Source organism: Dipodomys spectabilis, unplaced genomic scaffold (assembly GCF_019054845.1).
Source record: "Dipodomys spectabilis isolate Male_0828 unplaced genomic scaffold, ASM1905484v1 ptg000098l, whole genome shotgun sequence".
Lineage (NCBI taxonomy): Eukaryota > Metazoa > Chordata > Mammalia > Rodentia > Heteromyidae > Dipodomys > Dipodomys spectabilis.
The window spans coordinates 3,790,423-3,934,601 of NW_024870775.1; the positions used below are offsets into that span (position 1 = coordinate 3,790,423).

The 144,179-nt window shown below is 39.8% G+C and overlaps 1 pseudogene; it reads right to left on the bottom strand.

The window, feature by feature from the left end:
• Window positions 1–28,752: 28,752 nt before the first annotated feature.
• Window positions 28,753–83,130, bottom strand: LOC122113652 (annotated as a pseudogene).
• Window positions 83,131–144,179: the final 61,049 nt, after the last annotated feature.

Below are 144,179 nucleotides of genomic sequence, written 5' to 3' on the forward strand. Positions count from 1 at the left end.
GGAGGTTATCCCCGAGAGTGGGGAGGGAAGGGATAGCCTTCAGTATTCCTTTCAGAAGATTCTTCAAGAGTCACTGAGCCCATCACGGCTCTACATCTACCCTCACTCATCAGAACCCGTGAAGGGTCTTGGTTTAGCTTTCCTTGCATGGTCTGGAAGAGTTTTGCCCTGTCTTCTTCTTGGATGTACTTGGGTGAAGGAACAGAGGCCCAGCCTAGAAGTTGCCCTAGTTTCTAGTCTTGATTCCTGTCTGATAATGGAGAAGCTCCTTTCTTTCTGGGCCATAGTCTTCAATCTGGAAAATGGAGATCCTCATATCTTCCTATCTGGAATGTGAGTCATGTTTTATAACATGGCTGCTGGAACTAAGGACAACCAATGTGGAGGCTTTGAAGATCAGATTTTCCTTTTTTTTTTTTTAAGTGTGTGCTGGTACTGGGGATTGAACTCAGAGGCTGGGTGCTATCCCTTAGCGGAGCCATTGGCACCCATTATGAAAGATTAGGGTTTTAGTCTCTCATAGTTCTAGAGCTCAGAGATTTGAAGTTTGTTTCTCTGGGTTCAGATCATGGTGTCTGCAGTGCCAAACTCTTTCTGTTCTGGGAAAGAACCTGCCATTGCTCTTCACAGCAACTGATATTTTTGTGACCATTATCACACCCATCTCTGCCTCTGTGACCCCACACCCTTTCTCCTCTACTCAGGAGGTCAAATCTTACTCTTTCTTCTCCTTCTTCTAAGGATACTTGTGATTGTATGGAGGGCCCACTTGATAACCTCCTATCTCAAGAACCTTAATTATCCTTTTGAAGTTTTCTCTATAAGCTAATATTTAAAGGACTCGATTTATTTGGGGGTTATTTTCAGTGTGCCATGCAACTCAATTTAAGGGGACACAAGACATGCCAAAGTGCATCCTTTTATTTTCATTATTGGATTTGGACTCAGGCTCCCAAGCTTCTGTAGGCTGGTGCTCTACCACCCTAACCATACCTCCAGCTCAATTTTTTGCTACTTTTTTTTTTTAAAGATAGAGTCTTAGGAACTTTTCTTTCAAGACTTGCTTTGGCCTACAATCCTACTTTCAGGATCCTAAATAACCAGGGTTACAGACATGAACCACTGGCACCCCGGCCCTGAAAATATATTATTTTGCTGTTTGTTTAGTTTTCCAGCTGGTACTGGAGCTTGAACTCGGGGCCTGAGCTTTGTCCCTTTATCACTCAAAGCTAGTGTTCTACCACTTGAAACACAGCTCTATTTCTGGCTTTTTAGTACTTACCTAGAAATAAAAGTCTCACAGGCTTTCCTTCTTTGGGCTAGTTTTGAACTGTAATTCTCAAGTCTCAGCCTCTTCAGTAGCTACAATTACAGACATGAACCACCACTGATTGCCTGGCTTTGAGAATAACTTCTTCATTTCAAAGTACTAGTAAAGACATTAAGTTATCATATTGCAATAATGATATTATCAAACTTCTTTGGAGCATGTGCCTTAACATAATGTAACACAGACAGCTGTTAAAAACAATCAAATGACCTAGGATCTTAGGTGAAGTAGATAGGAGGCATCCATTCTCCAAAACTGGTAGCACCTATCATGAATCAGGGCTTTTTCTAAACCGTTGCACTCTAGTAGCAAATAAAGTAGATAAAGACTACTAGCTTCATAGAAGTTACATTCAGCTTTAGTGTCTGGACAGATAATATACAATAAGCATGATAATAATATGCTTATAGAATCAACTTAGAAGTTGAATAAGGATTACTATAGAGAAAGCAGGGTGAGAGTGACAAGGACTTGTCACGGGCCCAGTCCCTGTGAAGTGGGGGGTCAGCTGATTAAATGGAGTTATTTGGTCTGTCTTGCACGGGGGAGGGGCACATGCCCTTCGGGTATCTGGAGGGACAGTAGTCCAGGGTGGCCATAGTTTTCAGAGGCTAGTATGGATACCTGGCTAAATTGTTAATGAAAACAAAACTGTCAATGCTCAGTTAAAAGTTTTTTCAATACATTTTCTACTGTGAGCTGCTTCCAGGATTGGAAAGTCAAAAGCTTTCGGAGGCTGGGCTTGCCCTGCAATGTAGGCTCATGAAACTTTCTGGGTACTCATGAAGCTTTCTGTTTTACTCAGGCTTAACACTCAAGTCTAGCCCCTGGTTCTGGTCTCATCATTTGATATGTTAGGTTTTTATTTCATTATACCTTGTGAGAATCTGAAGGGAAAGAAAAATTCAAAATTCTTTTGGTGGCTTTTCACATTGCTTGATAGAGTAGATATATAGGGGTATGTTATGAAAATTGTTCAGCACTCTATAAATGTTGGTTGTGGCTGCCATGTGGTTACCAGTCTTGCTAGTATAACCATCATAAATGATGGCTTAAGCTTTGGGACTTACTGTAATGATTATTTCTTAGTGTTTTCTCGTGTTAGTGAAAAATAAAGGAAATAGAAATGGCAAACTAACACATCCATTTTGAGTCACTGCACTGTCCTAGCTGCTTTGTTGAGCAGGGAAGCAGATGTAATTTCATCCACACCTAGGAACACTGTTTATCCCCACTCCCCTTAAAGTTAGGCACGCTGTGATTTGTCTGACTAATGATAGATGAATGGAAGTGACCTGTGTCATTTCCCAGATTTGAGGCCTTTAATTGATGGTTGACAATTCTCCACTCTCATTCCCCTGCTTCAGCATGGGAGCATTTACTGCTATGGAGAACTGCTGATGACTGTCGTAAGGAGAACAGATTTCATTTACTAAGATTTGGAGGCTATTTGTTCCCACAAATCCACATAAGTCAGGTTAACTGCTACATGCTCTACACATATGCAGAGATATGTATACGAGGACACTATGCCACAAGGCCACTATACACTATAGAAACAGTCTTTGTGGTAGAATTTTTGTTCTGGCACCATTGTTTGTTGCTCCAGCGATCTAACTCCAGTTCCTTGTTTATGACATGGAGAAACAATTTCTTTTGGCTGGAGCCATGCAAGCAATGCATGATATAGTTCCTAGAGTAAGTGTACAAATTATGAATCTAAGCCAGATGCTGGTGGCTCACAGTTGTAATATTAGCTATATAGAAGACTAAATCTAAGGATCACAGTTTGAAGCCAGTGAACTCTTATTTCTAATTTTCCACTGAAAAGCCATGGAAATCTGTTAAAGTGGTAGAGCCTCAGCCTTGAGCAAAAAAGCTAAACGACACTACCTAGACCTTGAGTTCAAGCCCTAGTTCTGAAACGCATGCGCGCGCACACACACACACACACACATGCACACGCACACGCACACGCACACACACACACAGCATCTATTCAGTAGGATGAGGCAATCAGGTGCTGAGGACACAAGTGTAGCCCATGCTTGGTCTCAGGTGCATGCAGGGATTGCTGTGTGCTTGACACTGGAGGAAAACGTTTTCAAGGTTCTGACCATCACAGAACTTAGGCCCTCCTGTGGTGGAGACTCTGGTGTTTCTATAAGTGTTGGGAATCCCACAAGAAGCTGTGGAAGGTGCGTGACAGGAGCTGCAGCATGGTGAGCTGCTCAGAACATTTGGTGGCTGGATGTGAAACTTAGATATTTGTCAGGTGCAGTAGAAAAGGTGGGACCTATCAATTAGAAGGAAAAGAATAAGCCAAGACACAGGGCTGAGGTGGCATGAGTTCTTTGAGGAGAGGTAACATTTTGGGACAGCTGAGAGCAAGGTTCAGCCTAAGGAGGCTTTGAGAGTCGTCATGGTGGGGACAGAAGTAGATGGCAGAGCCTTGTGGAGAGCACTGTGGGCTAGAAAGTTAGGAAGAAGTCAGAGTGGGTATGACAACAGGTTTTAGATTTTCAGTCTACATAATCTCATGCCTTTTACAAAAGCTGTTTTAGTTTTATGTATTTATGCACCAATACTAGGGCTTGAACTTAGTGCTTCTCACTCTTGCTTACATTTTTCTACTCAAGAATGGCACTCTACTATTTGAGCCACATATCCACTACCAATTTTTTGTCATTTAATTGGAGGTAAGAGCCTCAGGGTCTTCTCTACCCACGCTGGCTTTGAGTCACAATCCTCAGATCTCAGCCTCCTGAATAGCTAGGATTACAGGTGTGAGATATGAGACAAACAGCTCATTTTCCAGCCTTCTAAGCTGCAGCATCATTTCCCTGCATTCTATTAATTATTACATGTCATTTACAAACCTGTTCAGATCGCAGGGTAGCAGTGTCACAGTGAAGTTGTAGAAGAACATTTGAGGTGGAAGGCACACTGCTGTCTTTGGAAAAAGTAATCCATCTCCTCATTCATGTGATCATTTTCCATGAATTATTTCGTATTCTGTGAGTCTCACTCAGCCGGATAGTACAAGCCTATTTTCATGAGTGTAGGTACTGTCCTACAGCACTGGGCTTTTGGAGTGTTGGCCCATGCTGTCCTCAACTGCTTCTCTAGGCTGTGAGCTTCAGACTTTTGCCAGTAAGACAAGAGGAAAGAGGCAGGTACCCAGTGGTTCCCAGCCAGCGAAAGAGGCCTTTGCAAAACTCTTAACCAGAGCCCCCCACATCTTCCTGGGTTCTCTGTGACCGGAGGGTCCCACAGCAGATGGCACCACAGCAATTCTTCCACTAGCATTTGCCTCTGCAAGCTGCGTGCGAATTGACACTTTCATAATAATTTCACTGCTAATTCAAAGAGACATATATATAATACACAAGGCACCAAAATCAAATACAGTGACAGGGGACAACCCATAGGGAAACAAAAGAGGAAAAAAGAAAGAAAAAAAAGAAAGCTTCACATAGTACATTAAAAACAACAATGCAGAAAAACCTCTTGTTTCCATATCTTGGAGTTCATCAGGGAAGGAGAAAAATAAACAAAGGACAAAGGGCAAACCAATGTAACAGCAATACTCATAAGACCACATGTTGGAAATGAAGTTTACAACTTGGGGGGAGGAGTATTGAGGTGGGGAGGGAAAGTGGGAGAAAAATGAGGGAGAGAGTAATAATATTTGAGAAGAAAAGTACTAACTACCTCTGTACATCACCTTGACAATAAAATTAAATAAGAAATATTCCAAAAAAGCCCCCGCACCGCTAGCTGAGGACCACCAATTAAAAAAAAAAGAAGCACTCAACTCCTGCCTTTCAGTTTTTTGTGTTATCTGTGAGGCTTTGAAAATAAAAAAAGGAAAGAGAGCTCAGGGGGTGAGGGGTCAAGCTGGGTTATCATGGGTATAAAGTTTTCTTTTTTTTTTTTAAAAACAAAACCAAACAAAACATTTAACACCCAATCTAATTGGGATTGTAGTCCACAAAGATGCTAAAGATGATATTTACCACAACCAGGAAGAATTCCAAATTATTGGCTAACCTAGACTAAACTAGGATTCATTGGGAGGTGGGGGGAATCCCAAACAAAAATTTCCCAGTGACTTTTTAACTAACTGAGTCAGTTTAGAGCTTTGAATGCAAAACTCACAGTGCACAAGACATCACACTTTGGGAAATTCCAAATTCATCAGGATAATAATGTGTAACACAGATGATTACTTCTGTTCTTATCTATCCTGTTCTTACTTCTCTCACACTTCATCTATTCTTTTGGCAGAAAAAGGGAGAAAAGATAATTCATCTATTCATTTTGCCTTCTTTCCCCTGACTGAATATGTCCTGTGGAGTGAACTGGGAAAATGATAATAATTGGTTTCGTTAGCCAGTGTTAGAGACTTAAGCTCTCAAGCCATGTCAGCTAGAATATGTCTTGGATATCTCAATATTAGTCATTGTCCAAGATAAATGTGTAAATGATCATTGCCCACCACAGGGGTGAAAGCGCAACTGTTATCATTTGAAATATATATCTTGAAAAACTTCATCTTCTGCAAAACTGAGCCCTAAAAGCAACATGACTTATTTTTTTCTTTTGCATCTGTTATTAGATAACTCAAAGAAATAATCAATTGCAATGAAAGTTGTGGGTGTCAATGGTTCATGCCTATAATCCTAGCAACTCAGGAGGCTAAGATCTGAGGATCATGCTTTGGAGGCAGAAAAATTCCTAAGACTCTCATTTCCAATGAAACACACACACACACACACACACACACACACACACACACACACAAAGTGGAGCCATGGCTCAAGTAATAGAGCTTTGAGAAAAAAAAATCTCAGGGACAGCAGGACCTGAGATCAAGCCTCAGGACCAGCAAAAATGAAAAAAGGGAAAAATAGTTACAGGATTTGATCTTGAAGACAATTATGAAAGAAACTTGGTTGAAGGGTGGAGGGGACCTGCTGAGTTCTGGAGTTAGAGATGTAATGCACAAAGTTTGGGGAGAGAAGAAAAATGTACTCTTGCTCAATAAAAAACTGGAGAGGAAGACTGTGGAACTGCATGTACATTTGGTACAGCAGTGTACTCCTTTGTAGCTTGTACAATATGGTCTTATTTGTGTCCTTGACAGTTTATTATGTAGGGCTTTTACACACTGGGACATATCATCTATGAATCCATGTCATTTTGGAGTAGTATTTCCAATTATTTCATCATTTATTAATCACATATAAAAGAGTTAATGTGGTAGAAAAATTCATTGTGGTAGAACTAACTGAATTGTCTTTATGTTCAGGCAGGGACTAGGTTGGACAGAAGTCAAAGGAAACTGCAAGTGGTGTTGAGAAGATGAATATTGACAAAAGAGGTTTACAAGAGCTAGGTATTGGTGCTGCATGCCTGTAATCATAGCTACTTAGGATCCTGTCTATCTGTCTGTCTGTCTATCGATCAATCTATCCATCTATCTAGTCTATCTAACATCTATGTATCCATGCATCCTATTATTATTCTAACTACTCAGAAGTTTGAGATCTGAAGGTTGCAGTTTAAAGCCAGCTGAGCACAAAAATCTGAAAGATTCTTATCTTTGGTTAACCAGCAAAAAGCTGGAAGTGGAGCTGTGGCTTAAAAGGTAGAGCACCAGCTTTGATTGAAAAAGTTAAATGAGAGTACAGGGCTCTGAGTTCAATCCCTGTACTGGCATATCCACACAAAATGTTTGTAAGTTCTTATGTTCAACAACTATGTTGTGCACATAATTTCCTCTTCTCTAGCAGAGAAACAGTTAATATCTTCCTGTATTGACTTATATTTAGGATTAATTCATAAGAGCAACTTCTCTCTTAAAAAAGCATTAAACTTATGCACAGATGCTTAAATAGTTATATACTTAGTAAAAACTTCAGAGTAAATGAATCCAGCTTTGGTAAGGGGAGAGCATGTGGCTTCCCAATTTTTCTCCTTTTAGACACCATTGGCAGGATAAATGATTATCCCAAAGGCATCTAGATATTTTAGGAAGAATAACCTCTTAAAAATTTGTTTTGAAGCTGTTTTGAGGCCTGGCAAAATATCAAACATGTTTGCTGCTTTTAGTTTAATCTTGCTGAACCCTGTCTATTAACTTTAACATTGGAGTGTAGTTCAAGGGCAGTTGGATTTGCACAATATGTTTCTGATTATTTGTATATAACTCAGCAAAGTGATGTTTGAGTTATTTATATATTCATTCATCTCTTTCATTTTCATTGAACCTCATGCGTTTTTTCCACTTCCTTTTTGACTTTAATGAATGTTGTTTTCATGGATGATCAAATATTTGCATTTTGAGAGATTCATTAATACTGTATCTCCTCAAAGTGTGACTGGATGGTTCTTTTCCCCCGGAGGAGAACACTGGTGGTGATGGAGCATGGGCAAATCTTCTCTTACTTTTATTTCTTGACTTGTCTTTTGTGCTAGTTCTTAAAAGAAACACAGTTTCTTTGGAATTAATAAAAACGTAAACTCAGGAACAAGAACCAAAAGCAAGCCAGGTGCTGATGGCTCACACCTGTAGTCCTAGCTACTCAGGAGGCTGAGATCTGAGGATCTCAGTTCATAGCCAGACAGAAAAGTTCATGAGACTCTTATCTCTAATAAACCAGAAAAAAGCTGGAAGTGGAGGCTTGAGTGGTAGAGCACTAGACTTGAGCAAAGGGACAGTGTCCATGCCTTGAGTTCAAACTCTAGCACACACACACACACACACACACACACACACACACACACACACACACACACACTCCAAAACCAAACCAAATCAACAAACCAATAGCAAAGGCAATCTTACATTCTATTTTTTATGTTTTTTATTGCAAAAATAGTGTACAGAGGGGTTACAGTTACATGAGTAAGATAATGAGTACATTTCTTATGGAGCATTGTTACCTCCTCCTTTGTTTTTCCCCTACCATCCCTTCCCTCCCCACCTCCCCAACTCCCCCCTTCCCCTGCAAGTTGTAAAGTTCCTTTTCAACACAGTGTCTTGTACATCTCATTGTTACAATGGGTAAACTTATATCCTTATTTCAGCATTTTGTTATTTCACGTCCCCTCCCCAAATTAGAAAAATGTATTTACAAGATGCAGGGCACCGATATCAAATAAGGATTGTAAACTTGTTCAACCACTTTGGAAAGCAGTACAGAGGTGCCTCAAAAGATTCCATATAGAGCTCCTCTATGACCCAGCAATCCCACTTATGGGCATTTACCCAAATGATCACAAACAAGACTATACCAAAGCTATCAGCACAACTATGTTTATCGCAGCATTACTTACCATAGCTAAGATATGGAACCAACCCATATGCCCCTCAGTAGATGAATGGATCAAGAAAATGTGGTATATACACACACCACACACACACACACACACACACACACACACACACACACACACACACACACACACACACACACACACTGGAATTTTATGTCTCCATCAGAAAGAATGACATCGCTCCATTTGTTAGGAAATGGAAAGACTTGGAAAAAATTATATTACGTGAAGTAAGCCAGACCCAAAGAAACATAGGTCCCATGGTTTCTCTTATTTGCCATAACTAGTATAAGTCTAGGACAAGCAGAAAAGGTCAAAAGCTATGTACATATGACCATATAAGATGATGTTAAGTGAAATGAACCCCAAGATAGGGATACAACTGGTTTTTTCTTTCTTGCTTGTTTTTGTTTTTAACATATCTAAAATGTACTATGTGATTTTTTTTGTTTCTTTTGTATGTTCTTTGACTGTATTTACATTCTATTTTTAAAATTATATCTTTATTACTTTTTTTTTTGCTAGTCGTGGGCTTGAACTCTGGGCCTGGGCACTATTCTTTAGCTCTTCAGCTCAAGGCTAACACTCTACCACTTGCGCCACAGCACCAATTCCGGTTTTCTGGTACTTTATTGGAGATAAGAGTCTCACAGACTTTCCTACCCGGGCTGGCTTTGAACCCTGATCCTCAGATCTCAGCCTCCTGAGTAGCTAGGAGTACAAGCATGAGCCACCAGCGCCTGGCTCTTTATTACTTTTAAGTAGTTATACAAAAGGATTCCAATTTAACATGTCAGTTTATGAGTACAATGCATCTTGATCAATGTCACCCTTTCACCATTCCCTCCCTCTATCTCCCCCATCCCTCCTCATCCCCTCCATCAACCTAGTACCATTTTCCCTATATATACATTGAATATTACAACTGTATTCTCCCACCTTTCCTCTCTTCATTTTCTAACCCTCCCTTTGATCTCCCATCTCCACGTGACACATCAAGTTCCAACTTCCTTGTATTTATTTTGTTAGACTGAAATTAGTTGCTCAAAGGAGGTACACCACCAGAATTCTCCCCTGTAAATACCATACTTTAATTAATATATAATAATGACTTTTTATATATGCATATAACTCTGTATATGCTTACATATCTATTTATACATTAGATCTACCTTCCACATATGTCCTTCATTTCTCTGAACCTGACTTCACTTAACATAACATTTTTCAAATTATCTGCAACGGATATAACATTATTTTTCCTGAGGGACGAGTAAAATTCCATGCACTATCTCTCACATTTTCTTGATCCATTCATCCACTGAAGGGCATCTGGTCTGTTTCCATAACCTGGCTATGGTGACTAGTCTTGAGCAGCCCCCACCCTCTCACAAACCCATGCCCTGTACCTGTGGTGCTCCTTTAAAAATAAGTAGCTCCAAAAGAATCTAAAGTATTTTTCAAGGGTTAAGAAACTATCAGCACTATTTATGATCTGTCAGCTTTGAGATAACATCGAAGTCCACTGTACAGCGCAGCTGTAATGCTGATTGCCCTCCTTAATTCTTCTAAATGCTTTTATCTACTTCTTCTGCCTCCCTAAGTGAACTTAGCTCTGCTCTTCCAGATTTTGGTGACAATGACAACTTGTCAGGAACAGCTCTGCTCTCAGACTGCTGGGGCCAAAGTTCTGTTCTCAGCTGGGAACTTATGGGAAGACAGCTTGTATGGTATCAGAGGAGAATTGGGCAGGTCCAAGGCTCTCTGGCCAGACCCACATCCCTATGGGGGTGGGTGGAAAACTGGCTGACAGCCTCTTTCTGTACAAGGCAGGGTTCTGGAACTTGCTCCTTGGCTTCCACTTTGTCCAGCAACTTCTCCACCAGCTTCTGGAATGCTGGTGAATTCAGCTGGGAATTAGAAACAAAGCAACAAAACAAAAACAAGATGGCAAAATAAGCAACAAATTAAAAAAGGGGGCAGGGAAGACTCAGCAATGGCTTAGAATGATCAAAATTCATCTGTGAAAAAGCAAACATTTGTTTTTTCCCACTCGTGAGACCTAGTTCCTCTGGACAGCAGCTATAGTCAGAAGCTATAATCTTATATCGGGCTGTTTGGTTGACTTATGCACTCTTGCTAGTTTTAATTTATGATATTGTTTGCTTGGGTTGAAACTGTTTTTCCTTCAGCCCTCAGCAACGCAGATTACTTCAACTAAATAAAATTACTATGTTGTTTGGCTACTAAAGTCACTGCCCTGGTGAACTGGAAGATTCAGCAAAGCAGAAAGAATGCAATGATATAAAACTCAGTTCAAAAATGGTAATAAATCTCTTGAGAAATATTACACCTAAGATAAGAATCAGCCTTAAATGTGTAAGGTATATTAAATAGGTAGGTTTCATTAGGTAGCTGGTGAAGAGAACACCACACCCTATTCAGGCAGGAGAAGTTTATTTACCGAACTGCTGCCCCCCAGCCATGCATGGTGGAGAGGCGTGGCTGAAAAGGAAGAGGTTGACCCATCCCTGGGCCAGGATTTATCTAGGCCAGGGACAGGAAGAGGTGTGGCCAGGTGGGGAAAGGTATGGACACACTGGATCCAGATGGAACCTCAAGGCCTGGGACCCTCCTAAATTCAGATGGGAGGCATGTGACCAGAGGTGGCCCAGGATGTGAGCTAGCATGAGGGGAAAGTGACTGCTTCCAGGTATCCCAGTTACCTAGGTAACAGATACTGGGGCAGAAACTTAGCCAAGAGGTAGGAAGATGTCCGTGTGCAGACCTTACAAAATGTACTCACAAACTTGATCAGCCATCACTCTTGTCTAGTTCTAGAACATTCTACCTCCCTGAAAGAAACCCAGTGCACCTTCTATTCCTTTTTCCTTTGAGCACCTGTCAGCCACTAGTCTACTTTTGTCTGGGGGATTTGCCTATTGGGTAGTTCATATAAGTGGAATCATAAAATAGGCAGCAAAATAGGCAGCCTTTTGCAACTAACTCCTGAATGTATTTGTTTATTATTGGTTTATTTGTTAATTTATTATATAATTTTATTGTGCCCACATTGGGGCTTGAACTCAGATTGCCTGGCATGATCACTTTTTCACTCAAGATTGGTGCTCTGCCACTTCAGCCACACCTTTACTTCTGGCTTTTGGCTGGATAATTAAGATAAAGAGTCGTAAACTTTTCTTCCTGGACTGGCTTTGAACCTAGATTCTGAGATCTCAGCCTACTGAGTAGCTAGGATTACAGGTGTGAGGCACTGCTACCGAGCTATATTTAAACTTTTGAGAAACTGCTTGGCTGTTTTCTGAAGTAGGTGCACAAATTATATATTTCTGATATTAGTCTGTAAGAGTTTCATTTCTCTGCATCCCTATTAGTCATTACTGTTATGATCATCATCATCATTATCATCATCATTATTATTTTAGTCATTTACTGAGTGTGTGCTGATCTCTCTGTGGTTTTGCTTTGCATTTCTCTGTGGTTGATAATATTAAGCATTTTTTTAGGTTTCTTCGCTATTTGTATATCTTTGGATAAAGTCTATTCAAATAATCTCTCATTTCATTATTGTTAACTTATTAATGTTCTGCATATATTTTGGATACCAATTCCTTATATGTGATTTGCAAGTATTTTTCTCCCATGTTATGGGTTGTCTTTTCATTTTTATTAGTATTATCATTTGAAGCACAAATATTTTTAATTTTTTTTTTTTGGGTGCCAGTACCAGGGCTTGAACTCAGGGCCTGAGAACTGTCCCTGAGTTTTTTGTTCAGGGCTAGCACTCTACCACTTAAGTCACAACTCCACTTCTGATATTTTGTTGGTTAATTAGAGATAAGATTTTTCTTTCTGGGCTGGCTTTGAACTAGGGTCATCATATCTCAGCTTTCTGAGTAGGTGTCAACCATCTATTTTCTCTTTTATTTATGCTTTTGGTTTTAGATCTACAAAACACCAGGTCATAAATATTTACTCTTAAGATTTTTTTATTTTTATACTTTTTTCTCTCTCATATTTGCATCTTGGATTCATTTTGAGTTAATTTTTTGTATGCTGTGAAGTAAGTATCCTGCTTTGTTTTGCAGTGAATATCAAGTTGTCTCAGTACCAAGTTTTGAAAGGACTATTCTTTCCCTATAATTATCTTAATAGTTGTTGAAGAACAAGGTTTATTTCTAGATTCTCCATTCTCTTCCATTGATCTGCTTCTTGATGATTGCAGTTTAAAAGAAAACTTGCCTAGAAGATAGTGAGGAAGGGATGACATTGTAAAAAAGAAATGTACTCATTACTTGACTTATGTAACTGTACCTCCTCTGTACATCACCTTTACAATAACAATAAAAATAAAAAAAAATTAAAAAAGTTTTGAAATCGAGAAGTGTGAGTCTTTCAACTTTTCTTTTTTCCTTTTCTTGACAGTTTTGGTTGTATTCCCATATGGATTTTTAGTTAGGATAATATTGTCAAAGATAATCTTCTTGTGTGCAAAAAAGGCAGCGAAAGATTTTTGACACATATTAAGTATACAAAGTTATGTTTGATTATGACATTTCCACCATGTATATAATGTACTTGATTATAGTTGCCCTTTCCCATTTTCCTTTCTTAAAATCCCTTCCCTACATCCCTCTTTCCTCCTTCACATTCCCACCAGTCCCGAAGCTGGAAAAGGATTTATTTTAAAAGAACAGTGCAAAGTGATGATTTGACCACCACCATTACACTTATGCTAATTAGTAAGAAGAGATGATTGTAGATTGCTTGTAGTGAGATAGAGTAAGTATATTAGAGTATATTTGGAATAAATGTTCACCAACTAGTAGGATTTTGAGTAAGATTTTTGTTTTTTTTTCCTCTGTAAACTTGAAGTAATAACAATTTGTACAATATAGGTTGGATATTAAAAATCAAACTAGGTCCAAGCACTGTAATCCTAGTTACTCAGGAGACAGATTTGAGGATTGGAGTTCAAAGCTAGCTCAAGCAGGAAAGTGTGTGAATTACTTATCTCCAATTAACCACCAAAAAGCTGGAAGTGAAGGCGTGGCTCAAGTGGTAGAATGCAATCCTTGAGAGTAAAAGATATCAGACAGTACGTAGGTCCTGAGTTCAAGCCCCAGTACCTACCCTCTCCCACATAGACACACAAAGAATCAAGCCAGGTAACTTGTTTTTCTATATTCTTAGGTGAGTGGGTAATACATTCCTACCCAGTATATAGAAGCAATTTTAATTGTTATTGGATATCCCCAACTTGTATTAAAAGAGAAGAAATGAGATTACAGAAACTGTAGTATGAAGGAGAATTCTGGAAGTCCAGTATGAGAATAGCTGATAAAGAAAAACTTGATTCCTCACTTGGTAAAGTCTAAACAAGTGTCATAATGTAGGACAGGGCTTGATGGCATTCAGTATTGCTGGCAAAGAGAAGGATATATAGTAGGCTCATAGTTTGTTTTTTGTTATTGTGACTTAAGTCTGCAAGGTCAGAGTTATCCTGCAACATCATTGTTTGCCTTTTTCCTCTAGTGCTCTCTGAGTGTGCACCGTAGAGTTTTCTAGTGATGAATGATAATATTATTCTGATATCAGCTAATGGCATGTGTGCATTTATATTCTTATATCTTAGCTTTCTGTTTTTAGTTTTTGTACCAAACACTGCAAATATCAACTATATAACTATGAACAACAACTTTAGAAATAATAGATTTTTTTATTTGGTAATACTGGGGTTTGAACTCAGGTCCCTGGTGTTACTAGGATGATGCTTCCAGCCCTGCTTTTTGCTGGTTATATTTTTGGAGATGGAGTCTAATAAAGTTTTCTGCTGTAGCTGGTCTTGAACCATGCTCCTTAAAGTCCCAGCCTCTAGTGTAGCTAGGATTCCAGGCATGAACCACTGATACCTGGCTGAGGTTATAGTTTTAAAAGTACAAAGGAATCTGCGAGCACAAAGTTTGGGATCTCCTGGAATTGATAACAACATCATCAACAACAATAATATAGTTTTCTAGCATGTCCTACGTCTTCAGCATTGTGCCAACTGCTCTCCTTACTTACCATCCTGCTGCAGCCTGAGAGTGGTTAAGGGTTGCATCTTAGTGATCAGATATCTGGCGCTAAGCCACGTACCAGTGTTTCATGCCAATCATCCTAGCTACTCAGAAGGCGGAGATCAGAGGAGGATAGTTCAAAGCCAGACTGGGAAGGAAAGTCCATGAGACTCTTATCTCCAATTAACTAGTAGAAGTGGAGTGGAGCTGTGATTATGTGTTAGAGTGAGAGCCTTGAGCACAAAAGCTAAGGGGCAATGCCCATATCCTGAGTGCAAGCCTCAATACCAACAACAGAAAAAATAGATCAAAATAAGAAAATAAAAGAACTTGATCCTGAGAGAGACTGAGTAACTTTTTGAGGATGATATCGCTGGAAAGTGACAGAGACCGAATTTGAGCCTTTTGCATCTTGTTTTCTGGGCTATGTCTTAAGATTCTTCAGCTTTGAAGACTGAAAAGATATTAAACTTCATAGTGAACCTTTCCTCTGGAATCTGAGAAGCCAAAAGTCAAATATACACTGAACAAAGTTTTAGAAGCCAATTTTGGATCATGACTAGTTGATTGATTGTACCAGGATGGAGTCCATGATATTCCCAGAGATCTTACCTTGACCCTCCCAGCAATTTAAGAGACAGGCTTGTTGGCTGCCCTAAATCCTTGACCTCATTAGATTTATGGCTGTATCAGCAGGGAGCTGGCCAGAACACTGATGATTACGAGGCTGGAGTGCATTAATCACAAACTCCTTCCCAAGAGAAATTTGGGGTAAGGGAACATAGCAGCCAAGAAGGAGAGTATAGATCTCTGCCTTGGGACTTGGGACTCTGGCTCCTCTTGTTGCCAATGTCTCCCCATTTTTTTATTGAAGAAAGAAAAGAAGATTAAGGATAACAAAATGAGCTGGGGATGGACTGCTGTTGGTGTTAAAAATAAAGTAAAAGAGAATAGGCAAAATCCCAAATGTTTATAGATTATAAAAAATTGGTTTAGAAGTATTCTGTCATGGCTATCTGGATAAAGTAATTAATTTCTCCCAGCAAAAATCTTTTTCTTTCATTACCACTTATTACATGTGTGACACAGGCAACTCCATAGCTGACCTTGGCTCATGTCACAAGCCATGTACAGCTCATCTTTGGCAAATACTCTTGTCCTGTCTCCAATTCCCTGTTAAACTACAGAGCAAAGAATCTGAGTGATTTGCTTGAGATTCCACAGCCATTTATTGTAAAGACATCATGCTTTTGCCCTTTCTCTCCAGATGTTCCAGATTTTCTGGATTTTAAAAGGCTGACAAGACTTAAAAAGAGAAGGCAGGGCAAAAAGAAATGCAATATAAGGTGGACTTACTTTTTGTTTTAACAAGTAACAATACTTTTAAAGGAACTATAACCACTATTTAATGTCAGCATTTCTCATACAGAAGGAACATCTATCTGTCTATTTTACTGTCCTTTGAAGAGTTTAAGTTCAGCTTTATGTACTTCTTTCTGTTCTCCAACCTTCCCATGTTTTAAGGCACTATATTGGCAAAAGCCATTCTCAAGCTGATGTTTGGCCACTGCTGAGTTATAGTTTTAAAGTAAGAAGAGGAGCATAACTGTGTTATTATGTTGTTTTTTCACTGCAATAAAATACCCAAGTGAATCAATTTATAGAGAGAAAAGTTTATTTTACCACACAATTTGGAAGACTCTCATTCCTCTTAAAGGTTCCACGATTTTCTTGTAGCACTAATGTAAGGACAAAGCCTTTAAGGAGACAGGGAAGACGGGGGTGGATTATAGATCAATAATTCTCCCACAGTCACTATTTTGTGGGTGAGTACTGTGGTGTGAAAGTGTATTCAAAAGTCTATGTGTTCATGGCTTAATTCCCCAAAGTTAGATTTTAATAGTGTTTGAGGTGAGACCTTTTGGAGGTAATTACTATAAGATGAAGTTCTAAGAATGGAACATTCTCTTGACTGCACCTGGTTTTGTAAGAAAAGAAGTGATCACTGGCTGAGTGGCTGAGATTGCTCTGTCTTATCACACGGTGCCACATGATACTTGCCACCATGTTCTGATGCAGCAAGAAGCTATTTCACAGATGCAGATCAGTTATCATCATCACACTCTTGATTATTCTAGCCTTCAAACCATGTTAGATCATGTAAAACCTTTTTTCTTTCTTTCTGTTTTCAAACGAAGTACTGTTTAAAAAATTAAATCAGTCTTTACTGTTTAAAGCAGCTTTGGGTATGAAGACATGCTCAACATTTCTGGCCCCATTTGTAAGGAAATGGAAAGACCTGGAAAAAAATTATATTAAGTGAAGTAAGCTAGGCCCAAAGAAATATAGGTTGCATAGTTTCCCTCATTTGTAAGAACTAGAATATGTCTGTGATATTATTAACAGGGGATCACAATAGCCCAATTGTTAAGTTCAAAAGACCCTATAATAAATGTATCAACACAAGCACCAAGAATTTGAAGCAGCCTGGATTGGAAAGATTAACATCGTGAAAATGGCAATACTTCCCAAGGCTATCTACAAATTCAACTCAATACCTATCAAAATTCCACCCTCATTCTTCAAGGAAATAGAAGAGGCAATCCAAAAATTCATATGGAACAATAAAAGACCCCGAATAGCAAAAATGCTCCTCAATGGAAAGAACACTGCTGGAGGAATATCAATACCAAATTTCAAACTCTACTATAAAGCCATAGTAATCAAAACAGCTTGGTACTGGCATAAGAACAGACCTCAGGACCAATGGAATAGAATTGAAAACCCAGAAATGAACCTACAGACCTATAGCCATCTAATCTTCGATAAGGGAGCTAAAACAATAGAATGGAAGACAGACAGCCTCTTCAGTAAATGGTGCTGGCAAAACTGGTTAACTACATGTAGAAAACTAAAGCTAGATCCTTATATATCACCCTGCACCAGAATCAACTCCAAATGGATCAAAGACCTTGAACTCAAAGCAGACACTCTGAAAACATTACAGGATGGAATAGGAGAAACCCTAGGTCTCCTTGGCTCAGGCCGAAATTTTCTGAATAGAGACCCGGAAACACAACAAATCAAAGAAAGGTTGGACAAATGGGATTGCATAAGGTTGCAGAGCTTCTGCAGGGCAAATGACATAGCTAGCAAGATCAATAGAAAGCCCATAGATTGGGAGAAGATCTTTACTAGCCATACAACGGACAAGGGTCTCATATCTAAAATATACTTGGAACTCAAAAAATTAAATCCCCCAACAACAAATCCTCAAAGAAACAACTGCCCAATAAACAAGTGGGCGAAAGACTTAAAGAGAAACTTCTCTGAAGAAGAAAGAAGGATGGCCAATAGACACATGAAGAAATGTTCAACATAAAAGAAATGCAAATCAAAACAACATTGAGATATCACCTCACTCCAGTTAGAACAGCAAAAATCAAGAACTCTAACAACAACAGATGCTGGAGGGGATGTGGACAAAAGGAACCTTACTTCATTGTTGGTGGGAATGTAAACTTGTTCAACCACTTTGGAAAGCAGTATGGAGGTTCCTCAAAAGACTTCACATAGAACTCCCCTATGACCCAGCAATCCCACTTTTGGACATTTACCCTAATGTTTACAAAAAAGACCACACTAAAGCTACCAGCACAACTATGCTTATTGCAGCATTATTTACCATAGTTAAGATATGGAACCAACCCAGATGCCCCTCAGTAGATGAATGGATCAAGAAAATGTGGTATATATACACAATGGAATTCTATGCTTCCATCAGAAAGAATGACATTTCCCCATTTGTTAGGAAATGGAAAGGCTTGGAAAAAATTATATTAAGTGAAGTAAGCCAGGCCCAAAGAAACATAAGTCCCATGGTTTCCCTTATTTGCAATATCTAGTATAGATATGAGTCAAGCGGAAAAAGTCAGATAATGTGAGGTTAGGAAAACGAACCCTCAAATATGTATTTTAATGTTTTTGTTTCTTTCATGCATGTGTTTCTAACGCATTTATAAGATTATTTCTTTGTTGCTTTGTATGTCCCTCCCCCACAGTGTAACCCCCGCTTTCACTATATTTGATGTCAGTATAACATGTGGAGGAGATGGGGACAAACAAGTCGTTTAAGATACAGGTGGACCTGTTGCAACAATGAGAAGTACAAAATGTCATGTCAAAACCAGCTTTACAATGTCGGTGTGTGGGGGGGAGGGGGGTATGATTGGGTGGGGGGAGGGGGGAGTCTGGGAAGGGAGGTGAAGGGTAAACAAAGGAGGAGGCTGCAATGCTTGGTAAGAAATGTATGCATTATCCTGCCCATGTAATTGTAACCCCTCTGTACAGTATGTTCTCAAATAAAATGAAATAAAATAAAATAAAAAAAAGAATTTGAAGCAAGAGGTTCTTATTATGTTCTGGATGCAGTTATTTCTATTTTTTCTGTTTTAATTTTCTGTACCCTTTACCTTGTATTTAAGTTTATCCAATTTGTGGAAGGGAAAGGGAATCACAGAAATGATACTCACTTGACACCATGTTGGACATGAACTGTACAACTTGGGGGTAAGAGGAGTAGGGAGAGGTAAGTGGGAGAAAATAAGGGAGGAGATAACAGTGTTTAAAAAGAAATGTATTGATTACCTTAGTTGCATAACTATGAGGGCCCCGTTCATCACCTTTACAATAAAGATATTCTTTAAAAAAGCAGTTTGGGGTTCACAAGAAAAAATGAGGGCAAGTACAAGGAATTCCAGGGTGGCACCTGCCCCTCCTCCACGTGTCCCACCTTACACCACAACTGCGCTTGTCAAAATCGAAGAACATATGCTCTCACACTATATCAGAATTCATCGTTTGAATCAGAGTTCCTTCTTGGTGTCATACATTCTATGGATTTTACTTTGCTGAAACAGAGTCTAGCTATGTAGTCTAGGCTGGCCTTGAATTCTCAGTACTCTTACCTCTGCCTCTCTATGCTGGGATTACAAGTATGAACTCTTGTTATTATGGACTTTGACAAATGTGTATTATCCACCATTATAGTCTCATATAGAGTTGTTTCCTTGTCCTAACGTTCATTTGTCCTCTACTTTCATCTTTCTCTGTTGGCCCCCAGAAACTGTTTCCTTTTATTGCATCTATAATTTTACCTATTTCAGAATGTCAGATCTCTGGAATCATCCAGTGTGTAGCCTTTTAAGATAGATTTCCTTCACTTAGTATTATGTGTTTGAGCTTCCACCCTGTTCTTTCATGGTTCAATAGCTCATTTAATTTTGGAACAGATCCAGGTTCGTTGCCTGGAAACCTCTTTTCTTCATAAATTACTTAGTCTCAAGTATTTTGTTAGAGCAACAGCAAATGGACTAAGACAAGCAGAGTGAGCTCTGCTTTCTGATCATTAGAGTGGCAGGTGTGAATTCTAATGCTTATAAGCAGAATCCCCAGGCATGAACTATACCAAGTCCTCTGAGAAACTCCTACAGCTAATTCTGTGTTTCCATTGGGGCAATGGTTACCTGACCTGTAGCTGATAAAACCCAGAGAGTGACCTTCCTATACTTCCACAATGGAGTGTGAAGTTTATACCAAAATCAATGTTTTCACTAATTGTCTAACCTTCCATGATTATAGATCTGCAGGAAATCAAGTGCTCTAGTATTCATGTAAGCTGAACTCAGCTGAGCAGATAAGGTAAGGCGAATAGGTGACAAGACCTGAGCTCCTCCTCATCTCAAAATCTGTGATGTGTGGTAAAGAAATGATGGCCAAACTAGATTCACTGGTTAGATGTCATAGTGCCATGTAGCTGCTAGTGCAGGTCAAAGTATGTGAACATGTCTCCCTTCAACCCATTTCATTTATTCCAGGCTCTTAGCAAAAAGATGTCCCCCTAAGTTAGGATGATCAGTAGACTAGTAGGAAACTTCACCATTTCACATGACTGAATGAGCAGTGGCTTGATCCCAAGTTTCATTCCTAACTCTTTGGAATTTTAGGAAGTCCTAGACTTTCCAGTGGGACAGTAGGAGTCTGCATGAGCGTGAGTTAAGAGTCACTAAGGAAATCAATTAGGAGGTTCCTGGCAAAAACAAAATAGAACTACCCTTATGACCTACTAATACCACTCTTGGGTGTTTACCCAAAGGAATGTAAATAATATTCATTACAACACTATTCACAATAGCTAAGCAACAGAAACAACCCACAGGCCCTATAACCGATGAATGCATCAAGAAAATGTGATACATATATACAGTGGAATAATATTCAGTCATAAAGGAAAATTAAATTGTCATGTGCAAGGAAATGTGTGGCTCTGACAAAGGTTACATGTCTTCTCTCATATGTGCATGTTAGACCTAAAATATAAACACATATATAAACACATAGAGAGAATCATAGGCATCTTTCTATCTATCTGATCAAGGTAGATATATTCCCAGATGTGAGGTGAAATTCTTTTGAAAAGTTAACCAGCACCATAACAAAAGGAAGTATCTAGTCTGAGATGTGAGAAGCAGTGGGAGAGAGGTGAGTAAATGGAGAGAAAGGAGAGAAAACATGGACATAATAGTCTATGTGTGAAATGAAACAAGAAGACTGGCTGAGACGAGTTGGAGAAAGGGGGGAGGGGAGGAGGAAGATGGATAGAGGAGGTGACTCTGATCAAGGTGAACCTCATCAAAGTGATTCCGATCAAGATCATTCATAGAAGGACATGTTAAAATTAAACACAATTATAATGAAACTAATTAATGCTGAAAAACCAAAACGAAAGTGAGCTAAGAGGCCAGTATCCAGGATGGTGCCAGCCCTACTCCATCTGCTGGCCTATTACTCCTCACGCCTTATTACTCCAGACACATAGAGTGGTCCACTCAACGCACCACACTGTTCTTGCCTTCTCTGCCCCAAATTCCCGTATCTGGGTTAGTTTTGGAAGCCGTAGAATTTGTCTAGCCTGCTTGCTAGCTGCTGCGGGTATGTTGAGACTTGAGGTACTTTAAATCAGCTGATGGAACAATATAAACCAAAACTGTATGTGAAGAATGAACTATACAACTTGTGGGTGGGCACAGGAGGGAAAAACTGGGAGAGAGTGAGGGAAGGGGTGACATGGTTCAAAAAGAAATGTTCTCATTTGGGCTGGGAAGGTGGCTCAGTGGTAGAGCGCTTGCCTTGATGCCTGAGGCCCTGGGTTCGATTCCTCAGCACCACATAAGCAAAAAAAGAAAAAAGCCGGAAGTGACGCTGTGGCTAAAGTGGTAGAGCGCTAGCCTTGAGCTGAAGAGCTGAAGGACAGCGCTCAGGCCGAGTTCAAGCCCCAGGACCGGACCCCCCTCCCCCCCAAAAAAAGAAATGTACTCATTACCTGACATATGTAACTATAATCCCTATGCACATTAACTCTACAATAACAATAAAATATATTTTTATAAAACAATAAATGGTTAAGTATTATGGGACAAGATTGTAATCAAGTCCTTCACTCTGGTCATGCAATGACAAGAAATGTGGGCAAATCTTTAAAAAGAACTGAGTTGCTCATTTACTATACGATTTATTTTATTGCACAAAGCCTAAAACTGTTCCTATTTTTTCTGGTATTGGGACTTAAACTCAGGGCCTGAGTGCTGTCCCTGAGCTTTTCCATTCAAGGTTGGCCCTTTACTACTTCAGCCACAGCTCCACTTCTGGATTTTTGCTGGTTAATTGGAGATAAAGTCTCATGGACTTTCCTGGCTGGCTGGCTTCGAACTGAGATTCTCATATATCAGCCTCCTGAGTAATTAGGATTACAGGTGTGAGCCACCAGCACCTGGCTTAACCAGGGGCTTTAAATTGTGGTCTCACTGAACAAATCTGCAAGGTGACAGCTAGTATTTCTACTTCACAAAGCTCAGAGAGGTGAAGTTACTTTTCCAAAGCCACTTGGGTAATCAGTGAAAGAATTTGATTACACAAAGGTCAAAGCTGATTCTAGCTTATTACAGGTCAACTATCCCTCATACAAAATATTTAGGATTTTAGACTTTGAAATATTTGCAGTTTAACACCCCCAACCTTAAACTAAAAATCCCCAAATTAGAAATGTTTTGAGGTTGGCTCACACCTGTAATCCTAGCTATCTAGGAGGTTGTGATCTGAGGATCATGGTTCAAAGCCAGCCTAGGTAGGCAAATCTATCTCTAGTTGATCAGCAAAAGGCAAAAAGTAGGGCTGTGCCTCAAGGGGTAGAGAACCAGCTTTAAGTGAAAATGCTAAGGGACAGTGCCCAGGTCAGGAGTTTAAGCCCCAGTATTGGTATACACACACACACACACACACACACACACACACACACACACACACACACACACACACACACACACACAATTTTGAATGTCATATCAACACGACAAATTTCAGAGCTGGAGAATTTTGGCTTTGGTGCATTGCAGATTCAGATTTTTGACTAAGGGTGTTCAACTTGTGTGATCGATATCTATCTATCTATCTATCTATCTATCTATCTATCTATCTATATCTATCTGTCTGTCTGTCTGTGTGTCATCTATCTGATCAAGGTAGATATATTCACAAGTGTGAGGTTCCATGATGAAATTCTTTTGAAAAGTTAACCAGCAGCGTAACAAAAGGAAGAATCTAGTCTGGGATGTGAGCCCTCCTCTGCTGAGGGGCTCTGTCCACAGGACTCCAGTGAGAAACACCAACCCACTTCACAGTTGCTGATCTTAGTTTTACCATTGCTCTGTGGCATATCTGTGATCCTGCTGATCATACCATCCTTTTCCTGGCCACCTGAAAGTTTATAGTTCTGGGAAATAATGCTTGGAGTGACTTCTCTGTGTGTCAACTCACTGGCCAAAGCCTGATCAGTGCCTTGAAAATAAGGGCCATAGAGACCACCTTATACTGTCCAGCCTTCTTGTCAGACTTACCCTCCTTTGCATACAAGATGGTAATCCTTTTCCTTCCTTGCTGCTAAATAGACCCAATGCATTTGAAACCTGACTTCCTGAATTACCAATTACAAATGCAGATGGAAAAGGCCTTCAGCCTACTGAGTTTCTCAGTCATTAGATCCAATTAGAAGGCAGGTAGTAAAACACTGACCACAGCTAAATTTTATAAGATGGGCCTGACCATTTGCCAAGCCTTGGGTGAAGAAATGCTTGAGTTTTAATGATCTCTGTCCATCAAGGGCCCTGATAGACATGAAGTTTTATAAGGTGAGGACCAAAAATGGATCAGGTTTTCAATGCCAAAATTTCATTAGACATGTTATAAAGGATGCAGGAGATCTATTTAGCAGATATATTTTCAGGTAGTAAAACCAAGTAAAATAAGATCTTTAAAATTTAATATTTATTCCAGGGATTGGTCACCCAAAGGGAACCTTTTTTTCTGATACAGATCATTTAATATTCACTCAACACACGTATCCATCAATGTCCACAATAATTTTCATTCTATTAATGACATAACTATACAATGATTTCTTTTCCTTTACAAAACAGAATAGTTAGAACTATTTACAGCAGAAAAAATACCAAGGCATCCCAAAAAAGCAGGAAGAAAGAAATATGCTGAAAAAGAGACTGAAAATTATTTTGGAAACATGCACATTATCTATTGCTAACAGAATGTGTCTAAGTTGGCAAAATCCGAATTTCCAAGACCTTCTTTTTCCTTTAAATCTGGAATTTGAATTTAGTTACTCACACTTGCTAGACAGGCACTCCACCACTTGAGACATGCACCAGTAGCCTTAAAAGGAAACCTTTTTTCTGCTCTGTATTTTTCTGGAGACCAGTTTGCTTTTCTCTTCTCCCTAGAGGCATCACTTACATTTATTGCTGGAATAGTATACTAGTCCAGGAGGAGTAGATCCTGGCTCTTTCTGATTGTTTTACTGGAATGGTTTCCTTTTGATTTTATTCCCAAAAGAGGTTCAGGGGAATAAAGCCAGTCCCTCAGCTAACGCTCTTCTCAGCCCTCTCCACTTAGTACTGGCCAAGGCATCTTTTCACAAAAGTGAAAAAGCATTTGTTTAGTTCTGAGCATATTACTAGTGACATGTTACTTGTATGGAAGATCAATTTGAGTGTTTGGGTTGACTATACAGATCTACCACTCTATCCTAGAACTGATAGAAGACATTGGATACAAGAAAAATTTGATACAAGAAAACATTCCATTTCTACAAGGCAGAAAACTTGAGGTGAACTATGGAAGAATAGGGTTAGATTTTTTTTCTGAGAAAATGTAGAATAGAAGAGTTCAAGGCCAAAACATCCTTAGAAGAAGACAACTGTGGAGGTTAATGTCATTTCTGTGATACTCCTCGCTGTTGGAGTAAGAGTAAGCAGATAGGTAGATTTAACGGGTTTGGCTTTGCTGTGACGTTATGATTATAGGAACCAGTACAGGTAAGAGTAAGGTGGCAGAGTTGCAGGTATGTGCAGAGGAATGAGGATGGTGGGCTTTGGCATCTACAAAGAAAAGGGACAGAAGTAACAACAGGGTATAGTCGGTCATCTGGAGGTCCTGGGGGTAAGGAACTGTTGAAGATAGAACCTATGAAGATAGATCCTGTAATTAACAGGCCCTGCTTTGTGTGAATGGAGAAAATGGTCACTGTGAACTCCCAGTCTCTAAATAAAACAAATGCTAAAGCTAAATCACCACAAAAACTTCATCATCAGCACTACTAAAACTCAGCCACACATAGCATCACAGAAATTCCTGAGCATATTAAAGATAGAAAAAACAGGCCAATTAGTGCCAAACAAAAACAAATACGGCAACAAAAACAAATACAGCTGATACAAATTAATGTTCTGAGGGAAAAATTATACAATTTTAAACATCTACTAGCAATGTAGGAAAGTATTCCATGTCCTTATTATTACTTAATAGATTCCATTTTAGTTTTTAGCCCTTCTGGCAAGTGTGTATAATTATTCCCTTGCTCTTTCATTTTGTATTTCTCTGGTGGCTATTAATATTAGACATCTAAAAACATTTATTGACCATTTGAGCATCTTCTTTTAGGAACGGCTATTCAAATCTTTAGCCAGGTTGTTTTGGAGTTAAATTTTTAATATTTAATTTCCAAATAGAGAATATAAAGAATTAATATGATTTAGTCAAGAGAAAACTAGATGCCTGGATTACGACTTGCAAATCTGTAATGGATTTCAAGCATAGTATCTTAAAATATCTTTAGTATCTCTTTAATACCACCAATTGTGAGTATCAATGTATTATTCCCATTTTTCAGTAAAGAAAACTGAGGTTGAGGCACAAAAACCTCCTTTAAGAGTGAAGATTTCAGGCTGGGAATGTGGCTTAGTGGTAGAGTGCTTGCCTATCATGCATGAAGCCCTGAAGTTGATTCCTCAGTACCACATAAGCAGAAAAAGCCAGAAGTGGTGCTATGGCTCAAATGATAGAGTGCTAGTCTTGAGCCAAACAAACTAAGGGACAGTGTTTAGGCCCTGAGTTCAAGCCCCAGGACTGGCAAAAGAAAGTGAAGCTTTCCCAGTGTAGCGGTTCCTCAAAAGGCTAAACATAGAGCTCCCCTATGACCCTGCAACCCCACTCCTGGGCATTTACCCAAATGACCACAAACAAGGCCACACTAAAGCTACCAGCACAACTATGTTTGTTGTAGCATTATTTACCATAGCTAAGATATGGAATCAACCCAGATGCGCCTCAGTGGATGAATGCATCAAGAAAATGTTTTTGCTTCCATAGAGTTCTATGCTTCCATCAGACAGAATGTTATTGTACCATTTATAAGGAAATGGAAAGACTTGGAAAAAAATCATATTAACCGAAGTGAGCTAGACCCAAAGAAACATTGGCTTCATGGTTTCCCTCATTTGTGATAATTAATATATGACTAGTTCTAGCAGAGGATCGCAATAGTTCAATAGCTATGTACATATGACCTTTTAAAATGATGTTAGTTGAAATGAACTACAAAATATGGAAACAAGAGGTTGTGTGTGTGTGTGTGTGTGTGTGTGTGTGTGTGTGTGTGTGTGTGTGTGTACTGTGTGCAGTTATTTCTTTTTTCTTTTGTTTTGTTTTTCTTTGATTTACCCCTGTTGTCACTGTTTTTGTTTTTGTTACTCTTTGTCTTGTACATAAGTTTACCTGATTTGGGGAAGAGAAGGGGAAATCACAGAAATAGTGAGACACAGGACAAAGGGTGAACCAATGCAACAGTGATACTCACTAGATACTATGTTGGAAATGAACTTTACAACTTTGGGAGGAGGTGTCTGGCCTGGGGGTGGGGGGAGGGAAAGCAGAAGAGCAGAAGAGGAGGAAGGGGGTAACAATATTCAACAAGAAATGTACTCATTTCCTTACTTAAGTAAATAACCTCTCTGTACATCACCTTTACAATAAAAAAAAAAAACAAAAAAAAAAACAAAAAAAAAAGATTAAAGCTTTCCATTTTGAAGCATAAAGCTAGGCACTATAAGAGAAAGTTCAAGGCTGGGAGGGTGGCTCAGTGATAGAGCGCTTGCCTTGAATGCATGAGGCCCTGGGTTTGATTCTTCAGCACCACATAAGCAGAAAAAAATAGCCAGAAGTGGTGCTGTGGCTCTAGTGGTAGAGTGCTAGCCTTGAGCTGAAGAGCTGAGGATCAGTGCCCAGGGCCCAGAGTTCAGGCCTTATGACTGATAACAACAACAACAACAACAACAAAGGGAAAGTTCAGTACCTTTGAAATTGCTCTTGCTTTTGAAAACATATTTTTATGCCAGTATTGGGACTTGAACTCAGGGCCTTATGACCTTGTCTGGCTTTTCCTCTCAAGGTTGGCACCCTGCTAGTTGAACCATACCTCCACTTTCAGTTTTTTGTCCTTGGCTAGTTGGAGATAAGATGTTCACAATTGGTGGTATTAAAGAGATACTAAAGATATTTTAAGATATTACATTTGAAATCCATTTCAGATTGGCAAGTCATAATCCAGGCATCTAATTTTCTCTTGACTAATTAATTTTTTTAATTCTCTATTTGGAAATGAAACATTAAAAATTTAACTCCAAAACAACCTGGCTAACGTGTTGAATAGCCACTTCACAGGTTTGTCTGCCCACGCTGTCTTTGAGCCATGATCCTTAGATCTCAGCCTTCTAAGTAGCTTGAAGTACTGTTCATGAGCCACTGGCTCCCAGCTCAAGAAATTTTCTTTAGACTTTTATTTTGTAATAGTAATGTATTGACAGAAAAGGTGCCAAAGCATCTTCATATCACTTTCACCATCTCAAAGAGAAGCTTAGTGCCTTGGAGTTATTACCTCTCCACTCCTGGATATTTTCCCCAGCCTTCAGCTGTCACTAATAAAGTTCTGTCTTGTTCTAGATATTTCTGATGAATTGAACTGGGTGATAATATTCAGTCTATGGTGACTTCTTTTGGCCCTAACCATTTTGAACATTGGTAGAAAAAGGCTACCTGCAATTACCACGATTCTTGTTCTGTTCTTCCCCAGGCCCATTGCCATGACTCTTTATAATTAGGTGTAGCAGTGACTAAGCTCTGACCAAAGGAAAGTGAGTAGAAGTGATAAATATACCATTTCTAGGCCTGGCTTTTTTTGTGTGTGTGTCGGTGGTAGGGCTTGGACTCTGGGCCTGAGCACTGTCCCTCAGCTCTATCAGCTCAAGGCTAGCGCTCTACCACTTGAGTTACAGTGCTACTTCTGGTTTTTGGTGGTTTATTGGAGATAACAGTTTCATGGACTTTCTGCCCAGGCTGGCTTTAAACCTTGATCCTCAGATCTCAGCCTCCTTAGTAGCTAGGATTACAGGCGTGAGCCACTGGTGCCCGGTAAGGCCTGGCTCTTTTTTTAAGGATGGTGGTAGGTGAGTGGGTTTAGATTCTGATAATCCTTAATTTTTTTGGGTGTGTTTAGTATATACATATATTTTTTAAAGGTCAGCTTTAAAAATTTGTTCATTTCTTGCATTTGAAGTACTCTTCGATGACATCTTTGGCTTGAGAGTCTTTGCCATAGTCCTTAACTACTACACAACTACAACCAACCACTTTATGGGGTTTTCCTTCTCGATCAATTTTGCAGAGACCTACCCACTCCCCTAGATCTTTGATGTCATCGACCTTAATAAGGTTGATTTGGTGCTCAGCACAAAGTGCCTCCACCAACTTTACATACACAGGTTCGTTGCAGTTAGATGCAAGCACACAAAGATGTGCTTGGTGCTTGTCTAGGGCTTTGGCAGCTTCGTGGATTCCATGTGCTAGGCCGGCGTGGATGAGAGTGGTCTAAAGCACTTCTTGTAAAGCAGTATTAACGTCCATTACACCTCCAGCTGCAAGGCCTTCCTCGCCATGGTGGTGGATTACAGATGAAGCTGAATCTTGAGTGCACCCAGGCCTCCACCTCCATGCGGACTGAACATACAACTGTACATAATTGTAGGGTACCAATTATATTTCAATGTATTTAGGCACATGCAATGATCAAATCAGAGTAACTGTATAGCCATCACTTAAAACACTTCTAGGCCTCACTCCTTGAAAATCAAACCCCACATCCTAGACAACTTTTCTCACATGTAGGCTGGGGAGAAGTATTCAGAAGACCCAAAAGAAGGAGAAAGATAGATCCTAAGCAAGGAACAAAACCCTCTTCCCACTCCGATTGCCCTGTTACTAGGGCTATAAAAAATATTTACTGTATTAAATTAGCCTTTGAGATTTAGAGGTTTTTACTCTAGTAACTAATCTTATTTACCTTTCTGATCAAAATGCTCTTTAAAGCTGGTGATTGTGAGCACTTTTAATGGATCAAGGGCTCTAATGATGCATTGTCTTTTGAAAGAGGTGTTTTGGATTGACTGTTCACACACAACTAAGAATGAAGATGAATTTCTTTCAGATAGGGCCATTGCATTTGGTAACATACCTTGTTACTTCTCTGCAACCTGAGGCCCACTCCCAACCCTAAAGGGTCGGTTTTCCTTCCTTCCTTCCTTCCTTCCTGCCTGCCTGCCTGCCTGCCTGCCTGCCTGCCTTCCTCCCTCCCTTCCTCCCTCCCTCCCTTGTTTCCTTCCTTCCCTCCCTCCTTCCTTCCTTCCTGCCTTCCTTCCCTCCTTTTTTCCTTCCCTTCATACTTTCTTTTATATTTTAGCCCCAGATGACAGGAAATCTTAAAAACAGATCTTTCCTAAGCACTTGTATTTTATTTAGTTGAAAAGAGTCAGAGAAGACATTCTTATGGAATAAATCACATGTATCCAAAAACACTGATCATCATCCTTAACAAATTCTTCAGGCTTAGTATTTATTTCACTCTCTTTGGTTTGTAATCTCCCAGCACATAGAAGGCTCCATGGGAAACACAAGGAACAGCTTTGTGCATCACAGGGCATTTTTGTGAAAAAAGTCTGTTCAGTTCTAAAGATCAAAACGTCCACCCATCTGGGATATATAAATCCTATCCACAGAATTTATGAGGGGTTTATCTTGAATTATGTGTTGGCTGTTGGGTTTGGCACATCATAAATATAAATGATACTCACAGGACAGTAGATTAATGTCCAGTGGGGGAAAAATCAGGTATCTGTGGAATTTAAATAGGAAGATGTCCTACTCTTCCCAGAGAAGAAGGAGCTCCTGCCCCTGGGGAGATAGAAGTAGAGTCCTTGTGTAGACTGTCCTCAGTTACCTCTCCAAGACAAAAGGAAGGGTTTCTCTTCATAGGGATTGGAAAAGGAATTGTGTAGTTTTGTTTGCCTTTTATAAAACTTATTTTTCAAATAATAACCTTTAAAAAATTCCACGGCACATTAACATCAGTGTTGTATCAACAGGAACAATGTAAGAGTTGACATGTTATCTTTAAAAAAAGATTGTATTGTAAAGGTGATGTTCAGAGGGATTACAAGTACCTGAGTCAGATAATGAATACATTTCCTTTTGAGCAGTGTCACTCCCTCCCTCATTGCATCCCAGGCTTTCCCCTCCCAACTTCCCTCCCTTGAAAGTTGTATAGTTCATTTTCAACACAGTGTCTAGTGAATTTCACTGCCGAATTGGCTCAACCTTTGTCCCACAGTCTCTATGCTTTTCTTTGGCCTCACCAAATCAGAGAAACTTGTATACAAGACAAAAGGTACAAAAATCATAAACAGTGACAGAAGGGAATAAACCAATGAAAAAAGGAAAGAAGGAAAGAAAAAGAAAAAAACCCACAGCACAATAAAAAAAAACCTCCTGCTTCCATTTCTTGGAGTTCATTTTGATAAGCATCATTTTATATGATCATATGCACATAACTTTTGAGTCCTGTGATCCTCTCCGAAGAATATCTTCCTTTGGTCTCACTGCATCAATGTTTAGAATCCTGTTTAAGTTATCATGTCCAAGTGTAGTTTTTTTGTTTTTCACTACTCATTGGGCTTACCTGTAGAACTATAGAAACATTCTAATTTTTACAAATGAAGGAAACCATGCAGCCTATGTCACTACATTTTTTTTTTTTGTCGGTCATGGGACCTGAACTCTGGGCCTGGGCACTGTCCCTCAGCACTTCAGCTCAAGGCTAGTGCTCTATCACTTGAGCCACAGCACCACTGGCTTTTTTTTTCTGCTTATGTGGTGCTGAAGAATCAAACTAGGGCCTCATGTATGCGAGGCAAGCACTCTACCACTGCGGCACCTTCCCAGCCCCTACATGGGTTTCTTTATGTGCTTCTCCTTCTCTTCTTCTTGTTCTTAAATGTATTCATTAGCAAAATAGGCAAGTCACTATTTTCCAGTACATCATGAGTTAAAAGAAAACAGAAACTCGGCTGGGCACAGGTGTCTCACACCTGTAATCCTAGCTACTCAGGAGGCTGAGATCTGAGGATCGCGGTTCAAAGCCAGCCCAGGCAGGAAAGTCCATGAGACTCTTATCTCCAATAAACCACTGGAAAACCGGAAGTGGTGCTGTGGCTCAAGTGGTAGAGCACTCGCCTTGAGCTTAAGAGTTCAGGGACAGCGCCCAAGCCCAGAGTTCAAGCCCCACGACTGACCAAAAAAAGAAAAAAAAAGAAAAGAAAACAGAAACAAAAATGAATAAGTACAGCCTGGACAAAAGCAAGTAGAAAAAGCAAAGTTCGAAAATATAAGCACAAAGAGTGGATTGTGCACATTCTTGCTTCTTAGATGGACATTATGTTGGGATTTGTCAATATTGGGGCAGCTTTGTGGGTGGGTACACTCTATTCTAATTTCCAAGCAGTAGTTGAATGTTGTCCATCAACTGTTAAACTAATCTTTTATTGTTGTTGTTCTTGTTCTGGTACTGGGGCTTGACTTCAGGGCCTGGGCACTGTCTTTTGGCTTTTTGCTCAAAACTGGTGCTTTACCACTTGTACCACAGGTCCAGTTCCAGCTTTTTGGAGATCAGAGCTCATGGATTTTCCTGCCTAGGCTGGCTTCAAACTAAGATCCTCAGATCTCAACCTCTTGAGTAGCTAGAATTACAGGCACGAGCATGGGCACCCAGGTGTTCCTTTAATCTTACAGGTATTAATATTCCTTAAGGTAACAAAAGTTACAACATGTGCTGGAGTATCTCCAAGGCCCTCATTAGGAAAAGGATACCTTTAAGGTGGCTGGAAATAAGTATCTGGCCTCCTGCCAGAAGTGATATTTTAACAAAAGCCAACCTCCTGCTAAAAGTTTTTGGGTTTAAGCTCTCAATCTTCAGAATCAGCTTGGACTTAGTCTCCCCTTCCTTGTTACCTCTGGAGACAGTATCTTGAGCACTGTGTGTGTGTGTGTGTGTGTATGTGCGTGTGTATGTGCGCGCACCTGCACTGCACCAATAATGAGGCTTGAACTCTAGACCTGGGCTCTGTCACTTAGCTTTTTTGCTCAAGCCTAGTAAAACTACCATGTGAGCCACACCTCCCTACTTCTAGCTTTTTGCTCATTAATTGGAGAGTCTCAAAGACTTTCCTGCCTGGGCTGGCAAAAAATTACCTGGATAACTATTATCCATTGTTCTACTGCCCTTACCTGAATAACTTTATTTAGTTTTTGTTATTTTGGTTCTGGTCCTAAGGCTTGAACTCAGGGGCTGTATCCTGTCCTTGAGCATTTTTGCTCAAAGTTAGGGTTCTACCACATGAACTACAGCTGAACATTTGGCATTTTGGTAGTTAATTGAGTCTCAGGGACTTAATTACTCAACCTGGCTTCGAACTGGGATCCTCAGATCTCTGCCTCTTAGGTAGCTAGGTTTATAGTCATGAGCCATCAGCGTCTGGCAACTTATGGCTTTTTGCTGGTTAATTGGAGATAAGAATATCTCTGCCCCACAGGGGCCAGAAATCCTTAGATCTCAGCTTCCCGAGTAGCTAAGATTACAGGTGAGAATCACCAATGCTGGACAATTATTCTCATATTTCTTTTAAGCTACCGCTACTTGTATTTTCTCTTCTATTCTACCAAAATTCAGTCTCTAACTCAATTTCTGATGAAGCACTAAGTTTTCAGATAAGTTTGCTTAGAGATAAGACAGGAAATTGAATGCTTGATAAGGTTAAAATTATTTTTATTTATTTTTGCACAATGTAATTTTTTCCTGTTTTTTCTTTTTTTTCTTCCATCTAAAAGTTTTCTTTTAATTTTTTTTATTGCGAGAATACCATATAGAGGAGTTACAATGTAAGGAAAATTCTAACTTTAAACACTGAAGGTAGAATACATTTTACTTCTTTTTAAATCTTGTATAGCATGAAGGAAGCCTAGCATTAAAAAATGCCAGTACTTCTTCTAGGTTGAATTAGTTTGTGAAAAAGTCTCTTTTCTTTGACTTAGTTGTTGTCTTCACATACATGTGACTAATTAGTTAAAGTTTCCTGGGGCAGAGGACAGTTTAGTGTAGAACATAGGGGTTCTGGCATCTGGCAGATATGGATTTGACTGTAACTCTAAACATAGCATCATAGTAGCTTTTTGATCTATAAAATAAAGGAGTCTACAGATTGCAAAGGAAGAATATGGCGAGCTGTGGGGCTGTGGCTAAAGTGATAGAGCACCATCCTTGAGTAAAAAAGCCAAAGGACAGCATTCAGGCCCTTTATTCAAGCTCCGGCACACACAAAGGAGAAATTTGGGAAGTGGTTCTGTGGCTCAAGAAGTAGAGCACTAGCCTTGAGCTGAAGAGCTCAAGGACAGCACCCTGGCCCAGAGTTCAAGCCCCACAACTGGGAAAAAAAGAAGAGAAATATGAAGACAGTGCACCAAAGAGAACTAGTTGTGTACCTGGTATGATGTATGTGGTGGAGTGCCTGGTACCGTTCCCCTGCATTTGTGTGCTATCTTTCAAATCTAAAAGATGGCTATTGATCATCTATTTACATCAGAAAAGTGCTGAATCCTTTAACTCTTATATTCCTACAGACAGATTATGGATTTAAGGCTGAACATTGGAGGACTCATCTTCATTCATCTAGTTCACTGAAACTAGCCAGAGAGAATTGAGAAACCAGATTGCTCTTGGTGACATGATAAGGCGTGATGATTACTCTCCAAAATCATGTGTAAGGGCTAGAGATGACTTGGGATTTTACCTGGAAAATGTAATAATTTTCTAGGAAATAGAATAGGGCTTGAGTGCATAGAGACCCTAAAAATGGAAATTGGGGCTCATTTCTTTGTGATTCAAATCCCAATCACCAGTATCCTATATCCTATAGATGTGAGAAAAAGTATTTGAATATTTTGAACCAAGGAATTGTCTGCAACAGGAAAGTGCATATAGATTCTGAATCTTTTTTTTTTTTTTAATTTTGTGCCAATACTGGGACTTGAACTCAGGGCCTGGCCACTGGCCCTTTGCTTTTAAAAAAATTGTCATTGGCCGGGCGCTGGTGGCTCACGCCTGTAATCCTAGCTACTCAGGAGGCTGAGATCTGAGGATCGCGGTTCAAAACCAGCCCGGGCAGGAGAGACTGTGAGACTCCTATCTCCAATAAACCACCAGAAAACCGGAAGTGGCGCTGTAGCTCAAGTGGTAGAGCGCTTGCCTTGAGCTGAAGAGCTGAGGGACAGCGCCCAGGCCCAGAGTTCAAGCCCCACGACCGACCAAAAAAAAAAAAAACAAAATTGTCATTGTATAGTTGATATACAGAGTTGATACACAGTTACACGAACCAAGGACAATCAGTACAATTCTTTTTGAACCATATCCCCCCTTTTGACATTCTCTCCCATTCTTTCCCTCCCATTCTACCCACAAGATATCTAGTTCATTTTCCACATAGTGTCTAGTGAGTATCATGGTTGTATTTGTTCATCCTTGTACCACCTTTTATGTGCCCTCCCTTACCCTTCCAAATACAAGCAAGCTAACAAACAAGACAAAAGGAAAAGAAAAAAACCCAGCAACAATGGCAACTAAAAAGGCCTCTTGTTTCCTTTCCTTGGAGTTCATTTCATAGAATATTATTTTATGTGATCATCTATACATTGCTATTGAGCCTTTGTCTACCACTCCTATGCATAGCCTCCTTTGGCTGCTGTACATTAATGACTAGGGTCCTATATAATTTATCATGTCCCAGTGTGTGTGCATATATATATATATATATATATATATATATATATATACACACACATATATAATTTATTTACTTAAGTCATTAAATGTGCTTACTTGTAGACTTACAGGTACATTCTAGTTACCGTAAATAGGGGAAACCATGCAGCCTATGTTTCTTTGGCTCTGGCTTCCTTCACTTAATATAATTTTCTCAAAGTCTTTCCATTTTCTTACAAATGGGACAATGTTATGCTTTCTGATGGAAGCCTAGAATTCCATTGTGTATATACACCACATTTTCTTGATCCATTCAATCACTGAGGGGCATCTGGGTTGATTCCATATCTTAGCTATGGTAAATAATGCTGCAATGAGCATGGTTGTGCTGGTGGCTTTGTTTGTAGTCATTTGGGTAAATGTGGGATTGCTGGGTCATAGGAAAGCTCTATATTTAATTTTTTAAGGAACCTCCATACTGCTTTCCAGAGTGGTTGAGCAAGTTTACATTCTCAACAACAGTGTAATAGGGTTCCCTTTTGGCCACATCCCTGCCAGCATTTGTTATTGTTAATTTTCCTGGTAATAGACGTTCTAACTGGAGTTAGGTGAAATCTCTGTTGTTTTGATTTGCATTTCTTTTATGGGCAGAGATGGTGAACACTTCTTGTGTCTATTGGCCATTCTTTTTTCTTCATATGAGAAGTCTCTCTTTAAGTCTTTAGCTCATTTAGTGATTGGGTTGTTGAGTTTATTTTTGGGAGGGTTAATATTTTGAGCTCTAAGTATATTTTAGATATGAGGTCCTTGTCTGATGTATAGCTAGTGAAAATTGTCTCCATTCTGTGGGCCTTCTATTTATCTTGCTAGCTATGTCATTTGCTAAACAGATGGTCTTCAGTTTGATATTTATCCAATATTTCTTTGATTTGTTGTGATTCTAGATCTTTATTTAGGAAGTTTCACCCCATTCCTAAAAGGCTTGGGGTTTCCCCTACCTCTTCCTATAATATTTTCACAATATCTGGCCTTACATTGAGATCTTTGATCTATTTAGAGCGGATCCTTGTGCAACGTGATATATGGGTATCTAGCTTCAGTTTTCTAAATATAGATAGCCAATTTTGAAGTCTGTCTTCTTCCAGCCTGTGTTTTTGGCTCTCTTATCAAATATTAGGTGACTATATGTTTGTCATATACAGCCTTTATTATATTGAGGAACATTTCATTCATTCCTAGGTTCTCCAAAGCTTTTTATCATAAAGGGGTATTGGATCTTGTCAGATGCTTTTTCTGCCTCTATTGAAATGATCATGTGGTTCTTGTCCTTACTTCTGTTAATGTGTTGAAGTACATTAATTTTCTTGCATATATTGAACCAGCTTTGCAACCCAGGAATGAGTTCTCTTTGATTGTAATGTATGATTTTTTTGTTGTTGTTGAATTCGGTTGGCCAGAATTTTGTTGAGGAGTGTTGCATCAACATTCTTCAAAGAGATGAGTGTCTAGTTCTCTTTCTTTGATAAATCCCTATCTGGTTTTGGGATGAGTGTTATGCTGGCTTCATAGAATAAGTCTTTCTATTTTGTTGAAGAGTTTGAGCCTTTCTATTTTGTTTCTATTTTTGTTGAAGAGTTTGAGGAATATGAGAGTGGGTTCTCCGTTGAAGAACTTATAGAATTCAGTTGTGAATCCATCTGGTCCTGGGCTTTTCTTGGATGGGAGGTCCTTTATTGCCAGTTCAATTTGATTCATTGTTATTTAGTTGACTTAAATTTTCTTGGTTCAGTTTGGGGATATCAGTGTTCTCTAGGAATACTTTCATCTCTTCCAGATTTTCAAATTTATTGGCAAAAAGTTTGTGACATATTCCCTAATAATATTCTGTATCTTGTATATTTCTGTTGTTATGTTCCCATTTTGGTCTCTAATTTTTTTAATTTGGGTGCATTCTCTTCTTTGTTTTAGTCAGGTTTGGTAAGTGTCTGTCAATTTCGTTTATTTTTTCAAAGAACCAGCTTTTTGTTTGTTGATTCTCTCTATAGTTTTTATTCTAATTCATTTATTTCTGATTTAATTTGTATTATTTATTTCTTCCTATTGATTTGGGGTATGGCTTGTTCCTGCTCTCCAGGAGCTTGAGGTGTATCATTAAAGTGTTGATTTGAGTTTTCTCCAATTTCTTGGTGCAAGCATTCAGGGCTATAAATTTTCCTCTGGGTACTGCCTTTGTTGTATCCCAGAGGAGCTGGTATTTTGTGTGTTCATTTTTATTAAATTCCATAAACACTTGAATTTCCTTTCTAATCTCCTCAATGATCTACTGATCATTCAACAATATGTTGTTCAGTCTCTGAGAGTTAGAGAATTTTCTATGATGGCTTTTGCTGTTGAATTTTAATTTTATTCTGATTCATGGAATAATTTAATTTTTTTTTTGTCGGTCATGGGGACTGAACTCTGGGCCTGGGTGCTGTCCCTCAGCTCTTCAGCTGAAGGCTAGTACTCTACCATGTGAGCCATAGTCCCTTCTGTTTTTTTCTGCTTATGTGGTGCTGAGGAATTGAACCCAAGGCCTCATGCATTCAAGGCAAGCACTCTTCCACTGAGCCAGCTTTCCAGCCCCTCAATTTTAAAAAAATTTCACAGGTTTACTTTGTGACCTAACACATGGTCTATTTTGGAGACTGTGCCATGGGCTGCTGAGAAGAAAGACTCCAGCCTGTTTAGTGGGGCCATTTGCTTCAAAGATTTTTTTTCTTTTTTTTTTGCTTATATGGTGCTGAGGAATCGAACCCAGGGCCTCAGGCTTACAAGGCAAGCGCTCTACCACTGAGACACCTTCCCAGCCCCTGCTTCAAAGATTTTTATTTCAACCTGTCACTTTGAGAATGTATTTGCTTTTGTCAGCAGGATGTGTCTCTTGTAGACAACAGATAAACAGGTCTTACTTTTTTATACAAGTATTCAGCCTATGTATTTTAATTGGAGAGTTAAGTCCATTGATACTGAGAATTAGGACTGAGAAGTATCTGGTAATGCCTACCATGTTGTGGCCCTTTTTAGGGGCTGTGACTCTTCTGTTGTTACTATATTTATCTGGTTCTCTGGTTCTCTGGTAAGGGACATTTTCTTTCTTTCTTTCTTTTTTTTTTTTTTTTTGGGTCCAGTCGTGGGGCCTGAACTCTGGGCCTGGGCGCTATCCCTCCGCTCTTCAGCTCAAGACTAGCACTCTACCACTTGAGCCACAGCGCCACTTCCGGCTTTTTTTTCTTTTTGCTTATGTGGTGCTGGGGAATCGAACCCAGGGCCTCATGCATACAAGGCAATTGTTCTATCACTGAGCCATCTTCCCAGCCCCGTAAGGGACATTTTCTATGCCAGAGTTATATTCTTGTTGATTTTCTGTATGATGGACATCTTTAAGATTTTTTTGGAGTGCTGGTGGATATAAGTTATTTCAATTTTTCCTTGTTATGGAGTACTTTAATTTGTCCTTTGGTTATGAAGAAGATCTTTGCTGGGTGCAGTATTCTGAGTTGATAATTACTTGACTTTAAGGCTTGGAATCCATCATGCCAGGCTCTTCTTATTTTCATGGTCTCAGCTGAGAAGTCTGTGGTTATTCTGACTGGTTTCCCTTTAATAAGTAATCAGTCCTTTCTCTCTGACAGTTTTTAGAATCCTTTCTTTGGTCTCTATCGATCCTGTGCAAATTAAAATGTGGTGGTAGGTTGTTCCATTCTAATCCAACCTGTTGGATGTCCTAAATGCCTTTTGTATCTGAATATGCCTTTCCTTTTGGATATTTAGGAAGTCTCTGCTAGGATTCTGTGAAATATGTTTCTTATCCCCTTGACTATCTCCTCTTCCCCTTCCTGGATACCTGAATTTAAATTTAGTCTTTGACTCTTGTAATTCCTGAAGGCTACTTCTGTGTTTCTTGGATTTATTCTGTATAATAACCTCCTGTTGTTCAATTTGATCTACTCTGTCTTCCTGATCTCAGACTCTGTCTTCCACTTGTCTTTTTGGCCACAGAGGCTTTCCACTTTATGTTTAATTCTCTGTTTTGTTTGGTCATCTCTGGGGGCTTCTACCTCTTTTTTGAAGTCTTGTTTTAGGATTCCTAAGTATTTCTTTACATCACTAATTTGTTTGTATTTTCCTTAATCTCCTTTAACTGCTGGCTGCTTTTTCACTGGACTTGTTTACCATCTCTTGGACTTCATTTAGCTTCTTGTTTGTGATTTCCATGAATCTTTCCATTATTCTTTGGTTAACCTCATCATGCTCATGAATTGTTTTGTGGATAATTTCAAATTTTTCATTAATTAAATTTAGTGACAATGTTTTTAGTGCATCTTGTGAAGTATCTTCTAGGTCCCTATTTCCTGTTCTTTTGTCTAGTTGTCTGTGATTGTTGTATTTCCTTGGATTTGCATATTTCTAGTATTTCTGTGGTATGTTCTGTCCACTTGGAGACTCTTTTGCTTTTATCTTTTGGTAATCTGTGATCTTCCAAATATGCTGTTTCTTGTTTTCTTGGTTGACTAGGAAGCTGGTATTGTGTTCCTTTGTTGAGAGCTACTTATCTAGGTTTAGGACTTGTAGGGATTGTTGAGTGAAAATGCAAGGTTCAGTTGTGCTGTGGAATTGTAAGATTTTGGAACTGGTGTTGTGCTGGCCAGCAGAGTCTTGACGAGGGACCTCTGTGTCTGGATGTAGCAGTCTCAAACTCCTCTTCCTGATATTTTCTCCTGGTAGTGTGGTGTCTTTCTCCTCCTTTGTGCTGCACAGCAGCAGCAGAAGCCTCTCACTAGGGGGTCTGCACACCGATTTTGCCATCCTCACTAGTTTCCCTCCTTGTTCCCTCGGTTTGCTTAGTGTAGTGTGATTCTTCTGTATTAGAGTGGCGCCTTGTTTAAAGTTTAATTGGTGGTGGTCAGGTGTCCTTCTGGGTCTTCTTGTGCTGCCTAGGGTGGCATGTGCCATGGCTGCAGTAACTCAGCAGGGGTTCACATGCTGTCTCTGAAATCTTCACTGTTTTCTGCTTTTGTGTTTCCAAGGTGAGATTTCTTCTATATTAGAATGAGTCTCTTGCTGTTTAAAGTTTGATTGGTGTGGGCCTCTTGAGGTAAAGTGTAAATCTCTGTTTGGCCAGAGTTATCTAGAGAGTTTACCTGTGATGATGCAACCATCTTCCCAGAAGTCCTTGTCCCTTAGCTTTTTCATTCAAGACTCAGACTCTACCACTTGAGCCACAGTTCACTTCTGGCTTTTTGGTAGTTAATTGGAGCTAAAAATCTCACAGACATTAGTGCCCAGGCTGGCTTTAAACTGCAACCCTCAGATCTCAGCCTCCTGAGTAGGTAGATTTACAGGTATAAGCCACCAGTACCCAGGTTAGACCTTGAGTATTCAGTACATTTTTCCTCAATTATTGAGAGGATAACCATGAATTTGTTCAACTGTGTGAACTCTCAAATGGGTGCCAAAGTTAAAATTTATTAATGTATATGATTTCTGAATCATGATATGTGATGTGTATTTAGGAAACACTATGAGTAGAGAGGCATGGAAAGTGTAGATACTTGACCTTGTGTGGAATTAAGTCACTCATCATCTCATTTATTTACAAGACCCTTTTTTATAAGGGCTTGCCTTTATAGAGTGATTGTCATAGTAGTTTATATCTGCTGATTTATATTTGTGTGTGTGTGTGTGTGTGTGTGTGTGTGTGTGTGTGTGTGTGTGTGTGTGTGTGCATGCCATACCAAGTGCTTGAACTCAGGGCCTGGATACTATCCTTGAGCTTTTGTGCTTGAGTTACAGCTCCACATGAGCCACAGCTCCACTTTCAGCTTTTTGGTAGCTAGAGATGAATCTCATGGACTTTCCTGCACAGGCTGCATTTGAACCTTGGCCCTCAGATCTCAGTCTTCTGAGCAGCAAGGATTACAGGCACCAGTACCTGCTGCTGAATACTTTTAAGTGCTTAGACTTTACATGGCTTACTACTGTCTTTAGTTCTCACCATTAGCCGATACCATTCATGCATACAAAACTTGATGTTTCCACAGACCTCACTGAAAATCATCATGCCATAGTGGACAGAATCAGGCCATTGATGTCCTTAATACCTGAATTGGAAATCTGACTATATAACTTTGAGCAAATTTTTCTTTATGTCCCTGTCTTGGGGATATAACTCAGAATCTGGGCACTGTCCCTGAGCTTTTATGCTTAAAGTGAGTACTCTACTATTTGAACCACAGTTTCATTGCCAGATTTTTGGTGGTTAATTGGAGATAAGCATCTCATAGACTTTGGTGCCCAGCCTGGCTTCAAACTGCAATCCTCAGATCTCAGCCTCCTCACTAGCTAGGATTATAGGTGTGAACCACTGTGAGCGGCTTAAGTACATTTCTTAAAGAATTCTTAACCATAATTAATTATTCCCCCCCTCCATTTCCCCCAGTTTTCTTTTCTTTCCTGCTGATAGTCAGAGCCTTTGCAGTCTCTCTTAGCTTCTTTGTTCTAGTACTTGACCCATACCTCTACTTCTGATGTTTTGCTTGTTAATTGGAGATAAGGGTCTCATGGACTTTTCTGCCCTGGCTGACTTTGAACCTCATTCCTCCCATCTCAGCCTCCTGGATAGCTAGGATTACAGGTGTGAGCGACCAGTCCCTGGTAATCCTCATTTCTCAGATGTATAAATTTAATCTGAAAAGAGTTAGCCTTTTTCTCAAGATTGTACTGCTGGTCCATAAAAGGCCTGTACATTTTTCCACATGCCATGGGCTGCCAAGATGTTAGAGACGTCATAGATCTCAGAGGGTACCTGACATGCCATCTTTTAGATGTGGGAAAATTAGAGACCAGAGGGTTGAGGCTGCCCAGAGCAGGCATAATAAGAATCAGAGTTCCATTCCAGGCACCCACCTCCTTGGAGGCTGTGAGAAGGGAACATAAAGGAGAAAAATAACAGTTCACCCATATCTCCCCTTCATTTTTTCCATTTTCTGGCTTCAGAACATAAGTCAGGATAAGATCTGGATTAAATCCATTCTCCTAGTTTCCAATATATCACATTTCTGCAAGATTTATGGATGTTTTCTCATGGGCTGAAAAAGAATGTTGTGATTTATCAGGTTGTGTTTACATTTTTCTCTTATCTCAGGCAGCATCATTTTGGTCTTTAACTCCTTGGCACGCTCTGCTGGGATAAACTTTTGCAGTTCTACTCTTTCCATTGTCCACATGATCAGCCCTTCAGCCTTTTCTGTACCTCCACATTTTGCGTTGTTCTCAGTTGCATGATTTGGGCCAGATGTGTGAAATTCTCCTGCTCGGTTGGTAGTGAGACCATCTCCTGTATTCTTGTGCATACTGAAGATCAACATTTGTGATCTTTCTCCCTTGATTTTTTTTTTTTTTATTCTAGTAATGGGACATGAACTCAGAGCCTGGGTGCTGTTCCTTAACTTTTTCTCTCAAGGCTGGTGCTTTACCACTTGAACTACAGCTTCACTTCTGTTTGGTTAATTATAGAGATAATAGTTCACATGGGCTTTTATGCCCTGACTGGCTTTGAACTGAGATCCTCAAATCTCAGCTTCCTGAGTAGTTAGAGTTATAGGCATGTACTACCAGCACCTGGCATCTTTCCCTTGATAAAAAAAAATACTTTATTCTCCAGCCTCTCAATCCAGAACTCATAGTTTATCTTTTCTCTCCTAATAGCAAATACTTTACTACTACGAGTTAGTAGATGTTTAGAGGAACTCTTGCTTTTGGTCCTTAAGAATGCAAAAAACATTTTTTTCCTCTGAATCCCCAAACTGTGCTATGCGGAATTTCCTTAAAAAAAAAAAAAAAAAAGAACAAAGAGCAGTTGCAACTGCCAGTTCCTCAGCTCCTAAATGGTAACCAGACACGGACTCCAATCCCCTGGCCCCGTGGATGCCCTCCCCTTTCCCTGTTCCTCTTGAGGTTCATTATTTTCTCCAAATTAAAACGTTCTGGTTGGAATGAGGGAGTATAAAGAGACAGGGCAGCGGGGAGCTCCGGTTGTTCTGAGGGATTATATCTCAGGGAACCCTTCCTTGCCAGTCTCTGAGATGATTAATCGTCCAAAAGGAGCACGGCTTTGTAATTTGAGGAGATCTGTTTTGAAAGGAAGTCTACTCTTGTTACCGTGACAGTAGAGTTTTTAAGATGATTTCTTAGAATATTTGAGACTTATAAGGGTTTTGGCTGTGTGTAAATATAAAGCTTCCAGTTGTTCATTTGTTCATTCATTTAGTCATCCATGCTGCAAATATTGATTACATAGTGATCGGACACCAGGAACTATACAAGATTCAGAACTTTAAGCTCTAGAGCAAGCAAAGTTATACTGGCACCTGAGCTCTTAGATATTACCATAAAATGGGATGATAGTCAGTAAATAGAAGAATAAGCCAAATGCATATAGAGATAAGTGCATGGAAGAGGAGGAGAATTGTCCTTTAAGAGTGTGGATGTGGGGCACATGTCCATACAGGCTTTTCTTCAAGCAAGATATTCATGAAGCCAGACATGAAGGATAAGTTTGTTGGGTGGCATGTGTTTTGGGTGTGCTTTGAAAAATGTAATTATTTTTAAATAGTGGTACAAAAGGTTTCAATCTGATATAGCAATGTATGATTATAAGGCATGTTGATCAATGTCACTCTTTTTACCATTCTCCCCCATCTCTATAACCCCACCCATGCAAGCTCCATGATCCCATTTTCATATATGTACATTACATATTATAACTACATTCATCCACCCTTCCTCTCTTCATTTACCCCATCTTCCCTTGCCTTCCCCTAGCCTCCAGCAACACATGTTTCAGCTTCCTGGTAATTATTTTGGATATAAATTTACTTATTCATTTATTTTGTGCCAGTACTGGGGCTTGAATTCAGGGCCTTGGTACTGTCCTTTAGTTTTTCTCCCTGGGTTGGTTTTGAACCATGATCTGCAGATCTCAGCATCCTTTGTAGCTAGGAACAGGCATTAGCCACTGGCACCCAACTTGGGCATGCTTTAGATTGAGTGTGTTTCTTCTCCAGAGAGCGGGAATGGTGTATAGCTTGATTTCATATGGGGAATTAGCATGTGCATGAGTTGAAATGAAAGGAGGCAGGGTTTCTGACTTTAAGGAGAATGGAGTAATGGGATAGGTGGAGCCCAGTGACAAGCAGGCTATCGAGTCAGTGATGAGTGGTATACTGGGAAGTGATACAATACAATTTGCATTTTGAAACAACCCCTTTTCTTTCAATGCAGACAGGAAAATTTCAGAAGGCCACAGTGGGTTGATTCTATCATTCAATCATTCATTCATCTATTCAATCAACAAGTGTTTATTGGACTCCAAGCTTAGGCTTTGGCCTTTTCTCTAGTAGAGAGAGAGAGAGAGAGAGAGAGAGAGAGAGAGAGAGAGAGAGAGAGAGAGAGAGAGAGAGAGAGAGAGAGAGAGAGATGCTATCCTCTTAAAGCTCATAGCTCAGTAGATGAAGACAGATGGCAGAAAAAACATAGATGAAGAGAAATGCCAATTTCCATGGCAGTATATATGATTAAAAATATTTACTTCCATGATTGCAATCATGGATGGAAGCAATGACTCCCATTTCAGTTTCAGGGAAGTCCTCTCTGAGGAGGTGAGTTTCCTTCCTAGAGACAGCATTTCCTTCTCCTGTGTCTTGCTAGAGCAGAGCTGATCACATTGCAAGCTCTTTATGGGCTGATCCTCAGATGTGCTGACTCTGCAAATGGACCCTTTAGCCTTCAATTTTCCTTGGCTTCTGGGCTGTCCTAATGCATTTGAGCATGAAGAACTTTCAAGAACATCTGACTTAACTCCTTTATTTCATAGGTCTCAGGACAGACACCTGGCAGTGCACTGTGCCATTGTTTGGAGGCAGAGCAGTCAATCTATTCTAGTATCATACCCAGGTTGTCTCAACCTTGGCCAGAACTTTCTGCCCTTTCTTCTCACTTTCCATGTAGTCCTTCTGGCTTTGCTCTTAAAGCTTTTTTAGCTCCTTTCTTAAATGTTTTTCACCTCTGAGCGTGTAAGAGACTCCAAGTACCTGAAGAAAATGATTAAAGATCTTTCTTTCTCTTTTTCTCTATCTCATTCTTTCTTTCTCTCTCTCTTTCTTTCTCCCTCTTTCTCTTTTCTTTCTGGCATCTCATAATGCAAGAAATCTTGGACAGCAACCAATTTAATTTAGACTCCAGAAAGTGCCACTTTTTTCTTCACTTGGCTTATATTAATGATATTTTTTTAAATGGCCTGGAGCTCTGAAGCATATTTAAGACCATGAAATAGCATTAAAAAGCTTTTGCCATTTATAAAATTTCATGGAATGTAAAGCTCAGAAAGAAAGAAGAAAAAAGTTGGTTTCTTCTTGATTTTCCTAAGATTTCAAAATCAACAAGACACTTTAAAAATATTTGTTAAAATATTTTTTCCTTTAATTGAGACTTGTTGCTTAAGGTTTAATCTAAAATATAGTTTCTATGGTTGCATTGAAAATTCCTTTGGAAGCCACGGCATAATTGAGCTGGTTATAATAAGAGGTCTTTTGTATTAGTTCTTTTAGAAGATGCCCTATTCCCTACCCCTAATCAATTTTTTTTCACATGCCAGCATTTGGGCTTGAACTGATGGCTCAAGGTTGGCATTCTACCAGTTGAGCCACATATCTACTTCAAGCTTTTTACTGGTTAATTGAAAATAAGAGTCTCATTGATCTATCTGCCTGGGATGGCTTTGAACCTTGATCTTCAGATTTCAATTTATTCTGTAGATAGAATTACAGATATGAACCACCAGTGCCAGACTTCTACACTCCTCCTTTTCCTGTCAGAAAAAAATTCCAAAGCATCTGAATCCATTAAGGTAAATCCACAATGTATTGAAAAATTGGTCATAATTTTTATCCTAGTGGGAAAATTTTATCGAAGAATTTCTGATAAGGCCAACGGCTAAAGAAGTTTCTTTTCTTTTCAAATGAGGTCGATGCTTTATTAACTCTAGTTTCAGAGAAAGAAATTAAAGCCCCCAAAATTAACTAACAAGCTCAAGCTTAAACAAATAAGCTTGTGTCATTATGCGTGTCAAATGTTGGAAAGACTTTTTGTGTGGCATTTCAGCTTAGATGAGAACGGAGAAGTTCAGTGCCAGGCTAGTTTTATTGGGTGCTTACCTTGGAGCTGGGAAATTCAGGTTTGAGTATCCTTCTGGGGCTTACTTATGTACTGATTATAAGATCATTAGTCAGATATGTCATAGGAGTTACTGTGTTGAGTTTGTACCTGGCTTCACAGCCACTGTTGCAAAAAGCTGGGGGTCCTGAGGGCCTCATCCAGCTAACCTAATGAGTTTTCTGAAGCTGCTGTAACAACTAAAATAGCTTCAAACAACAGAAGTTTATTGTCTCACAGTTTTGGAGTACAGAAGTCCAAACAGTTTGATTGAAGTGAAATCAAGTGTTGGAAAGACATCGGTCCTTCCAAAGGTTTTATAGGAGAATCTGTTCCTTGGCTCTTTCAGCTTTCAGTGACTGCCAACAGTTTGATACATGGTCCTACCTCTACCTCTTTGGTGGTTCTATTGCCTTCTTTTTCTCTGTTAGTGTCAAATTTCTTTTGATTTCTTCTTAAAATGGTACGTACACTTGCACTTAGGACTTGTTCAAGTATTCCAGGATGACTTCCCCACATGTAATCTTTAATATGAAAGCATTTCCAAACAATGTGGACCTTCTTATATGGAAACTCAGATTCTTAGACTCAAGGTCTGCTGTAGGTAGGCCCTGCTATCCTTAAGGGTAACATTTAGCCTATCATGAATCTGGCTCCATGATGTTGGTATGATATTTTTATGGAGAACAAAAGAAAAGTCTTCAGACAAGAGATGAGCCCAAGAGTGCCTTCTTGGTCTCCAGAGCTGAAGTGAAATGTCATAATCAGTGTCTGGCAGAACAAAAGACTGAGGGAAAAAGCTTAAGCAATGCAAAGCTCCAGAATGACCACAATGGAATGATTACTTCTAAGCTTGTTTATGAGAGGAAAGAAAGCTGCCATGTTGGGGAGCCTCGGGTGGTTTTTATATCCTGGAAGTTATGTAGAAATAGTGCAAGAGGAATGTGCTACTCAGGAATGTAAAATGATTTCTTGCTCAAACAGACCACAAGGCATGAGTAATTAAAAAAACAATCTTCCCAAACAGTGGCAATGTGAAATGCTCTTCAAAGGGTTATGAATGTGGCCACTTGGGGACAAAGTCCTATCCTTGTGACTTTCTTGTTGATTTTAACCCCTTGGAGACTGGTTGTTGGTGACACACAATGCAGCTGGAGCATTCAGCAGTGATAAGCGAACATTTCAGTGAAAAGGATCTCCCAGATCTTGTTCACAAGTGTGAAATGAAGGAAAACCAATTTGCATAGTCATATCCACCCACTTACTATAGATGAAGAAACCTAAGACAAAGCTCAAAAAATAAAAAAACAGGGGCTGGGAAGGTGGCTCAGTGGTAGAGTGCTTGCCTCACATGCATGAGGCCCTGGGTTCAATTCCTCAGCACTACATAAGCAGAAAAAGCCGGAAAGTGGCGCTGTGGCTCAAGTGGTAGATCACTAGCCTTGAGCTGAATTGCTGAGGGACAGCGCCCAGGCCCAGAGTTCAGGCCCCACGACAGACAAAAAAAATAAATAAATAAAATAAATAAATAAATAAATTTAAAAGCATTAGCCATCAGATGATGGTGGTTCATGCCTGTAAACCTAGCTATGTAGGAAGATGAGATCTGAGGATCTCAGTTTGATGTCATCCCTAGCAAGAGAGTTAGACTCCTCTCCAATTAACCACCAAAAAGCTGGAAGTAGAGTTATGAATCAAGTGGTAGAATACCAGCTTTGTGCAAAAAATAAAGCCCAGGTACAGGACCTAACCTAGGCCCTGAGCTCAAGCCCCAGGACTGACAAACAAACAAACAAATAAATAAATGCATTAGCCAAAATAGATTTTCTCCTGTCAATCTCAAGAGCACCTAAAGAGGTGGGCAGTCCTAAAGAAGCTTCCAGATGATCAAAGTCATTCACTTCTAATAGTTGAGAAATGGCTGGGAAATTTTGTATTGAGATTTCCCCAATTCAGATTGCTAGTCCTTCTGAATCTCCCCTTGGCTTTAGTGCTTGTTTTATTAGGCTGGAAACAACAACAACAACAACAACACACACACACACACACACACACACAGACTTTTCTGTCTTGGCCTGGCTTCAAACAGTGATCCTTAGATCTCACTTATGAGAATAGGTAGGATTACAGGCATGAGCCATTGGTGCCTGGTGCCATGAACAGATTCTTAACCCATCCTTGTGTATTTAACACAGTCCTAAGCAGCCAGTGTTAGAAAATAGAAGAGTCCAAATGTAGGTTTCTCATGTGTTCCATGTTTGACAAAGCCCTTGGCATGTCTGGTTGTAAGGCTGTGTGGTGGGGCAAGCTATTTGGTTAAACTTTTTGAGCATTCCAATCATAAGATTTTTTTTTTCCTCTTGGCCAAAGGCAAGTCTGTTTAAGAACTTTATTCCTGGACATAACACAGCAAACTTCATGGGAATCAGCGCCCTGTCAGGGACCATTTCAGACAAGATCACTCTCAATGGCCTGGTGGTTTTGACCTTTCTCTCCGGGGGCTATTCTGTCACATAAGGTCCTTTTTAACGCTGCTCCTTTATTTCCCATGCAACAATGTAAAGAGGGGGCTGTTTAAGGTGTGGTTCGATCCTGAAAGCTCTGCTCTCATACATAATCACTGCTGCTGTTGTGGTGGTAGGCTGGCTGTTTCCTAGTAAGGTCAGCCAACTCTTGTGTGTGTTGTCACTGTTTCACCATGCAACATCTGCCACCAAATGAAGCAGCAACCACTTGACCTTGAACTATGCAACTCCTACAACAGTGAACCTAATAAACTTTAATTAGTTTTTTTTTCTGCCAGTACTGGGTTCTGGCTTGTTTTTTTTTTTTGTTTGTTTGTTTGTTTGTTTTTGGTCAGTTGTGGGCTTGAATTCAAGGCCTGGGTGCTGTCTTTGAGTTCTTTTTGATCAAGGCTAGTGTTGTACCACTTAGAGCCACAGCTCCTCTTCTGTTTTGTTTTTTTTTTTTGGGTCCGGTAGTGGGGCCTGAACTCTGGGCCTGGGCGCTGTCCCTCAGCTCTTCAGCTCAAGGCTAGCGCTCTACCACTTGAGCCACAGCACCACTTCCGGCTTTTTTCTTTTTGCTTATGTGGTGCTGAGGAATCGAACCCAGGGCCTCGAGCATGCAACGCAAGCGCTCTACCACTGAGCCACCTTCCCAGCCCTCCTCTTCTGTTTTTCTGGTAGTTTTTTGGAGATAAGAGTCTTACAGACTTTTCCTGCCCAGGCTGGCTTTGAACCATGATCCTTAGACCTCAGCCACCTGAGTAGCTAAGATTACAGGCTTATTTTTTTGAGATATAATTTTTATTGTTAGTATAAAGGTGATATACAGAAGGATTACAGTTACATAAGTCAGGCAATGAGTACATTTATTTTTGGACAATGTCACCCATTCCTATGCTCTCTCCCAGTTTTTCCCTCCCAACCTCACCCATGTCATATAGTTCACTTTCAACATAGTGTCTAGTAAGTAGCACCACTGTGTTTGTTCACCTTTTGTCCCTCCATTTCTGTGCGCTCTCTTACCCTCCCAAAGACAGATAAATGAACAGACGAGACAAAAAAGAAAAGAAAAATGGCAACAAAGAAAAAAAACCTCTTGTTTCAATTTCCTGGAGTTCATTTTGATAAACATTACTTTATATAATCAGATGCACATAGGCATTGTGCCTTTGTATTTGTCTCCTTTGTGTTCTTGGGCAAAAAGCTAATAGCTGCTCTATGTATTTACTCTTTGGCAATTGTCTCTTAATTATTTTAACTTGTGTTCATGCTGTCCACGTTGAAAAACTTGATTCTAAACTTGGTTCTGACTCCTTCCCTCTGCAAGGAGGCGGATGTATAGCCAAGTGTCTGGCCCCCACCTTCAGTTGGCTCATACTCTTCATCCCCTGGAAGACTTAGTCTTTGCTATTTCCGAGAACAGTTGGCCACATAACTTTGTCCCACGTTTATTGGCTTGTGTAATGGTAGGGTATGTTGTAACATGAGCCACGATTTGTCAGTAGTGCTTTTCAGTTCATGTGTTGAAACTATCATTTAAACAACCAGAACAACACCAGCATCAAAACAAGACAAATGTTTGCAAACAAGTTATCCAAATGACCATTGTTACTCTATTTTCTCCAGATCCTCGATTTTGACATATGACATCCCTCATTTCCTGATGTAGTTTGAAAGTGAAGAAACAAGGTGACATCGCATTGACAGAAGCTGTCCCCAGACTGCCATAGCCTGTAAGAATCCCTCAAGGATAAGGGTTGTCTGAGTGACACACTATATATAGGTGCTCTGAGACTTGGACTCAGGGCCTTGTGTTCTTGCTCAGCCTTTTCATACCACGCTGGTGATCTAGCACTTGAGCCACAATTGCACTTCCAGCTTTTTGCTAAGTAATTGAAGATAAGAGTCTCTGGGGCTGGGTGCTGGTGGCTCAAGCCTATAATCCTAGCTACTTAGGAGGCTGAGATCTGAGGATTATGGTTTGAAACCAGGGTGGGCAAGGAAAATATGAGACCCTTATCTACAATTAACCATCTGTGGCTTAAAGTGATAGCGCTCTAGCCTTGAGTGCCAAAAGCTCAGGAACAGTGCCCAGGCTGTGAGTTCAAACCTCAAGACCAACCAAAAAAAAAAAAAAAGAATCTTTCGGCTTTGTCTGCCTGAGCTGGCTTTGAATCTTGATCCTCTAAGTCTCAGACTCCTGACTAGCTAGGGTTATAGGCATGGGGTACCAGTGTCTGGCATTACTCTATATCAGAAAGATGTGATGTCTAAAATCAGAAGATATTTATTTATTGTTGAGTCACTGCCTATGCCAAGTTATCTTTTGTCCATCCACATGCTCCTAAGAATCTTTAGAGAATGATTTCCCAGAAGACTGGGTCTTACTTCAGGTATTTGGAATTGTTTCTTGTGACCAACTCTGTTTCTTCTCTTACAAAGTTTTCAATGTTTTTGTTCATTATTCTTCTAAGATGTTCAGAACTATCCATTCCTGTGGTCTGATTCAGAATACAGGAAGTGTGGGTAAATACTATCAAAAGTTCCTTGAAGCTGGGCATTGGTGGCACACGCCAATAGTCCTAGCTACTCAGGAGGCTGAGATCTGAGGTGGTAATAAGAAACCAGATCATCCCATTACATGACTTTGCTTTATGTTGTCCTAAGTGAACACATACAGGGTTTGTAAAAATATGTACGTGAAAAACCAAGGGAGACTTTATTTATTTATTGCTTAAATTTTGCCTTTAATTTTTTAGTTGTTGTAATAAGTTGAAAGATAATTCCCAGGCTGTACAATTTGCCCATTTAAAATACATAATTCAATAGTTTTAATTTAGTCACAGAATTGTCAACCATTTTTCAGGAGCTTATTGCCTTTCCATTCTGTGTTTCCCCTCTAGAATATTCTTTCTTGCAGTATTGACTTGCTGCCTTGTTTTCAGATAGTTGGTTAAGCATCACAGCTAAGACAGTGAGCCCTGATTCTATCTATGTAGTACCTCCTGCATTTGGCTAGTCCTGTGCCTGCCTGCCTGCCTGCCTCCCTCCCTCCTTCTTTCCCTCCCCTCCCTCCCTTCTTTTCTCTACATTTCGATTCCTTGAGCCCTTGGGGGTTGGGTAGTAGGTAGAGCCATTAACCAGATGGAGCTGGTCATACTAATTGGTTACTGGTTCTCTATTTCCCATTGATGATCCCTGGCCCAGCCTAGGGACACAGTTGCCTCCACCGTTCCCATACATGTGATGGCTGGGGATTCTGGGAATCTGAGTTGTAACTTTGTATGACTCCAATAAATTTCATTCCCTTTTTAAATACCTAAACATGAGATGCAGGGCATGGGGCTCTAGCTCTGACACTCTGGTGGAATGCTGCTGGAATTTTCTGGTCAGGTGCAAGGTAGCACTCCGTCTTGAGTAGATTCTATCTTCTGGCTACCTTAGCAACATGTTGTTGCATTTTTCTTTCCCTTCTTTTCTACTCCCAACACATACTCTTTTGTAGGATGGAATTTTTTAATCCCCACGATCTTAGACCCACTAGAAGGAAGAAAAGACAAAATAAAAAATTGTGCTTTGGGTGTGCTGTTAGAGCTGGAGCTAAATTTGAGTAAAGGCTTTGTCTGTGAGTTTACAAACATACAATTAAGGTTCTTACAGTTATCTAAATCCACTTTCTTGCCTTATAATTTTATGGTTACAGGCATTACAGTTGTTTTTAGATTTTCATTATAACTGCTGAAGCCACAGACGGAACTAAATAGTGTTTGTTTATTTGTGTAACAAATTATGCCCCTTGGCTAACTTCACTGTGTAATTTGCATTGGGTGTACATTTTGAAAAAAGAAATCATTGATTCCAGGGTCTTCTCTTCCTTCTCTGTCTTCTTTTCACAACAGCTCTGGTTATTAACTGTGAAAATTGAGAGCTAAATTGAATATTGGGGATCCAGTTTCTGTGCACATGACCTGCATTCCTTCAGATAGACTAGTCTGACTTCAAATTCCACCTCCCACATCATAGCTGGGGAAACTTGAGGAAGTCAACTTACTTCACAACTTACACATTTGAATTCTTACAAAATGGTCCCTTTTACTGATTACTGCACAATCACAGAACTTCAGCAGAGTGGGAATCATGTAAAGAAATCAGAACTTTGCTAACAGAAATGAAGATTTCATTACAAATGAAAAGTATTTGTACTTCTAAGATGATAAGTTTTGTAATTATTTCATTTTCCTTCTTTAAGAGTTTTTAATTATACTGAAATACACATAAGACTCACTGTTCTAAGCGTTTTCTTTTTGTGCTAGTTCTGAGGGGTTCAACTCAAGGCCTTAAGTTCTTGCTTGGGTTTTTCTACTCAACTTTGGTGCTCTACCACTTGAGACACACCTCCCTTCTGGCTTGTGCTGGGTAAATGGAGATCAGAGTTTCACAGACTTATTTGCCGAGGATGGCTTCTAATCACAGTCCTCACATCTCAGCCTCTTGAGGAGCTAGAATTACAGATGTGAGTCACAGACACCTGGCTTATCCTAAGCATTCATTTTTAAGTACATAGTGCAGTGGAAACAAATATGTCAACATTGTTATGCTACCATCCCTACTATCCATCTCCAGAATTGTTTTCATCTGGTAAAGTGGAAACTCTTACCTATGAAACAATTCCTTCTTCCCTACCTTCCTTTCCCCTTAGGTTCTTGGTAAGCACTGCTTTGCTTTCTGCCTCTAAGACTTTAACAATTTTAGGTACTTCATATAGAATTTGTCTTTTTTTTTTTTTTTTGGTGATCTGGCTAATTTTACCTAGCACTTTACCACTTAAGCCACATCTCTACTTTTGACTTTTTGGTGATTAATTGGAGATAAAAAATCTCATGGACTTTCCGGTCTGGGCTGGCTTCAAACTGAGGTCCTCAGATCTCACCTCTTGGGTAGCTAGGATTACAGACGTGAGTCACCAGTGCATAGCCATCCCACATTTTTTGATCCATTCAGCTGCTGTTAGACAGCTGAGTTATTTCTTTTGAACCTACAACCATTTCATTGAAACTCTATTTTTCATTGTTTTAGATAAAATATCCATAAATAATATGGCTGTATTATAAGACAAGTGAGTTTTTAATTGTTTAAAGAGTGGCCAAAGTGTTTTCCACAGTGCTTGTAAAATTTCATGGTCCCATCAACAGTGTATTATGGCTTTCCCCATAGCCTCACTGAATTTTTTTCTATTAGTAGTTTTACTACTAGGGGCTTCAATTCAACATACCAATGTAGGAGTATAATACATCTTGATTAATGTCACACTTCCATCATTTTTCCCCATCTGTCCTAATCCCACGATTCCCCTCAATTACCTGGCTCCATTTTCACACATGTACATTGAGTATATCCTCGCCACTCCTAATGGTTGTGAGGTGGCATATCATTGTAGCTTTGGCTTTCCTTTCGCTAATCTTTAGTGATAGTAAGCACCTTTTCACTGGCCATTTGTATATATTCTTTGGAGAAATGTCTATTCAATGTCTTTGCCTTTCTTTTTTTAAAAGCAGTTGTTGAGTTTAGGAGTTCTTTACATGTTCTGAATATTGATCTCTTGTCAGACATATGAATTATAAATATTTTCTCTCATCCTCTTTGGGTTCTTATTCACATTTAGTTTCAGCTTCAAAGCATACATTATATAAATTACAGCTACTTTTTGTGAAATTAGAATAGCTTCCTGTGTTTAGTTGAGTTCACATAATATACAGTATGAACTCTCATTGCAAATTGTGAAATATCATGTGAATGTGTACTGTGGTGATTGGATGATGATAGGTAATGATAGGTAATGGGTGTTTCCTTACATTGAGTTAATTTATTTTCTAAGATAATGCCCTTTATCTGCATATATAACAATTTATATCTTAAAATCAATTTATTTTCACCTGTCCATTATATATATTATATAAGCAATGGACCACTGTCACAGTGGAGAACCACACAGAGTTCCAGGTAACAAAATTAGGAAAACTCATAAGAGTATGTCATTTTTTTCTGCTCCTTTTCAGTAAGCAGCATTTTTTGTGGTTTTGTTTTTTTGGCCAGTCGTGGGGCTTGAACTCTGGGCCAGGGGGTTATCTCTCAGCTCTTCATCAAGGCTAGCGCTCTACCACTTGAGCCACAGCACCACTTCTGGTTTTTGGATGGTTTATTGGAGATAAGAGTCTCACAGACTTTCCTGTCTGGGCTGGCTTTGGACTGTGATCCTCAGATCTCAGCCTCCTGAGTAGCTAGGATTACACATGTGACCCACCAGTACCCAGCATCAGCAATTATTTTTTGTTGGGATCATGTCTGTGGCCATCCAGAGATTATGTCCACAGAAAATTTTATCCACAGATAAAACAAAAGGTTATAAAACCACCTAGTTTGAAAGAGTTTGCTGAGTCAAACACAACTTAGGAAGTGATAAAGCTGAGTTTATTGAAAATAAATGGAAAATATATGTTGTATTTAAATAATTTCAGGTGTGTAGGAACTTGTGTGGGATTGTTTTAGTTCAAAACAACACTGGTATTCTAGAGAAATCATCAGTTCCTTATAGTCAGCAGAATCTTTTCTGAATTCCTACTGAGATCAAATAATCACAAATGTATATAACTAAAAAGTAATGCAGTCTGAGTGCAATGGCTCATGCTTGTATCCCCAGTCTCTTGGGAGGCAGAGATCAGGAGGATTGTGTTTCTAGGGCTGCCTGGGCGAAAAAATTAAGCAAGACCCCACTATAACAAATAAGATTGCCTCAGGTAGTATTGAATGTGGTAGGATTACATTCCTGTAATCCAAGCTATGAGGGAGGAATAGACATAAGGATCATAGTCCGAGGCCAGTGTAGGCAAAAAGCATTAGACCCTATCTGAAAATTGACCTAAAACGAAAAGGACTAGAACCATGGATCAAGTGGTACCTGCCTACCAAATGCAAAGCTCTGAGTTCAAACCTCAATACTATCATTACCACCACCACCAAGAACAAGGAAAGAATCATGCAATTATTCATATTTAGAGTTATTTTATAGTTAATTATAGTTCGTGTAAGCTTGAGGACAACTCATACCCTAGAGAGGTTGTCTCTGCTAAAAAATGAGAGGATTGACCTTGGCAATGACTCACCTCCCAGCTTGGAGGTCTTTATTTTCCCACATGGGTCATCTTTCCAGGAAGCTGGATAAATAGATTACTGATAACTTTTATTTTTATTATGTCTGCTCTGAGCCTTAGAAATGAGAGGATTTGCCCCAACAACAAATCTTCAAAGAAACAACTGCCCAATAAATAAGTGGGCTAAAGACTTAAAGAGAAACTTCTCTGAAGAGGAAAGAAGGATGGCCAATAGACACATGAAGAAATGCTCAACCTCCCTAGCCATGAAAGAAATGCAAATCAAAACAACATTGAGATACCACCTCACCCCAGTTAGAATGGCTATAATCAAGAACTCTAATAACAACAGATGCTGGAGGGGATGTGGACAGAAGGGAACCTTACTTCATTGTTAGTGGGAGTGTAAACTTGTTCAACCACTTTGGAAAGCAGTATGGAGGTTCCTCAAAAGACTCCACATAGAGCTCCCCTATAACCCCAGCAATCCCACTTTTGGGCATTTACCCAAATGTTCACAAAGAAGACCACACTAAAGCTACCAGCATGACTATGTTTATTGCAGCTCTATTTATCATAACTAAGATATGGAACCAATCCAGATGCCCCTCAGTAGATGAATGGATCAAGAAAATGTGGTATATATACACAATGGAATTCTATGCCTCCATCAGAAAGAATGACATTGCCCCATTTGTTAGGAAATGGAAAGGCTTGGAAAAAATTATATTAAGTGAAGTAAGCCAGGAACAAAGAAATATAGGTCCCATGGTTTCCCTTATTTGCAATAACTAGTATATGTCTGAGTCAAGCAGAAAAGGTCAGATAAATTGATGTTAGGGAATTGAACCCTAAGATATGTATTCAAATGTTTTTTTCTTTCATGTGATTGTTTCTAACACATTTATAAGATTATTTCTTTGTTGCTTTGTATGTCCCTCCCACCACGGTATTACCCCTGCTTTCACTGTATTTGATGTTGGTATAATTTGTGGGGGGGGAAGGGGAAAAACAAATCTTTAAATAAGGATACAGGTGGACCCATTGCAACAATGAAATGTACAAGTCATTATGTTGAAAATGAACTTTACAATTTTGGTGGGAGGGGGAGGAGGTTTGGATGGAGGGGGGCGGGGAGAGGATGGGAAGGGATGGGAAGGAGAAACAAAGGAGGAGGCTACAATGCTTGATAAGAAATGTACTCATTATCTTGCCCAGGTAATTGTAATCCCTCTGTACAGTATATTCACAATAATAAAAAAAAGAAATGAGAGGATTTAGAAGTCTTTTATGATTGGCTAGGGTGGTTTACATAGAATCTTTAACATACAAATCATTAATTCCTTTATGCACTAGATAAAAGTATCCTTCCTTCTTGCCCTCCGCCCTCCTCACTCCCTCCTTCCTTTTCTTCCTTTCTTTCTTCCAGACACTTTTTGGTGTCTCCTGCCACATGTCAGGAACTTTTCTAAATGCTGAGAATTAGGCAGCCACTCTCCCCCACCTAATGGTGCTGTAGAGTGGCTACTGCCCTGCATTGCTTTGGAACTAAGGCTTCCAGCTAAAATTAGGATAGACCCTGCAGACTGCCAAGACTTGGACAGCCTCAATGAGAGATACTGGGTGTACATAAGTTACTTAAAAAGTGAATAAGGTAAGCTGAGTGCTGGTAATCCTAGCTACTCACAAGGCTGAGATCTGAGAATTGTGGTTTGAAACCAGCTCTGTTAGGCAAGTTGGAGAGACTGTAATATTCAATTAACCACCAGAAAACCAGAAGTGGCACTGTGGCTCAAAGTGGTAGAGTGCTAGCCTTGAGCAAAAAAGCTCAGGGACAGCGCCCAAGCCTTAGTTCAAGCCCCATGATCAAAACAACAACAACCAAAACCCAACAACAAGCAGTGAATAAGGTAATTTCTAGTAGACACAAGCATTTTGTAGGAAATCCTCACAAAGTTTGTAATGGGGAGCATTTTCGGACTGAGTTGGTGTGGGTGATCTTAGAAGAGGTGTGAGAGGAGGATCACAGCGTATACTGTGATAAGATGGATAAGGTGGACAGAGGCCTGAGCCAGTGGGTGACCAGCAGATCCAGGGTTCCTGAATGGAACAGATCTAGACTTATTTGAAAAACAGGACAAATCCAGCAAGATGGAATGTTGTGGAGAGATGGTGAGTGGGAGGGAGGTGAAGGTGTTGCGAATGTTGCGAATGTCAGTAAGGGACCTGAGTCACAGCTGCAGCAGCTAAAGTTGCATCTGGCTCCTTGCTGACATCACCACATCCATCTTCTTAGTTACCACTTTAGCAGTCAGGATGGTGGGGCATAGAGACTTAAACAGAAGACGTGCTGGAAGTAACCCAGCTCACCGATGGTTCAGTCAAGACATCCTGATGGACAGACAGGTACAGAGCCTTCGCTTGTCACCTCTAACTGTGCCAACCCCTGGTCACTGTGAATGAACTTTCTTCCTGTCTTTCCAAACTCTCTGCCCCTACCAGTCACAGGGGCCAAAGGCAGCTTGGCTCTGTCATTTGGATGCCCCTCCCCCAAACAGGGCCAGTTGTTGCCAAGGGATTTGCTCTAGCACTGAATGGGGGACAGTTAAGGGATGGTTTAGAAATACTCACTGTGTATAATCAGGTTATTTCACTGCAAAAACCTTTTGTTTCTCCCTCTCATCTCCCTCCCTCCATCTCCCTCCCTACCTCCCTCCCTCCTTTCCCTCCCTTCCTCCCTCCCTCCCTCCCTTCCTTCCTTCCTTCTTTCCTTCCTTGGGTTTTATACAAGAAACTGTGTCTCTGTCTTCTTCTTTTTTTTTTTTTTGGTCAGTCATGGGGCTTGAACTTTGGGCTTGGGCGCTATCCCTGAGCTCTTCAGCTCAAGGCAAGTGTGGCTTGAGCCACAGCACCACATCTGGTTTTCTGGTGGTTAATTGGAGATAAGAATCTCACGGACTTTCCTGCCTGGGCTGGCTTTGAACCCTGATCCTCAGATCTCAGCCTCCTCAGTAGCTAGGATTACAGGTGTGAGCCACTGGTGCCGGGCTCTGTCTTCTTAAGTCACAAAGGCCAGAGATAATGGGGCACAGTGGGTCTGTGTTTTCAAAAGAAGATAGTATACACACACACACACACACACACACACACACGCACACGCACGCACACACACACACACACACACACACACACACAGTGAGAGCCACTACACAGAGTACTTGTACATCATGAAATACATTTAGAAAGATATGGAAATAGACAAAAAGTTCCCTCATCTACCATTCTTTTCCATGTGTTTGAGTTCTCCTTCAGGGGAACATGGGGATTTCTGTCTTTTTCTTTATTCTGTCTGCCATTATCCTTTCTTGTTGCATCCAGTGCCACCATGGGCTTCTGCAGGTTGGCTTTGCCCTGGTGACCTCTCTAGATGTACAGACAAGGACTGAGTCATTTTAGTTTGTTTCTAGCCCACTTAATAACAACCCTTTCCTGATAGGGAAAACATAATATCTTCTAATTAGTTAGAGCCAGAGGTAGAAAAGAAATACTATATGAAAAATTCAGACTGAAGGTTTTTGTTTTATTTTTTTCCAGTTCATGGTAGTTCATAGGCATACTCATAGGCTACTCAGAAGGTTGAGATCTGAGAATCATGGTTCAAACCCAGCCTGGGAAGAAAAGTCTGTGAGACTCTTACCCTCAATTAACCAGGAAAAAGTCAGAAGTGGAGGTGTGACTCAGTTAGTAGAACACCAGTCAAGTGACACTATGAGTTCAAGCCCTATATCTACACACAGACACAGACACAGACACAGACACAGACACACACACACACACACACACACACACAAAGTTCTTAATTATAATATTTATCTATAAGAGATTTGATGGATTATTTAGGCTTCAAAAATGGGCCCTAAGATACGTTTAAAAAAAATCCCCCCCCTCCCCCCCCGCCCCTGTTTTCACCACAAGTGCCGCATGGTTGTTTCTTACAGTAGAAACATGCAGGAAGTACATCCTATGGTCTGTCTTAAAGCTTTCTCTCCTTCCTGGGCCTTGTGGTTCATGCCTTTAATCCTACTTAGAGGCTACTTAGAAGGCTGGGATCTGAGGAGTGAAGTTTGAAGTCAGCCCTGGCAAGAAAGTTTGTGATACTCTTATCTCCAATTAACTACCAAAAAGCTTGAATCAGAGCTGTGGTTTAAGGGGTAGAGCACCAATTGTGAGTGAAAAAGTCCAGAGACAGTGTCCAGGCCCCGAGTTCAACCCCAAGACTAGTGCGGGTGCGTGCACCCTCCCCACCCCCCACACGGCTGTGCACATGCATATGTGCATGCACACACAAAACACTAAAAACCCCTTTCACACCTATTGATTTTGACATTAAAATGTTTCTTCTATGATTTTTTTTTGACTTTCACAAATCTACTAAGTATAAGTCCTGCCTAATTATAGCATGGCTCACATGTACTGAAGATTTATGTTACTAATTATAATGTTATTGATTAGTAATTGAAGATAGAGTCCGTGAAGAAAGAAAAGGAGAATCCAAGACTCGGGGTTTAGGGGGAAATATTCTACTTCAGTTTGATTTTTCTTAACAGCTTCACTGTGGCCTGTGTTTCTGTTTATGAAGAAGATGTAGAGTTATGGTTTCTCCTTCTGGAAGCATCTTTTCTTTCCTCCATGTTCCCTCTGTATACTCAAGCTAGTGTCTCAGTTACCCCTGGAGTGTTGGTATACAATTGAGAAGAGAGCTGATCTGCATTCTGTCTCTAAGGAAGTTACTTGACTTCTCTATAAAAATAGTATATTTGGGCTGGGAAGGTGGCTCAGTGGTAGAGCGCTTGCCTTGCATGCCTGAGGCCCTGGGTTCGATTCCTCAGCACCACATAAGCAAAAAGTAAAAAGCCGGAAGTGGCGCTGTGGCTCAAGTGGTAGAGTGCTAGCCTTGAGCTGAAGAGCTGAGGGACAGCGCCCAGGCCCAGAGTTCAGGCCCCACAACCGGACCCCCCCAAAAAAAAAATAAAAATAAAAATAGTATATTACTAGCCTCAGAGGGGTGTTAGAACTGTAGTAATTATGCATGTTGATGGCCTAGTATATATCCGGTGTGTTGCTCATGGCAGATTTTATTATAATTTTATTTATTATTACTGTTAGGTTTTTAAAAAGAGGTAGCCATGTAAGAACAGCACCAGCACTCACGTGGTATTCAGGTAAGGGGTAGGTTTATTCAGTAGACCTGCTGGGACCAGGCAAGGTTGGCACTCCACGTGGCTGGGAAAGGCCTGGGAATGAGAGAGAAAAGAACTAGAAAAGAGCAGAGAGCAGAGAGAGCTAGAAAAGAGCAGGGAGAGAGAGTTAGGTAGCAGAGAGAGAGCTAGAAAAGAGCAGGGAGAGAGAGCTAGGTAGCAGAGAGAGAGCTAGAATAGAGCAGTGAGAGAGCCTCTGGGCCTGGGCTAGGCCTTATCTAGGGTATGGGTGGAGAAAGGTGTGGCCACATCGAATTCAGATGTGACCTCAGCGGATGCAGATGTGACCTCTTCCAGGTGTGCCAGTTGCCTAGGTAACGCAGGTACTGGGTGGAGACTTTGCTGCGAGGAGGGTGGAGTCTGCTTGCCATCCAGGAGTGGACCTTACAATTACTATTTTAAAGATTCTATAAATATTTCAAAATTTGAATTTCTGATCCAAAGTCAAAAATAATGAAAATGGAGGAAACAAGGGCCTTGTGTTTGCAGTCTATTGAAGTTCCTCAGAAACACAACAACTGTCCTGCATTGGCTCTGTGTTGATCTGGTACCCAATTAGGCACTTAACAAAGTGTCCCTTAGCCAAAGGCCATACCCATTCTGGTATCTACTCAACACAAGGCAAATCCTGAAGTAGGTCTAAATGTCTGTAGTAAAAAGTGTAGAACTTGGGCAGAGAATACAGTCTCATTTACTAAATCACCTTAGGCTTGAGCTCAGGGCTTAGATGGTTTCCCTTAATTTTTTTATTCATGGTTGTTGCTGTACCTCTTTTTTTTATTTTTTTTAATTAAAAAAAATTTTTTTTGTGAACATACTGTACAGAGGGGTTACAATTACATGGGCAGGATAATGCGTACATTTCTTACCAAGCATTGTAGCCTCCTCCTTTGTTTACCCTTCCCATCCCTTCCCAGCCTCCCCCCCCAGCCCCCCACCCAATCCTCCCCCCCAACCAACATTGTAAAGCTCGTTTTCGACATGACAACTTGTACTTCTCGGTGCTATACCTCTTGAGCCACAGTTCCACTTCTGGCTTTTGAGTCTCACAGACTTTTTTTTCCCCAGAAGGCTTCTAACCATGATTTTCAGATCTTCAACCTCCTGAGTAGCTAGGATTATAGATGTGAGCTACTAGTACTCAGCCCATTTCAGATCTTGAGTCTGAAAGTATGCACACACACGCGCACATACGCATACACACACACACACACACACACACACACACACACACACAATGTACTACATATGGTGTAGTAAAGGGGAAATTAAATGAGATAACGTGTGTGAAAACACTTGGTCTACTCTAATAATAGTATGTCAGTAATAGTAATGATAAACAGTCTAATTTCTCTCTAGGGCCCATTGATCTAATGTGGGCTTGCTGCCCCTGCCATTAATATATTTAGCCTAAGTCTGTTAAATATTCAGTTTTTTTCAGCTTTCATTTCCCCAAGCTCCATCCCTGATTCATGAACAGCATCTGCAGTGTGCATGTATAAAATGTCCCTCCATCTTTAAAATGTTTCTCCATCTTTAGAATCTTGCTCTCTGTCATCCTGCAGAAGAGCCTGCAGTTATTTTCTGCCATGTTGATTGGTTAATGTAATATCAAACTGCCTTTGGTAGAGAATATTATAAATGAGGGGTCTGCTGATATCTTATGTAAGGGGTCAGCTAGTAAATAAACCTCATGGGGCCCGTGGTTCTCTTGGGGTGCTTCTGCTTAGCAACAGTGAAGAAAGCAACCTGAGTCAACCTAGAAACAGACAAGCATGGTTGTGATCCAACAAGACTTCATTTGCAAAAGTGGTTGATAAACTGGATTTGATTCGTGAGCCAACCTCTGCCACAGAAGGCAGGATGACAATAGCAGTGGCAGTCTCAGACTTTGTGTCAGACTAGGTCAGAATATCAGACTTTGGCTGGCTGACCCTACACCCTGCAGTAGAGTAAGGCTGAGTATTCCCTCTCCCCTGCAGCCTGGAGGCTGCTGAGCTGTTGATAGGCCTGAGGGAGCTTGGAGAATGGAAATTTACAGGAGGACGGAAAGGCCTTCTCCCTGCCAAGGTCTGATTCAGACCTCAGGGATTAGGCCTCTGGCATGGGGATTAAACTGGAATTTCACTTGCATAGATATCCCAAAAGGAAAGGCTGTAGTCTGGATATGGCTCCTCTGTGGTTGGATCTGATGAAGCCTTGATACTTTGTGGGAGTAAAAGTCAAGGAAGAAACAAGAGGACCCCTGCTTTCTTTCTGCCTTTAGCCTTGATTTTGTATATTTCTACTGCATCTGAGATGAGAACATAGTTTGCAAACAACCAAGGAGCATGAAGGAATTTATTTTCAGGGCCAAGAGTGACTAAACTGTTGAGTGTTAAATTCTCAGTAGGGATGCAGAACAGCGTGGGCACAACACTCACATTTCAGCCTGCCTTTGTTCTGCTGGCTCCATCTCCCTGCTTCCTGTGGGCTGGAAAATGAGCCCCACTTTCCTCAGAGTTCTGTCCTTGCTCTATAAATGCCTGTGACAAGTCAAAGATCTGTTTCATGAGGAGATTCTTGGTTCCCCATGATCATTTTTGCAATCTCCCAGGGCTGTCAGTCATTCAGTAAACAGTGTTTTCTGATGAGCCACGAGCACGGAGCTGGAGAAGTTGCCTTTGGGCCCACACATCTGTTTTTTTTTTTTATTCTTAGCATGTGGATCTTGAAACCAACCAAACTGAGGTGAAAGGAGAACCACAGTCCTATTCTGTGAGCTTCTGTGTTTCTGAGGCAGAGGGCTACTGGTGTTCTGTGATATTAGCAGTGCTGAGGTTACAGGTACTTGTAATCAATATGAAACTGTATCAGAGAAATAAAGGGAAGCTTGGTGCCGATGACTCATTTCTGTAATCCTAGCTACACAAAAGGTTGAGATCTGAGGATCAAGGTTCAAAGCTAGCCTGGGCAGGAGACTTATCTCCAATTAACCACCAAAAAGTTTAAAGAGAAGATCTGGGTAAGGTGGTAGAGCACTAGCCTTGAGTGAAAGAATTAAGGGACAATGCCCAGGCCCTAAGGGTAAGCCCCTACCAGCAAGGGGGGCAGGGGAGGAAGTAAAGAGCATTTGTTCTTGTACCTTGACCTTGAAATATAAGGTAGCTCTTGATTCACTCTCAGATACAACTTCATCCAATCATGTGAAATAGACTTTTGTTTTACTTACATGATGGTTACCTCTTTTGTTTTTAATCAGTCAACACAGGTTGAGTTATATTATGGTTACAATGACCCCTAAGCTTAGTGACTACAAGCACAATATTGTATTTTTCACTCATGAAACATGCCATTGTCAATTACTATGTTTCTGTTCTATGTCCTAATTCCAGGTCTAGGGTGGACAGAGCTGCCTCTGCCTCATATTTGGGAGATTGTAAGTCATAGGCCAATCTTTACTGCTATCTGTTTTTGTAAGTAAAGTTTTGTTGACACATAGATATGATCACCCATTTATCTAGTATTTATGACTGTTTTAACTCTACAATAACAGAATTAGATGGTTAAAACAGGAGTTGTAAGGCCCACAACACAGCTTCATAGAGCAAGGTGATAATGACTTGGTCATTTAGAATATGACAGAAGGTAATGACAGTGTGACTACAGACTCATTCGTCACTTCTGTTTAGAAGTGACGAAAGATCATCTTAGCTCATGTTTCCTGAGCTAAAACAAGACAGTCTTCTGCACTCTTTTGTGTGTGTGTGTGTGTGCACTCACGACAGTACTGGGGCTTGAACTCATGGCCAAGGCACATTCTCTTAGCTTTTTCTCTCAAGGCTGTCACTCTACTGCTTGATCCACACCTCCATTTCTGTGTTTTTGCTGGTTAACTGGAGATAAGAGACTTTCTAGCCTGTGCCAGCGTCAAACTGGGATGCTTATATCTCAGTCTCTTGAGTAGCTAAGATTACAAGTATGAGCCTCCAGTGTCTAGCATAAAAATAAAGCAAGACACTCTTGATGTTCCCAAAGGTATTACAGGAAATGGAACTATCCAAACATGATTTGGATTTTGTTTGAATTTGTGGACATATTCTTGGTTGTCAACAATAGGAGTGGACTTCAATTTATGTCAGCAAAAGAAAAGACTTACGTACATGGTAGTCACACATTGATAGGAAGACTGAAGAACTCCAGAGGGAGATGAGAACCATAATTTTTCAGAACCATCAGTAATCATAATTCCACTGCACAAATGGCCTCCCTGACTAGTAAGCTTGCCCTTCAGTCATCCCCATTGCCATCCCATGAGAAACTTTAATTGCATGTTCCTTCCTTGAGATCCAAAGTGCTGGGTCACTTAAATGACCACAGTTAAGGCCATGTTCTACCTGCTGGGATGATTGGGAAAATGAAGCAAAACTTCTTCATCTTTAGTAGGAAGAGAGGACTCTAACCCTCCCAAAGCCTTACAAAACCATCCTGTATATGGGATTGTATACAAATGCACACAAATGTATTAACTACAGTATGGTATATGCAGGGGAGAATTCAAATGGTGTAACTCCTTGGAAAAATGAACTCACAGTCCAGCAAGATGAATTCAGGAAGCAGGTGGTGCTTGATGTATGTGGGGTAGGCCCAGGGGAGGGGTGTAAACAAATAAAGAGAGGAAGAGGTGGAGAGAATGTAGTCATAACAGTCAATGCATAGCCTATAAAACTAGCAAAATTGGGGCTGGGAAGGTGGCTCAGTGGTAGAGTGCTTGCCTTGCATGCATGAAGCTCTAGGTTCAATTCCTCAGAACCACATAAGCAGAAAAGGCCAGAAGTATCGCTGTGGCTCAAGAGGTAGAGTGCTAGCCTTTTTTATTTTTTGGTCCATCGTGGGGCTTGAACTCTGGGCCTGGGCACTGTCCCTCAGCTCTTCAGCTCAAGGCAAGCGCTTACCACTTGAGCAACAGCGCCACATCCGGTTTTCTAGTGGTTTAATGGAGATAAGAGTCTCATGGACTTCTCTGCCCAGGCTGGCTTTGAATCTCGATCCTCAGATCTCAGCCTCCTGAGTAGCTAGGATTATAGGCATGAGCCACCGGTGCCCCACTAGAGTGCTAGCCTTGAGCTGAAGAGTTGAGGGGCAGCGCCCAGGCCCAGAGTTCTGGCCCCATGACCAACAAAAAAACCCAAACCAAACCAAACCAAAAACCTAGGAAAATTGAGGGGAGAGATGGGATTGGAATAGATAGAGGAAAATGTTAGAAGGGGGTTATATTAATCAAGATGCACTGCACTTATAAACTGACATGTTGAATGGTAATTCCTTTATATAATGACTTAAATTTAATAACTGAAAAAAGGAAAGAAAGGAAAAAAAACTGTACTGAAAAGTTAGGCACTGGTAGCTCATGCCCGTAATACTAGCTACTCAGGAGGCTGAGATCTGAAGATTTTGGTTTGAAGTTAGCCTGGGCAGGAAGTCTGTGAGACTCTTATCTCCTATTAACTAGCTGAAAGCCAGAAGTGGAGGTGTGGCTCAAGTGGCAGAACTACAGCCTTGATCAAAATAACTAAGGGACAGTGTTTAGAACCTGAGTTCTAGTCCCAGTACTAGCATGCACAGAAAAAGAAAGAAAAAGAAAAGAAAGAAACAAAAGAAGGAATGAGAGAGATGAAAGAAAGAAAGAAGGAAAGAAAGGAAGGAAGGAGGAAGGAAGGAAGGAAGGAAGGAAGGAAGGAAGGAAGGAAGGAGAGAGAGAGAAAAAGACAGACAGACTGGACTGGGAAGTCTAGAAGCCTCATTATTGTCTACTATGATGTTCAGGTGCTTGGAGTGGTACAGGGTAGAAAGTCTTGCTACAGTTTGACCTTGTTTTGAGTTCAAATTCTTGTTTGTTTTGTATTGGTCCTGGGTCTTGGACTTAGGAACTGGGCACTGTCCCTGAACAATTTTTTTGTTTGTTTTGTTCAGTGCTGGTGCTCTACCACTTGAGCCACAACTCTACATCTGGCTTTTTCTGATGCTTTGTGGAGATTAGAGTCTTATGGACTTTAATGCCTGGGCTGGCTTTGAACTAAAATCTTCAGACAGCCTCCTGAGTAGCCAGGATTACAGGTGTGAGCCACTAGCACCCGGATTGGGTTCAAATTCTTTTTTTTTTTTTGGGTCCGGTTGTGGGGCCTAAACTCTGGGCCTGGGCGCTGTCCCTCAGCTCTTCAGCTCAAGGCTAGCACTCTACCACTTGAGCCACAGCACCACTTCTGGCTTTTTTCTTTTTGCTTATGTAGAGCTGAGGAATCGAACACAGGGCCTCATACATGCAAGGCAAGCGCTCTACCACTGAGCCACCTTCCCAACCCCTTGGGTTCAAATTCTTAACTGACATTTTTGCTGGAGGGCCAGCAGGCAACTGAGGGATTAGAAAAAGAAGAAAGATTTTCTTCTTCTAGGTCATTTAGAGAGTAGAATGACCTTTATTTCTGTTTCTCATTATTGTTCCATTCAAAAATTAAGTCAGCAACCCAGTCATGGCCAACATAAATGAGGAAGCAGATTTACAAAAGAGTCAAACTGAGTGTGTTCTGTACTGTTGTTCCCATTTCATATGTCTTTGGGTGTGAGTCATTGGGACTCATTGCATTGGTGTTTTCATCTTACATGGATTCAAGATAGAGATGCTGAGGCCAGTTGATAGGGGTTTGGTTTTTGAAGGAGTAAGCTCAATGGATTTGAACCTCATCTCCAGTGGAAGAAAGGGATCACTCTAATCACAGGATTCATCATCACAAACAACCTCCCATTTGAACCCACAAGTTCATATCCAAACGAAACTATTAGTCTAAAAAGGACATCCATTGTACAATTGAAGACTGCATTCCATTTCCAGGCCATATCCCTACAAATAAATATTTCTAAGGAATCTATGGTGTGAATAGCATAATCCTACATCATTACACTTTATGCCTTAGGATATTAATTTGACACAATTACTTTGACTTCATTTTTAAACTGAATTTTGGTATTTCTCTTCCAATTTCCTTCTCTTTCCTTTCTTTCTCCTCCTTGTTTTTGGTGAACATGAAGCCACTGAATATACTTATGGCCTGGAAAGTTCTTGGCCTTTAATTTTTGATCTATGTGAACTGTCTAAAGCAGACAGATGTAGATTCTCTAACAGACACACATGCTGAGGTGGCCCAATGTTAGAATTTGGAGTTGGATTCTCTGATAAGGAAATAAGAATGGCCAATAGACACATGAAGAAATGCTCAACATCTCTGGCCATAAAAGAAATGCAAATAAAAACAACATTGAGATTCCATCTTACCCCCCCTTATTAAGAAATCTAATAACAACAGATGCTGGTAGGAATGTGGCCAAAAGGGAAAGCTACTACTCTGTTGTTGGGAGTGTAAGCTTGTTCAACCACTCTGGAAAGATGTATGGAGGTTCCTCAAAAGACTACACATAGAGCTCCTGTATAACCTAGCAATCCCATTCCTGGGAATTACCCAAATGGCCACAAACAAGGCCATACTAATGCTACCAACACAACCATGTTCATTGCAGCATTATTTACCATAGCTAAGATATAGAAACAACCCAGATGCCCTTCAGTGGATGAATGGATCAAGAAAATGTGGTATATATACACAATGCTTTCATCAAAAAGAATGACATTGCCCCATTTGTAAGGAAATGGAAAGACCTGGAAAAAATTATATTAAGCAAAGTAAGCCAGGCCCAAAGAAAAGATTACATAGTTTCCCTCATTTGTAATAAGTAGACTATGTCTATGATATTCTTAACAGAGTATCTCAATAGCCCAGTTACTAAGTGCATAAGGCCATATATAATGAAACGTATCAACACGAACTCCAAGAATTGGAAAAAAGAGATTCTTATTATGTCATGTGTGCAGTTCTTTGTTTTTACTGTTTTAGTTTTCTGTACCTTTGTCTTGTATATGTTTACCTTTTATTTATTTATTATTGTGAAAATACCAAACAGATGGGATACAATTACATGAGCAAGGTAATGAGTACACTTTCTTATCAAGCATTGTTGCCTCCTTCTTTGTTTCCCTCTACCATCCCTTCCCATCTTCCCCCTCCTTGCTCCCCCCGCCCCAGCGCTGAAGTTGTAAAGTTAGTTTTTCCACATAACGTCTTGTACATCTCCTTGATGCAATGGGTCCACCTGTATCCCTACTTAAACAAATTGTTTTTTCCCTTCCCCTCCACAAATTATACCAACATCAAATACAGTGAAAACAGGGGTAATGATGCATGGAAGCAAAAGGGAACAGCAGAAACAGCAGGACAAAGACTAAAGCAACATTGATATCACTTGATACTATGTTGACAATGAACTATACAACTTGGTGCTGGGAGGAATAAGCGGCAGAGGGGTAACTGTTTAAAAAGAAATGTACTCATGACCTTATGTAACTGTAATGGACCCCTCCCCCCATCACCTTTACAATAAAGATATAGAAAGAAGAAATAATTTGGAGTCAGATGTCTGTCAGGATTTGGATGTCGGTTCTGGATCATTGCCTTGGAACTGATGAACGGTCAAAGGTTTCCACTGGAGGGTGAGGCATACACCAACACCTTGTACTGCGCTCACTTGGAAGTGTCTGATGGAAACTGTCTATAAAGCAGTTCCATGTTTCCATGAGTAATGTCAAATTTGTTCCAAAAATGACTGAAAGAAAAGAGTACATCAGGAGTTGGCATGCTGTCAGCAAGTCCCCTACTGCCTGGATCACACAGCTTTGCTCAGTTTGCTCAGGCATTGGCTGGAGACTGGTGGCAAGGCTCTATATCAATGGCCAAAAAGTCTCTGCAGCCTTTTATAGCCCTATCATGTGTGATGAGCTAGAGAAAGGAAAGATTAAGTTCTGGAAGACTAAGCAAGAGCCCATCATCTCAGGTGAGAGCTGAACAGCCAACAGGCAGGAGAGCCAAATGTCTACAATGCAGTGGAACAGGAGGAAATTTGGAGCAAGGAAGGCTGATGGGACAGAACTTCCCTTTAGTTCTTCTGAGCTTACAAAGCTGGTACCATCCTCTGGTTTGGGAGTCCATTATGCGTGGAAGCTTTGATTCCACATAACCACCAGAGAGTTCCAAAGTCAGGATTCCAATTTCTTACTGGAAATAGAATCCTAAAATCATGCCCATGCCTCAATCCCTGGGTACCTATGGTACGCAAGTGGTAGGTATCCTTAGCTTATGAGTTGCTTTTTCAGAACTTTATTAGGGCCAACCTATCTGACGTGGATTTTTTTGTAAGCATTGCAGGGGAAAAGAAGTTCATTGCAAGTTCATTGCAGCACTAGTCACAATATTCAAGATATGGCCAGGTAGCAATGACTCATGTCAATCCTAGCTACTCAGGAGGCTGACATCTGAGGGCTGAAGTTTGAATCCAGGTGGGATAGGAAAGTCCGTGATGCACATATCTCTAACCATCAAAAAGTCAGAAGTGGCTCAAGTGGTAGAGCACCAGCTTATACACATGCAAATTTCTTCCAAGATATGGAAAAAACTTGTGTTTATCAATGGATAAAGGAAATGGACTACATATACACAATGGAATACTATTTAACCTTAAAAGAGAAGGAAATCATTTGTAACAACACGGACATTGTGCTTACAGAAATAAGACAGGCCCAGAAAAAGAGACACCACATGACTTCACCTGTACAGAATCTGCAGAAACCAGATTCAGAAACAGAGTGGCAGGGTGGGTAGCAGGGGCTGTCAGGAGGTACATGTGGCCTTTGGGGAGGGGGATCATATGAGTTAAAGGATACTAAGTTTCATTTAGGAGGAGTAATTCTAGAGATCCTTATTGTATGCACATTATGATTGTTAGGTAAATTAAATTGGCAGCCCAGGAAAGAGAGCAGCATGTGGTATTCAGGCAAGGTTGAAGGTTAATTTGCAGGCTACCTCTGGTCAAGTTGAAAGCCCATGCAGCAGGAATAAAAAAAGAGTCAAGCCGGACACTGGTGGCTCACGCCTGTATTCCTAGCTACTAAGGAGGCTGAGATCTGAGGATCAAGGTTCAAAGCCAGCCTGGGCAGAAAAGTCCATGAAACTCTTATCTCCAATAAACCACCAGAAAAACCAGAAGTGGCGCTGTAGCTCAAGTAGTAGAGCACTAGCCTTGAGCTGAAGACCTGAGGGACAGTGCCCAGGCCCAGAGTTCAAGCCCCATCACTAGAAAAACAAAAGGGGTCTAACCACAGCCAGGCCACGACTTATCAAGGTCAGGAGTGGAAGAAGGTATGGCCACACCGAATGTGGATGGGGGAGGTGACTGTCTCCAAGTGTGTCGGTTACCTAGGTGACCCAGGAACTGGGCGGAGACTTAACTAAGAGAAGGGAGGAGTCTGCTCCACCTTCCCAGGGTGGGCTTTACAATGATTATAATTAGTAATGATATATTATACACATGAAGATTGGAAGAATAGATTCAAAATATTCTCATAATCACAAAATCGGTAAGTATATGAGGAGATAATATGTTAATTAGCTTGATCTAATGATACCAATATGAATACATGTGTCAAAACTTCGTTGCACAATCAAAATTTATATTATTTTATATTTGATAGTTAATAAAGTGATGCCAATGCTGGGCTCTGCTGGCTCATGCTTGTAATCTTGGCTACTCAGATCTGAGGCTGAGATCTGGGGATGGAGGTTCAACATCAACTCAGGCAGACAAATTTGTGAGACTCATCTCTAATGAACTACCCCAAATCTGGAAATGGAGGCATGGCTCAAGTGGTAGAGCACCAGCCTTGACCCAAAAAAAGCCAAGCAAGAGCATGAGGCCCTGAGTTCAAGCCCAGTGCCAATACAAATAAAGTTGGATATGAGTTCATATCATTGAATGACTGTATCGAGCAGGCCTTCCTTCCATTCTTCCTTCTGTTGTCTGGAGGGAGCTTGGCCATGGAGAAGATTGTGGCTGTGGCTGCTTGGATCACCAAGGACCTTCCTCAGGACCGGCAATGGCTCCACCAGAAGGCTCTTTGGAAGCTCTCAGGAGATGGTGTGGGGCACAGGAGCTAGTCCAGGCCTCTGGTCACTAGTAACATCCTCCTCCTGATTTTCATATTTGCTGCTTCTTGTTATTGGGCCCAGTTTCAAACTTCAAAGTCAGTACAGGAAGCTACCATCTAGCTCGTTTGCTTTCTATTTTAGACTCAGGCCCTACATGTTACCCTTTAGCATTTTTGCTCAAGGCTTGCACTCAACCACTTGAGCCACAGCTCTACTTCTGACTCTTTTGCTGATTAATTGGAGATAAGAGTCCCCTAGACTTTCCTGCCCAGGCTGGCACCAAACCAGGATCCTCAAATGTCTGCCTTCTGAGTAGCTAGCATCGTGTAGGTGTGAGCTACCACACCAGGCTAAGTTCACTCTAAGATGATCAAATCAAAGTATCTTTTAAAGGCTAAAGAAGTTCGTTGCAGTTGTACATGGTGACTGTGAGGAACTGCTGGGACAATGATGGGACATCTGAAGGCTTGCTTGTGATGCCTTGTCCCTGCACCGTTTCCCCTGCTTTGGAACAGGAAACCCAGGCAGGGCTAAAGGAAAGTGAGAAGGCTCAGGAACCTAATGAGATATGAGGTGACTTGCAGATCCCAGACAGGAAGGTAGTGAAGGCACACTGGGCCTGAGTAGGCCTCTGGTTGCTTGGGATCCATTTTAAAGAAACAGTGCTTTTTATTTTTTCAATGGGCATTTGCCAATTCATAGTTGTGGATGTTTGGGGGAGGGACAAAAAAATGTTTCCCCAGCCCTTGGGGTTGGGATAATGAGAACCATGTGGGAAGTGAATGCTGAAAATGCCACACCTGGGACACATTCAGCCGGCGACAGACGCTTGTGGGGACAGAGCCAAAGCCTTTCACCATGCTTGGTTTATGAAAAGTGAACAACAAAATAAGGAAAATAACCCCCAAAGACTATAGAAGCTAAAATTTAGGTATGATCTTTTTCTTTTAAAACAAACAAACAAACAAAAAAACCAAGAGACTCAGCCATACTTAGGCTGAGGAGGAGAGCCAGGGAAAGAAAATGGCCCAGTCAGATGGAATAGGCTGTTCACTTCAGCCTCATGTGCCCGCCCCGCAGGGACTCTCGTGTTACGTTCCTAATGAAAAGCAGGTGCTTTAGAAATGACTTCATACCAAAATGAAAAATGATTCTCATCTGCGCATGGCTCTTAGCGTGGACCAGGCCAATGGTAAGAAGACTATTTGTGACCCCTCTCCTGGACCAAGGGAAGCAGGAAAGCAGGGATAAGACACTGGCTATAGCTGCATTGAACATTCAAATTCTGCCCTTCCCTATTTTTGTCCTATTTGATAGGAGGCAAAAAGCAAAATATTTTGCTGTGTGTGTGTGTGTGTGTGTGTGTGTGTGTGTGTGTGTGTGCGCGTGCTGGCACTGGGCCTTCAATTTAGGACCTGGATGCTGGCCCTTCATTGTCACACTGCTAGTTCTACCAGCTTATTGGTGGTTAATTGGAAATAAAAGTCTCACAGACTTTCCTTCCCAGGCTAGCTATGAACTGTGATCCTCAGATATCAGCCTTCTGAGTAGTTAGTATTACAGATGTGAGCTATTTTGCTGTTTTGACTCAAGAATTTATTTTCCAGGAGATAGGGAAAATTTCCCAGTTAAATCTCTCTTGGGATTGGCAGAAGCAGCCCTTCATGGTAATAGGTTGCCTCCTCTCAACTGTTTTCTATCCTTATACCCAATTTCACTGTATTCAATTTGGGTCATTTAGTTTCATTTCTCATGTTACTTTTCTTTGCTAAAGCTACTATTTCTTCTTGCAACACCTCCCTATACTTCAACCATGACTATACAAAAGTCACCTCATCCAGAGTCCTTTTTTCCATCTTTTACTTTAAGCACAGGATCCTTGCCATCACTGGGTATTGCTACATGCTCCTCACTGTAGTGGCATTAATTTATAACCAGTGTAGTCCAGGAGGACTCCTCTGCATTATTTACAGAACCCTGAGATATCTGGATGAAGTTCTGAAACTCCAGTGCCAGCATTACTTCCAAACTCCACTAACTATTCTAGCATCTAAGTGCTCATGTCAATACCATTGATTGAGTGAATCAGAAAATATTTGGGGCTGGATGCTAGTGGCTCACACCTATAACCCTAGCTGCACAATAGGATGAGGTCTGAGGATCAAGGTCCAAAGCCAGCTAGGACAGATAATAAAGAGATTCTGAATTAAGTTGCAAAAATTCAGGGGTGGCTGTGTGGTACAAGTACTAAAGTACCAGCCTTGAGTAAAGCACCAGCCAAGCAACAGTATGAGGCTCTGAGTTCAAGCCCCATTACTGACACAAAAAGAAAAATGTTGATATTGTCAGATGAGTTGGTTTACACCTGTAATTCTAGATATGGACAAAGGAGAAATAGGAGGATCATGGTTTGAGGCTGGTCCTAGGCTAAAAGCAAGAAATCATAAATGACTGGGAATGTGGCTCAAGTGGTAGAGCGCCTGCCTAACAAGTGTAAGGCTCTGATTTTCAACCCATTACTACAAAGATAAAATTGATCATTCAGTCTAATAGGCTCATAAATCTCTAGCTGGATGTACTTAACTGTGGATTTTGTTTGTTTCTTTAACAAGAAAACTGAGAAAGTAGCTCAATGTAAGCCAGCAAAAGGAACTAAATCCAAGTGGAAAAAATTCCTGGGTTCTTCTTTTAGGGCCCATAATATCTCTGGAAGTGACCAGAAACAAAAGGCTTGGTCAAACAAAAGAAACATTTCCCCCCTTTCTCTGTAATTCTTTCTCCGTAATTTGTAGCTTGAGAGCATGCCTCACACATTCAAAACATTTCTATCATCTGAAGCATTGATTGCTCTCCACAGACCTCCTAAAGACATCACATAAAGACTGTGATGCATCATAGTGGGCCTTGCTATATGCTTAATATGATTTAGGGTACCACCTTTGGGGTTCTTGTAATCTTATTGTGGGTATTACTAGATAAGTGGCTGTGTTTGCTATAAAACTACTAAGAACTCTTGGGTTAATGGCTTATAATAAGCTTTCAATCTTGTAGTTTTATTTTTGTGTTCATGAAGAGGAATAAGTATAATGTGGAACTTTGGGTACTGTGACAAGTTTTTTGGTAAATGAGGACTTTTGATTATAAATAAGGCAGAAAAATCACTAGCAGTGGTGAAAAACAGTGAAAGCTGATTTCAAAAATAGGATACTTCCTGGACTCAAATGTAATCAGATCTACCATTTCCTGTGCTTCAGATCCCTTTTTCCATATTTTTGCTATTCCTAGGTACCATCCTGTGACCCCAAAAGGAATATTGTGCACACACACACGTGTGTGTGTGTGTGTGTGAAGATCACTCTTGTTTTCTGTCAAAATAGAATTTTTATTAGTTAATAATTCAGAGTGTATTCACTTACCCAGTAAAGAGATGGTCAAGTTGGTTATGGTGCAAATTTGTAAATACCATATGTACATTTCTCTGTCCTCTTTGTTTCTGACAACATTATAACACAAGCACTTTTCCAATGTAATTCAAAGAGCATATACTATACTTAGTGGTTAAATATATTTTCCTCACTATACATCATGGACATGTATAATTGTAATTGTATAATTATAATTGTATAATTATAATTGTATAATTATATAATTGTATAATTTATTTAAAAAAAGATGATATAGGGCTAGGAACGTGGCTCAGTGGTAGAGTGCTTGCCTCACATGCATGAGGCCCTGGGTTCGATTCCTCGGTACCACATAAACAGAAAAAGCTGGAAGTGGCACTGTGGCTCAAGTGGTAGAGCACTTGCCTTGAGCTGAAGAGCTGAGAGACAGCGCCCAGGCCCAGAGTTCAAGACCCATGACCAACCCTCCCCCCCCCAAAAAAAGATGATATATTCTTTAAATGGTTCTGTATGCAAATAAAAATCTAGCTTTTCTCTAAAATGTGAAATGAAGGTCAGATACTAGTGGCTCATACCTTCAATCCTTGTTATTCAAGAAGCTGAGATCTAAGGATTGCAGTTCAAAGCCAGCCTAGGCAGACAAATCTGACTCTTATCTCTAATTAACCAGCAGATAGCCAGAAGTGCAAGTAGGGCCCAGGTGGGTAGAGCTCTAGCCTTGAGTGAAAACCCTAGGAGACAGCACCCAGGCCCAGAGGTCAAGACCCAGTCCAGTCCAGCCTGTACATACACACACACACACACACACACACACACACACACACACACACACGCACACACACACACACACACACACACGCACGCGCACACACACACACACACACACACACACACACACACACACACACATAAAATGAAGGAACACTGACTCTTTTAAATTTTTTTTTTTTGTTGGTTGTGGGGCTTGACTCAGGGCCAGAGCTCTGTCCCTGAGCCTCTTTGTGCTCAAGGCTAGCGCTGTACCACTTCAGCCACAACACCACTTCTGGTTTTCGAATGGTTATTTGGAGACAAGAGTCTTACGGGTACTTTTCTGCCTGGGCTGGCTTCAAACAGTGATCCTCAGATCTCAACCCCCTGAGTAGCTAGGATTATAGGCTTGAGGAACCAGCGCCTGGCAGACTCTTTTCAATTTTTAAAAAAATTGTAAAATGTTTTATTATCTTTAAGTAATTGCACAAAGGAATTTCCATTTAACAAAACCATTTATGAATACAATATAACCTGATAAATGTCAACTCTCACTCATTCTTCCCCTACGCCCTTCCCTTACTCTTTTAATTTTGTAGGATATACATTTGATTCTTGTTCTGCATTTCCCCCTATTGTCTTCATTCATCTACCCTTTTCCCCTTGATACCCTGTACTACCACCCCCTCCTTTTTTTGCTGGTCCTGGGCTTGAACTCAGGGACTAGGCTTTGTCCCTGAGCTTCTCTGTGCTCAAGGCTAATACTTTTCCACTTGAACCCCACTTCCAGCTTTTTCTGTTTGTGTGGCACTGAGGAATCGAACCCAGGGGTTCATGCATGCTAGGCAAGCACAGTATCACTAAGCTACATTTCTAACCCCAACCTGCTCCCCTTAAAATTTTTTTTAATTGTAAAGATACTGTATAAAGGGGTTATAGTTACATGAGTAAGGTAATGAGTACATTTCCTATCAGCATTGTTACCCCCTCCTTTGTTTTTCCCTATTATCCCTTCCCTCACCATTTCCCTAACACCTTCCCCCCCTCAGCCCAGGTTGTAAAATTTGTTTTCACTATAGTGTCTTATAAGTCTCATTGTTACAGTGGATTAACCTGTATCCTTGTTTCAGCATTTTATTTCCCTTCCCCTCCCCAAGTTACAAAAATGTATATACAAGATTCAGAGCACTGGAATCAAATATAGTGACAACAGGAGTTATACCATGGGGGAAGAACATACAAAAGAAACAAAAAAATCACACAGTACATTAAAAACAACAGCAACAAAGAAAAAACCTCTTGTATCTCTCTATCTTGGGGTTTATTTCACTCAGCACCATCTTAGATGGTCATATGTACATACCTTTTGACTGTTTCTGCTTGTCTGGTAAGATTATACTAGATATATACTAGTTATTGCAAGTAAGGGAAACCATGGGACCTATGTTTCTTTGGGCCTGGCTTACTTCACTTAATATAATTTTTTCCAAGTCTTTCCATTACCTAACAAATGGGGCAATGCCATTCTTTCTGATGGAGGCATAGAATTCCAGTGTGTATATATATATTACACACACACACACACATACACACACACACACACACACACACACACACATACATACCACATTTTCTTGATCCATTCATCTACTGAGGGGCATCTGGGTCAGTCCATATCTTAGCTATGGTAAATTATGCTGCCATAAACATAGTTGTGCTGGTAGCTTTAGTAAGGCCTTGTTTGTGATTGTTTGGATAAATGCCCAAAAGTGGGATTGCTATGTCATAGGGGAGCTCTATATGTGGTCTTTTGAGGAACCTCCATACTGCTTTCCAAAGTGGTTGAACAAGTTTATACTCCCACCAACAATGCAGTAGGGTTCCTTTTTGGCCACATCCCCTCCAGCATCTGTTGTTGTTAGAGTTCTTGATTATAGCCATTCTGACTGGGGTGAGGTGGAATCTCAATATTGTTTTGATTTGCATTTTTTTTTTTTGGGTCCGGTTGTGGGGCCTGAACTCTGGGCCTGGGCACTGTCCCTCAGCTCTTCAGCTCAAGGCTAGCGCTCTACCACTTGAGCCACATTGCCACTTCTGGCTTTTTTCTTTTTGCTTATGTGGTGCTGAGGAATCGAACTCAGGACCTCATGCATGCAAGGCAAGTGCTCTACCACTAAGCCACCTTCCCAGCCCCGATTTGCATTTCTTTTATGGCCAGAAAAGTTGAGGATTTCTTCATGGGTCCAATGGCTATTCTTATTTCCAGAGAAGTCTTTCTTTAACTTTTTAGCCCACTTATTAATGGGGTGGTTGTTTCTTTGAGGATTTGTTGTTGGGGGATTTAATTTTTTGAGTTCTTAAGCATATTTTGGATATGAGACCCTTGTCCGTTGTATGGCTAGTGAAGATCTTCTCCCAATCAGTGGGCTTTCTATTGATCTTGCTAGCCATGTCCTTTGCCATGCAGAAGCTCTGCAGTTTCATGCAATTCCATTTGTCCAACCTGTCTTTGATTTGTTTTCTTTCTGGGTCTTTATTAAGAAAATTTGGCTTGTGCCAAGGAGTTTCTCCTATTCCTTCCTGTAATGTTTTCAGGGTGTCTGCTTTGACTTTGAGGTCTTTGATCCATTTGGAGTTGATTCTGGTGCAGGGTGATATATAAAGATCTAGCTTTAGTTTTCTACAAGTGTTAAAGCAATTTTGCCAGCATCATTTACTGAAGAGGCTGTCTTTCTACCATTCTATGTTTTTTTTAGCTTCCTTATCTAAAATTAGGTGACTATATGTCTGTGGGTTCATTTCTGGGCCTTCAGTTCTATTCCATTGGTCCTCAGGTCTGTTTTTGTGCTGGGACCAGGCTGTTTTGATTACTATGGCTTTGTAGTAGAGTTTGAAATTTGGTCTTGATATTCCTCTAGCACTCTTCTTTCTGCTAAGGATTGTTTGTGCTCTTCGGGGTCTTTTATTGTTCCATATGAATTTTTGGATTGCTTCTTCTATTTTCTTGAAGAATGAGGTTGGGATGTTGATAGGTATCACATTGAATTTGTAGATAGCCTTTGGCAGTATTGCCATTTTCATAATGTTAATCCTTCCAATCCAGGATCATGGGAGGTTTTTCCACTTCTTTAGTTCTGCTTTAATTTTCTTTTTCAGGTTTTTCAAGTTTTCATCATAGAGATCCTTCACTTCTTTTCATCATAGAGATTCTTCACTTCTTTAGTTATTTTAATTTTTGTGGCACCCTGCCCTTTTGAGTACCCACTTCCTGGTGTTCCATTTTGTTGAACTTTGAGTTTGGCTGGAAGTACAGGCATGTATCAAGTGGTAGAGTGCCAGCCATGAGTGAAAAAGCAGAGTAAAAGCTTAATGCCCTGAGTTCAAGCCCCAGTACTTTTTTCTTTCTTTCTTTCTTTTTATTGTGAAAATACTGTATAGAGGGCTTACAACTACATGGGCAAGGTAATAAGTACATTTCTTATGAAGCATTGTTGCCTCCTCCTTTGTTTCCCCTTCCCATCCCTTCTCCTCGCACCCCCCCTTCCCCCTCCCCCCCCCCCGCCCCCGGCCAAACCAATGGGTCCACCTGTCTCCCTATTTAAATCATTTGTTTTTTTTCCCTTCCCCTCCACAAATTATACCAACATCAAATACAATGAAAACAGGAGTTACACCGTGGGGGAGGGACATATAAAGCAGCAAAGAAATATCTTATAAATATGTTAGAAACAATAGCAAGAAAGAAAAGACATTTGAGTCCTTATCTTGGGGTTCATTTCGCCTAACATCACCTTATCTGACCTTTTCTGCTTGTCTCAGACATATACTAGTTATTGCAAATGAGGGAAACCATGGGACCTATGTTTCTTTGGGCCTGGCTTACTTCACTTAATATAATTTTTTCCAAGTCTTTCCATTTCCTAACAAATGGGGCGATGTCATTCTTTCTGATGGAGGCATAGAATTCCATGTGTATAGATACCACATTTTCTTGATCCATTCGTCTACCGAGGGGCATCTGGGTTGCTTCCATATCTTAGTCAAGCCCCAGTATTTGTATATGCATATGCCCCCCCACTCTCTCTTATTTCAGAGATAAAAAATTGAAAGTGAAAATACATAACTTGTGTTTACATTACTGTGAATGTACTTTTTTTGTGGTGTGAATTTATTGTCCCTTGGTAGCCAGGGGAAATTGTTCCCAGGATTTCAAGATTATTCCAGTTCATTCCAAGACATAAAACTAGAAATGCTCAAGTCCTTTGTTTAAAATGATATATTTACATGGAGCCTATCAACATCCTCCAGTGTGTTTTCAAACATCTTTAAGTAACTTGTATTACTTAATTCAATATAAATCCTCTATAAATATTCTATATTTTTAGGGGAATAGTGACAAGAAAAAATATCTGTACATGTTCAGCACAGAATGTTTTTCTGATTGTTTTTGATCTACAGATTGTTGACTCTTCAAATGGAAAAGTTTCAGATATGAAGAACCAATTCTATTGGCAAATAGAATAAGCCAGTGAACAGAACAGAACCAGTTAGTAGAATAAATTCAGCAAATAAATATGGGTGGCTGGTTAAACAAGAATGATTAATAAAAACCAGCATCACTACTAGGTATACTAGAGTTTCCCAAATGCTTCCATGATAGTTTCCCTTACTCCAGTTATCCTATTTGATCCTCCACAGCAACTCTGGGACATGTAATATCTATTCTCCCCCAGTTTATGTGGAAGGAATGATGGCCACGAGAATTTAACCAACTCTCCCATGATCACACTGACCTCACTTGATGGAGCTGGTCTTCCTATAAGCCAGCATGCTTGTAGACAAGGAGACTTTGTGCTGCAGGATCTGGGCGGGCAAGCAGGGCATGGAAATTCCCTCCTTTGAGGATGAAGGTCACAGATTTCCCAACATTGTCTAACAGACAAATGGTTCCCATTTAACCGAAGCAGGCAGTTTCCACCAGGGAGGGCTTTATGCCACTACATTTTATTTCATATATTTGTTTATATATTTATTTGACATATTCGTTGTTATTGTTGTTGGTCATAGGGCTTGAGCTCAGGGCCTGGGCACTGTCCCTGAGCTTTTCTACTCAAGGCTAGTGCTCTACCAGTTTTCTGGTGGCTAATTGAAGAGTTTCACATATTTTATAGCCTGGTCTGGCTTTGAAACTTGATCCTGAGAAATCATCCTCCTGAGTAGCTAGGATTACGGGCATAAACCAATGCATTTATATATCTTTTGGCTGCTAAGGGGTAGATTTTTATCAGAGGGATTTGAGGTGGGCAGTATGGGAGAAGAGGAAGAGAGTAAAAATATATTCCTCTAAACCAACAATCTTTTTCTCCTTTCCTCCTCTTTTTTCTCTATTTTCTTCTTATTGATTGATTGACTGATTAAGGTACCGAGAATTGAACTGTGCTTGAAGTACTTTTTATTTGAATCATGCCCTTAGGCTTTTTTCTTTTACCTTGTTTTTCAGATAGAGTATCACTCTTTTGCTTTAGCTATTTTCAAACTATTGATCCTCCTATCTCTTCCTTACAAGTACTTGAGGCTACAGGTGTTCACCACCACACTCTGCTCTGCTTCTTCCATTTTTGTAGGACTCTGGTGAAGATTGTGGAAATCCCATCGGAGATATTTATTTTTAAATTTTGCTTTTGCTGAAGCAAAATGGAGTTGTGTTACCCACTTTACTGTTATAGGCAAAGAAGACTGAGAAGTCAGGTTGAGACTCTGGAGACATTTTTATTTGTTTCGTGCTTCTGGTCCTGGGGCTTTAACCCAGTGCCTGGCTACTGTTACCCAGCTATTTTTGCTCATGGTTTGTGCTCTGCCACTAGAGTCACAGCTCTACTTCAGCTTTTTGGTGATTAATTAGAGATAAGACTCTCTTGGACTTTACTGCCCAGGTTGGCTTCAAATCCTCAGATCTCAGCCTCTTGAGTAGCTAGGATTACAGGCATGACCCACTGGTGCCTGGCTTGAAGATATTTTCTATCAGAATGTTTTGACATCTGCTAATAAACAAACAGAAAGCTTTGCAGTGGCAGTCACTCTGCTGTTTCAGTGCAATTGTGTTCCCAGAGGTTGGGGGATATGGCATCTACCAGAATGCTGTTAAGGAAAATCCACTCTGAAAGCAGCAGTCATAGTTCATATCTCTTCTTCTCTCTAGAAAGAACAGAGTGTAAGAGAATCCTTATTTTCAGGTGTGCTATCTATCCTTGTAGTTCTCATAGCTATATTTTTGCTAATCTAATACCTTGTGGCAATTAATACTGGATTTGGCATAGCTGTGTTTGAAGTCTGCCAGCTGCTGGCATGTGCTTTTGGCCATTGCTTGGAAGTAGGCCGGAGTGGCCATGTGCTCTGTTAGAATTGCTGTTTCTGGAACTGTTAGGTTTCCATGGAAATCACAAAATGATCTATAGTCTGTCTCTGCTGGGAAGAAGTTTAGGTTTTTTTTTTTTAATTCTTCTTCTTTTTTAACTAAGGATAGTCATGATCTTAAATTTCCACATGTGTAGTTGAGAACAGAGCCAGATTTAGAAATTGTGCCTTGTCTAATCTCAGGAGGCTGGTGGTTGGCCTTGACCTCTAGGGTCCCCTTTAAGAGGAAGGACATTTCTCTGGGAGGAAATTCTGTCTGATCCTTAAACAGTTTAAACTCACAGATCTCTTATATGCTATTTTGAATGCCTAATTGCCATTACTTTGCCTGACCTTTTTTTCTACGTAGACGCACTCTCTGGTTTTCTCTCTTAAAGGCTTTATTTATTTAGTCCCACAAGCTGCCAAGGATGCATAAGTATTTACTTCAGACATAGTTATAACTGGACAAAATCATCCTGGGGAAAATGGCCCGATCACCCATGAGCCTGCTATTTATTTTTAATATTTTTAACTACTTATTGAACTTGAATTGAGTCACATCAAGAGAAGTATTGATGTGATGATTTGAAATGCTGTTGCTTTGGGTCTAAATTCAGGCTGTGTAACCTTGATCAAGCTCCTGATCTTTTCTTTATTTTAGATTTTCTTGCCTATAATAAGACCAATAACAAGAACTTCTTGAAAAGAGATGTCATGTGAGGCTAGTTGTAGTGGCTTATGCTTCTAACCCTAGCTACTCAGGAGGTTGAGATCAGGAGGGTAACTTGTTCAAACCAGACAGAGAAAAGTATGTGACACTCCATCTCAACCAATAAAAACCTGGACACAGTGACACAAATCTGTCATTTCACCTATGTGACAAGTGTAATAGGAGGGTTGCAGTGCAGGCTGGCCCAGGCATAAAAGCAAGAACCTATTAGAAAATAACAAAAGCAAATAGGGGTTGGTGTGGCTCAAGTGGCAGAGCCACCTGCCTAACAACTGAATTGAGTTCAGATTTTTGTGCTTTAATCTTCCATAAAATCCACTGTCACCATTTTAGCCCTGTGATGGCTCTACTATTATTTTCTTCAGCTCTGAATGAGGCCAATGGTACCTGATAGTCGGGACCTTTGAAACCAGAATAGACAGGAGCATGTATAGTGGGCTGGGCTCTAATTTTTAATCTACTTCTAACTCTTGTTGCTTTTTCCCTCTGGACAGAAATACCTCAGGTGACAAATGTCTTACAATTCATTTCCAAATTGCTTCTCTGAGATATGGGATGTAGAATTGTTACATTTTTGGTACCTCCAATTACTCCTGAGGATGTGCTTGCCCCATATTCTCCTTCTGTCCGTCCTGAGGGTGAAGAGAAACAGAAAGCAGGCAAAGGAAATTTACAAGGTAACCCCTTGTGAATATGAGGAACAAGCAGAATTCTGAGGACAGTGGATGGAAGAGACAGAAAAACCACAACTTGACCAATAAAACTAATGTAAAATGAGATATTTTGGAATAAGAAACAATCATTTTTGGAATTCAAGAATTCAGTAGTCAAAGAAAAGGACAGTGTTGTTTAGAAAATTAGTACTAGATTTCAAGATCAAATGAATACAAAAGATTTTAAAATAGGCATCCATGGCTCACACCTGTAATTCTAACTACTCAGGCGGCTGAGATCTGAGGATCCAAGTTTGAAACCAGCCTGGGGCAGATAGCCATTCGTTTCTCGACTGAATGTGTGAGCTCCATTCTCCAAGGACAAATCTTTATTTAAAAGGGATTTGACTTTAGCCAGGTAGCCCTCCTCAGATAATGCTTCCTTATGCAATTTGGTTTCCAAATCACACAACTGCTTCTTTATTTCGGTTTGCAGAAATTCGTGCAAGAGATTCAATTTCTCCTTCACACACTCCTTTTCTGTTAAGCTGTCTCTTTCCAAGTCTTAGAGCCTTCCAGGAAAACCAAGTGAAGTTACAACATTCACTTCTGAAACTGCCCAAAGGGAAAGTTAGACTCTAATATCTCCAATTAACCACAAAACAGTAATCATTAAAACCTGGAAGTGGAGCTGTGGCTCAAGTGGTAGAGCATTAGCCTTGAGAGAAAAAAGCTAAAGGACAATGCCCAGGCTCCGCGTTCAAGCTCCAGCAGCAGTGCATGCACCCCCTCCCCCCCCCCCCCCACAGAGTCTTAATAGAAGTGATGTGTTGATAAGTTAATTCTAGGCATGTTACAAATGATGAATATGGGGAAAATAATGCCTTACAAGGTTTGAGTCCTGGTTTGTGAGGGTAGAGGTAGGGCTTTGAGCACATTGGAGAACATGAAGCTATTGTATTGCTAGATGTAATCCGAGAGGATAAGGATCTCTGCAGATTGTGTCCATCACTGCACAAGGAGATGGGTGTATGAAAGCTTGTGCTTGCTCTTTCATGTTTGATCTTGCTGTTCTTTTCACTGGCATGCCAGGTTACACCATTGACACATATGAGTAAAATGTTTGGGCCAGATGCCAAGAAGAGGGAAACATTGGCTAGGAATTAAAGCATCTCTTACACAGTTGTGTGTTGAGATACCATCCCTTTCACTATTTAAATGAAGAACTGAAAACGTTAAGTGCAGTCTTTGGCATTGTCACGCAGCTGCCAAGGTTGTCTGTGTCTCAGTCATGGGCTGGGCTCTCTGCAAATCTTATTAGCATATCAAGTCCCTTGGAACTATAAATTTTCTTGAGCTTAATTTGGGCAGTGAAGCTTTGAAGTTATTGTCAAGAAGGGATGGAATGTGATCTATGCATCACAGATAAAATTACACCACAGTATATACATTCTGAAAGTGAAAAGTACCCATCTCCTGAACTTACTCATTTTCCTTTTTCTTTTTCCTCTGTCTCTGTTTCTCTCTTTCTGTCTTGGTAGTATTGGGGATTACACTCATTTCCTAAGTATACTTGGTAGGTAGAACATCTACCACTTGAGTCATGCCCTCTGTCTGCTCTTTTTGCTTTAGTTATCTTTTGAACAGGGTCTTGCTTTTTGAACAGGCTGGCTTGGACCACCATACTCCTATTTATGCTTCCTGCATAACTGGAAGGCACCACTGTACCTAGCTATGTTGATTGAGTTTTTCAAGCTTTTTGTCTGCAGTGAGCCTTGAGATGTGAATCTAGGAAAAAGTAGTATTGAGGTAATTATAGTCCTGCTAGAATTATATACTCATTCTTTTTTTCTCCCCCCCAGAGCTGAGGACCAAACGAAGGGCCTTGCACTTGCCAGGAAAGTGCTCGCCCACTGAGCTAAATCCCCAACCCCATATATTCACTCTTATAGATATTTGAAGATTACAGCCCAGTGTTTTTCAAACTGTAGGTCACAACCCATTGTGGACCATCTGGAATCAGTTCAGTAGGCTTCAGAATTATTTCAATGAACAAAATAGTAAGATAGATGTAATGAAATGTAACAAAATAGAACAGAACAAAAAGGAACAGAATATGATTTCTTTTTGGTTGTTATTTTTTTGTTTTTTATTTTTTTTTGGGGGGGGGGGGTTCTGGTAGTGGGCCTGAACTCTGGGCCTGGGCGCTGTCCCTCAGCTCTTCAGCTCAAGGCTAGCGCTCTACCACTTGAGCTAAAGCGCCACTTCCAGCTTTTTGCTTTTTGCTTATGTGGTACTGAGGAATCGAACCCAGGGTCTCATGCATGCAAGGCAAGCGCTCTACCACTGAGCCACCTTCCCAGCCCAGGAACAGAATATGATAGCCACTCAGATAACCAAAGGCTGTAGGCATGTGGGTAGAGAGTTGTTTGATTCTATGGCTCAGACATTTCTCAGACATTACCATTCAGAAATGGGTAATCCAGAATTCTGGAATCATCCTAGGGCAAGTTGCTGGCAGTGTTCTTAATTTATGCCTATGTATTTTGTTCAACAAGAGAGAAATCTCAGTCAAGAAAACCTCCCAATTCTTTTCTTTAAGACTAAGGATAGTCTTTTGGGGTTCATTTTTAAGAATTAGGTCTTTCTGGGTGCTGGTGGCTCACGCCTGTAATCCTATCTACTCAGAAGGCTGAGAGCTGAGGTTCACAGTTTGAAGTCAGTTTGGGCAGTTAAGTCTGTGTAACTCTTATCTCCAGTTAACTACTAAAAGTCAGAAGGGGAACTGTGGCTCAGATGGTAGACTACCAACCTTGAGCATAAAAACTAAGGAACAGCACCCAGATCCTGAGTCAAACTCGAGTAACAGCATAACAACAATAACAAAGACAGTGTAAATTTACCAGGAGATATAAGCGATGGATACTGGAAACCCCACCAACTTCTCTACAACAAGCGTGATGTGTAGTATAAGTGGTCCATCCTCTCTATTTCTATCCTTCAGTCTGAATTATGTTCCACTTTCTCAGAGAAATTTTGTAGTGTGACTTTTCCTTACATTTCTTTTTTTTTTTTTTTGGTCGGTCGTGGGGCTTGAACTCTGGGCTTGGACGCTGTCCCTGTCTTCAGCTCAAGGCGAGCGCCCTACCACTTGAGCCACAGCATCATTTCCGGTTTTCTAGAGGTTTATTGGAGATAAGAGTCTCACAGACTTTCCTGCCCGGGCTGACTTTGAACCTCGATCCTCAGATCTCAGCCTCCTGAGTAGCTAGACTTTGGGTTAATATTACTATTTTATTATAAGATACATGAGAGCAGAAATCAAGCCCATATACTTTCCAATATCTCATTCAAGGTTGGACTTGGCTCTTTTGATAGAGCTGATCAGTTCTGAAAATTATCTTATCTAATACCAGAAAAATGCCAGAAACTTATCATGTTTGAAATGTTCTGGCTAAGGACTGGGGAGACCCATGAAAAATAGCTCTTTCTCATTATTTACTGCAAGCATAGACATTATTCTGAGAAGAGTTTTAGTAACAGAGATTCTCCCTTCCTTTTTCTTTTGGCCATGGTTGCTGCAAGGTTAACGCTCCCTTCAGTCTTCTGGAAGATAAAAATTTCATTTAATTCATTTGACAGGGATACAAAATAGTACTAGTTTGGAATGCACAATGATGGATAATAGCAACCAAGAGTTTGGATGAAATTGTAGAAAACTTGAGCAGATTGAATTTCCATAGCCTGAGAAGATTGAATTTCCATTCCTTGTAGAAAAAGTTCTTGCAATTGCTCAAAAACAACACAAGCCCTGCACTTAACATAAAACTTAGGTTAATTCTGCTTTGAAAAATTTCCAGAACTATACATTTTTAGAGTCACCCACATACAATTAGAATAATCTTGCAAGTGTGTTTACTAATATATCATGCTATCTTCTACTTTAGTCTGTTGAAATTCTAAGTTCTAACAGAACAAGTAAAGTTAATATTCGGGAATTAATGCTTTCTTCCATGAGGTATGATAATCACACTTTGCCCTTATTCTCATGTTCATTTAAAGCTCATAATCTAAAGCTCAACATTTCTTCTTCTCTAATCCTTAACAGCCTTTTCTTTGATTGAAGTGAGCTTATATGAGTTACAAAGATGAGGGCTGTAAGATCATTTGCAAGAGCATGCCATCTAATATAGTCAAGTTTGAGCATTAAGCATTAAGGGGGAAACATTTTGGTTAAAATATTGATGCTAGATGCATTAGTCATATTATAGGTATATTCTCCATTTTATATTGTATATTAGTTATATTAGGAATATATTAGTAATACTTTGAAGATCTATTATTAGCAACTCTCAGTTTACTCCAAAGGTCAAAGATCAAAGACTAATGGATAAAAGATTAATGGGTAAAGCCCACCAACCACCACCACCAAAAACAAAACAAGAACATAAAAATGTTTCTTTGTTACATCTCATGTTCCTTTTCTGTATCTATAAATCCATATATATTTCCATATATATCTATATATTTCAGACAGAGGGAGATTGGTCAATTCAGTGAGTCACAAACCCAATCCCACTCTGTCAATCCAAAAATTGGAGCAGACAGGAAGAACCTAAAAAAAGTATCAGTTCCTAATGTTTTCAAACACATATATTAGAATGAACACTTACATGCATGGAGTCTGTCAATATTTAAAAGAACTTTTAAGACTACCAGTGTCAGTATATGTAGACTATTCCAGAATAAGCAAATACCTTAATATTTGGTTTCCTCTACTATTTCTTCAGTAGTTTTAAATTTCATTATTTTTTTTTTTTTGGGTCCAGTCATGGGGCCTAAACTCTGGGCCTGGGCACTGTCCCTTAGCTCTTCAGCTCAAGGCTAGTGCTCTACCACTTGAGCCACAGCGCCACTTCCGGCTTTTTTTCTTTTTGCTTATGTGGTACTGGGGAATCGAACCCAGGGGCTCAGGCATGCAAGGCAAGCACTCTACCACTGAGCCACCTTCCCAGCCCTAAATTTCATTATTGTAAGCTAGTCTATCACAAACATTCTTGTTCACCACTCTAGGATTTACTCTGGGATAAGTACTAAGACAAGGTCTGCTAGGCCACAAGACATGTGGTTTTAAACATTTTAACACATACTGCCAAGATTTCTAGGCTTGATCAAAAAAAGTTCAAAGATGGTGCACTGGCCCTGAGTTCAAGCCCTAGGACTGGCACAAAATAAATAAACAAAAATCAACAGAAAGATGAGCAAAAGAGAAGATCATGAAATATGTGGTTTAAGATTTACAAAAGAAGAAACAAATCTATTATGGTTTATTACTTTAGTGATATTATTGTCTTCATAGAACCAGCCTCAAAACAATTAATTGATTATTAGAATTAATAGAAGAGTAAATATTGATAAGTGATTAACACACAAAAGTCAATCATTTATATGTACATTTAGCAGCAGTTGGTCTATGTCATGTAGAAATAGATGCAATAGAAAATACGGAAAATCATTATGCAGAAAACTATACTGCATTATTGTTTGTTAGGGATTTTTTTTTCCCCCAATGGAAAATTGATCATCTTTCCTAGAGCTACCATGATAATGTTTCACAAATAGGTGGCTTCAAACAGAGATTGGTTATCTCACAGTTCAAGACTAGAAGTTGTGGAATCAATATACTCAGTAAGGCCAACCCTCCCTTTGAGTCTCCTTACTTGTCCCTAGTTATTGGTGGTAGCTGATAACCCTTAGATTTACTTGTCTTATAGTTATGTAGCTCTAAGTCTCTAGAGTCAGTCATATGGCTCTTTCCTTACATATCTTTTTTTTTTTTTTGTCGCCTGGACTCTAGGCCTGGGCACTGTCCCTCAGCTCTTCAGCTCAAAGCTAGTGCTCTACCACTTGAGTCACAGTGCCACTTCTGGCTTTTTCTTCTTTTTTTTTTTTTTAAATTTTATTTTATTTTATTTGAGAACATACTGTACAGAGGGGCTACAATTACATGGTCAGGATAATGCATACATTTCTTACCAAGCATTGCAGCCTCCTCCTTTGTTTACCCTTCACCTCCCTTCCCAGCCTCCCCCCTCCCCCCCACCCAATCATACCCCCCCTCCCCCCCCCCTCCGACATTGTAAAGCTGGTTTTCACATGACATTTTGTACTTCTCATTGTTGCAACAGGTCCACCTGAATCCTTAAACGACTTGTTTGTCCCCATCTCCTCCACATGTTATACTGACATCAAATATAGTGAAAGCAGGGGTTACACTGTGGGGGAGGGACATACAAAGCAACCAAGAAATAATCTTATAAATGCGTTAGAAACACATGCATGAAAGAAACAAAAACATTAAAATACATATTTGAGGGTTCGTTTTCCTAACATCACATTCTCTGACTTTTTCCGCTTGACTCATACCTATACTAGATATTGCAAATAAGGGAAACCATGGGACCTATGTTTCTTTGGGTCTGGCTTACTTCACTTAATATAATTTTTTCCAAGCCTTTCCATTTCCTAACAAATGGGGCAATGTCATTCTTTCTGATGGAGGCATAGAATTCCATTGTGTATATATACCACATTTTCTTGATCCATTCATCTACTGAGGGGCATCTGGGTTGGTTCCATATCTTAGCTATGGTAAATAATGCTGCAATAAACATAGTTGTGCTGGTAGCTTTAGTGTGGTCTTTTTTGTAAACATTAGGGTAAATGCCCAAAAGTGGGATTGCTGGGTCATAGGGGAGTTCTATGTGAAGTCTTTTGAGGAACCTCCATACTGCTTTCCAAAGTGGTTGAACAAGTTTACATTCCCACCAACAATGAAGTAAGGTTCCTTTCTGTCCACATCCCCTCCAGCATCTGTTGTTGTTAGAGTTCTTGATTTTTGCTGTTCTAACTGGAGTGAGGTGATATCTCAATGTTGTTTTGATTTGCATTTCTTTTATGGCTAGGGATGTTGAACATTTCTTCATGTGTCTACTGGCCATCCTTCTTTCTTCTTCAGAGAAGCTTCTCTTTAAGTCTTTCGCCCACTTACTTATTGGGCAGTTGTTTCTTTGAGGATTTGTTGTTGGGTGGTTTAATGTTTTGAGTTCCAAGTATATTTTAGATATGAGACCCTTGTCCGTTGTATGGCTAGTAAAGGTCTTCTCCCAGTCCGTGGGCTTTCTATTGATCTTGCTAGCTATGTCATTTGCCCTGCAGAAGCTCTGCAACCTTATACAATCCCATTTGTCCAACCTTTCTTTGATTTGTTGTGTTTCCGGGTCTCTATTCAGAAAATTTCGGCCTGAGCCAAGGAGACCCAGGGTTTCTCCTATTCCATCCTGTAATGTTTTCAGAGTGTCTGCTTTGAGTTCAAGGTCTTTGATCCATTTGGAGTTGATTCTGGTGCAGGGTGATATATAAGGATCTAGCTTTAGTTTTCTACATGTAGTTAACCAGTTTTGCCAGCACCATTTACTGAAGAGGCTGTCTGTCTTCCATTCTATTGTTTTAGCTCCCTTATCGAAGATTAGATGGCTATAGGTCTGTAGGTTCATTTCTGGGTTTTCAATTCTATTCCATTGGTCCTGAGGTCTGTTCTTATGCCAATACCAAGCTGTTTTGATTACTATGGCTTTATAGTAGAGTTTGAAATTTGGTATTGATATTCCTCCAGCCGTGTTCTTTCCGTTGAGGAGCGTTTTTGCTATTCGGGGTCTTTTATTGTTCCATATGAATTTTTGGATTGCCTCTTCTATTTCCTTGAAGAATGAGGGTGGAATTTTGATAGGTATTGCGTTGAATTTGTAGATAGCCTTGGGAAGTATTGCCATTTTCACGATGTTAATCTTTCCAATCCAGGAGCATGGGAGGTTTTGCCATTTTTTAAGTTCTGTGTTGATTTCCTTTTTCAAGATTTTAAAGTTTTCATCATAGAGGTCCTTCACTTCTTTAGTTAAGTTAATTCCTAGGTATTTTATTTTTTGTGGGGCTATTACAAATGGAGTTGCTTTCCTAATTTCAGCCACACTTTTCTCATTGTTGGCATACAGAAAAGCCATTGATTTTTGGGGGTTAATTTTATAACCTGCTAATTTGCCAAAGTTTTGAATCAGCTTGAGTAATTTGGGAGTGGAGTCTATGGGATTCTTTAAATACAAGATCATGTCATCTGCAAAGAGGGAGAGTTTTATTTCTTCTTTCCCTATTTGGATCCCCTTTATGTCTGCATCTTGTCTTATTGCTGTAGCTAGGCATTCTAATACTAGATTGAAGAGAAGTGGAGAGAGTGGGCATCCTTGTCTTGTTCCTGAGATAAGAGGAAATGGCTTTAGTTTTTCACCATTGAGTATAATGCTGGCTGTAGGTTTGTCACATACAGCCTTTATTGTGTTGAGGAATGTTCCATGGATTCCTAATTTTTCCAAAACCTTCATCATAAAGGGGTGTTGGATCTTGTCGAAAGCTTTTTCTGCGTCTATTGAGATAACCATGTGGTTCTTATTCTTGCTCCTGTTGATGTGATGAATAATATTAATTGATTTGCGTATATTGAACCAGCTTTGCATCCCTGAAATGAATCCTGTTTGATCGTGGTGTATGATTTTTTGGATGAATTGTTGAAGTCGATTGGCCAAAATTTTGTTGAGAAGTTTTGCATCAATGTTCATCAAAGAAATGGGTCTATAGTTCTCTTTCTTTGATGAGTCCCTGCCTGGTTTTGGGATGAGGGTTATGATGGCTTCATAGAATGTGTTTGGTAGTGAGCTTTCTCTTCCAATTTCATTGAAGAGTTGGAGGAGAATTGGTGTGAGCTCTGCTTTGAAGGCCTTGTAAAATTCCGCTGTAAAACCATCTGGTCCTGGACTTTTCTTAGCTGGGAGGTCTCTTATTGCTGTTTCTATTTCAATGCTTGATATGGGCCTGTTAAGATAGTTTAACTCATCTTGGTTTAGTTTTGGCATGTCAATATTTGCTAGGAAGAGGTCCATTTCTGTCAAGTTCTCAAACTTATTAGCATAAAGTTTTGAGAAGTATTCCCTTATAATGTTCTGAATCTTGCTTGTTTCCGTGGTGATGTTTCCATTCTCATCTCTGAGTTTATTAATTTGGGTGTGTTCTCTTCTTTTTCTGATAAGATTTGCTAAGGGTCTGTCAATTTTGTTAAGTTTTTCGAAGAACCAACTCTTTGTTTTGTTGATTCTTTCTATAGTTTTTTTGGATTCTAATTCATTTAATTCTGATTTAATTTTGATTATTTCTTTCTGTCTACTGGATTGGGGTTTATCTTGCTGCTCTTTTTCAAGGAGGTTTAGATGTGTCATTAAATTGTTAGTTTCAGATCTCTCCAATTTGTTGATGTAGGAGCTCAGAGCTATAAACTTGCCTCTGAGTACTGCCTTTGCTGTGTCCCAGAGGAGCTGGTATTTTGTGTGTTCATTTTTGTTGAATAGCATGAACATTTGAATTTCCTTTCTAATCTCTACCATGACCCACTCATGATTCAGCAGTGTGTTGTTCAGCCTCCATGTGATACCGGACTTTCTTTGGTGGCTTTTGGTGTTGAGTTCTAATTTTATTCCCTTGTGGTCAGAGAGAATGCAAGGTATAACTTCAATGTTTCTGAATTTAGACAAGTTTGCTTTGTGGCCTAAAATGTGGTCTATTTTAGAAAACGTTCCATGTGCTGCTGAGAAAAACGTGTATTCTGATGCTGCTGGGTGAAATGTTCGGTAAATGTCTGTTAAGTCTAGTTGATCTATGCAGCTGTTTAGATCTGCGGTTTCTCTGTTGAGTTTTTGCCGAGTTGATCTATCTAGTGGGGAGAGTGGTGTGTTAAAATCCCCAACAATTAATGTCTTTGGATCTATATGGGATTTGAGGGAAAGTAGTGTTTCTTTGATAAATTTGGGTGCTCCATTGTTTGGCGAATAGATATTTAGAATTGTAATATCCTCCTGAAGGAGAGATCCTTTAATTAGTATGTAGCGACCTTCTTTATCTCTTTTCACGAATTTTAATTTGAAGTCTATTTTATCTGATATTAGGATTGCGGTCCGTTTGCTTGGTAGATTTTGTTCCAGCCTTTAACATTGAAAACGCGTTTGTTTTTACGGGCAAGATGTGACTCCTGCAGGCAGCAGATAGAAGGGTCTTGTTTTTTAATCCAACTAGACAGTCTATGTCGCTTAATTGGAGAGTTCAGTCCGTTAATGTTAAGAGATAGGACTGAGAGGTATTTGGGAGTTCCTGCCATGTTATCTACCTTCTTGGGGGCTGCGAAAACTGGGTTCTTCCTATGGTTCTTGGATTCTCAGTTTGGGTGCAGTTTCTTGGCCTTTATTGCGGTCTTGTTGGTTTTCTATGTGTAGGACATCTTTAAGAATCTTTTGTAGGGCTGGTTTGGTGGAGATGTATTGTTTCAATTTTTCTTTGCTATGGAAGGTTTTTATTTGGCCTTCAGTTATGAAGGAGAGTTTAGCTGGGTACAGTATTCGTGGTTGATAGTTGTTTGTTTTTAGGGCATGGCATACATCATTCCAGGCTCTTCTTGCTTTGATTGTCTCTGCTGAGAAATCTGAGGTGATTCTAATTGGTTTCCCTTTATAAGTGATTACCCTTTTCTCTCTGACAGCTTTAAGGATCTTTTCCTTGTTCTGAGTTGATCCTGTGTGGATTATAATGTGGCGGTGGGATGTCCTATTCTGGTCTGGTCTATTTTGGGGTTCTAAAGGCTTCTTGTATCTGGACAGGCCTATCTTTTTGCATGTTTGGGAAGTTCTCTGCTAGGATCCTGTTAAACAAATTTCCTAGACCATTAACTTCTGTTTCTAGGTGCTCCTCTACACCCATTATCCTTAGATTAGGCCTTCTGATGGTGTCTTCCAGGTGTTGGATAGATCTATCATATTTCTTGGACTTGTCTTGGATGGTTGTATGTTCTTTCTCTATAATATCTAGGCTGTCTTCAATCCCTGAGATTCGATCTTCTGCATGGTCTAACCTGCTGTCAAGACTCTCTACTTTGTTTTTTATCTCTTTTCCTTCTAGTTGGTCAGCTTTGATGGCTTCAAGTTCTTTGTTGAAGCTCTGTTTTAGGTCTTGTATGAATTTCTTTACTTCCTTAATTTGGTGTTCAGTGTTTGTCCTCAAATCGCTTAGTTAATTGGTTATGGTTTCTTTGGGCTCCCATTCCTTCTGTTGGGTTCCATTCAGCATTCCCTTTGTGGTCTCCCTGACTTCCTTCAGCTCTTTGTTAATGGATTCCATGAATGCCTTTAGTGATCTTTGTGTGTTCTCTACCTGGTCTCTCAATTCCTGTATTACTCTTTGATTAGCTTCCTCCCGTTCGTGGGATTCCTGCAGATCTCTTTGAGTGTTCTCAGCCTGCTCACGCCATTCCTCCCTTTCTCTTTGAGTATTCTCAAGTTGTTCACGCAAATCCTGTATCAGTTTTTGAGTAGCTTCCTCACGCTTATGATATTCCTGTATAAACTTCTGGGATGCCTCCTCTCTCTCCCTATCACGCTCATACAGAGTCCTTTGTATGTTGTCAAACTTTTCATTTATCATGTTTGCCACCAGTGTTTGTAGAGCTGTTTGGGAACTCTCCTCTGGATTATTCATTATCTGTTCTAACCCCTGATTATCAGGATTGGGAATTGAGATACCCGAATTTGCCATTTTTCTTGTGTTTTTCCGGCTTACTCTGCCCATTTGAGATGAAGATAGCACCAGTTTTGTGCTAGAACACTATCTTAAGGCAACCATCAACCAAAGTTTGCATTTGTACAGTCAATAGTCTACAGATACAATCTAGTTCAACAGATACATCTATTCGACATCAAACAACTATATGTTAAAGGGCTTTGAACCGCAGAGAAGAATTTGGAAAACCAGAAATTATTAGGGTTAGGGAGAGATGTGGGTAAAAAATAGGAATAGATTGGTGTGGGGAGGCACAGGGAGAGTTAACTATGTCCTAATCACAATGCAGGAAATAGGTTGGGTAGGATGCAAGTAGAGAGAGAGAGAAAAAGAAGAAAGGGAAAGGGGAATGAAAAGAGACCAGAAAAAAAAAAGAAACGTAAAAATTAATGTTATTTTAGAGATTAAAGGACCATCTATTTATAGAGGAATATGAATATGTTGAGAGAAAGGGAGGGACATAGAGGAGATGTGAAAAACTTTAAAAAAATGCTTAAAATATTATATAGGTATAAAGAGGTAGTACTGCTATTAATGAATTTAAGTCTCAGAGGTTTTGAATTGAGTAATAAGTTTGTGGATTAAGTGTGTACACAATGGGGGATAGGGTCTACTGGTTAACTACGGGTTTATCTGAGGATGTGCAGGACAAGAGTTAAGTCATATAAAGAAGAACAAAGAGGAAAAGATGGAAAGGATAGGAGAGTGAGAAGAAAAGATCAGAAATTCAGTAGAGCTAGACAAAAGACAAAAAGATAATTAAAATGAAAGAAAAAGAGAAAGAAGACAAGAAAAGAAAGGAAAACACACATTCACGTATTCCTAAAATAAAAATTATAAGAGGAGAAAGAAAAAAAAAAAGTTAATGGAAAACAATTATTTTTTCAGAAGAGGCAAAAATTAAAGATTAATAAAAGTTTTAGAAAAGCAAAAAAATTTTTTTTTATATATATAAGGTAACAAAAGACGAAAAAAAAAAACAAAACAAAAAAAGAAAAAAGAAAAGAAGAAGAAGAAAAAAAAAAGTTCTTTGATTTTTTTTTTTTTTTGGGAGGGGTGGGAAGAGTCCTGTATCTCCCTTTTGTCTGTAACCAGAGTCTGGTTGGAGTCTCTGGTCAGCTTGAGGTCCTGTGGCTTGATTGGTTTCTTAAGTCAGTTTGTTGGAACAGGCAGAAAAATGCTCTGCTTTACCCAAGATTTTGAGATCCCCCTCCCAGGTTAGTTTACTGGGAGGGTGATCTGCTTTGAGAATCACAAAAGAGGGGGATGCAGTGATGAGGCTAGGTTCTGGGTAGAGTTGAGGCCTTTCAACAAACAGTAGCTTTTCCCTGGGGCTATTTTGTGAAAAAAACCCACAGCACCCAGCCTGGAGCCATTCTCAGGGTTTCTGTTTTTCAATTGATTGTGGTGGCTGCTAGAGGGAGAGGCAGCCTCTGGCTCTGGTTACCCGGTGAGGAGAGCCACTCCAATGGCTGGCGCCTGAGCTGGGTGACTTTTCCCTGGATGGAACTGAGTCTGTGAGGTCACTACGCCGTTAAGTTCTTGTGACCTGCTAAATGACTCGTTTTATTCCAAGGCCTGAGCTGGAGCTAGGCGCTCCTCCGAGCTTTGTCGGTATCCAAGATGGAGATCACCGGTGCTAGGGGGGGGGAGGGGTGGCCTTCCCTCCTCTGCTCCCTGGGAAGGAGTGAGGAAGTGGGGCTACTCACGCCGAGTCTTGGATCCTGGGTCGTCTCTGGTCTGCAAAGTGCAGGATGAAGTTGTCCGCTCCTTGTCGGTTCTTGCTGGTGTTGAGTAGAATCCGCTCGTCCGCTGCGTCTGGCTCCTTTGTCCCGGACTGTGTCTCAGGTGTGCCCCCGCGGCGGTGGTCGCTGCCGCGACCCTGCCGCCGCAGCAGCAGCTGCTGGCAGGCGCTCAGATGTGTCTGCTTGGCTTCCCCTCTCTTGACTAACTCTCTGTCCTGTGATGGCACACTTGGTGTGATTCTCTGGCTTGGGACTGTTCACTGGAACTCTGAAACTGTTTTCTATGCAAGAGCTTGTTCAGATTCCAGCTTCTCCTCCGCCATCTTCCCGGAACCCTGGCTTTTTCTTCTTATGTGATGCTGAGGAATTAAACCCAAGACTTCGTGCATGCAAGGCAAGCACTCTACACTGAGCCCACCTTACATATCTTTTTACATAGACAGTAATCATTTAGAAATAAGAGCCCATTGTACTTCAGTATAATCACATCTTAACTGATTATATCTACAGTATTCTTCTCAAAAATTTATTTTCTTTATGTAATTACACAAAAGAATTGCCCTTCAACCAAGCAGTTTACAAACACAATGCATGTGGATCTATATTACCCCTATTACCCTTCTCACCCATCCTTCCCAACCCACGACTTCACTCATTCTTCTTAATTTTAGGATATACATTGAATTGTTGACTGCATTCTCCTCCTCTTTGCCTACTTTTGCCTACTCCCTTTCCCCTTTGCAACTGAAGGCATACACATTCTGAGGTGGAAGGTACCATTTTTGTTGTTGTTGTTGTTGTGAGGTGAGATAAAACACAATCCACAACATGAGTTATATTATGTTTCTGGATAAAAATGATGTTTGTGTGTAGGATTATCCATAATAAGGCTACGAACTGTTGTCCAATTTTGTATTTTAATTCAAATTAAAAACAAATTTTATGTCATGATATATAAAAAACAAAAGATGCCTCCATCAGAGTTCTTCGTAATCAGTGTGGATTCTCTCCTCTCTGAAATAAAATGGTGGCTAAAGGTTCTGATTTTTAAGCTAAAACAAAAAATATAAGAAAACAGCAGAGACTAGCAAAGGTAATCTTTGTGAGGAACATGGTAGAACTTGCTTTGCCAGAAGCCAAGACATATTATGCAGTGATACAAACTGAATTAGTGGATTAGAATTTGATGTTTGAAATAGAACAGAGAATGCTAAAACAGATTTACACCAATATGAACCCCTTATTTTTGACAAATGTGGTGCTGGAAACACATGGAAAATAAGCTGTTCAGTAACTTAATAACTCTCAAAAGACAATTGCACAAAAGAGAAAATAATTTCATTTTTGGTACCACATCAAAGATCAGCTTCACAGCTAGGCACTAATGGCTCATGCCCATAATCCTAGCTACTCAGGGTGCTGAGATCTGAGGCTCCTGATTCACAGCCAGACTGGGCAAGAAAGCCCATAAAACTTTCATCTTCAATTCACTAGAAAAAACCCAGAAGTGAAATTATAGCTCAACAGGTAGAGCACCATTCTTGAGTGAAAAAGCTATTATTATCTTATGAAAGGATTTTTGTAAGTAATCTCTACAGGACATATAGAAAGATTAATAACTCACTATACTAAAATTTCTAATACGAACAACCCAATGTATTCCTTACTCATATGTCCTCTTTTCAACAACTTTATTAATTCTAGTTGGTAGTTGTTGAGTTTTCAGCAGTGAAAAACATAGAAAGTATAGCAGAGAAAAGATGTATTTTGTAAAGGATTTCATGTCTTGCAATAAAGAAGGACCCAAACTTACCTAGAGCACCAGGAAAGATTTGTATGACAGGTATTTGACTAGAAGAAATGTAAGGGAGTGAAAGTGGGAGGAAAAAAAATGCTCTTGCATAAGAGGAAAGCCAATTTAAAAACTTTGAGAACTTATAATGTTGCCTCATGTATTATACTATATAAGGTTGAAATAGAAAGCAAAGCCCTAAGAGGAAATCGAAAATGTGGTAAGGCAATATACTACAATGTCTCAGTCTATGGTGTTTTGTGTTGTTGTTGTTGTTATTCTGGCCCTAAGGGCTTGAACTCTGGACCTGGATGCTGTCACTGAGCTTTTGTGCTCAAGGCTAGTGCTCTACCATTTGAACCACAGCTCCACTTCTGGATTTTTTGGTGGTTAAATGGAAATAAGCATCTCACAGACTTTCCTGCCCAAGCTGGCTTTGAACCACGATCCTCAGATCTCTTCAGTAGCTAGGATTATAGGAGTGAACTACCACTAAACATAGTTTTAGTCTATGTTTAACGTTTTGAACCTTACCCTCAAATTATAAAAAGTCTTTTTGAAAATCAAAGGAATGAGATGAGCAGATTAGAAATTTTCAGATAGCACACAGGATACAAAGCAGAGGGCAGAGGAGGCATGGGTGGGTGGGAGAAGACAATCCTCCATTTACATTTTTCTTTTATTTCCACCCCTTTCCATCTCATCCCATGTGTTCCTATTTCTTTTTTATCTTCTCCCTCCCCTTCCCTTTCCTGACTCTCTTTTTGTGCCCATACTAGGGCTTGAACTCTGGAACTGGTCATTATCCTTTAGTAGTTTTGTTCAGGACTGATGCTCTGCCACTTGAACCACAACACCACTTTATGCTTTTGGATGGTTAATTGAAGATAAGAGTCTCATAAACTTTTCTGCCTGGGCTGTCTTTGAAGTTTGATCTTCAGATCTCAGTCTCCTAAGTAGCTAGTATTTCAGGCATGAGCCACTGCAGTTCAGCTCCATATATTCCTATTTCTATCTATCCCTTAGATATCTATTTCAAACTGTATTTTATCTAGGGAGGTAAAGAAGCTCTAAATAAGGGAAGGGAAGGGAAACGACAGAATGGTGAAACAAAGGACTAGGGAGAAACCAATGCAATAGTGACACACACACACACACACACACACACACACACACACAAAAGAAGCTCTAAATAATGTATTAAATAATGTATTATTTTGATAACAGTGGTAATTAACACTTACAGAATACCTAACACTTGCCAGGAATGGTCTTAGGTTATACAACCCCCCCACATACATGAGAGAGAGAAGAAAGAATACATAGAGAATAGATATAATATATAATATAATATATAATATATAACATATTTACCTAATAAGACAGAACTATATATTCTATTCTATATACATAGATATATAGAATAGAATATATAGAGAATATATAATAGAATATATAATAGAATATATAGAGAATATATAATATATTATTAGAATAGAATAGAATATATAGAGAATATATTGTTATACATTATATTATTAGAATAGAATAGAATATATACAATATGTAATAGTATATATAGAGAATACATAATACATAACACATTATATCATTATATAATATATTTATTATTCTATGATCTATATTATTATTCTATTATGTTCTATATGCATTCTAACTCTGTCTTATTAGGTAAATCCTTATTTTACAAGAAGAAGTTCATTGTCTTGTCATCAATTGCCTAGAAGCAGGGACTTGAACTTGGCTATTTGGGTCTTAAAATCTTTGCTGTTAGCCTCTACACTAGGTTAGCCAGAATTAAGAGAAATAATAGAAAAACTGTGATCAATGCACTGTTCTGGATTCCATTCTCAAACTCAAAGAAGATCCTATGGACATAAAGTGCTACTCTAGTACAGCTACAGAGGTCAGCAGAGAGGAGGACCTGAGGCCAGTGCATGGCTGCCTTGGCATGGGATACTGCCATTATCTTTGGACAATCACTTTGTTTTCTTTCCTTTTTCTTCTTCCTTTTGGTCTGAGACTGGGACTCAAACTCAGTACCTGATACTTTTGCTCATTGGCTAGTGCTCTACCAACTGTGCCAAGCGTCCAAGTCCCAGTCCCTTTCAAATATGCTAATAAGGACTGAAGAAGCTCAGGATGCCTCTTTCCTCCTGGTATGCTGTATCTCTCATAAAATATGTTACTCTCTTTCTGTGTTACTAAGATATTAGCACAGTGACAACCTCCCAGATTCTGGTGGAAGCTGAAGAGTCAATTCAGTTTGTGTTTTTGTTTTGTTTGTTTTTGTTCAAAGAGCATATCTTCTGATATTTCAGTCTCAGAAAAATTCTCAGTCTGAGTTCCTTTCCATGAACACTCAGTTGTGTGAAATCTGTTTCTATTAGTGGTTCTCCTTTTTTTTTGGTCCAGTTGTGGGACCTGAACTCTGGGCCTGCGCTCTGTCCTTCAGCTCTTCAGCTCAAGGCTAGCGCTCTACCATTTGAGCCACAGTGCCACTTCCGGCTTTTTTTCTTTTTGCTTCTGTGGTGCTGAGGAATCGAACCCAGGGTCTCATGCATGCAAGGCAAGCGCTCTACCACTGAGCCACCTTCCCAGCCAGTGGCTCTCTTTTTTTATTCCTAGGTGTAACTGTGAGCTATTTTCTTTTTGTCTGAGCACCTTCTTGTGCCAAGAAAAAATTCCAGAAGAAAACATCAGTCCTGGACCTCAAAAATATTCTATCAAGTGAAAAAAGCCAGATGGGAAAAAAGTATCTTATAAGAGTTCTCTTATGTTCACTTAAATAAAATGTCCAGAAGAGGCACATCTATCAAGACAAAGAGAACATTTGCCTAGATCTGGACAGGAACAGGAATTAACTGCAGAGACTCCAGGGTCCCCTTTGATGTGATACAAACGTTTTACAATTGGATTGTGGTGATGGTTGTACAAATCTACATAGGTTTAGGAAAAGTAGTTAAATTATGCACTGAAATCAGATGAATTTTATGCTATGTAAAAAAATTAGTGTGGCCACCTAACAACATAATTATTGCCTTCTAATTGATGGAATATGCTATGTTCAGAAAAAAAGCAAAGCTACCTTATAATTGTACACCTACCTACAATGAAATTCAAAGAGTTTTCTTGGCCTTGATTTCAGTGAAAGCTGAGAGGTGAATACATGTTCATTGGGCTATACCTTCCCACTCAGCCTACAAATCCATGATTGTAAGCAATCCTCTTATGTAGGCATTGTTGGGATTTGAAGGGAAATTACATTTAAATTTGTTGGGATTACCCACGTAAAGTATTACTCAAGAATTACATGGCTTCAATCATTTCATGCCAATATGATAACGTTTTATGCTCTTAACAATTTCAAACTCACAGAAAAAAAGTCAAGACCATTACAAAATGCTGGGTATGGGAACTCATAGTTGTAATCCAAGCACTCTGGAAGCTTCAACAAGAGGATTGAAGAGTTCCAGGAAAGCCTAGCTGATATAGGGAAACCCTATATAGAATACAAAGAATTTCATGGGCCATTAACCAGATTCCCAAGTTCTTACATTTGTACCATTTTTCAATGATCCATTCTCCGTATGTATTTTCACTTTTTTTCTTCTTCATATACAAACTTTTCACTGAGAGAGTAATGATTTCAATAAGTACAAAACTGCCACTCCCTTATTCTCTAGAGTAAATCATTATTAAAAATAAGAAGATTGAGCCAGGCATTACTGGGTCAAGCCTGTAATCCTAGCTACTCACGAGGCTAATGTCTGCGGATGGAAATTTGAAACATCTATGAAACTTTTATGTCCACCTAATCACCAAAATGCTGGAAGTGGAGACATGGCTAAAGTGGTAGAGCCTCAGCATTGAATGAAAGGTGTGCAAGGCCCTGATTTCAAACCCAGTACCAGCACATGAACAAACGAACAAACAAGTGGTGTTCTTTATAGCTCCTAGGAGAAGCACATGAAATACATTCAAGTGGTTTGCAAATTGTAAGGTGCTTTACAAATACGATTATTATCAAAAGCAGAATAGAACAAGACAAAAACAGACTATTCTCATTTCCTCTTGTATTTGAACTGCCAATGACCTTGTACACTTTCTCCTTTCATGTTTACCTTCTTTGGAAGGCATTGTGAAAGTTTGGGTGGTTAGCAGCTTCTTTGCCTGATTACTGGACAGACAGAAATGGCAAAGTTGAAGGCTTAGCAAAATCGAGAAATGCTTAACACAGCAAGACCACACACTCCTGTTGTGTATATCATGTCACATTCAGAGAGAAAGAGCCACTTATACTTTACCAGATCTGTACAGAGAAAGTGGACTGGTTGCTTGGTGAATTCTGTTATTGTTTTTCCTGGCCATCCCTCTCTGAGCCATTGGCTGCCCATCAGTGACCTTGTGCATTTGGAAACACAACAGACAGCATGTCTGATGCCAACACTAATCAGAAGCAGTCCACTGAATGGACCCTTGGCTGCAACCCTGCTGACAATGAGTGGAGAAAAGTACAATAAAATAATATTCTGGTGCCAGTGACTCCTAGCTATTGAGGAAGCTGAGATCTGAGGATCACAGTGCAAAGCCAGCCTCGGTAGGGAAGACGGTGAGATTCTTATCTCCAAGTAGCCATCAAGAAGCTGCAAGTGTAGCTGTGGCTCAAGTGGTAGAGTGTCAGCCTTGAATGAAAATACTAAGGCAGAACCAAGGCCCTGAGTTCAAGCCCCAGTACCAGCATATATGCCAAATTAACAGTGATTGAAAAGGAGCTACATTGAGGATTTGTTGTTGGGTGGTTTAATTTTTTGAGTTCCAAGTATATTTTAGATATGAGACCCTTGTCCGTTGTATGGCTAGTAAAGATCTTCTCCCAATCCGTGGGCTTTCTATTGATCTTGCTAGCTATGTCATTTGCCCTGCAGAAGCTCTGCAACCTTATGCAATCCCATTTGTCCAACCTTTCTTTGATTTGTTGTGTTTCCGGGTCTCTATTCAGAAAATTTCGGCCTGAGCCGAGGAGACCCAGGGTTTCTCCTATTCCATCCTGTAATGTTTTCAGAGTGTCTGCTTTGAGTTCAAGGTCTTTGATCCATTTGGAGTTGGTGCAGGGTGATATATAAGGATCTAGCTTTAGTTTTCTACATGTAGTTAACCAGTTTTGCCAGCACCATTTACTGAAGAGGCTGTCTGTCTTCCATTCTATTGTTTTAGCTCCCTTATCGAAGATTAGATGGCTATAGGTCTGTAGGTTCATTTCTGGGTTTTCAATTCTATTCCATTGGTCCTGAGGTCTGTTCTTATGCCAATACCAAGCTGTTTTGATTACTATGGCTTTATAGTAGAGTTTGAAATTTGGTATTGATATTCCTCCAGCAGTGTTCTTTCCGTTGAGGAGCGTTTTTGCTATTCGGGGTCTTTTATTGTTCCATATGAATTTTTGGATTGCCTCTTCTATTTCCTTGAAGAATGAGGGTGGAATTTTGATAGGTATTGCGTTGAATTTGTAGATAGCCTTGGGAAGTATTGCCATTTTCACGATGTTAATCTTTCCAATCCAGGAGCATGGGAGGTTTTGCCATTTTTTAAGTTCTGTGTTGATTTCCTTTTTCAAGATTTTAAAGTTTTCATCATAGAGGTCCTTCACTTCTTTAGTTAAGTTAATTCCTAGGTATTTTATTTTTTGTGGGGCTATTACAAATGGAGTTGCTTTCCTAATTTCAGCCACACTTTTCTCATTGTTGGCATACAGAAAAGCCATTGATTTTTGGGGGTTAATTTTATAACCTGCTACTTTGCCAAAGTTTTGAATCAGCTTGAGTAATTTGGGAGTGGAGTCTATGGGATTCTTTAAATACAAGATCATGTCATCTGCAAAGAGGGAGAGTTTTATTTCTTCTTTCCCTATTTGGATCCCCTTTATGTCTGCATCTTGTCTTATTGCCAATAGACACATGAAGAAATGTTCAACATCCCTAGCCATAAAAGAAATGCAAATCAAAACAACATTGAGATATCACCTCACTCCAGTTAGAACAGCAAAAATCAAGAACTCTAACAACAACAGATGCTGGAGGGGATGTGGACAGAAAGGAACCTTACTTCATTGTTGGTGGGAATGTAAACTTGTTCAACCACTTTGGAAAGCAGTATGGAGGTTCCTCAAAAGACTTCACATAGAACTCCCCTATGACCCAGCAATCCCACTTTTGGGCATTTACCCTAATGTTTACAAAAAAGACCACACTAAAGCTACCAGCACAACTATGTTTATTGCAGCATTATTTACCATAGCTAAGATATGGAACCAACCCAGATGCCCCTCAGTAGATGAATGGATCAAGAAAATGTGGTATATATACACAATGGAATTCTATGCCTCCATCAGAAAGAATGACATTGCCCCATTTGTTAGGAAATGGAAAGGCTTGGAAAAAATTATATTAAGTGAAGTAAGCCAGGCCCAAAGAAACATAGGTCCCATGGTTTCCCTTATTTGCAATATCTAGTATAGGTATGAGTCAAGCGGAAAAAGTCAGAGAATGTGATGTTAGGAAAACGAACCCTCAAATATGTATTTTAATGTTTTTGTTTCTTTCATGCATGTGTTTCTAACGCATTTATAAGATTATTTCTTTGTTGCTTTGTACGTCCCTCCCCCACAGGGTAACCCCCGCTTTCACTATATTTGATGTCAGTATAACATGTGGAGGAGATGGGGACAAACAAGTCGTTTAAGGATTCAGGTGGACCTGTTGCAACAATGAGAAGTACAAAATGTCATGTCAAAACCAGCTTTACAATGTCGGAGTGGGGGGGGGAGGGGGGGGGGTTTGATTGGGTGGGGGGGAGGGGGGAGGGTGGGAAGGGAGGTGAAGGGTAAACAAAGGAGGAGGCTGCAATGCTTGGTAAGAAATGTATGCATTATCCTACCCATGTAATTGTAACCCCTCTGTACAGTATGTTCTCAAATAAAATAAAATAAAATTTAAAAAAAAAAAAAAAAGAAAAGGAGCTACATGGACCAAGTGCATATTAAAACAATAGCTATAGCACACGCTCCCCTTTCATCTTCACAATACACCTTTCTTCCTCTGATAACTCTTTCCTCCTTACCTTATTAAACTTCACAGATCCTGTGCAGAGAGCCAGGGAGATGCATAGTCTGCCAGGCAGTAGCTATATATATGATCAGATCCTTAAGTCCCAGCAAATGTCTGAGACAACTCATCCCAAAGAACAAGGTCTCCCAAAGCCTTAGGAAAACCTTGTTCATAAAAGTGTGCCTGTTTCTGTGAATGAATGTGTATACACTTGTGTGCTAGGACATGATGTATGGGCATGTGTATGATTCAAGGAATAGCTAAATCATCCCTCCTCTGGAAGGTGTCTATGCAATACCAGCATTGGTAAGTCAAGCCTAAATACTTCAAAATGGTAGACCAGTCAAGGAAAGGTGATAAAAATCTGAATTTCATAGACGTAACTGGACTCAAAGTATATTTTTTCTTTCTGTTTTCCTTCCTTCCTTCCTTCCTTCCTTCCTTCCTTCCTTCCTTCCTTCCTTCCTTCCTTCCTTCCTTCCTTCCTTCCTTCTTTCCTCCCTCCCTCCCTCCCTCCCTCCCTCCCTCCCTCCCTCCCTCCCTCCCTCCCTTCCTTCCTTCCTTCCTTCCTTCCTTCCTTCCTTCCTTCCTTCCTTCCTTCCTTCTTTTCTTTTCTTTCCTTTTTATTTGGTAGGTATCTTGGCTTGAACTCAGTGAATGGGGCACTGTCCCTTAGCTTTCTTGCTCAGGGCTAGTGCTCTACCATTTGAGCCATAGCTCCAAGTCTGGCTTTTTGGTCATTAATTGGAAATAAGAATCTCATGGATTTTCCTGCCTGGGCTGGCTTTAAGCCTTGATTCTTAGATCTCAGCCTCCTAAGTAGGTAGGATTATTATTTCTTTTCTTTCTTTAAAAAATTATCTTTAAGTAGTTGTACAAAGTAATTTCAATTCAGTAAATCAGTTTACCAATACAATGCACCTTGATCAATGTCATCCCTTCCCTGATTCTCACCAGTCTCTTCTAATCCCATCCAGACCCTCAAGTTACCTGGTTCTATCTTTGCATTGTACATTGAGTATTATGATTAGATTCACTGGTCCCTTTCCTCTCTCCATCCTTCTGTTCTCTCGTCTTGACCTCACCTCCCCAAACATCACAGGAAGGGAGAACACATTGTAAAAGTTCTAAAACTGAGACTTTAAATTTGGCACTTTAGCATACTCAGTATTAAATTTAGATCCTCTCATACCAGTGAAATGTCAGGGTGTGCTTTTGTGTTGTTGTTCTTTTTGGAGTCTCACCTTCATCTTGGAATTAGGAGTGGGACTCCTCTTTGTTGTTGTGGTGCTGTTTTTCCTATGTCTATACAGTCTTGAATTCAGGGCCTGAGTATTGCCCCTTGGCTTCTGTGCTCAAGGCTAATGTTCTACCACTTGAGCCACACCTTTACTTCCAGTTTTTGGTGGTTAATTGGAGATTGAATCTCATGCACTTTCCTGACTGGGCTGACTTCAAATGATGATTTTCTGATCTCAGTCTTCTGAGTAGTTAGGATTATAGCCATGAGCCACTGGTCCTGTCTGCTATCTTAAAACAGGACTTAGAATATTTTCTTCACTATAAGTCTTTCATTTTATGGTTTAGGTATTGAATCCAGGGCCTCGGCCTCATGCATGCTAGACAAATGCTCTACCAGCCTGTTTTGTCTTTTTATTTTTTTTTTTTTTGTTGGTCATGGGGCTTGAACTCTGGGCCTGGCGTTTTCCCTAAGCTCTTCAGCTCAAGATGAGCACTCTACCAATTGAGCCACGTTGCACTTCTAGTTTTCTGGTGGTTAATTGGAGATAAGAGTCCCATGGACTTTCCTGCCCTGGCTGGCTTTCAACCACAATCCTCAGATCTCAGCCTCTTGAGTAGCTAAGATTACAGGTGTGAGCCACCGGCGCCCGGCCCATTTTGTCACTTTTACGTGTAGATGGTTCCTGCTTTATATCTCATATCTTCATCTATATTTGTAGAATATGGTGTAGATGCTCCTTATCTACTGCATTATCCTTCTCCTCATCACTCGGGCTCTGGAAAAGTCAGCAAATGAATAAGAGCAGGTGTTTTGGCCTGAGCTTCCTTCGGCACACACCCTCAATGATGTGTTCTCTTGGGGAAACACCAGGGCAGTTACATGTTCAGTACAAGCAGCGGTCCTCTCCAATTCTCCTACAAGACCCAGCTTTTTCACTGGTTGTTATGGCAACCTGAAACCAAATCAGCCACCCTGGAGATTCAGTGATGAAATGGTTTCCTCAGATTTTTCTGAGGTCAATAAAATGGAAACACATCCTGAATCAGAGGACTGATACAATTCGATTTATGAAGCAGCATAATGAATTTTCTAGCATGATAGAAAACTCTAGATTGAAAGAAATGTGTTTTTCTGCCTTCTTTAAAAAGTATAACAGTGCCTACGCGCTGGTGGGTACCATTTGTAGGCTACTTAGGAGGCTGAGATCTGATGATCTTGATTCAAAGCTAACCTGGACAAGAAAGCCTGTGGGTCCATGAAACTTTCATCTCTAAGTAGCTAGCAAAAAACTGGAAGTGTAATTGTGACACAAGTGATAGAGCACCAACCTTGTTTAAAAAGTTAAGGGACAGTTTAAGCCTCAGTACTGGCACACAAAAAAGTACAAAAGTGTTTTCAAACCCCCAAGGGCTTTAAAGGAGAAGAGAGGAGAGGAGAGGAGAGGGAGAGGAGAGGGGAGAAGAGGAAGGGGAGGAGGGGAGGGGAGAGGAGAGGAGGGGAGAGGAAAGGGAGAGGAGAGGAAGGGAGGGGAGAGGGGAGAGGAGTGGAGGAGCTGAAGAAAGAGGAGGGAGGAAAAAGGAGGAAAAGGGAGGAGGAGGGGGAAGGGTAGAGGGAAAGGGAAGGAAGGAGAGAGGAGGGAAGGGGAAGAATTGGGAGGAGTGGGGATAGGAGGGGAGGAGGATGCAGGGATGAAGCCTGAGGGATTCTTAGTGTTTCATATTTGGAGCAGGAGTATTAGTATGCTGAGAGGACAGGGACAGTCCAGGGTGGTACAGTTTGGTGAAGCTAAGGTCAACTGCCACTAGCACTCTAATATCTGCCCCTTCTTCTTCTTACCCAAGCATGATTTCCCAGAGTTCATGTTTTCTTTATCAAAGCTGTTCCCTGTTTTTTTCATGATATTATGTGCGGAAATTCTCACAAGCAAAGATGTGTTAATGAGAAATCAGCAACCAAACATGTAAAAGTTTAGAATTCTACTAGAATACTCTATAAATGTGACTCAGTGAAAATCTCACACCAGTTCCTAAAATTTATATAATTATGGTTGCATTATGCAGTAAAACTCAGGGCCTGGATGCTGAGCCTTAGCTTGTGCTCAAGGCCGGTGCTTTACCACCTCAATCCCAGTTATGCTTTTGGCCTTTTGGTGGTTAATTAGGAGCTAGGAGTCTCATAGACTTTCCTGCCTGAGCTAGCTTTGAACTGAGATCCTTATATCTTAGCTTCCTGAGTAACTAGGATTACAGGCAGGAGACACTGGTGCTCAGTACCTAAAAGCTCTTCAGGATGACATTCTTCAACTTGTAGCCTGCTAATCTTTGTGTACTTATTTTTTTCTTTAATTATCATTGGCATTTCTTTTGTTTTTCATCTATTTCTGGCTTATAACATTTTGGTTATTGTTAGTGATACAATAAAAAACATCATAGTGAAGAATTATTAGGACCCTCATTTTGTAGGATGGAGGTTCACAGGCATTAAACTATCTTATTTTATAAGCTACCCTTTTCCAAATGACTAACAATTATTGGCCAGAACATTTGCAAAATTGCCCCCGATACTTTTCTTATTTCAACTGTATGCATTTCCTTTTCCCTAAGAAAAACCTTTATGCAGGCTAACCTTTAGAATTTCACCCTTCCCCCAACACTATTTCAGAAGAGGAAAGGTATGAGAGCCATAGTTGAATGTTCAATAGTAATTTTTGTGCCTGTGTTGTGGGAAGGAAAGAAGTAGAAATTGAGCCTCTCAACTTCCCACAAGCCACATAAAGACTGGCTCCAAGTGAAGGGTTCTCACGCAAGCCAGTTTTGACACTATGACTTTACCCACTTTAACCAGCCCTGAGACATATTTTACTCTTAGCATCTGGTAGCCCAAGGCATTTCTTCAGTACAAGTGCGCAACTGAGCCAATAAGTGAAGGCTGCTTTATTTGATGAGGCCCACAGTCCTCTGGCAGATAGGCTGTATTCCATTTGCCAAACCTCCAAGAGGTGAATGAAGGTTTGCTGACTGTGGTCAGGAAGGTCTCAATTATAAATGATTCCCTAACCAAGTGTTGAAGCACTGCACTTTATAATTAAAATGTGGGGCTCCACTTTGGGGCTTCCCTCTGGATAAAAGCTCTCACTACTTTCTTTCATGTCTTTCACTTTTAAATTAACTTACTATCTTTACCTTAAAAAATAATTAAAATTACACACACACACACACACACACACACACACACACTGCCAAACTCAGTTCCCTATATCATAGCCTTCTCCCCAACCACCCCCCATTGCAAACAAAAGCCTTCTTTGATTGGCTCAGTTTCCATATGCTGGTGCTGCTGCTGGTGCTGTTTCTGCTTCTGTAATGATTAACTTGGGGTTTCAGGAACACCAAGGGAAAGGCAATTCTAGCAAAAGCAATTTTACCTTTTAATGTGGCTAAATTTTGCTGTGTGTATTATGAGCTCTGTTGCCGGGTACATACAAGTTTAGAACCATTCCTTGGCAAATTTAAATAACTCATTATTCCCTGGAGCCTTCCCTATTCCTCCAATAGTTTTTGCTGAAAATCTAGGTTATCTGGTGGTAACATATTTGTAGCAAGTTTATTTAAAATGGCATTTGCCTGATTTATTTTCGCCCATGTTTACCTTTTTCTTTTACCTTCCATAACTATGGGATTCTTAGGGCATGGGAATAATAGAGTCTAGATGTGGTGGCACAATCTTAAAATTCAAGTTATAGAAGAGGTGAAGATGAATGGATCATAATTTGAGGCCAGCTAGGCAAAATTGAAAGGTATGACGTGAAAAATAAAGGAAGATAAAAAGGACTGGCTTGTGGCTCAAGTAGTAGAGTGCTTGCCTAGCAACCTAAAGCCCCACAGTTCAAATCCCAGTACTTCTAAAACTAACAATCAATAAAAGGAGGCAAATAGCTGGGGGTGATTGAAGCAAATGAAAGGAAGACAAAAGAAGATTATATTTAAAAGAGCAACTATGTGATACTACTTCTACAAGGATACTTATGAAACAAGATATATTTCTGAATAAAATTTAATGTAGAGAAAGGAAAATCTTTTTTAGCTAAGGACCTCATGGACAAAATCAAATATCCATCATTTAACTGGGAGAAAAATATTATAACATAGTAGAGAAAGGATTAATCATATAACATATGAAGATTATCTATAAGCTGGTAAGGAAATAACAAATCAGAGAAAAGAAATCACAATTGATTAACAAGAAAGAAAAATAAAAATAAACAATAAGGATATATTTGAAATGAAATAAGAATACTAGCAATCAAGGAAGTGCTTTTTATCTATTAAGAGGGAAATGTTTCAAAATTAAATACATTTACATATTGATAATAAGTTTATGTAGGGAAAAGTTAATTCTCTCTAATTTAATTTGGTATTGCCTCTTTTGTAGGGCACTTTGCCAAACCTTTTAAAATTGCAAAAATCTTCTGAGTCAACAACTTTACTTCTTGGTATCTACCCAAGAGAAATACCTTCATGAATGTAATAGGCTGGTTTGAAACTGTTCCCTGGGGGTATTTTAAGGAATAGTTTAAATATAAGCTCTGAATTTTCACTAATGGTACACTAATTAAAATGTTCCTAATCTGTCTCATGGAATATGATGCAACAATTTTAAAGGCAAGAAATCAATATTTAAACTGGTAGAAATATCTAGAGACTTCTTGCTAATTAAGAACATACTCCAAAGCAAAGAATTATTTTATTAATATAAAAGTCATAGATTTGAAACAAAAATATTTGTTTGTATAATTGCACATGTAAATAGAAAAACGACTAAGAGGGTATATAGTAAATTCACCATAGTTTTCAGGGCAACTTTACTTATATGAATATTATATAAATTCCATATAATAAAATGAGCTCATATATTTCTATGTAATTATATATTTTTAAAAGATATAATCATATATTTGACTAATGAGTGAATTTGTATTATGATTTAATTTTCACTGCTTAATTAGAACATTGTTTTTGGTGCAATGATTAAATTCTTCTTTCAACTTAATGAAGTTATCAAAAAGCCAAATCTATTGGCTGACCACTGTGCAAAGCAAAATTAAAGTTAACTTGAGGAATTAGGGAGAAACTTGTGTCTAAAGTGAAAAGAACAACTGACAACTGTTCCAAATTCCTTTTTTTTTTTGATAAGAAAGGAACATTGGGCTGGGAAGGTGGCTCAGTGGTAGAACGCTTCCCTTGCATGCATTAGACCCTGGGTTTGATTCCTCAGGACCACATAAGCAGAAAAAGCTGGAAATGGCCCTGTGGCTCAAGTGGTAGAGCGCTAGCCTTGAGCTGAAGAGCTGAGGGACAGCACCCAGGCCCAGAGTTCAGGCCCCACGAGAGACTAAATAAATAAATAAATAAATAATTTTTTTAAAAAGAAAAGAACATTAAGCACACACTGTGATCCTAGTGGCTCAGGAGGCTGAGATCTGAGGACCATGTTTGAATCTAGTCTGGGCATGAAAATCCATGAGACTCTTATTTCCAATAAACCATCAAAAAGACAGACTTGGAGCTGTGGCTCAAGTGGTAGAGTGCTAGCCTGGAGCAAAAATGCCCAGGGACAGCGCCCAGGCACTGCATTCAAGCCCCAGGATACTACTCTCCCTCCCATTATATTGAATCATGAGTATTCTAGACAGAGACAGGCAGGCAGACAGACAGAAAAAAAGGCGGTGTGGCTAGAAACATGTTGGATTACTCTTGCTTTCTATTGGGTGCATCTTACTCTCCCAGGATGAAAGCATTTTTTTCCCCCTTTTTAGTATTACATAGTGCCTAGTTAGGTATTGCAAGCCCAATAGGCAGATGATAATTTGATTCTACAAGAAATTCCATTATTCCATTGTCTTTAGTTATAAAATGTTGTGAAAGCTGAGTGCTAGTGGCTCATGCCTGTAATCCTGGCTACTGAGGAGGCTGAGATCTGAAGATCACAATTCAAAGGCATCCCTGACAGGAATGTCAAAGAGACTCTTACCTCCAACTAAGCAGCAAAAACCGGAAGTGGAGCTGTGGCTCAAATAGTAGAGTGCTAGCCTTGAGAGAAAAAGTTAAGGACTATCCAAGGCCCTGCTTCAAGCCCCAGTGCTGGCACAAATATATATACACACACATATAACTATTTAATATGTACATATTAAATATACATACACAATACATATAAATATATAACATAATCACATTAAATATATTTACAATATTATGATGTATTTATTATATATTTATATATTTTATACTATATATAAGTAAAACTTTAAAGCCTGCAAACTGAGTGGTGGATTTTAATTTTACTTAAAAATATGAGGCTTTAAAAATTAAACTGAAAATGCTACAATACTATGCTATCTTTTACCTTATAGAAGAGCCTGAGGAGGGAAGGAGTTAAGCCCCTTGCCCAAGGAGACCTAGCTCATATCAACTCCTATATCCTGAGATACACAGTGGTTCCAAACAGATTTTTAAATGACCTGTGACCCTCTCTCGGATCCTGGGAGCTTTTCCCATGTGGTTCATTGGCACAGATGATCCAGAGTCCTAGCCTATCTCTTGATAATTCTAGGAAATTGAAACAGAGGGTAGGGATTGATGTCTCCTGAAGGCACTGGGACAGTAGGTCAACATTGTTTCAGCACTTCTATGTACTGTTAAAGCATTTACACTATTAAAGCACTTGTTTGGTTGGTTATTTATTTATTTATTTAATTTGTACCAGTACTGGGGCTTGAACTCAGCTTTTTCACTCATGCCTGGGGCCACCTGGGCCATGACTCCTCCTCTGGAGTTTTGCTGGTTAATTAAAGATACAAGACTCTGGGATTTGTCTGCCTGGGCTGGCTTTAAACCTAAGTTTCAGACTCCTGAGGTGCAAGGATTCTAAACATGAGTCACTGGTTCCCAACCATCACCATCACCACCACCACCTCCTCCTCCTCCACTTCCTCCTCCTTCTTCCTCCCCCTCCTCTTCCTCCTTTTTCTTCTTCTTCTTTCTCCTCCTCCCCCTCCTTCCCCTCCCCTTCTTCTCCCTCTCCTCCTCCTTCCTCCCTCTTTCTCCCTCCCTCTTCCTCTTCCTTCCTCACTCCTCCTCCTCCTCCTTCTTCTTCCTCTTTTCTCTCCTCTTCCTCTTCCTCCTCCTTCTTTTTCTTCTTCTTCCTCATCTTCCTCTTCCTCCTTCTCCTTCTCCTTCTTCCTCCTCTTTCCTAAAATATATTGAGATGTGGGGTCTGAGACAATGAGCTCCCTTGTTGATAGTGGGTAAACCTTTCCCTGGTACCTCCATTGCCTTGAGCAAAGGAATGAAATAAAGCTAAGGCATTGATCTTTGACATGTATTCAAATGCTTGAGTTTACATGGAACTAGAGTATTATTTTACCTTTATGTCCACAATACACAAACACGGGTGTGTGTGTGTGTGTGTGAATGTTAGTATGTGCTCCTCCATTTGACATAACAACCTCCATCTTTGGTTCTCAGCCCTTCCTCTGAAACCAAGTGGCCAGACCAGGCCTGATCACAATTGTTAACTCCCACCCCAGTGCTCGATAGCCTCCAGATGCAGCAGCAGAATGCCTTTGCCCATAACTAACTGCAACTGTTGCAGTCAGCAAACCCAGGCCTGACTATGTGCTATCTTTGGCCCCAGCTGCACCTGCAGAGTACTCCCCCCCACTATAAAGATACCCCCTTTTGTACAATGACAAGTGTTGCGCCCAGCCTCAAAGGCACAGTCTTGTCAGCTTTTCTGTATTTGACTTCATGTCCCCCATGGTCCTCCGGGCTGGAGTTCTCAGCCAGTACTGGGTTTTGAACTCAAGACTTGGCCATTGTCTCTTGGCTTTTTTGCTTAAGGCTTTTACCACTTGAGCCACACCTCCACTTCTGGCTTTTTAGTAGCTAATTGGAAATAAAAAAATTGAAAGGACTTTCCTTCTGGGGCCAGCTTTGATTTTAGGATTACATGTTAAGCCATCAACCCTTGGCAGCAAACTCTTTTTATAATTAAGATAGAACCTCCTCTTTCCACTCCACCCCCAATTCCTTTGTCCTTGCTCCCCCCCTTTTTATGCATGTACACACACACACACACACACACACACACACACACACATTCCCTTCCCCCACAGGTTGTCTTCAAACCTCAAAACAAAAATTGAACCTAGAAATAACAAACACAGCCTCATCCTTCTTTTGAAAGTATACATGATGATGCTTAGCATTCTTACATTTTCTACATCTTACCTCAGCATTGTCCTGAGAGATTGTGGAAGTTTGGGACTAAGGCTGAGAAGTCCAGGCACAGCTGGAGACACATCTGGAGCCCCTTCCTTCTAGGGCCCTGCATCACAGAGTCCCGCTGTTGGTCTGTGGCTGCCTCTCATGGCCAGAGCTTGAGAATGTGGCTGCCAGTGAACTTGTTGATTATGTGACCACAGGTATGTGACCTCAGTGACACGTTCGTTCTTCATGTTCTGGCAGGCAGAGGGGCACAGAAGGGAGTCAGAGGGAGTGTCCTTGAGATTGTGCTGACACACTGAGAGAGGATGAGTCTCCGGGGTATAAAATATGGGTTTTGGTGGAACAAGTGTGGTATTTCTTCTGGATTCCCTGGGGATAAAGGCCTTTGGGAACAACTTTTCCTCTCCTACTAAATTTAGCTATGGTTTGGTGGCCTATGAGATAGATGACCAGGCTTGCCAGTGACAAGTCATCAGTTTTTCCTCATTGTGAATGTATTTTTTTTTTTTTTTCTGTATAATGGCTCCACCTAGCGCTGTCGCAACCGCGGTTGGGTAAAGATGGTCTCCTCTCTACCTGAGTAGTGATCACTCACTGCGTTTTAGAAATCTTTTCACGATGGCAGAGATGACTTTGCTTAAAAGTTGAATCTTTTCTTTTGCAAAGGTTCCAGGAAGGAGAGGAGTTGTGCAGTGTCAGGGGACTGGTATCGTTGCATGGGTAATAAGAAGACATCCACTGGGCCTGCCCTGCAGGAATGAGTTCAGATTTTGATAGAAGTTCCCACCCCCCCCCCCCCCTCCATTCTCTACTCCCCATTTCCAACACTCAAGCAAGTTTTACTTGGGCGGGGACTCTAACTTGGGAGGGGACTCTAACTTGGGAGCTCTTGGTCTCAAACCCCACATATTGCTCATTCAATACCCATAGACATCTCTCTTTTGCCTCATGGATACCTGGAGCCGAAACATCCCTCATTTAATCCATGTAAACTCTCTTCCTTATTATTTTTGCCAGTCCTGGGGCTTAAACTCAGGGCCTGAGCACTGTTCTTGAGCTTCTTTTGCTCAAGTCTAGCACTCTACCATTTGAGCCACAGTACCACTTGTGGCCTTTTCTGTTTATGTGGTACTGAGGAATCGAACTGAGGGCTTCATGCATGCTAGACAAGCACTCTACCATTAAGCCACATTCCCAAACTCTCTTCCTCATGTTTCTACAATTCAGTTTGAAGAAGGTCATAATCTTTCTTCTAGCCCAAGTTAAAACTCTCAGAGCCATTTTGACCTCCCTCTTCTAAATGACATGCTTTTGATTTTTACTTTTGAAATAATCTCTTGAAAACCTTTAAATAGCTTTAGTTTACATCTGCAGTATTTGGACTGCACAGTGTATGAAAACCTGCTTCTTTTACATATGAAATATTTGGTTGAACCCTACTATAGTTTGGGCCTTGACTATTTCCCAAAGATCTGTGCGATAAAGGCTTGGTTTCTAGCCTGTTGGTGCTATTGGGAGGTGATGGAACCTTTATAAGGTGGGGCTTAGTGGAAGGAGGCTAAGTTTTTGAGGGTGTGTTCTTGCAATGGGATACAGGGGACCTACGCTACACAGTGTTTGATTCCTGCTGCAACACTCTCACACCCTAGGTGTATCATACTTCATCACACCCAAAGTGATAGGGTCCAGTGATTATGGGCTAAAATCTTTAAAATTGTGAGATGGAAAAAAATCCCCCGTTAAAACAAATACATTTTTTCTCTTTTTAACTTGATCCTTCTCAGGTGGTTTATCACATCATCAGAAAGTTGACTAACATGAAACCTTTCTTTACCCTAAGAGGAAATTAAAAAATAATCTATCTGCACACATATTAAAAAAACCATACAGAGCATTAATTTTGAAGGCAAGTACAATTATAATCATAGAAGTTTATAATACAAGAGACTCTTTGTATCCATGAAGATATACCTGTAAGGAGATCACTATTGAGGAAAAAATGTGACTTCGCAGGATACAAAGAGCTCAGTACTCTAAAATCACTCACATCTACCTACACTGTACATATAGTTATCATTAAATATGGTATGTATTATTGCCATAAGATTGCTGTTGTACACATTAACACTGTGCACCAAACATTGGATTTCATTTTGTGCTCTTGATTTCAAGTACTACAGATGCTTGATTTATTTACTTTTTTTTCTATGCTACCCAATGTCTGCTACAGACTATGTTTCATGTTGCTTTATCATTTACATCAGCACATTTCATGCCCTTTTTTTTTTTGGAGGGGTGTGTCCGGTTGTGGGGCCTGAACTCTGGGCCTGGGCACTGTCCCTCAGCTCTTCAGCTCAAGGCTAGCGCTCTACCACTTGAGCCACAGCGCCACTTCCAGCTTTTTTTTTTCTTTTTGCTTATGTGGTGCTGGGGAATCGAACCCAGGGCCTCAGGCGCGCGAGGCAAGTGCTTTACCACTGAGCCACCTTCCCAGCCCATTCATGCCCTTTTTGACTTGAGAAGATTACCATAATTTTTACTTTGCTTTTGTGGTACCATTTGCTCTCAGGAGGCATATTTTCACCAGAGTAAGGACAATGAACACTCAGTAATCACACAATGATTTAAGCACAACTGAGGATAATGTAGAACTGAACTCCATAATGTGTGTGCAGGAATTTAAATTTTTTTTTTGTTTTTGAAATTGGTTCTGAAGTTAAAAATTATTTTTAACTTTGCTTACAATTTATGGACTCTTTAAAAATATATCATTCTTGTTTTGAGCTATGTCCTCAACTCTAATTTGTGTATTGGACTCTTAGCTCCTCACACCTTAGAATATGAGCTTATTTAGGAATAACTTTATTGCAGATACAATGGATTATATTAAGATGAAATCATTCGAGGTAGGTTGTGTCTCTAATTCAAAATGTCTGTTGTCCTTCTATGAAGGGGAAGTCAGGACAGAGAGGAAGGATCTCTGTGAAGATGATGCCAGAGATCAGGGTAAATTTTTAAAAGCCCGAAATACTAAAGGTTGCCAACAATCCACTAGGAGTTAGAATTCAGGCAAGAAGATCTTTCCCTCATGGCCCTCAGAAAGAACCAACTTCACTAATACCTTCCTTTTGGATGTCCTGCTTCCAGAACATCTGTTGTTTAAGCCTCCAGTTTGTGGTACTTTTTTTTTTTAACCATGGCATTAACACACTAATTAGCACATTTTAATGTCCCAGTATTTTAGGTGACAAGCAGACTAACTGCAGACAAAGATTCAATGAAGAGGTGGTTCTTTGAAAAGATAAACAAGATTAGCAAACACTTAAAAAAACTAACTGAAAGAGAGAGAACACCAAGAATAAAATTAGAGATGAGAAAGGGATATTACAATAGATAAAAATAAAATTCAGATGACTCTCATGGATTAATTTGAAAACATATTCTACTGTTTGAAAACCTAGAAGAAATGAATACATTTTGTGACATGCATGACTTATCTAAATTGAACAAGATGAACACATCTATGATCAGTAACAAGACTGAAGCAGTTATAAAATCTCTCAACAAAGAAAGCCTAGAACTAGATGGACTCACTGCTGGATTCCAATAGATATTTAAAGATAAATAAATACCAATGTTCCTCAAACTACTTCTTAAAAAAAAAAAAGAAAGAGAAACCACATTCATTCGGTAAGCCAGTACCACCTGCTTTCCCAAACTGGATAACGACACAACAACAACAGCAAAGAAAACTATAGATCAATTTCCTTGATAAATATAGGTGCAAAATTTCTCAATAAAATAAATGCAGAGAAGTTATCAGCACATCAGAAAGTTACATGCTATGACCAAGTTTGTTTCATTCTAACAAGGAATGATTACATATAGTCTGACAAGCATAATGTAGCACATTAATAGAACCAAGGACAAAAATCCCATGATCGTCTCAACAGATGCAGAAAAAAGTCTCACAAAATTCAACATCTCTTTAAGATAAAAGCCCTCAAGAAATTGGTATTAGAAAGACCATACCTCAACATGTATATGCAAACCGACAGCCAATATTGGACTAAATGAGGAATAGCTGAAAGCACTCTTTCTAAAAGTAGTAACAAGACAAATGTGTCCACTCTCACCACTTTTATTCAGTATAGTATTCTTTGTCAGAGCAATGAGGCAAGAAAAAGAAACACAAAAAATACAAATAACAAAGGAAGAAGTGAAACTATTCCTATTTACAGATGATTTGATCCTATTACTTGCATGACCCCAAAGACTCCACCAGAAAACTCTTAGATATGATACATATTTTCAGCTAATTAGTAGCATACAAAGTTAACAAAAAAATTGTAGCTTTTCTCTATTAATAATGAGCATGTGGAAACAGAAGTCAGAATGAAAGCATGTAGGTAGAATAAATTTAGCTCAGGGACTGAAAGGCCTCTACAATGAATACTAAAAAATCTTGAAAAAAGTTTAAAGAAGACACCAGAAGAGGGAAAGGTCTCCCATATTTATGATTATGAGTTAATATTGTGAAAATGGCAATATTACCAAAGGCAAGTTTCAGATTCAATGTCATCTCTATCAAAACCCCAATGAGATTCTAAACAGAAAAAAAAAACCAAAATTCATAAGGAGGTACAAAAGACCTATCCAAAGTAATCATTAGCAAAAGAGCAATGCCGGACACATCTCAATACTTGACTTCAAATTATGCTATAGAGCCATAATGACAAAAATTGTGAAGTACTGCCAATACACACACACACACACACACACACACACACACACACACTAAAGCAAAAGCAAAAGCAAAAGCAAAAGCAGACAAATTAGATGAATGGAATGAAATACAGAAACTAGAAAATAAGTCCACACAATTATAGTCACCTGATTCTCAATAAAGCTTACATTACATAAAGGATATCCTCTTCAATCAATGATTTTGGGAAAACTTGCCATCTACATGTAGTAGATTGAAACCTCATAGATCCCCATTGTTCTCTGTACAAAAATTAGTTCAAAACAGATCAAAATGATTCAAAATTCTCAATCTAAGATGTAAAACATTTTGTCTGCTAGAGGAAAACTTAAGAGAAACACTTGAAGCTAGAGGTAAGGGCAAGAACTTTCTGAATAGAACTCCAAAAGCCCTGCAAATAAAAGCAAGAATTGGCCAATGGGATTGCATCAAAGTCAATAGCTTTTGTGAATCAAAGAAAACAATTGAACTATTCTTTGCTTTGGGATAAAACAAAATGAGATAAAGCATGACAAGGGTTTAATATTCAGAAGGTATAAAGAACACAAAAAGCATTGGGCACTTTTGGCTCATGTCTGTAATCCTATATACTAAGGAGGGCTGAGAGCTGAGGATTGTGGTTTAAAGCCATCCTGAAGCACAAATAACCAATAAACACATAATGAAATGTTCAACATCATTAGCCATTAAGAAAATGCAAATTAAAATGACAATAATATTCCATCTCATTCTAATCAGAACAAACATCTCTCACACACAAAAGGAAAATCAATGCTTTGAGGATGTTTTGAGAGGAGGAAGAGAATGAACTATTACACTCTTTTAATAGGAATTTAAATTAATTAAGTGACCAGGAGAATTAGTATATAGGTTCTTCAAAAACTAAAGCTAGAGCTACCCTCTGATCTTACCGTACCTAGCCTGTGCATATACCTTAAGGAATGTCAGTCAGCATACAGTAAAGATATTTGTACCTTGTTCATTGCCTTGCTGTTCACAATGGAGTCAGCCTAGGTGCCATTCAACCAATGAATTGATAAATGAAACGAGGTACATAGACACTATAGAGTATTATTCAGCCATTACAAAGAATAAAATTATGTCATTTACAGGGAAATGGATAGAATTGAGTATTATCCATTAATCAAAATAAGCCAGAAAGACAAACACTCCATGTTTCTTTCATATATGGATTCTAGATTTGGAATAAAATAAGACATGAATGTAAAAGAGGGACCATGACCATTTATGCAAGGAACCTACCAGAAGGAATGGGGAAAGACAAGATGTGGGAAGAAGATATGAGCAAAGTACATTTACACACACACACACACACACACACACACACACACACACACACACAACTCACATGAAGGTTATGATGAAATTGACGTGGCCAATTGATTATAATCACTATAATCAATTTAAAATGTTTTGTAAGAAAGTTTTATGAAGAGGAATCAGGGGGAGGAGGGATAAGAAATTGTCATAAGATAGATAACCATGTTCATTGTACACATGCATGCAGATACCACTATGAAACCCTTCAATCTCTACATATTCACCAAAATCAGGTGAAGAACAGTAGGGGTTAGATGCTACTGTAGTTTGCGTCACCCAGAGATGGTTGCCTGTCATTCAATATGCCATTCTGTTGTATGGGAACTCGATCAGCTAGAGACAGAGAAGCCAAATTTTGAGAGGTGAATTGGGAGTCTTTATTGGAGAGCTAGCTATTGCAGGTGGACTCCTGTCTCAAAGACTTGCAGCCCAGTATAGAGCTTGCACAAAGCTTTTAAGGACAAAAACCACATGTTTGGGGTGGAGATCCAAATCCAACAGAAACAGATCATAAAGAGAAATACTCAGGTGCCAGCAGAATTTTCCATCTAGCGAAGTAGCTCATAGAAGAGGATATGTCTCAACTTTTCCATATAGGGAGATACTCAGAGTTGAGCAAATCAAGACTCTTAAGACTAAATAGCATGACATCTACAATTCAATGAAAGGCCTCTCTCACCTCTAGGTTTTTCAGAGCTGCATGGAAAGCCCCCTCCACCCAGCAAGGCACCAGGATGGCTGTGAGAACAAGGCGATGTTACTTAGACCCAGTCTCTTTATTCCAGCTCAAACTGGAATTGAAAGGAAAAGATTGGAAACAAATAGTGCCTGTCCTGTGAACTCCATCTGACCAAAAAAAAATTAAATGCTCAGTGCAGTTATATCAAAAGAAAAAAATTGTAATTAGCTTTGAGACTTCTTTTGAAGCAGTAAGCTTATTTTGGAAATTCAAAAGCATGAATAATACAGTTTGCACTCTGGAGCATGCCAGAGTTTTAATGGGCTGTATTTATAGCCAATGTGACTAGGAGAAATATGATCAGCATCCCATTTTAGAAACACCTCTATACTTTGAATATACATACATGACCAACTAGGTTCCCAGTTGCAGTTACTGATGAGATGAACTGATGAGAATCAAGAGGCATAGAAAGAAAAGGGAGATCTTTTTAATATCTGGTTTCATAAAGTAATCCATTGGAAAATCATTTGCAAGCTGGAAAGGCAATTTAAAAAGTTCCCCCATGCCATGTGTCACAACCTTTAATGTTTGATGAGAGTTGTTAACTCAGCAAAAGACATTTGGCTTGAGCAAGATCTCAGAACCTGCTGAAATGATGATATTGTTTAGTTTAGTCCCTTTACGATATTTAGTGAGGGTGAATTATTCTGAGAGCAGAGTTTTTAGAAGCTGGATATTCCACAGGATTTTAGCCTGGAAATGTGTCTGTGTGCTTTAGAACATTTACACTGTATGTGGAAATTTTTGAATATCAAAAACAATATTGAATTTCTAGATTTTAAGGTAATGAAGTAACAGAGCTGTGTTATTTTGCCCTTCATTCCCAAATGATGTATTTGTATATAAACAATATAAAATAGATTTTAAAAGTACATTTTTTTCTATTAGAGAATTTTGAGAATTATCTCTCTGTTTCACCTGGCTTGTGTCCATGCCTGGATGATTCTGTAGTCTTTCTCACACATCTCATCACCCATACCTGAGTGAATTTCATCTGTCACGGGAAACATTTCCTGGGGCCTTTTTTCTTCTCCAAGTCAGACTTTCTCCCTCTCACCTCCTACCGTTAGAGGTAGACTCTTCCTCTCTCCAGGCACTTTCTTTGCATAATAAATTTTTTGTGAAAGAATGTTGTAGCTAATGTTTGTCTCCTGTGTTTTGAAAAAAAGAGAAAGTATGTTCAGTTTGTAAGAATACATATAACGTGAAATTTACCGTTTCAGTCTTGTCCAATATAGAATTCAGTGACATGAAGTATATAATTCACATTCACATTATCTGCAGAATTTGTCCATTATCTTAAACTATAACTCCCATATCAATTAAACATTAATTCTCACTTTCCTATCTTAACTCAGCCTCTTACTCTACCACTCCATTTTCTGCCCCCATGAATTGGCCCAGTCCAGACACCACATGCATTCAATCAGGATCAACCTGCATAACCATAAGAATCACATCATATTTGTTCAGGGCGTTGGTTTTTTTTTTTTCACCTGTTGTCCATTGGTGTATTGGACCATGCTAAGCAACTAGTAATGTCACTTAATAAGTATTGACAGACAGGTTTCTCTCATATGTGGAATCTAGAGTAAAGAAAATAGTAATATGGTATGATTGTAATAGGAGACTCCAGGGGAGAATCAGTAGGTAAGGGGAGAGGGAAAAGGGTGGCAGAGTATAAATATTACAGAAGTGTGCTATACACAAACGCATGAGAATATCATAATAAAACCAACCGAAATCAGTTTACAAGGAGAGAGAGGGGAGAAAGGAGGTTAAGAAAGAGTAATGTACGGGGTTGAATTTGATCAAAGTGAACTCTCTCTCTCTCTCTATATATATATAGTAAATATTACAATGAAGCCCCTTTGGACAATTAAATTATGTTAACAAAAATGTAATATTGGCAAAATAAAGAAAACAAATGCTAGTCATGAAGTATTTTGGCCTCAAAGCATTACATTATGGGGTTTACAATTCTTAGTAGAATGACACTTTACAAAATACTCTTTCATGCTACTCAGAATGAAGAACCCACCAGCTCACCGTGTTAAGGTCAGGATATGCAGGTTTCTTTGTTGCTGCTGCTGTTGTTGTTTTGTAAGAGCACTGGGGTTTGAATTCAGGGCCTTGCACTCTTGCTCTGCTTTTTCTCTCATAGTTGCCACTCTACCACTTGAGCCATAGCTTCACTTCTGGCTTTTTGCTCAGGCTGGCTTTAAACTATGATCCTCAGATATCAGCTTCCTGAGTAGCTTGGATTAAAGGTGTGAGACACTAGTATTTGGCTTATTTGTTTATTCATTATAAGAAGTTATAAAAATGGGTTCCAACTTAGTATGTCATTCTCCCCCATCTCTCCCAATTCCACCCATTCCCTCAAGTTATCTGGTTGTGTGCAGTTCCTTGAGATGCTAAGTTTAACTTGGAGCAGGCAGATGACTGGACTAAGCCAGGAAATAGACAGACCTGGTTAGGACTGGTCTGAGGTGTATGATTTGTAAAAGGGGACTCTTTGGGAGAATCAGGAGATGAGGGGAGAGGATTTCATTCTTTTACTCTTGGCTAATAAAATGAAAACTAAAATCTCTGCCATAGAACAAGACAGTAACATGAAATAGTAATGTTCCTAAAAGAGTACAAAAGACTGAATAAATACTTGAATAATATTAATCTTTATGAATGTTGTTACCTTTAAACTGAAATGCTCTCTGAACTACAAAAGAATGGGTTGGACTTGAAGATTTTTAAAATCCTGAGAGCATAGAATAAAATCAAGAAAATTCAACACACCAATGGTGTGCTGTGAAAAAAATGTTATAGATGTTTGGGCATCTTTGTCACTTTTGCTGACAATCCCAACCTAACCTAGTAGGGAGAGCAATTAGAACTTCAGAATAGTCATGGACCCACCAGGAAATAAAGGTTGGTGGCTCATAACTCTCTGTAATCCTAGCTCCTCAGGAGACTGAGATCTGAGGATCAGTTCAAAGCCAGTTTAGCTAGGAAAATCTGTGAGACTTTTTTTTTTCAGTGTGGGGCTTGGACTCAGGGCTGGGTGATGCCCATGAGCTCTTCTGATCAAGGATAGTGCTCTACCACTGTGAACCACAGCTCCACTTCCATTTTTTGAGTGACTAATTGGAGATGAGTCTCATGAGGACTTTTCTGACTGGGCTGGCTTCGAACCATGATCCTTAGATATCAGCCTCCTGAGGAGCTAAGATTACAGTGTGAGCCACTGGCTCCCAGCTGATAGTCTTATGTCCAATAAATTACTCAGAAAAATCTGGAAGTAGTGCCTTGGCTCAAGTAGTATAGTACTGGCCTTGAGCAAAAGAAGCTCAGGGACAGAGCCCAGGCCCTGAGTCAAGCCCCAGGACCAGCACACACACACACACACACACACACACACACACACACACACACACATTAAAAAACAACAACAAAATGGTTTAAATAAAAATGAAAGTACTGTTTTCCAAAGCAGCAGCAAGGTTAAGGTTACCACAAGGAATGCTGGGAAACCTAGATGCTTGTAACATCAGAGAGCCACCATCATTTCCCCTGCACTGTAGGACCACCAGAGGAAATGGTGCTATTAGAACACACTGAGAGTCAGAGGGAGAGAAATGGCTATCCTAGATGGAGCAGTAGGCATGGAGAGATACTATACCCTCTCTCTTCCCCATCTGCCCTGCTGTCATAATCTTTCTTATTGGCTAAAACCAAGCAGAAGCCAATAATAGCAAGTCCTAAATACTGTCCACTAGAAAGACTGGCAGCAGACTAGAGAGAAAGGTAGAGAGTGTAGAATAATGGCAATGTTTTATGCCCAGCGGTCACTTTCTGAAACACTTTTCTCAGGTCATACTCCACTTACAGAATGACTTGAAAATAACCCAGAATTGGTAAAAACATTTTTTTGTAATGCCATTACTGGGGCTTGAACTCAGGGCCTGGACACTTTCCCTCAGCTTTTTCCCCTTAAAGCTAGTGCTTTGCCACTTGAGTCACCAAAGAATACACATTTGTCATCTCATTGTATCCTCCTATTCATCTCACAATGGGTGTGATTGCCTTATTTTACTTAAGAGAAAATTGAAGGTAAGGGAGGCTAAGAAACTTTGAGGTCACACAACACTAAATGACAAGTTTTAGGTTAAATTCTAGTAGAAAGCTGCCTCTCTTGCCTGTCTTACTTCAACAATACTTCTTTTAGGAGTCTTGAAACTATTCTCTAATGATCGTGATAGCAAAACAAGAATTTATACCCTGGAGGTCAAACACCTTAAAATCCTTTCCAACAACAAATAGTTTATCAAAAAGCCATGACTTTTAATCTGGGTGCTGGTGGCATAAATCTGTAATCCTAACTGCTCAAGAGACTGAGGTCTGAGGATCTTGATTCAAAGCCAGCCAATCTAAGAAAGTTCACCAGACTCTTATCTCCAAATAATCAGCAAAAGCCAAAAGTGGCTCAAGTGATAGAGCTCTAACCTTGCGCAAAAATGCTCAGGGACAGCACCCAAGCTCTAAGTTCAAACCCTAGTCCTAGCACACAAACACACACACAAAGAAGCTCTGACTTTAAAAATAAACATCAACAACAATAGCTGTCTAAACATAATATACAGACCGTTTTTCTATTTTTTTTAAATAAGTAAAGAATTTGGGACAATTATTCTAAAATGATATAATAAAGGAAGGGTTAATTTTGTTCCCATTTAAACTCACTAATGAGTTGCTGGGGTTTACTTCAAATGATTTGGAAGTCAGAGTTCAGAGAAGTAAATTCCACATTATTTTATTACCAATGTAATTTTCTTCCAATTTAATTGGTTATTCATGATTTAAAAAATATGTCGAAAGCAGGGCCTGGGTTGGCATAGGTAGTTAGAGCATCATGGGCCGCAGGTCTCCAGGTGGGCTGCAGCTGGGCCCCAGTTGGGACTGGGGTGGTGGGAGAGCTGCTTATGAACTGCCTGTTAGAAACGAGGTATTTCAAGCTTTCTGGAGAAATTAAAATCACGTAATGCTGCACCAGTGCCAGACAAGAAGGAACCAAATCCCCCAGCGCTGTCAGACATGCTCTGAGAGATCAGGAACTCCAGTGAAGTTGATTTTTTTTTTTTCTTTAAGCTGCCCAAGGTAGTGATGACTCATCATAAGGTTAATGCATTTCACCTTTCACCAAAGCTCCAGGCAAAATATTTTTCCACCTTTATGACTCACCCTTTTCCCAGGCTTGTTAAATTAATAGAGGTGTTAAGAAAATACACAGGGAAGGCAGGAGGTCGACCCTCTAGCCTCCCTGATAAGCAAGGATGGATCCCAGCATTCACCTGGGCCATCATTTCTTTGGATCTGTATTCTAATTCAGACAGGGCCTAATCTGAGTATTTTTTTCTTTTCTTTTCTTTCTTTCTTTTTTTTTTTTTGGTCAGTTATGGGACTTGAACTTGGGGCTTGGGCACTGTCCCTGAGCTCTTTTACTCAAGACCAGCTCTCTACCACTTTGTACTACAGCTCTGTTCCCAGTTTTCTGGTGGTTACTTGAAGATAAGAGTTTCATGGACTTTCCTGCCTGGGCTGGCTTCAAAGTTTGATCCTCAGATTCCAGCCTCCTGAGTAGCTCGAATTACAGGAGTGAGCCACCAGTGCCCAGCTCTAATCTGAGTTTTTGAACACCTTTATTAATTTACATGCTATAAAAATGTAACTGTTTAAAATGTACACTTCAGCTTTACCCTGTTACACAATCATTGCCATAATTCAGATTTTAGAACTTGGTGTGTGTCTCTCTGTGCATCCGTGCTGGGGTTTGAACTCAGAGCCTGGCAAACTCACTGGACTTTTTTCACTTGAGGCTAATGCTCTACCATTTGAACCACACTCTACTTCTGGGATCTTTTTTGCTGGTTAATTGGAGATAAGCTTTTCTGGGACTGTTTTGCCTGGGCTGGCTTTGAATTACAATAATCAGATCTCAGCCTCCTGAGTAGTTTAGGATTATAGGCTTGAGCCACTAGCACACCTGATCTCTGTGTGTAGAGTGTGTGTGTGTGTGTGTGTGTGTGTGCGCGCGCACGCGTGTGTGCGCACACACACACATGCCCATACAGGAGCTTGAACTCAGAGACTTGCAAATTCAATTCACTGGGCTTCTCTAAGATTGAAAGCATGAGTCATCAGTACCTGGCCTCCAGGCACTGAAGAAATGTAAGCACACTGAAGTTTCATTCTCTCTGGTTTCATACTTGGGTTGGTTTAAACAACAGCTATGTTATCTCATCATGTAGGGGTTCAGATGAAGAAATCAAGGATTGTCAAGGTTGCTTCTCACTGATGACTTTGAGGTGCAGTGTATTCCAAGTCCCTTTCCTAGGCCCTGGTGTTCCCAAGCAGTGCTGTCTTCTCTTGACTTGTAGACACATCTGTCCAATCTCTGCCTTTGTCTTCACATGACAATGTTCGCTTGTGTGTCTGCATCTATACATATACAGACCTTCTGATAAGAAAGCTATTAATTAGATTAGGGCCCACCCAAATCTAGTGTGACTTTCTGATTAAAATTAAGTTACAAAAAATATTATTTGGAGATAAGGTCACATTGTAAAGACCCAGGTGAATATAAATTTTGGTTGGACATTATTATGCCCAGTACAGTCTAGTATTGTGGGTTTGGGGCTGGCCAGAAGGAGCTCAGTCTTTGGGAAGAGCCATCTCGTTAACCATCCATGTACTGCCTCCCCAGGAAAGAGTAGGTGTAAAGAGGAGGTTCACAGATCCAGGGGTTCCTCCATGTGGAGGCCCTTAGAAAGAATTGTTTATTGTGATAACCGTGCACAATAATTATGTTTATGGGCTCTCACCTGGGCTGCTTAAGGGCAGAGCATGCATTTGCAAAAGATAAAAGAAAGCAAACCTCAACTATAAGAGAGATAGGGTTGGGGCTACACAGAGGCTTGATTCCCAAACTTGCTGTTGTCTTCCCTAACATTGCTGAAATTATGAATGCAATGATTCTCCATATCCTTCTACCTTCCCCAAATCACTAAGAATCCTGATGAACATCTGTGAATATTGTTTGCTTGAAAATAGAACTGTTATCAAAACTAAACCACATATCATTGTTAGAAGAGAAAAAAATATTCAGATTCTTTTATAGTCCATGAGGGCTGAAACCACACTCAATTTCATGAGGGGTCTGTTTTGATGAACATAGTAATTAATGTATTTATTTATTAACCAAGAAGCATTAAGAGAATTAAATCATCACTTCCCCACTCTCTCATTTTGCCCAAAATAAAAAGAAGGTATGTTTTCTCTCATAGGTAGAACCTAGAATTAATTTATAAATATATAAATAAACACTTTGGGGTGATGTCCAAAATAGAGTAGACTCAGAGAAGAGCTCAAATGGTGTAATCCCTTATAAAGGCTAATTCAGTCTAATAAAATAAACACCAGGAAATGGGTACTTGAAAGCAGTGGAGGAAGGCTTACAAGAGGGGGATAGAAGAATAAAGAGAAATGGAGGAGGATGCAGTCATAAACTTCAATGCATATCTTACAAATTTAAGCAAAGGGTGGGTTGGGAGAGAGGGCTGAGAATGTTGAAATGGATGACATTTATAAGATGGGTTGTATTCATAAGCTGCTTTGTTAAATGGCAATTTCTTTGTACTACTTAAAGATAATTTAAAAAATATAGTCCCTTTGGAAAAAAAAATTAAAAGGCCTTCCATGGTTAGCTCTTAACACTTGAACTCATGTTTTCTAATGAAACCTTGGTGTAATTAGGGTTAAAGCAGAAAGGATCTGAATAATCCAGAGAGGAGAAGGAACAAAAATTATGAAGAGAGAGTGTGTTGGTATTTATAACATGCCCTTCTTGGGCTAATATTTTGTTTCAGACAGTAATGCCTGACTGTCCATGGAGAGTTGAGAGGAATTGCTAGCTAAGTACAAAACCTGAACACTATGAATTAATTTTAATTCCATAATAGGTCCCTGTGGTTGCTGTCTATTTTAAAGGAAGGATTAGAAGAAGGGAAACATTTCATTCTATTAACTAAACATTGTCATTAATGCTATTCTGACTTAAAATCTTTGTTTACCTAATGTATTAGGTATAATAGGTTTGTCAAACTAGTTCTTCCTAGAGAAAAAAAATAGTCCAATTTAAACCTTCTTTACATCAGTTTCAACTTGAACGGACTCAACAGCCTTATCAACATTGACTTTAATTCTGCAGTAATGATTACTTGGTTTTCCACTCAAACTCCTCATTTAGCTGTGGCTTTAAAAAGTGTTGTTAAAGCCTCGGGCTCTCATGTAACAGTAAGGCAAGAAATCCACAGAGGAAGAAGGGTCTGCTGATTTGATGACTTCGATTTAGGATTTAGAAAGTTTTCTATCAATGAATTGAGTTTCTCTTTTTGTACAACTAGGCTACTTTGTTGGGTTTTTAAGAAAATGCTCTGCAAGTTCTCTAAGTCCAGGGTGGGGATGAGAAGTAAGGATATGAACATGCCATCTGAGCTCATGATGAGAAGAAATAACGGTAGTTTTTATTCCTAAATGTAAGGATTTTATTCCTGAAATATAAGTATTTCTTCAGATAGACAATGTAATTTGTTACTTTGCTCAAAATGGAAAAAAAGTTTTGCTTATAGCTACTGAAATAATATATTCAGACTTAAAATTCAATACTTAGAACAAAATAAAAACCTGAAAACAGTGTTCTAATTTGATCACTTAGTAATAACCAAGGCTCATATTTTAGAGTATATCCTTTTGTTTTCCTTCTATGAAGTACATATGGTACTAAAAATATGCCTGTAAGCTAGGTACTGGTGGCTCATGCCTGTAATCTGAGCTACTCAGGAGGCTGAGATCTGAGGATCATGGTTCAAAGCCAGCCCAGGGAGAAAAGACTATCAGACTCTTTTTCTCTAATTAACCAGCAAAAAGCTGAAAGTAGTGTGGCTGAAGTGATATAGCTCCAGCACTGAGTAGTAATGCCAATCAAGAGTGCAGGGCTCTGAGTTTAAGCCCCAGTATCACCATAAAATGAAAAAATGCCTGAAGCCTGGTATTCGTGGTTCATACCTGTAACCCTAGCAGCTCAGGAGGCTGAGGTCTGAGGATAAAAGTTCAAAGCCAGCCTAAGCAGGAAAGTTCATGAGACTTTTTATCTGCTAATAAGCACCAGAAAACTGGAAGTAGTGCTATGACTTAAAGTGGTAGAGCACTAGCCTTGAACAAAAGAGCTCAGGGATAGTGTGGCAGCATCTCACAATGTGGATGATAAGAAGTGGAGCGGAACAGCAGCTGAAAGGGACTATTAGCTGGGTGCCCATGGCTCATGCCTGTAATCCTAGCTATTCAGGAGGCTGAGATCTGAGGATTGTGGTTCAAAGCCAGCACAGATAGGAAAGTCTGTGAGATGCTTATCTCCAGTAAACCACCGGAAAACCAGAAATGGCGCTGTGGCTCAAGTGGTAGCACACTCACCTTGAGCTGAAGAGGTATTTCTTCCAATACTTTTATTTACAGTTTTCATATTGTCTTGGAATAGTGTTCCAGTTTCCTTCTTTATGAACTGTGATTCTTGTTTTCATTCATCTTGGAAGGGATTGTGTTCTAAGTTGCTGATGGCCTCGATTTCTACATATTCTTTTGTAGACCTCCTCTGGATAATCCTCCGACTTTCTAAGCACCTTGCAACTCCTTACCCCATCCTGAACATGTTCTTTCATTCACTATACAAAACACAAAGTCTGACATCCGTCCTTACTTTCTGTACTGCTTTTAGAAGAAGGTCACCCACAAGTCTCAAATCAGCGGCACGTCCTTGTTTTTACGCTTTGGCTCTGCAGTGGCGCTTGGTACTATGACCATCTCTGTCTCACATGGAAGTTATCTCCTTCTTTGGCACCTGAATTCTGCTCCTAAGGAGGTTCTGTGATGCAGTGGACAAACTGTAGCCACCATGCCATGAGTAGCTTTCTGCATGGTGCTAAGAAAAGAGCTCATATTTGTCAAACTAAGGTTATTCTATGTATTATGTACCTATGTTATGAAGATTAAATGGCATACTACAAATGAAAGCATCTTTATATTATTCTTTTGTGTGTGTGTGTTGGGTATGGGGTTTAAAACCCAGGGCCTGGGCATTGTCCCTGAACTTCTTTGTGTTCAAGGCTAGCACTTTACCAATTGAGCCATAGCTCCACTTCTAGACTTTTGAGTGGTCAATTGGAGATAAGCATCTCACAGGGACTTTCCTGCCTGGGCTGGCTTTCAAACCATGATCCTCAGATCTCAGCCTCCTGAGTAGCCAGGATTACAGGCATGAGCCACCCGCACTTGGCTTTTATATCATTCAACATTCATTAACTCAATAATTATGTGCTAAGAGACTGCTACATGCCAGAAACCATACAATGAAGTAATTCTCTGGAGCTTATGGATTTCTGCAAGGAATCAGTGTGAATCAGAGTTTACCAAAAATTTATCATTGTCACTGTGGTAAGTGATAATTGACAACCAGAAGATATTTTCAAGCAAAGACCCTGTAACAACAGGGAACTCAACAGGTATAAGTAATGAAAAGAGCAGCAATGGTCACTAAAATACAGAAGGAGGGTCATGTTTGAGAGGTAAATGGGGACCAGAAACAAATGTCAATATTTGATATCTAGCCTGATAACATTAGGAAGCCACTGGAATTTCTTTACTGTATATGTGTTAGGTAGCTGCAGTGTCAGATTTCTGAGGGTGACCAGGAGAGGGGCACAGTGGAGTCAGGATGGTTGCTTCTTAGGTTTTCCTTGTACTGGGTCCTCTTCCTCTTCCTCCTCCTATTCTTCCTCCTCCTCCTTCTGTGTTGGTCTTGGGGCTTGAAGTCAAGTCCTGGTCACTGTCCCTGAGAATTTTTGCTCAAGTCTACTGCTCTACCACTTGAGGCACAGCTACATTTCCAGCTTTTAGTAGCTAATTGGAGATAGGAATCTCACAAACTTTCCTCCCTGATCTGACTTTGAACTGTGATCCTCAGATCTCAACCTACTGAGTAGCTAGGATTACAGTCCTGAACCATCAATGTCTAGCTGCTCTTCTTTTTCTTGATTCTAAAATGTATGCTTTCCTCTATAGCTATGATCTCTAGACTTTAATTAAAAGAATTGTTTGGGGCAGGTACTAGAGCTTGAAAGCAGGGCCTTGGCACTGTCTTAGTTTTTTTTTTTTTTTTGCTTGAGGTTAGTGCTCTACTACTTGAGCCATACTTCCACCTCCCATTTTTTTCTGATTAATTGGGATAAAAGCCTCACAGACTATTATGCCTGGGCTGACTTCAAACCTATACCTTCAGATCTTAGTCTCTTGAGTAGCTGCAATTGCAGGTGTGAGCCACCAGTGCCAACTCAGACCTTAATGCTTAGCCACTTCCTGGATATATCAGCCTGATAGCTCGAAATTTTAAAGCACATTCCTTTAGTCTCAGCCAACAAACTCTTGAAGATGAAGAAATTATGTCAATTATGTTGCATATATAACTGACAAGATGTGGTCACAAATAGTACCTCCGTGGGATTCCCTGCAACACTGTGAGGATATCTTCCAAGTCCCTCTTGGTCCTTAGACTTGTTTGGGTCCATTTTATCATAGCATTCTCCCCCTACCAGGTCCATTTTCCCATTGGCATCTTCGGTGATGACTTCTTACAGCCTGTGTGATGTCCTGTAGCACTTTCTCTCAAAGATGGTGCTCTACTACTTGAGCTACAGCCCCACTTTCTGGATTCTTTGCTGTTCAGTTGGAGATGAGAGTTTCTCAGATTTTCTTGCCAGGCTGGCTTTGAGCCATGATCTTCAAATCTCAGCCTCCCGAGTAGTGAGCATGACAGGCGTGAGCCACCAGCACCTGGACTTCCTTGACATTCTTTACATCTATTATGTATTTGAGCTTAGGGGAGTCTCTCATTATCTTTCCTTCCTTGCCTCTGTTTGTAGATGTACTTCTGTGGGTCTTCCAATGAGATTCTGCATTTATTTCTGTCTGTTGGAATCCTCTTGGTTTTTCGTGCTTCAACTGAAATGTCCTTGTTACAAAGGACCTTTACTGACTCTTAAACTCACAAAAATTTTTTTCTCTGAGCCTCTATCAGCATTTCACCTGTTTTTCTAGTGACACTTATTACACTGGGATTTATTCTGTGCTTTGTTTGCTTGTATTGTTCTCTCTCCATGACTATTCTCCTCAGGAAATCTGGAGCCAGAGAGGATGCATTTGTGCATTGGTATGGCTCTTACATTTTGCCTACAAAGAAAACACTCAATATGTATTCATCAAATCAGTGTTTTGTTTGTAAATTATAACAACAAATAATTGTACATATTTGATTCAAATTCATTTGTCTATTCTTTCCTTTTGTGGTGAATTTGTTGCCTGATTTTGGAAGTTTGGAGCAAATGATTATTAATCTTAACAGTTTATTCCTTTAATTCTTTTCCACCACCGAGTATACAAATATGTGTAAGAAATTTCTGATCTGTATGTTATAAAGTGAGGAAAGAAGCAAACTAAACAATTCCTTATACTTTCTTTCTGGTTAGAAGCCAACGTAAATGCTTGTGCTACAAGAACAAGCAGATTTCCTGCCGTGAAAACTTGACTGTTTATCCCTAGACCGCTCCCCACCACTGGCTGCCCTCTAAAGACTATTAACCCCTGCTTTGAGCCAGCAAACCAGATGTGGGTTTCTTAAGCAAATTATTGGTTATTTCACCACATGTAGTTTTTGCAGTTAAGTGTTTCCAGCTTTCTAGAGCATTCCACAGGAATAACATCATATTTTTCCACCAACCTGCTAATTAACATAATTATTTATCAGCTCTAAACCACAGCTTGAGTTTGTTAAGTGGATAGCTCACCATACACTCATTGGATAGAGCCCAATGCTGCTGGAGAGAGTTATTCAGTGATAAAGGTTTTGAAATCTTGTGAGGATGGGTAGCACACTCCATTCCATTCTTGCTTTTTGGCATTTAGTATTCTGGGCTTGGCCCACACCTCCAGGTCTTGGCCGGACTTAACCAACCAGTTGTCAGTAAGTCAATGTTCTCTTTAGACTGAAATGTTTGTCATGTGACTTCTAAATTCCCAGCCAGCTGTGATAGTAGAAACCTGTCTCTGTAAATTCAAGGGGTAAATCTGTGATATGGCATTCTCTCTACCCAATTCCTTTCTGCCATTCTCTAAGTCTCATGGATGTTTTTCGAATTAGGTAAGAGTTCTTTATTCTTCTTCCTAAAACACACCCATCTCATGGAAAGAACAATAGCACTTTAACAGACTGAGCATAGAAACAGAAATGAGGATCCAGCTATATATTAATGAATTATAGACTAAATGAAAGAGAGACACAAAACAGGAAAATAATGCTGTTCTTCTCACTACTATTTTTAAAATCATGTGTATGTTCCACTGCTGGAGCTTAAAATCAGGGCCACATACTCTTACTTGGCCTTTTCACTGAAGGCTGGAACTCTACCACTCGAGCCATATATCTACTTCTGGCTTTTGCTGGTTACATGAAGGTAAGAGTCTCACATGACTTTTGTGCCTGAGCTAGCTTCAAACTTTAATCCTCAGATTTCAGCCTCCTGGGTAGCATGAGCCACCAGGGTCCAGCTTACTTAGGGCTACCTTTTTATTGGGAAAAATACTAATTAATAATAAAGATATGCTCCCTTCCTCCCTCCCTTCTTTCTTTCATTCCTTCCATCCTTCCTTCCTTCCTTCTTTCCTTCCTTCCTCCTCCTCCTCTTCTTTCTTTCTCTTTCTTTCTTTCTTTACTTTCTTTCTTTCTTTCTTTCTTTCTTTCTCTCTCTCTCTCCCTTCCTTCCTTCCTTCTTTCTTTCTTTCTTTCTTTTCTTTCTGCCTTTTTCTTTCTTCTCTTTGTGCTACTGGGCTTTGAACTCAGGGTCTTGAACTTGCTAGGCAGAGACCATATCATTAGATTTATGTCCCTATTCCTATTCCTTTGGTGCTTTAGTTATTTTTCAGCTTTTATTTGAATTTTTACCTTAGGCCAACCTGGATTGCCATCTTCCTACCTATAGCCCTGCATGTAGCTGGCATGACAGTGAATGGCACTGTGCCTAGCTTGTTGTAAACAGTGATCGTATAGATTTCTGTCTCCCAAATGCCTAGGATTATAGATGTGAGTCATCATGACAAACCTAAAAATATATTTTATGTTCAGATGCAATGTGCTTATCATTCTATTAAACAAATCTAAAAAAATTCTCAGATTTAATTCCTAGCATAGTAAACACTGGTAGGTATTATCACATTAAAAAAGCTCTTTTTGAGAGTGTTAGGAATCTTAAGGCTGCATTTGAGATATGACGGGGAGGCCAAAAGGAGGTTGTAAGCAAATGAAGAGAGGAAGCAGGAAGAACACAGTTGTAATATTCAATGCATAGGTTGTGGAGCGATGAGGAGAAGGGTTGGGTGGGGAGGAATGAAGGACATTCATGAAAGAGGTGATAATAATCAAGATTCATTGTATTTATAAACCAATTTGTTGACTGGCAACCCTTTTATGCAACTACATAAAGACAGTTAAGATGTATTAAATTAAGCCTCTAAAGAAGTGCTAAAATTTAAAAGTCTGAGAATGATTGCTTATCATATACCACACACATGGAAAGACTTAAGCTACTAAGTTTGTCATTATATTAGGTAAATGACACAGTCCCTAGAAAGGGAATCACACAACCAGAGATTATACAAATATTAAAAGTTCATGACACTTCAAGACTGGTTTCATCTGTAAGTTACCAGTCAACTGGGATGAGCTCTGTTAGTATGAATATCGCATTCACTCCAGAGGCTAACTAACTTCAGACATCATGACAATCAAATGCTGCTCAAAGAAGATGATAAAAGAGCCCAGAGAGACTGAGGGCTATGGGATTGAGAGAAGGGTGAGAGGGCCTTAGAAGTAATGATGTCGGGTAGTGTGGGTAGGGATACAGGATCTCTACCATTTTTCTCCCATTCCTTGAGAGCAGAAAGCCCATTTCTGGAATTGAGCTACTGCCTGCCTGTGGTTTTGGTGAAGACAATAATTAGTAGCTTCAGTGGATGTCATGTGCAAGTCACAGTGGCTCCAGGCTGGACCCAAGGTGGCCACATGTTCTAATGTGTAAGTAGAAGTTTAAATGGGAGAACCACAAAATGTTTGGATTTGATTCTAATTCCCGTAAAACATATCCCATCTTGGAACTTCCTGTGACTGTACTCTGCTTTTCTTAGGAATGGATGACATTAATACTTCATTCTAAGAAAATCTCCCATAGCCTCAGTCCAAAGTCATTCCTGTTCAATTCACAGAACTCAAATAATAGCATTTTCACACAGTTCTCACCAGATCTCAATTTTTGTGTGTGGAAAGATGTGTAGAGCTATCCCATAGTTTCTTTTAGGAGTTACCATAATAAAGGTGAAGAGATGTGAAACCCAACATTTGGGTACAAGTAAGTCTCTCTAACATTTATGACCAGATTCCATCAAATCACTGTCCTCCCCTGCTCCACATTAATGACTTCATGAGCCCTCAAGAAAATTATGACCCAGTAGTTAAGAATTTTGGCCATCTAACCCACAGAATAATCCCTCATTTCTGGAACTTTTTAAAAAATAATCTTTATTGAAAAGGTGATGAGCAGGGGGTTATAGTTACATAAGTAAGGTAATGAGTACATTTGTTTTTAAACATTGTTCCCCCATCCCTCATTTTCTCCCACTTACCTCTCCTTACTTCACCCCAAGTTGTAAGGATCATATCCAAAATGGTGTCAAGTGAGTATCAATGTTGTATTAGTTCATCCTTTGTCCTGTTGTTTCTGTGATTCCCTTTCCCTTCCACTTCATCTCTGGAACATTTGCCATGCTGTTTATCATAATCTGAAATGTACTCTTTGTGTGTGTGTGTGTGTGTGTGTGTGTGTGTGTGTGTGTATTGTTTGTTTGTGTGGGAGAGAGAAAGTGTTAAGAGAGTAAAACAGAGAGAGGAGAGATGTTAGTTTCGACATATCTTCCCCCATTCCAGAATTCTCTCTTGTTCATATTGGTAAGAACTAGGATAGTGTCTGGCACACAGTAGGTTTTCACTACTTATTTGGTTTAAAAAAATGTCCATTCTGAGAATACATTTTTCTAGGCACAAAGGTTTGCCTCCAATGGGGTCCACTCTGAATCTCAGAGGTTTAAAGTCTGCTAAAAATTGTGGTTGTATCTTATCAGAGCTTGGAGTGAAGCACAAAGACATGACTTTTGCCAGCCAGTTGCTTACTATCCAAATGGGTACCCCGTCAGTCAGAATTTGTCAGGAAACAGAAGATAAATTCTAATTAGGCTATTTGAAGCTAGAGCAGTAGAAGAACTATCTATAAAGATGTGGACACAGTCTAGAGAACCTAGAGAGTGATGTTCTCTCCTCCTTGGCTAATGCTTGCTCGTATCTCCCCAGACCCTGGGAATGTGCTCATAGGGAGGTGCTAGCTAAAGTATCTGGGACACGCAGCGGAAGAATTATAAACAATTTGCAAAATGCTGCCAGATGAGGGTGGGGATTCAGGAGGGAACTCACAGAGGTAGAAAATTAAGATAGGGAGAAAGGAGAGGAGAGGGCAGAGGGTTAGAATATTGAGGCATCTGGGATATGCATGGTAGAAAAATGAATACCACATGAATCTGGATTCAGTGTATGTTTGTGATTGGCTGATGGCTTCCTTGCAATGTTTGTGAAACCATGACAACCATTATTCCCAGTTATATTCTGGAAAAGTAACTTTAGATCTTTAAATATTTGAAACAGTGCACAACATCATCTAATACAGATAAGCATCATAAGATAACTTCCAGGTGCTACGGTAACTAACTTGTGTTTCTTTTTTTTAATATTGTGAAAATACTACACAGAGGGGTTACAATTACATGGGCAAGGTAATGAGTGCATTGCTTATGAAGCATTGTTGCCTCCTCCTTTGTTTCCCCTTCCCATCCCTCCCCATCTCCTCCCTCCCCCACCCAGGCCCACACCCCGTGTAATGGGTCCACCTGTATCCCTATTTAAACAATTTGTTTTTTCCCTTCCCCTCCACAAACTATACCAACATCAAATACAGTGAAAACAGGGGTTATACTGTGGGGGAGGGACATGCAAAGCAACAAAGAAATACCTTATAAATATGTTAGAAACAATAACAAGAAAGAAAAAACATTTGAGTCCTTATCTTGGGGTTCATTTTACCTAACATCAACTTATCTGACCGTTTCTGCTTGTCTCAGACATACACTAGTAATTGCAAATAAGGGAAACCATGGGACCTATGTTTCTTTGGGCCTGGCTTACTTCACTATCAACACCAAATTTCAAACTCTACTACAAAGCCATAGTAATCAAAACAGCTTGGTACTGGCACAAGAACAGACCTCAGGACCAATAGAATAGAATTAACTTGTGTTTCTTTATGCAGAGTTACAAAGCTTTGGCACTATCCTGCCCCAATGAGGAGGAGGAGAAGGTAGATCATAGGGAGAGAGGTGGAAAATCCTGTCCTGCCCCACAGAGAAAGTACATTTTAGTGTCTTGCCTAACAAGAAAGAGCCAACATATGGTGGCTAATAATGATATTAGACTCCCTGTAGACAACTTTGCTGTTTAAGTTTTAGAAGCTTCTCAGGAAACTTGATACAAGTTGAACTGGAATCACATCAAACAGGCCTTTCTATCACACTACCTCAAGTTGTTTTAAAAAGCAGCACATCCAGCCAGAAAGACACTGGGGACCCCTCATCTGCATTCTTCAGTAATTGCTTCTTCTTTCTTTGTTCCTGTAGTGAGCTTGAACTCAGGGTTTGGCACTTTTCTAGCTTTTTTGTTCAAGGCTGGATGCTCTCACACTTGAGCTACATCTTCACTTCCAGGTTCTCTGGTTATTTGGAGATAAACAGTCTTATGAAAATTTCTGTCCAGGTTTGCTTCATCCTGAGTTCCTCAGATCTCAGCCTCCTAAGTAGCTAGTGTCATGTTTGCCTTTTTCTTAAAATAAAGAAACAGAGGAACCACACAGATAAGACATGTTGAGGTGGGCGCTGGTGGCTCACGCCTGTAATACTAGTTACTAAGGAGGCTGAGTTCTGAGGATCACGGTTCAAAGCCAGCCCGGGTAGAAAAGGCCACGAGACTCTTTATCGCCAATAAACCACTAGAAAACCGGAAATGGTGCTGTGGCTTAAGTGGTAGAGCACTTGTCTTGAGCTGAAGAGCTGAGGGACAGCGCCCAGGCCCAGAGTTCAAGCCCCACAACTGGAAAAAAAAAAAAGACATGTTGATCCATTATGTGTCTGGCAAATGGTGAAACAATGTGACCACTCACTCGAATGCTGTCAACAGAAATATCTAAGAGGTGGTAATATTTTCAGTAATGTCTCCTTTTAGTGTCATACAGGTGCATTCTTGTTGCATTGGGAAATTTGACAACTGGGAGTACTCATTCTCTATGGAAATGTTTTGACTAATCTTTGCTTAACTTACATGTAACTACTACTTAGGACCCAGATTCTGTAAACTTAATGTAACTTAGTGAAGATTGTCTTGAGGCAAATGACTTTTGTGCAGTAGAGATTCAACGATGTTTTGCTTTTCTTCTTCTTTTGTTTTTTCCTTTTTTGATACTGCAGATGGAACCCAGGATGCTGCACTTGCCAGGCGAGTGCTTTGCCACTGAGCAATATCCCTGCCCTCAAAGATCTTTTTCTAATGGAGGGACAAAAGGTGAACAAATGCAGCAGCGGTACTCACTAGCCACTATGTTGAAAATGAACTACACAACTTGTAGGTGAGGACAAGAGGGGAAAAAGAAAACTGGGAGAAGATGAGGGAAGGGATGCTATTGTCCAAAAAATGTATTCTTTACCTGACTTATGTAACTGTAACCCCTCTGTAAATCACCTTTATACTAACAATAAAAAATAAAAAAGATATTTTTTTCTAGAAGGAAAGGGAGTCTGTGATCTATTGAGTCAGCTTTATACTATGAATTTCCTCATTAATGAGCTTTGTGGAACTTTACAAGCTATACACTATATATATATATATATGTGTGTATATATATATATGTATATATATATATATAAATATATACATATATATATATACATATATATATTTATAATGAGAGTTGTGCTTTTAACTTTTAAGAAATTATACTTGGACAATGTAGAAGTCAAACACTTAATTATTGTGCTTATATACTTTTTGTACTTCAAGCTCCAAAATGCCTGCTCCTTACATATCCCAATTCTCCCAATTCTATAAAATTTAAGATAAAACCTCTTACACTTCTTGAAATCTTCCTTGAGCAATCCAGCTTGTACCTGTTATTTTCTTAGAACTTCTAGAATATTTGCTGGACTTAATGGCATACTTCTTTAATCTTTACCTTCTTGTTCTATTGATCTCTATCTTAAATCAGATCTCCATCTATCAGTATTTTCCCTCTACATGGAGCATAGAACCCTATGAACAATTCCTCTAAGAGGCTTTTGAAATTATTTGCATATTCTCCCACATCTCCTCCATCTCCAAGTTATTTATAATAGATTTGAGCATATAGTATATACTCAGTAAATTGTACACGGGGTAAAATTTAACTTTGTAGATCAGAAATTCTCTTGATTTTACATGAATCCTCATTTATATATTAAGTAACTTCAGACAAAACACATTGAATCCAAGAACAAGTACCCTTGTGTAAGGAACTATAGTGACCAAGAAATTCTGTTATCACCCAAGGAGGGGAAAAAATGTCTTGTATAAGCTATAGATCTAACAGGCACATTTGCCCACATAGTTAAGCTTTATTCCAAATGTCACCTCTGATAGAGCCAGCCAAGGGAAGGCAAATCTGTGCCTCATCTTTTCATCAAGAATTCTGCTTAATTTCAAAACAAGGGCAAATAAAATATGCTAAGACACAGCAAGTCTCCCTATTGCTATTCATTGGGAAGGCCCTTTGAGTGTGAAAGCCCATTCTTCCATGAATTCACAAGCAAATGACTGCTCTTGTTACAGGCATTCCAGACCTATGATAAAACATGCCAGTGAATCAGCCAGAGTTTTCTTCTAGAAGATGCTCTATTATTATTATTATTATTTGGTCTTGGATATATATGGGAATACATTTATGTGCAGATGCAGGATGTTTTAAAATAAGTGAATTTCTATCTGCTGGAACAGTTATAGGAAATCCTCGGAAACTCCATTTAGTGGTGGTAGTGGTAGTGGTGGGGTATTCTATGAGTTCAAAGTATTTGCTCTTGAGCTGTAGGAGTTTGTTGTAAGCAGGGGACTGTTTAGCATGCCATGTGGGCCACAGCCCCTGACATCTTTAACCAGAATAGCAAAAATGGCTGGGAAAAGGTTCATGATGGAGAACTAGCAGCCACGAGAGCGCAGGGTTGGAATGCTGGCTCTAACCACAAATTGGTACATGGAACTTGTGTTTTTCATTAGGGTGGCTGCAGTAATTCTGGTTTCTAGCATTCCAAAGGATATTCAGACTTATATTAAATTAAGTTCTCCTTTAAAAATCACTCTGTGTTGGAACAACATGAAGGTTTAGGCTACAATCAAGAAAACTCAGGAAATATAAAACTAAGGTTAGCTCTGGCCCTTGCTTATGCTGCTATACCAATGTAGTATGTGTACTATCCCTGACTCCGTAGGTAATCTGGAATGTATCCTAAAGATGCAGTATTGCCCCAAGATTTGAATTGACTAGTTAGCTCAAGTTTTTCTTTCACATAATTTGTGGATC